Below are 144,179 nucleotides of genomic sequence, written 5' to 3' on the forward strand. Positions count from 1 at the left end.
AGATAGAGATCTCAAAGCACCTTACGTTCAGCAGTGTACGTATTTTTAGCAAAAATTTATCCACAATAATGCAATTCCAGAATTTCCTTTTGCATGCATTTTGGCATTTACATCTCGTCTTGTCATTAGGCTTTACATTAGCCCAGCATTAAAGCATAACATTTCCAGCTGTCTTCATGTTAAACAAGCATGCATTACAATACACGTTGTTGCTGGGCGCGTGCTGGGGGAACGTGGGGTTGCCTCCATGAACTGTCGACCAATCACAGCCCGTTCCGCTGCGCCTCACGCTTCCTTGGTGACAAGGTTAGCAACGCCACGACACTTTTTCAATTCGCAAGTGACTTTTCATGAAACAAAAACAGGTAAACACTAAAGAACTTTTTCAAAAACAAACTCAAAACAACTTTATATAGTTTTAACGGCTACTGGTGCACGTAGTATCGGCCGTTGACTTTTAAACGACTGTTGGTTTAACTTGACTTAACGTTAACTGTTTGTTTTTCTTGTTGAAAGTGAAATCCTTACATCAACAAATATGTTACTCAATGTAAAGACGTAAACCAAAGTGCTTCTAACAGTTAAATCCCTAAACATGGACATACCGGTGAGTACAAAGTGAAGCAAGTTTAATTCAGGGTTTTAATAAAGTATAGTATGTTCGTACATAGACAACGTATATATTAGGATTACATTTTTGAGCGCTATAATTTAACTGCAAACTAATCGAGTTCAATGAAATAATACTCGGACTGAACATCTTTCAGGGTTCTTTGGGCCGGAAGAAATTTCCCAATAAAACAGAGGACACTGTGGGTCTGTTACCACAAATTCAACAGGTAAATGTCTGCTTAAATGCACTGTATTTTTGTTTTTAAAGATAATGTCTATGTAACAGCCATGGTTATGGTTTACAGGTTCGGTCAAAACCTCGGTGGCATGAAACAAGACCAAGCTTTGTTCTTCAGAAACATGCTCAAGACGATTCTGTGCTCTCCAGTAAGTGAAATGTTGATTTAGGCTTTTATTGAGCGATAGTAAAGTTACAAGTAACTGCAGTATTACAACCTCGACTCTATTATCTTTGTAAAAGGTCATTCCATGTAAAATTCATATAGATAGACTGATGTGGCTACGTGCCTAAAATACTTTAAAATCTCCTAAGGAGACATGCAAAAATCAGGGGTGCGATGGCATCAGACCCGTCATCATCAAAGTCAACAGCATGTGAAGTCCAAAGATGGAGGGATTGCAGGAGTGTCTTTTAAGCACCATGGAAGTTTCCAACCCAAGAGAGACCGTGAGCACTTCCGCAGTGCTCTTGTCGGAATTATTATGTAGGTTTGGTTTGCAAAATCATTTTTGTTGCTAAATTGTACCTGTCACAGATCATCACTAAAGCAAGAATATCATTATAGGCAGCGCGAAAATGCCAACACACAAGAAAGCTTTCCATCTTCATCTGGTTCAGTTGCGGAAAAAGACATTTTGGTAAGGGATTGACGTATTTGATCCACATTTGCCTGTACTGGTCTGTATGTATGGTACTCATGCTAACAGAATGGGATGTCCTCTGATTGTTCTTATCATGAGCTAAGTCGACTAGCAAAGATATAATAATTTTAGTTCCTTTTTAGTACCATGTGTCTGGCAAATGTGATTATTATGACAAAAAAAAATGTGTTTTGTGTTTTACCTTACAGAGATATTACTACTACATCCGCAATGGGATAGGCACAGAGGACGTGGCACCCATGGAAGACTCCTGGCTACAGAATGTGCTTGCTTTAATCCCAAAGCAGCTGAGGAGTTTGAGAGGAACCATTGAGGCTCTTTCAGATGAGATGAGAGAGGACTACATGCTTAATATCAAAAAGGCTATTGGTACAATCTTCACTTTTACTGATTTGTGTTTTTGGAAAGACACAGCACTTGTGTTAAATACATAAAACATAGACTGTAAAAAGATCAACCTTGATTATAAAGGATGAAGCCAAAATATCTAAAAAATAGCAGCTTTGGCTGATAACGTGTGCGCAGTAGTGATCATGCTGTATCAAGGCCCCGCCCGTTTTCCCGTTTGACTCAATCACAAACACACAAATCAAGTTATCACACCCCTTTTTAATAGCATCTAATACCTGATTTAAACTAAACGTATTATAAAAACTAACAATTAAAAGTACACTAAAATAATAGAAAAAATTGTTGGGGAGAATTAATTTGGAGTGTAAGAGATTTTTGAGCTTGGCTCACGTCCGATTCGTTAACATGAAGGGCAGGGATTATGATATATACTGCAGCCAACCACCAGGAGACGGTCGAAATATTTTGGCTTCACTTTTCAAAAAGTGTGTGAAATGCCTGGCCTTTACAGTTGTGGCTAGGAGGGATATAGCTACTACCAAAATTTCATGAAATCTCACCGGATGAGCTCTGTTTTCCTAATCCTATCCCAAAACCTAACCCTAAACCCAACATTTTATTGGATTAAGGCCGTAGCTGTATCCTATCTAGCCAGAACCGCTGTTTTTATCCTACTCCCAAATCAGTAACGTGCCATGACTTCTCTTCTAAGAAGGCAGGATTTCAAAATATGTGTTCGCACTTCGCAGCATTCAAACCTATGTGCATCACACGTCATGTCAAAATATGTGCTTGCAGCAGACGTATTGAAAGGGTTTATGATAAAAGAGATGATTGTGTTCATGTTATACTCGGAAGACATTCGCTTAACACTTAATTTTCATTACACATGAGCTCAAGCGAGAATGCAAGTGCTTCTTTTATCATGAACCCTTTTGACATATTTTGACAAGATGAGCCACACACATTACGGGCTACATTAAGGTTGTGCCGATAGATGATACTCTCATGTTTTGAAGATCGTTAGACATATGGCCGATAACGGGCTTTCATGACGATAATTGAATATAGTTTTTATTATTATAGTTTAACATTAGCATGTGCATTGTGTGCTTTTCCTCGCATAAGAAAGTTTGTGGGCTTCATGACTGCTTTGCTTGTAACGTGCGCAGATTCCTTCTCGTACGCACCTGGAATTAATGGGCATGTCAAAGAAGAGATCTCATGTCACGCCACTGTCCCAAACCTAACCTTAAACCCAACATCTCATGAGATTTGGTCGTAGCTATATCCCCTCTAGCCAGAATCGACATTTACAGTATGTGGTTTAAAGTATTAAGCTCTTGTGGCCAAAGATAAGTGAAAGAGTTCTGTTTTACCCATTGTCCTCAATGCCTACGAAATAATTACATTTTTCTTGATATTTATTCTTCTTTCTTGCTGTCTTCCTGCCCATAAAAATTCAAATGGTCAGGAACAAGCATTGTGTGTGTTGTTTTGTGATATTGGTGAAAGCCCTTACTCTCATTGCAGTGGATTTTGTGCTACGGGATCCCAGAGAGCATGAAGAGGGTAAAGCCAGAGATCTTCCACCGCATAGACAGGAGTGAGTCTTGCTAAACTCTTAGGGGCGGTTTCCCGGACAGGGATTGGTTCTGGTGGACCAATCACAGTGCTTGCGGTCTGCGTAGAACAGATGCGCTGTTAAAAATTTTGCGAGTTGCACGTCAGGCTACGCGGAGCTACGCAGAGGCTATGGATAACCTATGGCGTAGAGCTTACGCACGACTATAAATCGGACTAGTGCTAAGACTAGTCCTAAGACTAGTCCTAGACTATAATAAATGTAAGAACTGTCCAAACAGAAAACAATTTGCACTGACATATCTTATAATACATCACCGCCTTTTGTTTAGCTAAAAAATCCACACAAGTGGGTCATTCTACAGAAAAGGTGGAATTCGAGTGATGGAAATCTGCTTAAATGAACTTCTTTCAAAACACCCAAAACTTCTATAATAGCATTTATTAACTTGTCAAATCTATGAATCAGCAAAACGGGGAGCTTATGTTTAATTTTTAATACATTTTTAATAAAGAATCCATGACGTTGTATCTTCAATACCTGACAAAATGAGAATATAATAATAGATAATGAATATGATAAAACTTATAAACTTAAAACATTTTCCATCTTGTTTTGTTTGCTTTTATGTTGGTCAGTTAAAGGAATAGTGCTTAGGAAGTACTCATTAGAGAAGACGGTAAAACCAGTGATGGTAACACCAATGATGGTAACACCAATGACATAAATTTGGGGGACAAATATTTATTTGATATGATTCATATTAATAGTGTATTTTTACCATTTCAGTGTTGTAGTAAGTTCATACAGGGTTAAAGGTAAATGTAAATTAGATTTTTTTTATAAAAAACATGGTTTTAAATAATAAGTAGACAGTTCAACTTCCATGTATGATCAAAGGGAGAGGGGAATTTTCAGGACCAGACATTTAAAAAAAAGTTTAAAAAAGGGAAAAAAAGACAATTACATAAATAAACTCTCTCATCATGTTAAGGACAGTCTATATTTATTAAATATATATCATTATGGGATTATTGGGTCAAATTAAATGATTAAGGGGTCTGCAAAAGCAAGGGACAAGCATTTCCACCTTTTTTGTAGAATGACCCAAGTAATGTTTTTAGTTAGGCATGTTTGTTAAAACTAGTTATTTTCTAATTAAACTAAGACCTAGTCCTGGCTTAAGCTAATTCCTAAAACCACCGCTTATTGGTTAAAGCCAGAAAACTATCACAGAGTTAAGATGGGTCATCATTTCACAAGACTTTTTTTTAAGATATCAAAAAATCTGTGGTGTCCCCAGGGTACGTATGTTAAGTTCTAGCTTAAAATACCATATAGCTAACTTATTTTAGCATGGTAAAATTGCCACTTTGTAGGAGTGAGCAAAATGTGCCATTTTTGGGTGTGTCCTTTAAAATGCAAATGAGCTGATCTCTGCACTAAATGGCAGTGCTGTGGTTGCATAGTGCAGATTAAGGGGCGGTATTATCCCCTACTGACATCACAAGGGGAGCCAAATTTCAATTACCTACTTTTCACATGCTTGCAGAGAATGGTTTACCAAAACTAAGTTACTGGGTTGTTCTTTTTCACATTTTATAGGTTGATAGAAGAACTAGGAACAAATTATAGCACTTAAACATGGAAAAAGTCAGATTTTTATGATATGTGCCCTTTAAACAATACCACTAATCATACTAAATAATGGTGTACCGTATATTTGTTAAATCTTACAATCATTTACATGTTGAGGTTTATGAAAGCATTTGTCTTTCTTTTTTGTCTTTTGCAGAATGGAAGTTATTCCAAAGCCATGGAAAAGTTCTTTTCTTCAGGCCCAGAAAAGCATAAGAAACCAGCTTCACTCAATCAATCCCACAATGCTCTCAGTACTGAATCTGTGGCAGGTGTCTTACAAGTAAGTGTCAGAAAACCATTTAAAAAAAATTTAAAAATCACAATTAACATACAATTACCTTTACAGTTCCATGACTTAGGTCCCATATTTTTTCATCCTTTTCACAATGTCAATTCTGCAGGAAGTTGCGTCTCATTGAAGTAGAGGTCTTCCACAATGAACATGAGCCTATGGAGCTGTCTGCCTTTCAGCAGTTAGTCAACAAACACATTGAATGTGCCAGAGGCATCCTCTTCACAAAGTAAATACATAGATATTTTCACATGCTCCCACTGCATTTTAAACTCAAGATCAATAAACTGCATCCTACAAAACAATGCTACTATTGATTTTTCTTTTTAATGAAACAGATGGTTACCAGATGTGCAGCAAATTTTTAAGCTTGGTATCAAGCGCAAACTCGTCCCTAGCAATACTAATGTCACTCAGCTCCAGTCCTTTTACAACTGTGTGGCCACACTCATGACATCCCAGCTCCAAAGTCTAATACTTGAATCCATTCAGGACTACACAAACCTCATCACCCAGGACCCTGTAAGATCTGTACCATTGCATTTGGTTCTCTTTCTTGGCTAACATGCTATAGATCTTCATGGCCTGAAAGTTAACCTGCCTTTCTACTTTACGTTATTAGCTTTCCATGACATGTGAGCATCTTGGGTTTGTCATAAGGCTGGTACTGGACCAAAAAAAGATCAAATTTGAACCTGATTTCAAAGTTTTTGAAGTTGCCCTGCTTAATGTTTATGACGTGATGCTGACATCTATAAGTCTGATTCCTCGGGTGGACACAGAAAGGGTAAGCATATTGTATGTTTTTATTTTTTGTGTTTTTCTTTGTGATTTGTGTTTGTATTTTTTAGGTGTTTGTATTAATAGGGTTGACAGAATATGACCCTAATGGATACTTTTGGATATCTTCTAAATCAATAAATGTATACAAAAAATGTAAATGTTTATCTAATTTTAGCCTGGCTCAGAAACACAGAGTTCCTTGAAACCTGTGGTACTGCCAGAGATCCTGGAGGCCCAGCAGCAGAAGGTCAGGCAGGTAATCCGTGCAGAAAGTGCCAGACCTATGGAGCATGTCCGTCTCTATGATAAATATGCCCTGCTAGTGTCCCAGCAAGCTGAAGAGGATGTGACCCAGTTCCTCCAGGAGCATCACTCATTCCAGGAACTGATGACGGAGGTGACCCGCTATCAACAGTTAGCGGATGAGATCCAGTACAGCACCGTCAAGGTTCATGGTTATTTGCATCTATTGTTCTTGTTCACACAATTTTTCCATAAAGTACTAACATTAATGTGACACGTTTACTTTTCTGTGTTTTAGGTGGTGCGTTTGGGTATGTTTGAAGTCCACTCCCATGAACTGGTACGTTCCCTTGTTAAGCGAGCGGAGGGTCTCATGCAAAGACTGGTCACTCAGATGTTGAAGGATCATCAAGAGTTCAATAAGAAGTAAATCACTGAAAAAGTCCTGAAACACTTTGTTTGTAATCTGTTGTTTCATGGTTTGGTAATTTGTGTTAATGAATTGTAGGTTGTGTGAGGAATATGATAAAATATCAAAGAAAGCACTGAGCCATCCATCAAACACGCAGGAACTCATGGATCTTATGGTAAAACTGACCACCTCTCTTCTTGAACCTTTATTTGTGTAGTTGCTATAGACAAAGATATTTAATATTATTAAGATATATCACTGTTATTGATATGAATAAGAGAGATTGCAGCGTTGAGTATAGCTCGCCTTCCAGTAAAAAGAGCCAATCGTCAACCCTTTAAGATTGACATCCTCTGGGGGAGAGACTTGGCGCATACGCAGTATCTGACAAGTCTTGCTTTAGTGAAACTGGAGGCATTGCAAATATGGTGTCACAGTGACGCAACTTCCTTAAAAATACTGCTATGGACATTTTTTGTGATCTTAATGTCATGTAGTATTTGTCATTTTTTGTAGGCATATGTGAAGAAGGCAGAAACAGAAGAGATGCCTCAGCTGGAACTAAAGCTGCATGAGTCAAATAGCAGGTTGTGTTTTTTGGTGGATTATGTCACATTCTCCCTCACAGATATTCAATTGAACAGCAAGACATTCCAGAGTCACACACGAATGCCAGCGATTTTTGATCAGCATCGCCAGATCATTAAGGAAAAGACCGGACAGTTCCAAGATGGCCTCAAGGTACAAGACACCACTCAATGGGCAATCAAACCAAGCTGATTCTCTAACACAAGGAACTTGCAAAATAACTGGTCAGACCGAACATTGAAACATACATTGTCATCATGGCAACAAATGTATTTGCCTGTGGTTCACATACACAACACACTTTCATACAATGCCACTCCATTATGAAGTGCAAATAAGAAAAGCAATTAGGGCAAACAATAAGGAAACTCTAACCATAAGCACATGCTGCAACCTAGCAACAACAAAAATAACAATAAGCCAGTAACACAAACACAAATATCCACCAATTAAACAAACATTATTTAGATATAGAAGTCATCAAAATGTTTTCTTTTTAATACAGCTGTGCTAATGCATGTGATGATGTGTGTTTTTTGTGATAGCTGAGGTGTGAGAGGGCTTTGGAGGACCTAGAGAGTTATGCCAAGCAAGTGGAGGAGTTTGTAACCTTTGGTGACCTCTCTGAGCTCAACAAGTACCTGAAAAAAGCCCAGGTCCTCAATTCCAAACTGGAAGTTGTTACGGAAAAGGTACTGCTGCAGTTGTCTATAAGATATTCACCAGTATAGAACAATCAATAACAACCATTATTTTTATGCTCTGTTAATAACAATGAATATTAAAGCAGAACTGCTCCATCAGTCTTAAAGGGACACTCATTTTTCAGCTCCCCTAGAGTTAAACATTTGATTTTTACCTTTTTGGAATCCATTCAGTTGATCTCTGGGTCTGGCGGTACCACTTTTAGCATAGCTTAGCATAATTCATTGAATCTGATTAGACCATTAGACCAGATATTATGCCATATTATGGCTAGGAACTATACTCTCATCCTGGCGTAATAATCAAGGACATTGCTACTGTAACATGGCTGCAGGAGGCGCAATGATATTACACACTGCCCGAAAACAGTCCCCTGCCATTGAAAGTTACTAAGGGGACTATTTTCGGGCAGTGCGTAATATCACTACGCCTGCTGCAGCCATGTTACAGCAGCAATGTCCTTAATTATTACGCCAGAATGAGAGTATAGTTCCTAGTCATATCTGCCTAGAAAAACTTAATTTTCTGTCTGTCTTAGTACACGATGTAACTATAGAGTCAAGTTTTAAATAGGAAAAATATCCAAACTCTTTGGTTATTTTTTGCCACGATGCTAATGGTCTAATCAGATTCAATGGATTGTGCTAAGCTATGCTAATAGTGATAGGGCCAGACCTGGAATTCAGCTGAATGGATTCCAAAACGGTACAAATCAAATGTTTAACTCTAGGGAAGCTGGAAAATATATTTATATTATATATTTTAAAAAAATTGTCCCTTTAAAGAGGTTTTTGTAGGTTAAACAATGGCAAACTAAGTGCAAATGTCCTAAACAGAGCTGCCAACCATCTTTTTTTATTCATCAGATCGGGGGCTTCAACCAGGAGGAGGAGGCCTTTGGTTGGCCTGTCTCTCAGTACCCACAACTCAAAACAATTCAGGACCGCCTTCTCCCATACATGCGGCTGTATGAGACGGCGGCTGAGTTTAAAAAGCAGCACCATCAGTGGGTGCATGGCCCGCTCACAGCTGTCAACCCAGACAAAGTGGAATCTGATGTGGCAAATTACAGCCGCTCCCTGTACAAGCTTGAGAAAAACCTCCAGGAGTCGCCCAGCGCTCTCCAAATCGCAACCTCTGTGAAGGCAGAAGTAGAGGCGTTTAAGGAACACATTCCTCTAATACAGGTGCTTTACAGATATATGATGAATAAGATAAAGGGATGGGGTGTATAAAGATTTTCAGAAATCTGCAAACTGCGTACCGTTCTAGGTCATCTGTGTGTGCAGATTCTGTACAGGCCCACTCATAAATTACTGTGATTTGTTTCGCCAGGTGCTGTGTAATCCGGGTCTCCGAGATCGGCATTGGGAGGCCATGTCAACAGTAGTCGGCTTCCCCCTCAAGTCGTCAGAAGAGGAAGCCTGTGTGGCACACTTTCTTCCCTTGCATCTAGAAAATCATCTCCCCACCTTCGAAACCATCAGTGAAGCGGCCAGTAAGGAACATGGACTGGAGAAGGCCATGGAACGCATGGCCGGTGAATGGGCCGGGATGGAGTTTAACCTCCTGCCCTATCGTGAAACCGGGACTTCGATTCTGTCATCATTGGATGAGATACAGATGCTTCTGGATGACCACATTGTCAAGACCCAGACCATGAGAGGCTCGCCCTTCATCAAGCCGTTTGAGACTGAGATACGGTGAGCAATAAAATCTGTATTTTTTGAGTGTATTATCCATCATGTAGTACAAGTAGTAGGTTGGCCAAAAAATTGCATTGCACAGTTTCATATACTACAAATAGGATGTTATGTTTTACACGAACATTCAAAGGAAGCAGTTGTTAGCCATCTGTTCATTATACTATAGATCCAATTAACATGAATATCTGCATCTCAGGGAGTGGGAGAATAAGCTGCTTTTGCTGCAGGAAATTCTCGATGAGTGGTTGAAGGTTCAGGGCACCTGGCTGTACCTTGAACCCATCTTCAGTTCCCCAGACATCATGTCCCAGATGCCAACCGAAAGAGATCGCTTTACATTGGTGGACAAAACTTGGAGGGACACTATGAAACAAGCCAGCTTGGTGAGCCCCACATCTGCTGTTTTTTTCACACAATATTAGGTTTGTTCATGTCTAGAATACAGAGTAACTCTTTTGAGAAGTGTTGCGTTCATTTTTCATTTTCTCGTGACACGTCTTTAGAGATGTTTGTGTGAAAGTAGTCTATTCATGACAAATGAGACCGAGCTGTCAGACACGTACCCAAATACAGTTGCTTTAACAAAGATGCTTCAATATGTAATTGCGGTCTTCAGCCTCTATGCTATGAGAGACATCAATATCTGTTGTCCTCCTCTAAACACAAAAGCGTCACCCGGTTCTGCCATCAAATAGGAATTATAGATTTTGTCTGGGGGGACTCAAACCAGACAGTGTGCAGAAATGAGGTCGTCAAACAGTTTTTCACTTGGAGAAAATGTGGGTCCACACCTTCGGCAAAACCTCTTAAAGAGGTTTCAAAGAGAGTTGAAGCGAACTGATTCTTGGCACAGAATTCCCTATACGAGACTAGATGACCATGCATGACAACTAGGAGGTGTGTTTATGTCTTATTTTTTTTATATAAATAAACATTCAAAAGAATTCTGATTAAAATGAATTTTATTGTACAACAGTCTGTTGCCAGATCAAGTTGTAATCAGTTGATTCTGCTGACTGCAACATCAGATTTGCCACTAGGTGTCTCTCTTCATCTGCGGTACACACAGAGCAGCCAGCCGCCTCCGGATCTTGTTTACTCTTTTCTAGTGCATTTCTTACTTTCCTCATTTGACAGTAAAGGAGATAAACATTTTGTAATTGAATTCAAAGTTTGTTTTTTCAGGATGTTTTCTTCTTGAATAATTCCCTCCGTGATTTCCGTCTTACATTATAAGCCATAAACAGCTCTTCTGTGAAAAGCAAATATATATTTATATATTTTATTTCAGCTGGAAGGCAGATGCTCTTGCCTGTTGCGTTTTTAAAGTAAAACTGGTTTGATAAGAAGAAACACAAGATATGCTCATAACAGTGCAATGTGTGGGATACATTTGTGTAGATGAAAATCTAAGTTTTATGCTTAACAAAATAGTAAGGAAGGTTGTTCACATACTGTATGTGGCTGTTTTGAGACATAAAGTATTTATTTTTTAAGCATTCATGAAGGAAAAACTTGAGAATCTTTGAATCAGTATCCGTATCTGTTGAAAAACCCACCTGCATTTTTCTGCAGCCTGTGAAAGAAAGCCGATGATTTCAGAACCTCTCCATTCAGACACATTCAGACATCACTCACGCTCTTGAATGCAATTGAAGTTGACGGCAAGAGAGAATAATTATATAGTAATTGGCATGACATCCCTTCCATCTCTTTCGTGACAGTCATCCAGTGCTATCTTTCACATTTTAAAGGTTATTTTGAGATGGCTTTGGTTATTAACAACCCCTCATTAGTTTATCCCAATCTCTTTCAGGAAACTCGGGTCTTTTTGTCATTTAAAAGTGATCGTTAAACTTCAATCTCCTCGTGAGCGCACTAAGTCTCCTCACTGTGGGTAATAGAAAATCAATAGCAATCCGAAAAGGGGAAAAAGCAATTATTATCTCTTTACAGGTGAGCAACATCTGTAAGGGGTAGTAAGGGAGGGGACAGGTCCAATTGTTTCCTCTTTCTCTAATGAAGGACATGGCCTTCAGACAACCTTTGAAGGACTGTTTGAAAATCAGAAAGCGAAAGGCGAGATGAATTTTCCTGGTGGGAGACACATTTATAAATTAAGTGTAGGTGGTGAAATATGACGATCGCACTACTGGCCTGCCCTAGCCCTCTTTTCATCAATGGATTTGTCTGAGTGAAGAGAAATAAAAGGAGTATTATGTGTTATATATCATTACTCCTAATTTCAAGTTAAGACAGGCCTTAGACAGAGTTTGAGAGGCTTCTTTTTAAATGTGTCTAACATTAATAGCAATGGTAACACTCTCAAGTATTCAAAGACACAGTATGTAGGATTTTACCACTTGAGGTCGCATTTTCAAAACAATAATAAAGGCAAAGCTTAAAGGTGCTCTGAGCGAATTCACGCGTTTTAGGCCATAATTTTTTTTTTCATACAGTTTTGAAACTGTATGAAACATTTTTCATACAATTCATACATCTCCTCACTATCTGCTAGCTGCCTGTCCCTTGAACAGACTGTAAAAAAATGCGGTCTCTGTAGACAGCGCAGGCTCCACAAACTGCAACAAAAACAAAGTGGTCAAACCTACCACCACGAAACTTAACAAAGTGTTCCAGCCAATAAACGTCAAGAAGGATTTGGGGGTGGGGGTTGGGCGTGTTCATGACTCTTTCAGAAAGCACGGAAGGGAGGGGGAGGAGTTAGCTAAGCTCTTTTTGTTTGACAACACTTCGAACGTCAACAAAGAAGTGACGCCACACAGATTTGCATAGAGTGCCTTAAATGCCAGTATAAATGAGAGTGGAACAATGGGAGATGTTGTTTTCACCATCCAAATAGTAAAGGTTGGCGTAGGCCAGTAAGTAGATTAAAATGGTAGAAATGTGTCAACTGGTAGAGATTTTGGACTATTGTCTCTATCGAGGTTATGTGCTCATGTCACATTGCTATGCGTGTAGTCCAAGGGGCAATCTTCCGATCTCTCTGATGAAGCCAACACGGAAGTGACTTAAACTGCAGTTCATCAACGGGCCGCTATAGGTTTGCTCCAAAAGGAGTCAATCTTTATAGACCCCCATGGTAAAATGCCCAACTTTACAGCAAAAAAAGTGATTTTGATCTGTATATCTCATTTTCCCCTTCATGACAACTGAGAGGGGGGTGAATTTTTTTGTAACTCTTCGTTTTAAATTATATTAAGCCTTAAAGTACTGCATAATTAATGGCATGGCTACTTGAGTGATGGGTGAACTGCCACTCCTGTCACTACCGCCAAGCTAGGCGTGCGTGGTTTTAGCAACCAGCCACCCCAGCTTCACCCATGTCCTGCCTCTTTACCCATTTTTGGTTATCTGCGAGGGATGCGTGCCAAGATGGCAACGACAGGCTTCGCCAATTATTGGCTTTTTTGGATATTTTGTTACAGAAATCTTACATATTGTGGCTTTAAACTTTGGTGCATATCACATCTCGCACTGTCTGTGCAATTAACATGATTAATGCCTCAGATGTATACAGCTTGTTGAGGTGAGGTGTGCTATTATTGTACAGAGCTGAGTGAAGAAAAATCTGATAGACTTACATTCAAGGAGAGATCTGAGCCATACTTGGGGTTTAGAAAATAATTATGACTTGGGAATGGGTTCTTTGGTTTTGGTCCACTAACTTGGTTTCTAGGACATCCTAGCATACATCTAGCCGTGTCCTAGCAACCACTCAGAACACCTTAGCAACTGCATATGTCCTGAAACTTACCCACAACGTCATAGCATCATGGTAGCCTTTGCACGGGCAGACACCATACATGTATACATATGTGTAACATACATTTTTCATTATGACTACATGGCAAAATGCAAATGAAAACATGTATTATTATAAGCACTTGTTGGATTTTTCTGAATCACATTGTGTTGTGTTTCTCTCTCAGGACAAGCATGTCCTGGCAGTGGTGGCCATTGAAAAGATGCTAGACAACATGAAACACAGTAATGAGTTGCTGGAGCTCATTCTGAAAGGTCTAAATGAATACTTGGAGAAGAAAAGACTGTATTTCCCCCGCTTCTTCTTCCTGTCCAACGATGAGCTGCTAGAGATCCTCTCAGAGACTAAAGATCCAACCAGGTACTGTAGAATTTTGGAAAGAATTCAGACTGTGGGATGAGCTTGCAGGAATGCAGGTGCTACAGTTTAAGGAAGTGTTAGGATTCTACTGTATATTGTTTAGGTAGTCCTGCTGCTGGTGTTGTTAGCGTGTTGTGAGTTAATCACACAATTTCACCACTTCCTGAAAAAGAAACAAGCTTAGTAGAGACATTTCTGAAAACTATATGATTTATAGGCTTTGGGCTTTTTTGTTAGTTGATAAGGTGAGCTGATTTTGAAGGCTTTTATCTTTAATATTCTTGGTGTGTGATATTGATTCATAATGGACTTTATGAATGCCTGACGGATAGAACTACGATAGATCAGTCTGTTGTTTATCAATTATTCAAAAAACCTTACTGTGCTTTACAGTAGGTTTGGGTCAATTTTTGATGTGTGGAGCTTTTTCTGGCTTTTCAAAGAATAACAGAAAACCTTCAAAATGGTATTTTTTGTATATATGAAGAGTTCAGGTGCAAATGTGACCACATGTGTTCTTGTAAATAAGCATTTTTTTAATCAAACTTTTATGTTTAGGTTCAGTCATTTTACTTTAATAGAAATTTAAAGGTTAATAGACAGTAATTGAAATGTCTCATTTTCACAAATGCCACTTTAGTAATACCATTGGTATTTAAATAATTTTGACTTTGTCTTTCACTACGAAACCCTACATGCAGAATTTTTGTACATGCAAAATATTTTGCTTCTAAATAATAGCAATCCAGCCATTCTTTACAGTCCTTTCTGAATAAAGGTAAAAATTCTGTCAGTATCCAAATACGGGAAACCGAGAGCATTCGGTTAATGACATTATCTCATTATATTATTATATATAAAGTACTGTGCAAAAGTTTTAGTCCCCCATCCTCAGCTTTGTTGTTTTAGCAAAGTTTTAAAGTCCATCCGTATTTATTTTTCACTCTTTTTATTAAGATACAAACAGAAAATACAGGAAATATGTACACAAAATTAAAAACAAAACAATTTTCAGAACTAAATGTCTTCTTCAGGCATCAATCAAAAGTCATTCCATGAGAATTAGAGATTTAATTTAATTTAGGTTTAAGAGATCCTGCAGCTTCCTGCTATTGATCAAGTGGTAGGGGAGTTTACTCTAAATACTTGACAGACTTCAGCTTACACTTTTATACTGTTTTTAATACTACATACACATTTCCTGTATTTTCTGGGTGTATTCTTTTTTTTTTATAATATTTTTTTTTGGGCCATTTTGCCTTTATTGATAGACAGTAGATTTTAGAGACGACAGAAAAGTAGAGGGTGGAGAGAGGGGTATGGGATCGGCAAAGGACCTCGAGCCGGGACTCGAACCCGGGCCGCCGGAAGCGCGCCCGCACCACACGTCGGAGCGCTGCCCACTACACCATCGGCTCCGACTTTCTGGGTGTATTCTAAAAAAGAACCTAAGAAATAATTATATATGATCACTATTCAATTGCAAAAACCATACATGTAATGGTAGCATGGTGCCTTAAGACTTTTGCATAGTACTGTATATTATTGATGCATGTCACAATTTTAAAAACATAAAGATATTCTAATCATTTAACTACACTGGTGTCAAAAAACCCCAAATAACTGTATTTTAGATTTCACTTTCTTTTTAAAGATATTAATAGTTGTCATTATTACTCTTCAAACTATTTCATGGTCCCTAAGGGTTCAGCACTCATTAGAATTTTCTTGATGTAGAGTTTATTTTTTAAAATAGCTTAAGTTGTCACATAGCCTAGTTTGGCATGTCTTAATGGGCACATCGAAACTTACTGTATCTGTCCACTTCCGCCTGTATGAGGTCTGACAAATAACAATGAAGGACAAACGAAAAGCAATTTCGCTTTACCATGGCCTTGGAAAACTCATTTTGAACCTCTTAAAACCCACTATTTACTGAGGAAATTTAATTATAGAGCTTTTTCTTCTCCATATGACACTCTGCCCTACTTTCTCTGATGTGGCTCCCTTGTGCAAGCCCTTGATGTATAAGCAAATCTTGTCTTATTTCACCCCAGGTATTTGTTTAATAACGAATATGACCACAGAAGCTGGGCTCTTGGTCTTGCACAACTTGTAGTGTTTGCCTTAGCTTGCCTTGTTTGCTCTCTGTTACTAATGCTGATAAGTGTATCCTTGTGCTTAAATCTCTCTTTCTCTCTCCCTTTCCCTGCACTGTATTTCATTGTCATCTTTGTGGAGCACATATTGCATATGAGAACTTCATAAGACTTACTCACTTTACAGATTTTTTTTATTTTATTTGCAGAGGTGCAGTTACCAATTCAAACTGCATTTTCTTTAAAGTTACATACTACACACTGAGTAGTACAAGTGTACAAGTGATATGATATATACTTCAGTCATTTAGTAATTGTTTTTGCATGCAACCTCCCACTAAGCAATAGCCATTATTTTAACGTCTAGGTTAACTATATACTGTATACCAATATACAAGTCCCGCTATGAGTAACCAAAAAATAATAATAATCATTTACATGTTGTTCTTGCCAAAATAACTTGTGAGATGTATGATATTCCATCATGTAAGCAAAGTAATACATTTTTTTATTTATATTTGTGCTAGAGTTCTATTACAGTGTATTTCACTTACAGGCCAAATATTGCCTTGCTTCAGCCTAGACATCTGGGCTATTAGATGTCTTTTAAATGCAAAATGGTTTTCTGGGCTTAAAAATGGCCATACTACTGGCTTTGTATTTCAGAGTGCAGCCTCACCTAAAAAAGTGTTTCGAGGGCATTGCTAATGTCGTGTTCACTGACGTTCTGGACATCACTCATATGAAGAGTAGTGAAGGGGAGGTGGTGGAGCTTTTGGAAACCATCTCCACCTCTAAAGCTCGTGGGCAGGTGGAGCAGTGGCTCCTGGAGCTAGAGAGTGGCATGCTTCGCTCTATACACAAGGTACAATCAAGTACAACTACTCTTTAAATGCCAATACACATTTTAGTCTGGCCTGTAATAGGTACATTTAATTACATTTGAAATGCTTTTGACATTGTTTTACATTATAGTGCAGTAAGACGTGATTAAATACAATTGAAACACTTAAAATAACACTTGGTTTTATACTTTAGTAACAGCAATACAGTATGTCCTACCCAACCTGATCTCACAAAGTTCCGTGGGATAGTCACAGAATTTTGCTAATTTTTCCGTGGCATTCTCACGGATTGGTTACCCAACTGCTTTTTCCTATTTTAAACCATTTTCGCTTCGGTTTAGGGTTAGATTTGGTGTTTGCGTTAGTATGTCACTTTAACTATTGGTTTATACTATTTTTTTCTGATTTATTCTTTTATATTTTCTAAACTTTAAACAATTGTCGCCTGGCGTTGGGGTTAGAGTTGGGTTTGGGTAGGGATGTCATTTCTTGTAAATCTAACCCTTAACCGAAGCGAAAACAGTAAGAAAATAGGACAAAACAGTTGAGTTACCAACTCGTGAGAATGCCACGTAAAAAGACAGTCCATAGCAGGGCAAATGCAGAGATCCGTGAGAAATCCACAGAAAAATGAGCAAAAAATTCCGTCGAAAATTCATGAGATCAGGCTGGTCCTACCATGATTGTTTTATAATTGAAAGAATAATAAAAAAAAACGAATCTCTCACCTCCTGCCTGTCAGGTGATAGGAGATGCATATGAAGCGTATCCCAAAGACCTGAGGATTAACTGGGTTAGGGCCTGGCCGGGTCAGACTGTGCTCTGCGTCTCACAGGTTTTCTGGACACAGGATATTCATGAAGCCATTGCAAAGGGACCAAAGGCATGTTCCACAAGCAACACATTTTATTAATCTACTGTAGTTTTGTATGCTTTTATATTTTACTCAGTGGTCATTTATGACTGAATATTTCCTTTTTTACATCAGGCTCTGCAGGCGTATCTGGAACAAAACAATTCTCAGATAGATGACATTGTGACTCTGGTGCGCGGCAAACTGTCCAAACAAAACCGGGTAACACTGGGAGCACTGGTGGTGCTTGATGTTCACGCCCGGGATGTGCTGGCCTCTCTGGTTCAGAAGGGTGTGGATGATGAAACCAACTTTGAGTGGCTCAGCCAACTGCGCTACTACTGGATCGTAAGTCATTTCGAGTGGCTGTTATGGAAATGTTTCTCTGTGGAGTCGATTCAGATTGAAGGAGAAACTTGTAAGGCGCACTCCAATGGTGAAAAAGGCCACTTTAGGAAAAATCACTGTGTATTGGCTAAAACTGCCTGTATCAGAGTTTACCATGATGTTTGTGTGTGTCTGTGACTTGATGTTTCAGTGTTGTATATACTGTGTCTGGCTTTTTTGTTGGGATAAACAGATATTCTGCTATGATGCCCTTTGTCTCTCAGCTTTGACTTGATCTGTGCAGGAAAACCAACTTCAGACAAAGATGATCAATGCAGGCTTGGCTTATGGCTATGAATATCTTGGAAACACACCACGCTTGGTCATCACCCCTCTCACTGATCGCTGCTATAGGTCAGAATGCATTACAGTACATTTTGTATAATGCTCTAAACCGTAGCATTTTCTCCTAAGCTGTATCTTTTTTCATGTTTTCTTTATTAGAACTTTATTTGGTGCCCTACATTTACACTTGGGCGGAGCCCCAGAAGGCCCTGCAGGTACCGGAAAGACTGAAACCACCAAAGACTTGGCTAAAGCCATAGCTAAACAGTGTGTGGTCTTTAACTGCTCAGATGGCTTGGACTATATTGCGCTGGGCAAGTTCTTTAAGGTAGATCTACTAAGTCTACAATTATAATGTTTATCATGAAGTTATTTTACAAGTGTAAGTTATTGACACATGTCAGAATAATTCTCAGAGCTTATAAAGCTATATAAATGTAATTATTATTATTATATGTTACTATATTGGTCAATGATGGTCACTAATCAGATGAAGAAATTTGGGACATTGACAATGTTATCTCTTGTCTGCAAAATGATTGCTGCTTCCATTTAAGTTGCATGAATCATAAGGTTTTGGACAAGATTGAAGAGTACTTGCCAGCAAGAGTGCATGTTATCTTTATAGCAAAAGCACATACCAAATGCTAAGAAATTGAATTTTGAAATTCATTCTCATATTGTATGTTAAAAAATATTTAATTAGATAAACGCAGAATAAAAGCTTTTGACCTGACAAGTGGTCTCTGACTTTTGACTAGATCCCACTGTAGCATTTTAATGCAGACATGCCAGTTCTCCTTTTAGCTTGCTGTGCTTGCGAAGATTTCACCCCTTGGCTTTGCAGCATCAATGCTATCAGTGAACTACAGCTGTATCTTAATCAGAGAGTTAACAATTGCACAGGGCTTATGATTTTAATGACATCTTGCTCGCCTCTTGTCAGTTTCCTGATATCTGGCAGCGCAGGACTGCTCAAGACTACATTCGCTGTAAGTCACGTTACAACTGCTTGGTCTCTTCCAGGGCCTGTTGTCGTCTGGTGCCTGGGCCTGCTTTGATGAGTTTAATCGAATCGATCTGGAAGTGCTTTCTGTGGTGGCTCAGCAAATTTTAACCATTCAGAGAGGTGCGTGTTTGTGTGCAGATTTTGAGTTGTAATGTCAACTGCAATGTCAGGTTATTTGAATAATCAATCAATGGAGCTACAGAAAAACTCTGTTTTGAATCATCTGGTATGTTATTAAACTTAACAGAGGCCTAGATCAGAACCTGATGAGTAAGTCAAGCAGGATTCTTAAAGGATTAGTCAATTTTCTTAAAAAAATGTTGATGTCTTTCTTTGTTCAGTCAAGAAGAAATTATGTTTTTTGAGGAAAACATTCCAGGATTTTTAATGGACTTTAATGGACCCCGACACTTAACAGTTGTAATGCAGTTTAAAATTGCAGTTTCAAAGGGCTCTAAACGATCTCAATCGAGGCATAAGGGTCTTATCTAGGGAAACGATGGTCATTTTTGGCAAAAAAATATATTAAAAAAATGCACTTTCAAACCACAACTTCTCATCTTTCTCCGGTCCTGTGACGTGCCAGCCCGACCTCACGTAATACGTCATCACATCAAGAGGTCACAGATGACATATGCGAAACTACAACCCAGTGTTTACAAGTGTGGAGAAAGAGGAGCATTCCGACGTTGTTGTATGTCGAACATTAATTAATGTCTTTGTGTTAGTTTGTTGTTTAAATGGGCCGCAAATATGCGTTTCATATAGGTAACACGTTACCTTTTGACATTATTACGCAATTACGTGACAAAAAAAACGACAATTGTGTCGCTAGATAAGACCCTTATGCCTCGTTTGTGATTGTTTAGAGTCCTTTGAAACTGCAATTTTAAACTGCATTAAAACTGTTAGGTGTTGGGGTCCATTAAAGTCCATTAAAATGAGAAAAATCCTGGAATATTTTCCTCAAAAAACATAATTTCTTCTTGACTGAACAAAGAAAGACATCAACATTTTGGATGACATGGGGTGTGAGTAAATTATCTGGATTTTTTTAAGAAAATTGACTCATCCTTTAAATCACATAAATATATAGGGCCCTATCTTGCACCCAGCGCAATTGACTTTGTCAGTGACGCATGTATCATTCGTATTTTGCACCGGCGCACAGCGGGTTTTTCCCTCCACAGACGCACGTCGGCAAACTAGGGAATGGACTTGCGCTCCCTGGGCGGTTCAGCGCAAAAAAAGAGGCGTGTTCCGGCGCAAACCATCTCTGATGCTATTTTGCAGTTTCAAAAAACAATTGCGCCACTGACCAGAAAAAACTAGTCTAAAGTCAGTGGCGCGTTGCGCGTTGTTCATTATGCTAATTTAAGGGCGCATGCTTGACCATTATGTATAGAGTGCACAACGCGCATACACTTTGCATCTAATCTACACAGATGCAACAGTTATTTTTGCAAATCATAAATTGTTACACTAAAAAATATTAACACATGAGATAAGGGGAATCATAATTGTGTTAAAAAATTCTCATGCAAATAACGATTAAAATATTTTCATAAGTTTGTTGTGTGGCTGTATTGACTGTATGTTTATTTTATGTAAATAATAATTAAAATGTTTTCATAAGAAACCTTAATGTATATGAACTTGATTTGTAAGAGTACTTTGGGGTTGGACCTTGGTTGCGTTTCTTGGGTCCGATTTCAAAGCCCCCAAACCCTTTCAGCGGTGAGGGTGGACGCAGCGATGTCCTCTGCTGGCGTCTGTGTAGAGGCAGATCCACCTCCCGTTACACGGCGTGCCCGATTTATGCTGGCAAGCTTGGGATTCCCCCGTCTCCTGACATCATTGTAGCGCTTGGCGCAACGATGGGGATGACAGCTGATGAGCTGATTTCCTCTCACGCCTGTTTAACCTATGCTGATTTGGGCGGGTTTCTCCCATCCCCATACAAAACAACTTCTCTGTCTTTGACTGCTCTTACAAGAACGTCGGTCTCCTCGTCTGTAAACCGCTCCTGGCGTACGCCTGGTAAATCCGTCATAATAATAGCAACCCGCCATGGAACTTGCGCCCTTGCGTTTAAAGGGAATGTTGGATAGCGTTCTGATTGGTTTATTTGACGTTACGCCCAAACCACACCTATGAATAATGAACCTACTTCAGACCAACCCCTTATTGATTTGCGCCCGGTGCAAGAGTTATTTTTCACGTTGGGAAAATAGCAACAGCGCCCAAGATCCGCCCACAAACTCAATTGCGCGTTGCGATTCGCACTTGCGTTTCAGATCGTTAAAATAGGGCCCATAGAATTTAATGAGATTTCTTTAGTTTGGATTTGAATGCATGGTCTTTTTTTACATAGGTATTTCTGCCCATGCTGAGATGCTGCTGTTTGAGGGAACAGAGCTTAAACTGAACCCTACCTGTGCAGTATTCATCACCATGAACCCAGGATATGCTGGACGCTCTGAACTACCTGATAACTTAAAGGCATGGAAAATAGGACAGTTCATATTTAGATGAATTAATGTGTAATTGAATGTAATATATAACTTCAGCACGTAGGTTGTAAGGCCCTGAAGCTTAAATATCTTTTATAGATAAAAATAACTTGAAAAATGTTTTGCTGACATTTTACATTAGGTTTAACTTTTTAAAATAAGCTTAATTTTGTAATGTGTCTTGTATGTAATATGTTGTAATATCTTTAGTGTTCTCATAATATTCTTTTATTTCTTACATACATTCACTGTGTCTGTCTTTTTTCAGTAGATTGCCCATTGTGCAGGTTCTGTGATTGAGTGATGTTGTGTAATTATCTGCTGCAGGCTCTGTTCCGGACAGTAGCTATGATGGTGCCAGACTATGCTCTAATAGCTGAGATTGTGCTCTATTCTTGTGGATTTGTCCGAGCACGACCGCTCTCAGTGAAGATTGTAGCTACGTATAGATTGTGCTCAGAGCAGCTCTCCTCCCAGCATCACTATGATTACGGCATGAGAGCTGTCAAATCTGTTCTGACTGCCGCAGGGAACCTAAAGGTAGGCCTTGCATCTCTACTAAAATGGCCCTAATGTTGAGCTTTTGTCTCAGTATACCTTGATCAGCTTAAAGCTTTTTAATAAAAAAAAAATCATATTTCATAGTTTAAGGACTTAAATTACCCAAGAGCCCCCTGAACAACCTGATCTCACGAAAATCTGTGTTATAGTCACAGAAAATTTGATCACTTTATCCATGTTCATGTAAAGGAATTCTGCTTTTTTCCGTGCCGGGAGCACGGATGTTTTTTCCGTGTCACTCCCACGGATTTCTGGTGTCATTTTATGTATTGTTTTCTTATTGTTTTTTCCTATTTTCTTCCCATTGTCGCTTGGGGTTGGGGTTAGAATCACTTTCTGTTACATTTTTAGAAATCCTTACCCAAACCCCAACTCTAACCCCAACTCCAGGCGAGAATAGTTTTAAAAGCGGAAGAAAAACACGTAGAACCAATACATAACAATACACCCTAACATAAAAGTACATCCTAACCCAAACCCCAAATCTAACCCCAAGCGACAATGATTTGAAAATAGGAAAAAACAATGAGAAAACAATACTTAAAATGACAATACTTATAATACGTATTTCCATGAGATCATTAGCAGCTAAAAGATATTTATTTAAGTCTAACAGAGGTCACAAGCTTCACTGTTTACAATTGCTTTTATTTTTATGGCCAACATCTGTGAATTAAATATTTAATGATTTGATTATTTTGTGAGGACATTTGTGTTCAATTTCATTTAGTATATGTTTTGACATCTGCTGCTTTGTTTCTGAGTGCTCCATAAAGGTAAGCAATTCTGAGTGAGTAGTAACTCACCTGCCGCTGCTATGGGCATAGAGTTACCAACAATCAAAGGAGTGAAACATTTCCACTTCATCTTAGCTCCCTTAGCACACTCATTCTCCTCTCTCCCTCGCTGTACTTTCTCAGTTGTGGATCAAAGCCAAATGAATGTGACATTGACTATAAATAGTGTTCACACAGTACAGTAGCAGCCAAGTGAATTACAAATCTTTGTAAAACTTCACCTGAAACACTGGAATTGTCAACTAAACCTTGTGTGACCCTCATGAATTCGGTTATCATCTGCAAATTATAATGGACATAATGAAAAGAAACATGATGGTCATTATATAAATTCTTGTTGAGATTAGTTCTGGTAAATTCGATTTATGACCATAATTATTTTTTGAAAATAAATTGTTAACTGATTCACAGATATAGAAATTAGTGACACAGTTATAGGACCATCAGAGATGATAGGTCAAAAGAAAAAAAGTACTGCAGTGCTCAAACAATGTGCCTTCAGTAAGATATGAATACTCTGTCTTTCCATGTACCATGCTGTACTGATACAACTTGGCTATCTGAATAAGACCTAGTGCCCCCTGTCAAAACCACTGCAAAGGTTTAGCAAGGATAAATGCATTTATTAATGAAAGAATACACATTACATATTAAGATACAGAATACACATTAGGGTGGCCGACAGGGGTCACTGCACTGCAATGAAAGAAAACACATGCAAATAGAAAAAACACCAGCAAATCAAGAAAACATCTTCATTAGTTTGACGACACATGCACTGCAGAAACTCGCAACACACCCAAATTCTTGCAAATTCTTACAACACTTACAAAACAGAAACGCGTCCAAATCTCACAAGAAACAAAAACAGAAACGCGTTCCAAATCTCACAAACAGAAACGCGTTCCAAATCTCACAACACAAAAAAAAACCAGAAACGCGCTGCAAATCTTACAACACGAACAAAAACAGAAACGCGTTCCAAATCTCACAACAAAAACAGAAACGCGTTCCAAATCTCACAACACAAACAGAAATGCGTCCAAATCTCACAACACAAACAAAAACAGAAACGCGTTCCAAATCTCACAACACAAACAGAAATGCGTCCAAATCTCACAACATAAACAAAAACAGAAACGCGTTCCAAATCTTACAACACAAACAAAAACAGAAACGCGTCCAAATCTCACAACATAAACAAAAACAGAAACGCGTTCCAATTCTCACAACACAAACAAAAACAGAAACGCGTTCCAAATATCACAACTAGGGTGGCCATTCGTGCCAGTTCCGCCGGACACGTCCCGAACATGTTTTCGGGTTCATTCTCCGGAAGTCGCGTTGGTCGACCGCATACGTCATCAAGATTTACTATTTCGGGTTTAATTTTAAAAAAGCAACCGTTACATTTCAAGGTAAGAATGAAACTACAATGATTGTATGTCTTAAAATAAATAAATCTTAATTTTCTAATGTATTTTAACTGAAATGTGAGAACCTAGATGACGTATATGCGGTCAAACAACGCAACGTCCGGAGAACAAACCCGAAATGTTCGGGACGTGTCCGGCGGAATTGGCACGAATGGCCACCCTACTCACAACACAAACAAAAACATAAACGCGTTCCAAATCTCACAACACAAACAGAAATGCGTCCAAATCTCACAACATAAACAAAAACAGAAACGCGTTCCAAATCTTACAACACAAACAAAAACAGAAACGCGTCCAAATCTCACAACATAAACAAAAACAGAAACGCGTTCCAATTCTCACAACACAAACAAAAACAGAAACGCGTTCCAAATATCACAACTAGGGTGGCCATTCGTGCCAGTTCCGCCGGACACGTCCCGAACATGTTTTCGGGTTCATTCTCCGGAAGTCGCGTTGGTCGACCGCATACGTCATCAAGATTTACTATTTCGGGTTTAATTTTAAAAAAGCAACCGTTACATTTCAAGGTAAGAATGAAACTACAATGATTGTATGTCTTAAAATAAATAAATCTTAATTTTCTAATGTATTTTAACTGAAATGTGAGAACCTAGATGACGTATATGCGGTCAAACAACGCAACGTCCGGAGAACAAACCCGAAATGTTCGGGACGTGTCCGGCGGAATTGGCACGAATGGCCACCCTACTCACAACACAAACAAAAACATAAACGCGTTCCAAATCTCACAACACAAACAGAAACGTGTCCAAATCTCACAACATAAACAAAAACATAAACGCGTTCCAAATCTCACAACACAAACAAAAACAGAAACTATTGTAAGATTTGGAACGCGTTTCTGTTTTTGTTTGTGTTGTGAGTATCTGCAGCGCATTTGTTGTCAAACTGATGAAGATGTTTTCTTGATTTGCTGGTGTTTTTTCTAGTTGCAGTGCAGTGACCCCTGTCGGCCACCCTACATTATTGACAAAAGACATGTTGCATGTGGGTGGGGTCTCATTTACCGTTTACTATCTAAAAACATTGAAAATGAGGAACATCACAAGCAATTTCTCATATATGTGACAACAAAACCATAATGGTTATAATCATATTTTTTTTATTGAGATTCATACATAATCTGAAAGCTGAATAAATAAGCTTTCCATTGATGTATGGTTTGTTAGGACAACATTTGGCAGAGTAAAATTTAAATATTGAGGAAATTGGCTTTAAAGTTGTCCAGATGAAGTCATTAGCAACTGCATCCACTTACAAATATAAAGTTTTTATGTATTTAATGTAGGAAATTTACTAAATATTTACATCATATCCTAAAGATTTTTGGCATAAAAGAAAATTCAAATTTTTTGACCCATACAATGGCTTTTTGGCTTTTGCTACAAATATACATGTGCTTGTTAAGCTAAGTTTGGGTCACATACCATTTCTTGGTAGTGTGACTGTAATGGGATACTGAAATATCAAAGTCACAAAACTCAAATATCTCACAACAGAAATAGGCAGGGGAGCGACAGAAAAAGACACTGACCTTGACAGCTTAGTTTTTCCAAATTTAAATGGCGGCCGCCGGTGTCGTCTCTTCTGTTCTCAGAAATGAATACGTCTGTGTCATTTTTGCAGCAATCTTTGCACCATCACACCAGAGATTGCACTCTTTTGGCATCTTGAAATTACTTCTGGAGACAAAGGGATCCTCTAAACCCCCCGGGTCTCGCTTGCAAATGACTGTGATGGTAAAGAATGAACAAAGACAATGTGGCTGAATGCCATTCTCCCCCTGGAGATTTCCAAAAGTGACAGCACAAGCAAATCTGTTATTAAGTGTCAAACCCTTTTTCTCCCCCTGTGTTTAACATGTCACAGCTGAAGTTTCCGGAAGAGAATGAGGATATTCTGCTGCTCCGATCTATTATTGATGTTAACCTTCCAAAATTTCTCGCTCATGATTTGCCATTATTTGAGGTATGTGATCCACACATCATCGAAAATGCCTTTAGTGATACTTATAAATCAACAGAAAAGATTATGTAAATCTTAAATTATTATTCCTCAATCATTGCAGGGCATCACCTCTGATCTGTTTCCTGGGGTCAAACTTCCAAAACCCGACTACAGTGTGCTGCTTGAGGCCATCAGAGAAAACAGTGCTAAGATGAACCTGCAGGTCACAGACTTTTTTGCAGAGAAGATCCTGCAGATCTATGAAATGATGATCGTGCGTCACGGCTTCATGTTAGTGGGAGAGCCTTTTGGCGGGAAGACCTCTGCCTACCGCGTGCTTGCCGCAGCCCTGCATGACATCTGTGAAAAGGTGCTGTAATTGTACAACTATTCACAAAATCTATTTCTCGCTTAGATAGCCACAGTGGGAGTTCAACTATTTGCATACAACATTGTGCTGTTGAGTTACTTAAAAAACTTTTTATTGGCTGTAAGTACTTCATGGCTCGCAGATGATGTTATCTCCCAAGTCTCACACTCCCAGATTTCCCAACCAATTCCAGATGGATGTGAATCTCATATTGTTTAAAAGTACCGCAATATAAGCCATGCAAAATATTTTTTTTGATACTGGGACAAATATTTATGAGCTAGGCTTTATTGGATACATTTTAATTATTGAATGCTTGCATAATGCTTAAGGTTTGTAAGATATTATAATAGCAAGAAAATGTGATTTCAGAGACAAACTACATATTTGTTGATTGTACTGCTATAAATCACTGCATAACTTTATTGATTTGGCATATACTAATATAAAAAATGGATATTAAACAATGCTATAAAAACAGTGGGACTTTTATATGAGTCAACTAAAATGTTATCTTTAAAGATGAGTAATAAAAATGTTTTGAATACAGGGACTGATGGATGAGAATAAGGTTCAGATCACTGTTATCAACCCAAAGTCAATTACCATGGGCCAGCTGTATGGTCAGTTCGATCCTGTGTCCCATGAATGGTCAGATGGCATCTTGGCTGTCAGCTATAGGGGATTTGCTACATCCCAGGTACAGTTACTCATCCAATCATTTTATTTTTCCATGTACAGAAATTTTACAGCTACTGCTAGATACATTAATGATGGTTATTACAGTACTGTTCCTAAAATTCTTTGCCAACAAATTAAAGCTATTTCTAAACCGACTACTCACATAGTGCTTTCTGCCTCAGGCGTACAGCTGTAAGGTTTCGTTCACCATGGTAACACAAAGTCTGAATACTGCAATTTTTTTAAGCTGATATTGTTCGTAGAGCTGTCACACTGTAGTCATTCCCTCAATCCCACAGGATTACAGTTTGAAGCCTTGCTTCTTTGGCTTGCAATAAAAAATGTTTAGAAATGAGTGACAATTAAGTCAATGTCTCCTGTGCTGTAAAACAGTGAGGAATCCTTTAATAGTTGAAATTGAAGTATAAAACTTAATAAGTGGAGACAGGTGACAAGTGTCGGCTTCATACATCATTTCCTATTTGATTGCCACTTTTTGCTCAAGGCAATGAAAGAATGCTTCAGAATCATTTTTTTTTATTATTAAGATATAAACTCTGTATAAAGAGCTAAACTAAGCCAAAACAAATTGGTGCCTTTCAGGATGTGTTGAACAACCAGTCACAGCTTACACTTACACAGCTTTGTTAAGTGATGTTAAAGTGACTGTCCATTCCCCAGAGTGCTGACAGAAAGTGGCTGATCTTTGATGGACCAGTGGATGCAGTTTGGATTGAAAACATGAACACCGTACTAGATGACAACAAGAAGCTTTGTCTTATGAGTGGAGAAATCATCCAGATGTCCCCGCAGATGAGCCTCATCTTTGAACCCATGGACCTTGAGGTGGCTTCACCAGCCACGGTAAGATGAATAGTAATATGTTAACCCATGGATCAAGTTTTGCTGTGCGATCACATCAGATGCGGTAGAGGCATCAAAAACGCGCTATTCACGCGTATTTGAACAATTGAATATTTTACTCGCTTCATTCGCTGAAGTTCTAGTCATTCGAGACATTCATGTGGAAATTTGCATCATGCAAGTGGCTTCTGCGAGTAATCATGTCACTATTAGGGCTGTGCATCGATGCATCGCATTCCCCATTATAAATACCTGTCTGAAATCGATTCTGAATCACAAGGCTCCAATTCTGTGTTTCATGCACAGCTTGTGCGTGCAATACGACTCTGTGATCAGTAGGATGTCCTTATCAATCTAAAATCACTATGAGTTTATAATGTGCATTTAAAAAGCAACACTCGTCATACACAATCATTCAAAATATTCTTTATTATCATGAAAATACCTGAAACAATTCGAAGAGGAGCGAAATAAATATGCCTTTTGATATTTCCTGGAATAGCGTTTGTAATGATACTTCTTCTGTGGCACAAATGACGCTTCTGCAGGAGAGTGTAATTCATTAAAATTCATTAATTAAGAAAACGCCCATTTGCACGATTAATTTTCGCAGCCCTAGTCACTACTGAGCAAGCTCCTGATTTGTTAGAGCTGCACAATTTCCCCCCAAAGTTCAAATTTTTTGTTGCAAATTTTATGCGGCAACGTTCAATTCGCGCAATGCAGAAGCGCAAATGAGGCGAACTCCCGTCTACCGCGATGCACTAAACGCCTCTTTCTCGCCGCGAGACCTTACAGACGCGGGGAGACTTGTCTTTACATTGACTTAACATTAAATACTGGCTGTGATTTTTGCCCCATCCTTAAGTAACCGGCTTTCATTACATTGTGATTATAACACTACACTATACTATACGCTGAGCTCAAATGTGTTTCTTAAATAAAGAATAGCATCAGTTATTTTTCCTGCACAGCACTTCACAGTGACAAAATGGTTCTGATAGACTTTTTCTGACCTGAATTTCTTAATTACCCAATACCAATAGGCATTACTGATGATGTATGTGACATGTGGATACCGTTCTGATGCATATACTGTACCTCTGCCTTAAGGTACTTTTTAGACTGCAAATAAAGTTTTGAGGATGCATAATGTATTTATAGCACATTGAACTCTTACCTCCAAAGATGAAGACATTTTTTTATTTCTCTGACATAAAATATCTCTGATATAAATCATGTTTAAAATTTTAATGTTCCAGTAATATTCCTGCAAGTTATTCCAACACTGCACATATTTGTTTCTATTAAATAAAGTGCAACCTAAAAAAGATGATGAAATCTGATGAAAATATATCACCATATATCCCAACACAAGTTGATATACTCTTATCAGGGGAGACATCTTTCAGAAATTGGCATCGAATTCAAGACAGTATCTCTCTTTGATGTTTGGCGTTGTAAAAAAGTAGGCCATCAAATAGGATTGTCGCTGTCATTCGCTCATACGAGACCCTTTAACAGCAAACCTGTTAAAAGATCCCTTACCAATTCGCTGGCAGCGCCACAATAAAACACCCACACTAGTCATATTCTGCCCAAGGATGGCATAATGGCATGTTTCTGGTTTCAGAAACACCAACACAATTTCATCCCCTTCTTTATCTCAGTGTATTCTGCTGTGATGGCTTTGTATCAGACAGAGCTTCTGCCTCTCGCATCCGAGCCTAAGGATAGGCGCTTATAGCTACGGATGTCGGCTTTATCTGACCCAGCGTGGGCAGAGGACTCAAAAAGAATAGATGATGATGACGGAGATTAGACAAGCATGTTATGGAGAATGGAAGCGTGTGAAAGAAATATACAGTGTGCGCGCGAACGTCTGAGTGTTTTTTCTGTTGTTTGTAACTGCCACCGGATCAGATCAAAGCAGATGCTGGAGATGGTGCCAGAGAGAAACAGCGAGAGAAAGCAAATCTGTGTGGATCTCTTGCCTCACTTTGTCAGAGAAAAAAAAACGAGCTTGGCTGCAGCATCAACGTGAACTATCTCTTTTCAACTCCTATCTGTCTCTTGTCATCTCTCACTTGATTTCACATATAGGGAGGCTTGACTCGTAAGGAAGGCCTGCTGCAAACTAGACCAAAGTTCATTCAGAATTTGGTTATACAAGGTAGGGTGTTCTCAGAGGTCACGCTGGACCCAGATGTCTCCCGCGGCTTAACACCTGTGCACAGGTGTCTAGTTTCCAGTTCACTTTACACCTCTACAATCCTCATGTTCCTTCCATAGGAGGCATAGTTTCTCACAGCTGGTTCCATAATGTATGATGTGCCATTCATCAAACCATTAACTGCAAAAGACCTTTACGAGTAACCCAATTCAGCTGCTGTTGCAGGAGAAAAGATCTGAAAGTTTAATGTACTGCTCCAGATATGTAATACGCAACACATACAAGCTGTGTCCCAATTCAAAGGCTGCGATCTTCGAAGGACGTATCATAAGACTGATTGCGACACACAAGCATGACTGAAGGCTAGTAAGGCTGTCCCAAATCGAAGGCTGCTTAAAATGAAGCCTCAAAATGCATCTTTATTTCTCTGTGGTGCTAAGGATAGAACAAATGGATCCTTCACAGCTGAGGCTATCCCAAGATTCATTGCGCATCTGTGACGGCTGAATATAATGCTGCATATTTTAAAATAAACAATTAAAACCTTTATTTAAAAAGTGTGTATTCAGCAGAAAAAAGTTTCTTATCACTGTTTTAGTATTATAAGTTATGTTTTGCATTAATATTAGTTTGTATACGTTGCGTATATTTCTAAGGTTGATTAATTTGATATACTGTTGGTAAGTTTAATCTACATCAATGTGTCATATTTTTTAAAATAAATGTAAAATATTTTGGTTTCATATTTATTTTAATAAGTCCGAAACGTCTCACTGACAGGCGCGGTGGGCGCGTGCAGGCAGCAGGTGACACAACTTATGGGTCCTCCGGCTAGACCGTCTTATTTCAGTTCTCTTTGTGGACTTTGGAGGTTGCGACCTTCAATGCTCGCCTTCTGAGGTCGGTCCTTAGAGGGTCGCAGTCTTCGAATTGTGACACAGCCACAGGCTGCCATTTACTTACGGTATTTTCTGGACTATAAGTCGCTCCAGAGTATAAGTCGCATCAGTCAAAAATTGCGTCATGAAGACGAAAAAAACATATATAAGTCGCACTGGACTATAAGTCGCATTTATTTTAGAAAATTATAATTCTTTTTAGGGGCATTTTGTTAAGTTAATGTTTCAGTTAACAGTTTTTTTCAGGGGTAGGCTACAGGAGCAACATATAGCGCCCTCTCGTGGCTGTAGACGGTAATGTTTTCTTTTTGTTCATGTTAGTCAGTATGAATTAATTTTGACATACAAGTCGCACCATATATGTCCTGCCTCTTTTCCCATTTTCGGTTTTCCGCAAGTCATTCGCGGTGACGTGCGGCCAAGATGGTGACGGCAGGCAACGCCTACATTTACCTTCAAAAACGATCTTCACAAACCACTGGGTGACTTCACGGACACTACGTCCATATTTTTTACAGTCTATGGTTTTTCCCCTCACTTGTCATTTTTTTACATGTCATTTTCCTTGTTGATCAACCCTTACTTTGTGTCTGCTTTTTTGCATTGCATTCCTACTTTTTCCTGATATTTCTCCTTTGCATTTTCTCTATATTCTGTTGCCTGGCTGAATATTTCAACCTGGTAAAATGTTAGCTCGTAAAATTTTCAACACAATTACTCTAAATAACATAAGTACATTTATAGGCTGTATTTCTCATAGGACTTTATTTAATTGATTTAAGTTATTTCATTTATACATACATACATATTGACATTGTAAGCTATTTTAGGTTATTAAGGTTTTAAGTTATTAAGAATCTAGAAATACGTTGTTAATTTGGCAAAACAGTTGTTTAATAAAATAATAATAAAATTGATTAAATTTGTGAACTAAAATATTTTTAATCCTTAAAAGATCAGGGAAAAAACATAAGGGGCTTAAGCCCCAAAGCCCCCCCACTCGCAACGACTGAAGACTGATATCTTCAAAATGTCTGTCTAAACCTTTGTTTATACTCAACGCGAGACAAAAATGATGTCAACACAGAGTGGGCAGTCGTGCGCGTTGGGTGCGCAAGACCCCATTTTGTGTGGAGGTGTGCTCCGCATTCAAAAATGACCAAACTGGAGGCGATTCCGTCCGAGCAGGCAAGCCTGTGACGTATCTCTTTGATCAATCAATGCAAAACAATGCATGTACTATTTTTCTGACACTCAAAGTAAAGTATGGCAACTTTGCAGTATATAACACAAATTATTTTACATATGATTCAAAATTCTTGGCTTTTATGTGTATTGAATGAACCACTGGACGAGGAATAAAATACAAACCTTAAGATGTCTGTACTTTTTGTTTAGTAAAAACGTTAATGAATTGATAATGTTTAATAAAGACATATTTAAGAGAATGTGGTTTTATTCATGTTCTCATATTTATATATCAAGCTCTGATGTTACAAGCACCAGGGTTGTTCCAGCGGACAATCCTTCTATCCTCTTTTTTGTGTTTGTTTTTGACTCGATTGCTTGCGTCGCCCCCTGGCAGTTCAAAGAATAGTGTCACAGCGAGCTCATCAACTATAAACGCCTCGTCCGTTTGTTGAGATGCGCGATCACCGGAGGCTTGCGTTGCGGACCAATGCGCAAGTATAAACAAAGCTTAAACTCACATTAAAACAGCATTTGCCCAAACAGTAATTAAACCTGACGTGAACACTGTCAACTACTTCAGTCCTGTGTTCACCTGTTCTGTATATAGACAATTCTGCCCACATAACAAGCTGAAAAGGACTGGTTTCTGTGCAGGTATCTCGGTGTGGTATGATCTACATGGAGCCTCACATGTTGGGTTGGCGACCTCTGATGCTGTCCTGGCTCAACACTTTGCCGTCCACTCTGAGCTCCATGCACAAAGATTTCATCACTGGCCTCTTCGACCGAATGTTGCCAGCTTGTCTGCATCTCATCCGCAGAGGCACTAAGGTATAACTACTGTATAACTGAACTGCTGATAATGAGTGAGTGTTTTTCCATTTAATTTAAAGGCACCTTGAATATTAAGAGCAGATCTGTTCTTCTTATTTAAAGCACTGGATGAATTATTATGGCTAATATAAAGACCCTACTAATTTAGAATATAATTAAATACTGTATGTGTGAAATAAATTATGCTCAACATGTCTGGAATAGTTCAAGCTACAAATGAATTACACTCCTTTCTATGTAAACATCAATGATTGAATTCTGTATAAAACATATTTCAAGGCACTGGCCATTGTCCCAGGGAGCCAATTTCCTACATTCCATTTATTAATTCATCTCACATATAAAAAAGATTGACTGAAATATTAACCTCAAATCAATATCTTTTGTTCATATATTTATTTATAGCTGTGTAATAAGGTGGATAATGTATAGTCATTCATTCATTATCACTGATGGATGAATCTGATGGAATTAACTTTGTTACAATGACCGGCTCACTGTAAATGATCTCTTACATATTAATTGATTTGATCTTTTCTGTCTTCAGTATTACCTGTTTTCTCCCTGTCTTGTTGCATGCTGTTCTAAGAAATTTGTGTTAAAGGGGACATTTCAGAACTTTTTTTAAATGTGTCCCGAGTATATATGTAAAGTTCAAGCTCAAAATATCATACAGAAAATGTATAATAGCATGTTAAAATTGTCAATTTGTTGGTGTGAGCAAAAATGTGCAGTTTTGGGAGGGTCCTTTAATGCAAATGAGCTGATCTCTGCACTAAATGGCAGTGTTGTGGTTTTATAGTGCAGATTAAGGGGCGGTATTATTATAATAAGATCCCCTTCTGACATCACAAGAGGAGCCAAATTTCAATGAACAATTTTTTTCACATGCTTGCAGAGAACGGTTTATCAAAACTAAGTTACTGGGTTGTTCTTTTTCACATCTAGGTTGATAAAAGCACTGGAGACCCAATTATAGCACTTAAACATGGAAAAAGTCAGATTTTCATCATGTGTCCCCTTTAAGTTGGACAAAGACTTACAGAAACATTTTTATAAACAAACTTGAAATTTTAAGTGAAAAAAGACCACCTATTATTATTTTTTCTAAGAAAGTCTGAAAGGAATAGAGGTTGACAAAATGGTCTAAACTGAGTACAGAAATTACATACATAATTTTTCACAGGCTTCTGCAATTAGCTTCTTAGTGCTAACATTACTGGCATTCACATCATTTTAAATAAGTATAAAGCTAATAATGTGCTTTCGTCTTTGCAAACATTACCACTTGTCCATACATCATGTGCATTTTGGCAAATACAATTATACAATCAGACAAAGCAAATCTTGTGTTTCTCATCTATTTATTATCTTTTTACCTATGTGTATTCATATTAATTATTAACCTACAATTATGTATTCTTTCATGTTGCAAACCTTTATATTCAAGTATCAAAGCATGTTTTGTGCAGCCTTAAGAGCAGCTTTGTCCATTATAATAGCACACAAGTAATTTCCTGGTTTCAGGTCCAGTCTAATGTAGTTTGTTTTGTGTGAATGTTCAGGAGTTATCTCCCACGTCCAACACCAGCCTGGTGAAGTCTCTGATGAATTTGATGGACTGCATGATGGATGAGTTCAGAGACGAGAGCCAGATGAAGGGGATGAACGAGAGCAACGTCTGCTCCTGGCTAGAGGTAAACAGATAGAGAGCAACCACCCACAACACCATTGCAACATAAACCAGCTAGAGCACCCTAGCATATTGGCAGGAAGACACCTAAAAAGTTTAAGATTTATTGCAATTCTGTCTTATGTAAAGACATAAAAAAGAAACAACATACTGTATATACGTATATACTGTCAGAAAAGAGTGAGAAAATGGTCCCAAGCTGTTACCAGGGCAGTACCCTTTAAAACAGGGGTCTCCAACCTTTTTGATAAAGCAATCCGGAGGGCTCCTTTTTTTGTAATAGTCTTTGTAATAGATTTTTTTTATTCTTACTTGTTGATATGTTTTATCACTGTTTAAAATGTAAGCATACATATAAGAAGTCAAGCTAATATAAAAAATATGTAATAAATATTTATATTGAAATTGAGGCTATTAATAGAATGTGCTTTGGTGGGCAACTCACAAACTAATTCAAAAATCTCACAAATTCTATGAATGTACACACTTTGATGACGGCTGTCTGCTGCGACTGGATGTGCTCAAACAGTTTAACATGAAATAACCTCATATTTGTCCCAATTCATTAGTGATTAACATAGGCTGATAACGTATATTTTGCATCTTGAAAAAGACTCTGACTAACTAAGCTTGCGCTATTTAAAGTGCACAGCTGGTGTGCGTGCTGTGAGTTGTCCCACGCGCAACATTTCTGACATTTCTGTTTATTGCTGAGTTTGTGAAACAGTCTTGAAAGACAGTATTGAACACATGGGCTTTCAAATACAGTTTTTTATGCCAAGCAATTAAATCTTCTGCAGCTTAATTTTATTGTTTTCTTACAAATATCTCAGCTTTTCTGCCTTGAAAGGTCATCTCTTTAGCCAATGGCAACTTTTGCCATTTTGTGTTGTCTAAAGTATTGCTAAAGCCTGTCAATACTGTCTGCATTTCTTCTCTAAAGGTAATAATCTTTCCCCACCTGCTCCTTAGAGACAGAGATCATATCAGTGGATCAAAATGTGCCAACCTAGACGACGAGTCTCATTGATTAGCTGGTACAGGATCAATGCTTAGAAAAGCTTCCTCCCTCCAGATAGGAATGACTTTATTTGCCTTTTCTTCGCTGGTCATCAGAGTATTGCACATTCTTAGTGCACAAATCATTTTGTCTTAAATCAATGGCAGCCGTGTTTGTATTGATTGTCATTTTTGCTGGAGGATTGATCTAAAGGTACAATTGAGTTTGTAAAGAAATATTTATGAATATTTGATTCAATTTGGAAGTAGGAAGGTCAGAATCGAGCTGTGATTAAATGGATCAATATATGAAGTAATGATTAAGATAATTTATTTAAAAACCTAATATATGATACCCAAGATGGAGTTTATTGTATTAAGGTAATATTATAAGGATGTTACTGAGCTGTTTGTTAGTCAAACTCTAACTTTGACCTCTCCAACTGCATGAATTAATAAAAAAGCAAACAAAAGCAAATACTATAAAGAAAACCTAGCAAATTTAAATTTTAATGCGGTAGCGGACTGTTTCTATTACATTTTTAGGCCAAGCACCGCTTCCGATCCAAGTACAAGGTCAAATCAGAGAATCTGAATATCTAATCAATAACTAATGTTGATAACATTTCCTCTGTTCTCCTAGCATTGGGTAAACAGACATCTATTAGAGCACAAACTAAAGGCATGCCATATTTTGATTACTATCAATATTACTGTAGTTAATCTTAGATCAAGTAGCTTACAGTAAATTACCCCCCTAAAGTACATATTTTTACAAACATACATTATTATTCATAAAGCTAGGTTTATCAATAATTATTCATATTGGAAATAAAATAAAACATTACAAATAAAATACCAAATATTTCAATTTTACTGGTGGTAAATAATCTTCACTGTCCTGCTTTTTCTCTTTATCTTTTTTACAGGGCATCTTTGTTTTCAGCCTCATGTGGTCAGTCGGGGCCAGCTGTACTGAGGTCGGACGGGTAAAGTTTGACGGTCTGGTGAGAGAAATGCTGGGAGGTGGTCTCAGTGAAGAGACACGCACACGTCATGGAATCTTAGAGCAAGTGGAGCCACCCGCCAAGCAGCTAACTGTGCCTTTACCCACAGAGGGTACTCTCTATGAATACCGCTTCCTTAAAGAGGTCAGGACGTTCATTCAACACACCTGAATGATTGAGAGCCCAAAATGGACTCTTTTGAGAAGTTTTTAAACGTTCATGAATTTTAACCTAAGATTGTGATGTTTATTAAGAGGCCCAAGTGCTTGTCATGCATGCATCAACCACCAATTTATTTAAACTTTCTTGACTAGTGAGAAGTTATTTTAACATAATTTTTATAATTTAAAGAAACTCCTCACTTGTCAAGAAAGTTAAAATTTATTGTAATTTTAGATTGATTAAACTTAAAAAATTTAAGGGACACTTTTTGAAAATAGGCTCATTTTCCAGCATAATTAAAGAGTTTGGATATTTTTCCTATTTAAAACTTGACTCTTCTGTAGTTACATCGTGTACTAAGACTGACGTAAAATTAAAAGTTGCGATTTTCTAGGCCGATATGCCTAGGAACTATACTCTCATTCTGGCGTAATAATCAAGGACTTTGCTGCCGTAACATGGAAATAACTTTAATAACGTTAATAAACTTTAAATAACTTTGATTATTTGTTAGGTGCGATGCTAATGGACTAATCAGTGGCCGGTTGCATAAAACTTTAAGACTAGTCTTAAAAGTTTGTCATAATTATTTTTCTTCAAGACTGATCATAACTGTTTTAAGTATGCTACATAGAAAGGTAGATTGGTCTAATTTAAATCCAAATAATAAGACTGATTAGCCCTAACTAATTGCTAGTTAGTCAGAATCATTCTTAAGACGCAGTCTTAATGTCATGGCTATGTTTATGCAACTGGGCACAGATTCTATGGATTATGCTAAGTTATGCTAAAAGTGGTAGCGCCAGACCCGGAGATAAGCTGAATGGGTTCCAAAAGGGTAAGAATCAAATGTTTAACTCAAGGGGAGCTGGAAAATGAGCATATTTTCCAAAAAGTGGAGTGTCCCTTTAAGTGCAAGAAGGAATTTTTATAGTGGTTTTGAGCTGGCAAAATTGGAAAACCACTTTACTAAAAGCTTTGAAACAATGAAGCTTAATGTTTGTACTTTGGCACTAAAACAGAAGTTCAGTTTAAGAGATTTTGATTCTCTTGGTCAAACAGCATTCTGATGAACTTCCTTGAACTTTGGTAAATAGTGAGAGGCAAAACTTTTATTCATGTTCTTGCGTTAACGCTTTCCCATCTTTACACATGTAGGAATGCAAGCCAATAAACCCATATGGCCAGATTTACTAAACAGGGCAAAATACTGTGAAAGCGCTGATGGGAATGAGAACATCTCATTTCCATAATCACCAATGCAATCTACCAAGAGCAGCACAAAATGGTTTAAGACATTTGTTTTTGAGTGTTAAATACTCAGTAAATTGACGAGTGCAAATAATTCCTCATTTAAATACTCTCCTCCCAGAAATTTTGCATTTGAAAAGAAAACTCCTACAAATGCATATGCAATAAGGTGAGTCGCAAAAAGAACCGTCAATATATTTTCAGCATAAATTTTTCACTGCATGTTTTTCATAAATCCTGACTATTTCTTTAACGTGTAAAGATACTGGTGCAAGCTGTGTTAGTAAATCTGGCTCATATTCTTACTATTACATAACAACCAGGCAGGCCTCTATATTTAAAATGCATACAAAAGTGCACAATCAACCACTAATAATGTGGTACTTAAAAATGTGATTCTGATTATTTATGTTTTACCCTGATATACCAGTAAGCAAATTTACTCTCTGCTTAGAAATCACACCCTGCACATCCTGAATGAGGCAATCTGTCTTATTATTTGCTATAAATCACAAGCTATATTCCTGTGAAATAAAACTTCAGGCATAACCTGGACTAATTTGCCAATTTCATGCCTCATTAAATGCTGAAAATGTCATTTATTAGAAAAGAAATTGATTATCCATTGCTTACTTTTTCTGCTGTAGATAAAAGTGGTTCTTTGAAAATCAGCAAGCCTATAAAAGCCCAAAAGGCTTTAACAAAAAGCACCATTATAAGTGTGTGATGGCAAAACTTGGAAATAATGCTGCGTTTACACACAAACAGAATTTCAAATAGATTATAATGAAAGAAAAAAGCTTTAGTTCATGTATTTTTATAGAGCCAATAACCTTGACTCGCATGATACATTCACAGGGTCCAGGCAGATGGGAGTTGTGGACGGAGGTGCTGAAGACTGTGGCCCCCATCCCCAAAGATGTGCAGTTTAATGAAATAATTGTGCCTACGGAGAACACAGTACGCTACACTGCCCTCATGGAGCTGCTCATCACTCATCAAAAGCCCACTGTCTTTGTCGGCCCCACGGGGACCGGCAAGAGCGTATACATTCTAGTGAGTATTAGTCTATCTCAAAGTGTGTTTGACTTTCCAGTCTGGAATATGTCATATTTATAACACGCAAAGCGTTTGGTAACAGTTCCAGTGTAATTCCAGGGAGCCTGCTTCTATTCAAAACTGTTTATTGTTTAAAACTCATTCAACTGTGAAGGAGTTTTCAACGTTTTACCAGATGAAACATTTTTGTATTCAATATCTCTGGGACCACAGCATATGCAGGAAAGCATTAGATTTATACACAGGTGTAGTCCTGTGCTGAAGGTGCTGAAGGCTGAAGACTCTCTCTCTCTCTACCTACACACCATGTTGCTCAGCTGAGCATGAAACCATTTAGATGATCTAGAAGAGAGCATACAAACGTGCCCCACACACACCTGTGTGTTTGCGTGTGTGCTGAAGAATGGCATGTCAGCAGATAGTGATAAATGAGTCGAGGGTTGGAGACCAACTGTGGCCCACTCCGCACCCCGCCCTCTTTCCACTGAGAGTGGAACACACACAACACTCCTATTTGGGTTGGTGGTACGGTTAGAAGTCTCATTTGTTACCTGCTTCAAGGTGCTATTTTTTATATATGTTTTGTGTGCCAGACTATAGTGGATGAGCTTAAAAGGACAGTGTGTTCATTGGTGGTGTTTCCTGTATCGAAAGGATGTCAACTGCTAAGATCTATGCTTGTGTTATGTAAGAATGAAAGAAATTGGGTAATGATGTTGTCCAAAACATATGGCCATCAATATAATCTGACTCAAGTAATTTTAAGTTCACTAATTTTTATAAATTTTATTTGCTCTCCATTCAAATTAATGGTCATCTGTCTCTTTTATAGTTTTTCTTTTTCATACTGTGAAATGTCTGCAGGTGTCGATAACTCACCACAAAGCTCTTCAATGAGTTTTAAGGCCTAAAAGAAATTGTATATGTCAAGCAAAAGTGGAACAACTCACAGGCTCCTCAAATTAAAATGAATGAGATCTCTCAGAAATCTGCATATTTACATTAATCAGTTGATGCATGGCTGATCTATAATAAGTTTTTAATGTTGGTTGTGCTTCTTGGTTTTCAATCTTTTAGTCAGCTGTAAAATTGACTTGATTTTAAAATGACATTTTAACCATTACCACTGTGTTGAAAGTGCAAACATTTGACAGCCAAGGGGGGAATATTGCATATACTATAATACATAGCTCCAGCATTTTCCTAAACCTCAATAGAGATGCCTTAAAGGGATAAGTGTGTTAAGTGTTAGATGAATTATGTATAGATCAAGGGCTTTGTAATGTAAATATATTGACTTGTGTACCTACTTCGTCTTTACAATAGTAAAACGAGTTTTAAACATTTGTGTCTCTTCAATATTTCTAAACTGAATTTTACGGCAACATCTGTACTAAGTGAAACTAATGAAGTGTCTCCAAATTCCCCACAGGACTTTTTGCTGAATCGCCTAGAGAAGGATGTCTACAGTCCTCTTTTGATCAACTTTTCTGCCCAAACGACAGCAGCGCAGACCCAAAACATTATTATGTCTAAACTTGATAAAAGACGAAAAGGCGTGTTTGGGCCTCCTCTGGGAAAGAAAATGGTATGTAGGCAAACTGCTTTCAGCATCTTTTATCTTATTGTATGCTTTTGTTTATGTTGATTTCATTCAAATTTTAATTAGAAATTTCCTCTTAGCAGTTTTATATCCATTTACAACCAATATTTGTGCATACAGTTAAGACTATAAAGTAAAGCTGAAAGCTAAATTGCCAGTAAATTTAATGGGCAAAATGTGTTTCTGATTCACACGTCTACTTAATTAATCACCATTTAAAATGTTTGCAATGAAACTATAAACCCTGTAATGTTATCACTGACAGACTTTCCGCTAACGGGCATAACTTTCCATTAGTGTTAAAAATACAAGGCAGAACATTTAGGGGTGGTTTTCTGGACAGCGCTTAAGCCTAGTCTCAGACTAAGGGTGCTTTCACACATGCCTCATTATGTGCAGTTGAATCGTACCAAGAGTTTTATTGCTCACTTGTGCGGTTCGTTTGGGCAGGTGAGAATGCAGCAATCGAACTCTGGTGCACACCAAAAGCGGACCAAACAAGCGGACCGAGACCTTCTTGAAGAGGTGGTCTCGGTACGCTTTCAAACAAACTCTAAAGTGGTTAGTTTGTGGTGAGAACATGATCCGAGATCTAACCGACCTAACTGCAAAATTACTGCGCATTTTGGACTAAACCCGCTGCCGTGGTCAGCTGTGCTGTGCATTATGGGATGAGGAAGTGTTTGTTGACAGTTTCTATTAGCAATATTAGCACAATGACAGGACGCGGTCATACCTGGAGTTGCGAGGAGGTGCGGGCGGAGCCTCAGAAAATTGGTGTCTTCTCCGTTTGTAGTGCATTAAAATGTTGTTTTCAAGCCGCATCCGCGCTTCATTCTGGAAATGAACAGTTTGTCTAGAGTGCTGTAAACAAACTATGAATAACAACCGCAGAGACATAATAACAGTGCGCAGTCGTCTGTCCATGGTGTCTGCTGTATTTTCCTCCTGTTTGTTTACTTTCAGGGTTCCGTTGGAATTTCGCGCACATTGATTCTGACCATTCGAGAAGCAGTTTAGAAAATACGTTCAAATACATGTGGCCAATGAGTGATGTGGATCTTATTACATGACTGAATTTTGGTTTGTTTCAACTGGTGCGGACCACAGCGATCAGTGTGGTGTGAAAAGGAACCAAAACTGCTAAAAAGCTACAATGTTTGATTTTTTTTGCTTTTGGTCCGGATCAAATGAACCGAACTACAGATGTGAAAACACCCTAAAATACTTGCTAGAGCTGTCTTAACTGAAAATAGGTTCCACTGACATATCTAAAAATATATCAGTGCCATAGTTTTGTCTCAAGATGCACAATAGTAATGTTTCTTGTAGGTCATGTTTGTAAAACTGCTTAAATGTCCTAATAACTAAGGCCTAGTCCTGGCTTAATCTAAACCTTGTCCGGGACTTTTGGTCATTTGATCAGGTGGTGTTTGTTGATGACGTGAACATGCCTGCAAGAGAAACCTATGGAGCCCAGCCTCCAGTAGAGCTTTTGCGTCAATGGCTTGACCACTGGAACTGGTATGACATGAAGGACTGCTCAGTAATCAGCTTAGTGGACATCCAGATCATGTGTGCCATGGGTCCTCCTGGTTAGTACTCAGAATCTGTTCAGTTTTAGCAGATTAAGTAAAGTCTCGGCCTGCTTTCCATGTTTGATAGTCATTGTCACTTTCAGGTGGAGGTAGGAACCCCGTGACCCCTCGTTTTTTGCGTCACTTTAACACATTGACCATTAACGAATTTGATGACAAAACCATGTTCACCATCTTCTCAAGAATTCTGGACTGGCATTTAACCATAAGGTAATGACACTGACATACAAACGGGATTAATAAATTGTGCTGTTTTAATTTTTTGTTTTTGCTGGCTGTCAGATTTCCATTTCCCAAGTCGTTTGCCAGCATTACTTCCCAGATCATCAACGCCACCATGTCTGTGTACCAGGAAGCCACTAAGAACCTTCTGCCAACCCCAACCAAGTCCCATTACCTTTTTAACCTTCGCGATTTTTCCCGCGTCATCCAAGGGATCTGCCTGTCACGACCCGAGACTGCAGATGACCCCACAGCTATCAAACGCCTGTGGGTGCATGAGGTAACTGCAAACACACAGCCTTATGTACAGTAATAGTGAAAACTGAATTGTTTTAATGGCCATGGCATATCCATTTAAAAATCTCTTAATCCTGTCATGCAGGTTTTAAGGGTGTATTATGACCGTTTGGTTCACCCGACTGATTGTGCATGGATGGTAGACTTCCTGCAGAAAGTCTCCAAGTCTCACCTGAAAGAAGATTTTCATCAGCTCTTCAAACATTTGGACCGTAACGCCAATGGGCGCGTAACTGAAGATGACCTCCGGAGCCTCATGTTCTGTGATTTCCACGACCCCAAGGGTGAAGACAAAAACTATCGTGAGGTGGGCAACCCTGAGCAGCTCCGTCAGGTGGTGGAGGCTCATCTCGAAGAATACAACAACATCAGCAAAGCTCCCATGAATCTCGTTCTTTTCCGGTTCGCAATCGAACACGTCTGTCGAATCTCACGCATTCTCAAACAGCCCCGTGGCCACGCTCTCTTGGTGGGCGTTGGAGGGAGCGGGCGTCAGTCGCTGACCCGCTTGGCCACTCACATGGCCGAAGCCGAACTCTTTCAGGTGGAGATCTCCAAAAGTTACGGAGTAGCAGAATGGCGTGATGACCTCAAACTCATAATGCAAAAGTCCACATCTGGTGAAAGTCATGGAGTCTTCCTCTTCACTGACACTCAGATTAAAATGGAGTCATTTTTGGAGGATGTGAGCAACTTGTTAAATACCGGTGAGGTTCCTAATCTCTTTGCCTTAGATGAGAAGCAGGAGATTTGTGAGCGCATGCGCGTCTTGGACCGTCAGCGCGAGCGCAGTAAGCAGACAGACGGCAGTCCGCTGGCGCTGTTTAACATGTTTTTGGAGCGCTGTCGTAGTCAGTTGCATGTGGTTCTGGCCATGAGTCCCATTGGCGACACCTTTAGAAGCCGTCTGAGGCGTTTTCCTGCTCTTATTAACTGCTGCACAATTGATTGGTTTCAGGTTAGTGATCCACTACTAATAGTCCAATTTTTTCTAATTATGATCATAGGTTGTGTTTAATATTTGTTCTTTGAAGGCAACATAAATCAATAAAAAACCTATTTACATTCCTAAAACATTTTCCTGGATTATTGTGCTTTCTTCCAAAAAGAGCTGGCCAGAAGATGCATTGCAGGCTGTGGCATCGCGTTTTCTGGAAGATGTTGAAATGACGGACAGCGCTCGTGCAGGCTGCATCAGCATGTGCAAAAGCTTCCACACTTCCACCATCGACCTCTCTGCACATTTCCTCTCCGAGCTGCAGCGTTACAACTATGTCACACCAACCTCATACCTGGAGCTCATCTCAATGTTCAAGCACCTGCTACAGCGCAAAAGAGAGTAAGGCATCTCACTGCTGTTAAAACTGTTTGATGCATTATGTCTCACCTGACAATAAACTTGGTAAAATTAGAGTTAAATAAATATGTGTGATTGGTAACAATAAATATAAGGTTGACTTTACAACTTCATTCTGTGTTGTCACAGCGAAGTCATGAAGCTAAAGAGTCGCTATGAGGTTGGTCTCCAAAAACTGGAGTCGGCTGCAGCTCAGGTGTCCACAATGCAGGTGGAGCTGGAAGCTCTTCAGCCTCAGCTGCGAGTGGCCACCAAAGAGGTGGATGAGATGATGGTGGTCATCCAGCGGGAATCTGTGGAAGTGTCCAAGACTGAGAAGGTGGTCCGTGTGGATGAAGGAATAGCTAATGAGCAGGCAATGGCTGCCAAGGCCATTAAAGATGAATGTGACGCAGATCTGGCTGTAGCCTTGCCCATTCTGAAATCTGCATTGGATGCGCTGGATACACTCACTGCACAGGTCAGAGGATAGATTTATAATATCTAATCATAAAATCAGGGCTATCAGTTACACTAAAGCCAAACAGCAAACTTAGCAATGGCATACAGCACATACCCACCAAATGATGCAATGTAAGAATGCATCTACTGTACTTTAGACAGTGAAAGACTCTATTTTCAAAATTATTAATTAACAGCAATAAAAATGTTTTTGTGCTATACATAACATACATAATTAATTTGATAGCAACAAAGAACTGAACACAAGGGAGGGCTTTCTAATAGATTTCTGACTAGATCGAAAGTTCTTACCTTACATTCTTTTACTATTCAACTACAAATATAACCATTATTTGTTGTGTCTTACCCTTTGTAGGATATAACCGTGGTTAAAACTATGAAGGCTCCTCCAGCTGGTGTCAAGCTGGTGATGGAAGCCATCTGCATACTGAAAGGCATAAAACCAGACCGTATTCCAGACCCCTCGGGTACTGGCAAGAAGGTGGAAGACTATTGGGGTCCAGCAAAGAAGCTGCTAGGGGATATGAAGTTCCTCCAGAGCCTTCACGAGTACAACAAAGACAACATCCCACCCGCCTACATTAGCATCATTCGTAACAAATACATCACCAATCCAGACTTTGTGCCGGAAAAGATCCGTTTGGCCTCCACAGCCGCAGAAGGCCTCTGTAAATGGGTTTGTGCCATGGAATCGTATGATAAGTGAGTTACAAATTCATAAGTCAAGCCATTAACAAGCAACTCTGTATTTTTAGGTCTCTAACTACTGCAAATTAACAATGGATATGTGTAGGTGAAATGACACATACAGCGGCTAAAATAAGTATTGAACACATCACCATTTTTTTTTCTTGTAAATATGGGCCAAATTTATCAAACTGGGCAGATTAGCGAGAAATTAGTTCATGGTCGCAAATAAGCAGAACTGATGCTCTTCATGTGCGGGTGATCTACTAACACCTGATGTACTTGAGTTCAGCACCACGTACACTCCAGTTGAAATTTTGGGGTGTGTAATCCCAGTTAAAGAAGTCATAGTACAATGAAAAGAACCGAGGAACAAAAAATAAAGGTTTACAAGAGGTTAACACACAAAAGTGTGACGACTTTTAGTGACTCCAGCAAATAAAAAAATAACATGGCTTGGCAAACAATATTTTTGAATAATATGTTTCTCTGGCATTACAAACAAACTGTTACATGTTTAAAAAGACTCTGCCTTGTACCATGTGCTCTGTGATGCCTCTCCTATCAGCTATAATGGCAGCCAATTCAAGAGCAAAATGATTTAAGACGTGCTTTTTTGGCGTTTTTAAAGGTGCAGTGTGTAATTTTTAGAAGGATCTCTTGACAGAAATGCAAAATTATATACAAAACTATATTATCAGGGGTGTGTAAAGACCTTTCATAATGAACCGTTATGTTTTTATTACCTTAGAATGAGACGTTTTTATCTACATACACCGAGCGTCCCCTTACGTGGAAGTCGCAGTTTTGTGCCGCCATTTTCTACAGAAGCCCTTAACAGACAAACTTTTTTTACTAAGTTGTCTCAGACGATGAGATGTTTTTCCGGTGGTGACTACCGTAGCTTCTCTATGCGTTTCAAAAACGAGGGGTGAGCAGTGGACTGAGCCGTTGGTTGCAATTCACAACCTCACCACTAGATGCCGCTAAAATGTACACACTGCACCTTTAATATCACATGTGCAAACATAAGTATATCGCGTTGCGTGAATCATTTAAATAATCTCCTCCCATAAATTTTGCATCTAAAAGGGAAACTCCTAGAAATGCATATGCAATAAGGTCATTTGCAAAAATTCTGTAACTAGACCACACATTTTAGCACTAATTATCCACTGCTCGTCTTTAGTAAACCCGAAAGTCATTATTTAACCCCAAAATGATGGTTTGTGCTGTTGCAAGCTGTTAGTACATCTGGCCCTAAATTTCTAAAGGTGCTATTGACATGAAACTTTCACCAGCAGTCCACACATGCAAAGAATTCAAAATATAGATGTCCATAACTTGTTATGTGTAATTATGGAAAATGAAAAGGAGATGCAAGAAGGCATGGAAAGCCAAGACAGTCAGTATTAAAAAAGCAACCGTGCCCTTTTGTCAGTGCAAATAATAACAGCTGGTTCAGTTTCAGCTAATGGCTTATAAAAATAGTGTCATTACCAAAGTGTTATGCAGGAAACATCTCATGATGGGTAAACCCAAACACACAGCTAGGGAAACTCTCAAATGGTTTCAGAGAAAAATAAAGCTGCTAGAATAACCCAGCCAATCCCCTGACTTGAATGCAATTGAAAATCAATGGAAAGAACTAAAGATCAGGGTTCATAGAAGAGGCCCACAGAACCTTCAAGATTTAAAGACCTCACACCTGAGCAATGCATGCAACTAGTTTCTCCATACAGGAAGCTTTTCATACCAACAAAGGCGTTTGTAGAAACTATTAAATACATTTCAGTTCAAAACTTTATTAACACACAACTTAATTTATGCACATCTATGGAATGATTGAATGTGTGGATTGCATGGGTTGTTATCAGCATCTGGTAAAATTTTTATGTCAATAGCACCTTTGGAAATTTGTTTCAGGAACAAAAAGGAGCAAATGGTGATGTGTTCAATACTTATTTTACCATAAAATACATCATTGATGTGCAGTTGCTTATCCCTTTCGTTTCATTCATGCTGGTAATAAATAATGTTAAATAGAAAATACAGTATGCTGTTTTTTCACACTTGATCAAACTTTAAAAAAAAAAATTCATTCACAGGGTAGCAAAAGTAGTGACTCCCAAAAAAGAGAAGCTGGCACTGGCAGAGCAGGAGCTGAAGGTGGCCATGGCAGGCCTTCAGAAGAAACAGGCTGCTTTGAAGGAAGTCCAGGATAAACTGTTCAAACTGCAGGAGACCCTGGAAGCCAACAAGAACAAAAAAGTTGACCTAGAGAATCAGGTATGCAGAGAGCGCTAGTCAGAAACCACACGGTGCAAAATATGCTAAGCCAGATATTCACAATCAACAAACGGTAGCTGCTTTTCTTTAAGGTTTGAGTATTTAACACCACGTTCAAGTACTTTTTGTTTTCATTACTGTCTTCCAGCCCTTTTGATGCTCTCACCTCTTTGCTGAAAGTTTGTTTAAATAACTTCCCTTTCAAAGGAATTTAGTTTGTATTTCCACATGAAGAAAAGTTAAAGGAATGTTTTCTTTATCTTCTTTGTTTACTTTCCTTCAGATCATTTTTATGTTCGAACTTTGAAGTCGTAAGAGTGAAGCTTTTGTTTCCAAACCTACGCAAAAAACACACAAGGGCACACACACACTGTTCTCATTTGTCTGCAGAGACTGGTTGTCAGTTTTTGCGATGTTTGGGTAAACCCTGCTGCTGTTTTCTGCCCTATTTCACTTCCTTTCATGTTCCTTGTTGTTATTCCCCACTTTCCTTACATGTTTGTAATTCAGGTTGTCTGTTTTCCCTATCGAAGGGAAGAAATTGTTTATGCCGTGCTTTCTCAAGCATGTCCAGAATCAAGGCCCTCGGATGCACCGAGACAACCCGTTACGCTGTTACCTGAAGTCTCTTTTAAATGGTTTTCTGTTTTTTGGTTGAGTTAGATTGAATGGTAAAGATTCATTTCTTCCGTTTTCTCAAGGAGCCCACAGTTTAATGGCCTTTGATTCATCTGTGTCACAAAGAATTAGTGCAGTATCATCACAGGGAGTAAATAAGATAAGCTGGAGCCTTATGCTGTCAGCACAGTGCCTAACCGCTAAGTTTCCATCACTCTCTGCAGTACCTTTGCAGGCTTGTATTGTCATTTTGAACAAAGGCAGTGTTCCTCTGTTGCAGAACTGCGGTTATAAGATCTGTTTATCTCTGATGAAATAGGGGATGCTCTAGCAGATCAGACAGTCAATCAGATGCTTTATTTGGAGAGATGTTAGTCTAGTAAACATTCATCTATAATTACAAATTCTTCTGATGCGTATAATGTCAATAGCTGATTCTTTCTGAATATAGATTACAGCTTTAACTAACCTGCTGTGTAAAGTCTTTCAACTCAACAGTGTTTATGCATTTTTCATTGTTTTGTAAGTGTCAAATTGTATTGTATTGTGCAAAATAACAACATAATGAGAACTGACCTGTAGTCAATATTGTACACTTAAGTCAACATAATGACAAAGGTGTGTTTTGTGCACTTCTTAAAATTGTTAATTCTATGCTGCTGCTACCCAGTCTCACAAAATTATGTAACTATAGACGGTTTCAGCAGTAACAACATAAACAAGCGGCGTCCATGGTCCAAACGTAACTTCCAGTAAACTCCGCTAAGAATAAATAACAACAAAGTACTTTTGAAGTAGTTTATTTATATAACAAGCAAAATAAACAACACGTAGATTACCTAGGACAGTGGTTCTCAAACTTTTTCAGCGTGCGGCCCCCCTTGTGTGCGGTGCATTCCTTCGCGCCACCCCCCCCTAAGAAATTTATGACAATTTTGTTCTAAAACACAACATTTTATTTAGACAAAATATATTAAAGTATACAAAGTAGTGCTGTTGGTTAGTAGCCTTATTTTCTTTAGGTTTAATTACACAGAATTTATAAAAAATATATGCATTTTATAAAATGTCATAAAACTGGGGCCCCCCTGGCACCATCTCGCCCCCCCCCCCCCAGTTTGAGAACCACTGACCTAGGAAACCAATACATTTGTTATTTTCAAGGTATTTGTTCAAGAGTTCAGTTTAGCAACTAGTCAGACCATTAAAAAAACTTAAACCGGAAGTGAAGTTCGGACCAGACGCTAATCGCATCACTGCACGTGCGTCCGATGAAACGGTCTATAGTAACGTTATTGTTTTTTTTTTTTGTGATACTATCTCGAATTTCCGCGTTTTTTCATGATACTGTCACGAATTCCTGCATTTTTTTCGTGACCGTATCACAAATTTCTGTGTATGTGTCATTGTCACGTATTGGTTACTGAACTGCTTTATCTTATTTCCAAACCATTTTCATTTGGTTAAGGGTTAGATTTGATGTTTGCATTAGGATGTCACTTTAAGTATTGGTTTATACTAGTTTTTCTGATTTATTTTTTTATATTTTCTAAATTTGTCACCTGGTGTTAGGGTAAGAGTTGGGTTTGGGTAAGGATGTCTTATGTAAATCTAACCCTAAACCAAAGTGAAAATGGTAAGAAAATAGGACAAAACAGTTGAGTAACCAATACTTGATAATGACACATAAACAGAAATTCATAATATAGGTACGTAATTTCGTGTGACCGTGCTGGCTATTATCAATCAGTATAACTACCTTTTGTTCGTTCTTTAGCTGTCTCACTTTACACTATATGTGATCTTATGTTTCGTTTGTGTTTTCTGTAGGTGGAGTTGTGCAGTAAAAAGCTGGAGCGTGCAGAGCAGCTCATTGGGGGATTGGGGGGCGAGAAGACCCGCTGGAGTGAGACAGCCTTCAATTTAGGGCAACTCTACAACAACCTGACAGGAGATATTCTGATCTCTGCTGCTATAGTGGCTTACCTTGGTGCATTTACCTCCAGCTACAGACAGGTGTGGCATCTTTGCACAATACAGATCTCTTTCTATGTTTTTGCTCCCAAACACACATTGTAACCCAGAGGTTATAAAATGTTAGGATGTTCAGTAAAAACCCAAGCATTCCTCATTTCCTCATCACGGTTGTCGGTAACAAAACATGCATACAGTACATGTAGGTATGGGTAAAATATTGCTTAGAGTTGAACAGGCTTCAGGGTAAACAGGAAACATAAATCATCACAATAATGATTATAAAGAACACACCACTATTTACAACATTCATACTGTAGTACGAAATTGCTTTATAAAGGGCTTATGAGCATTGTGATCCAGTTATTTATAGTTATATTGCAGTAATTGATTTTACAATAAGATTTTGAAAATATTTTATGGCAAAACTTTATTACAACGTATTGTAAAATCTTGAGAATATTTTACAATTTACGGGAGGCTCTATTAAACATTGAAAGACTTTTGGGACAAATTGTGTCTGAAAGAAGTTTGTTTGTTTGTTCTGACACATTGAACCTCGATTGAGTTTCAGTCCAAGCACTGTGACTGAAGTATACTTATTTTCACTACAGATGGTAATGTATTATAGTGTCTATCTATAGATATAATTTGTATACATTTTCATGCCCATTTCTTAGTTTTAACAACAAAACAGAGTCCATATAAATGAATGAACTCAGTGAAAATACATTGAAACACACTAGGAGATGCTGTGGTGGGTTTGAAATAGCACTCAGGGAACAGGGAGTAGTTTAACTTTAATATTTCCCCCTCTGTGAAAGCAATATCTTTTCTCTCAGCAGAGGGTCTGTTTATATAAGCTTCCGTGCAGGTACACGCCACGCACGTCTTATTACCTTTGAGAGTACTAAGTCTTTATTAAATTTAAACAAAAATAAAGCTGTCAGAATGATAGTAGTACTGTCCAAAATTTCATTATTAAGTTGAAACACACTGATAATGTAAAATGTATGGATCTGTGTGTTTACAGGAATGTATTTATAGCTTTCTGTATGTATCAGTAAACTCTGGCATCAGTGGATGCTGGTTCTGAATCAAGGTGCCTTACAGCTTTCTACATCATATTCTCTGTGTTGAGCTTTACTGTACATGTTTGTGTGACCTTTAGCGAGCGACAGAGGAATGGATTGACTTGTGCAAGACCAGAGGAATTCCCTGCTCTAAAAACATGTCCCTGATGAACTCATTGGGTGAACCGGTAAAAATCCGCAGCTGGACTATTGCTGGCCTACCTTCAGACAGCTTCTCCATTGACAACGCAATTATTATCTCGTAAGAGGCTTTTTTGTAAGATGCATTATCTCTTAAGGGGCATAAGTATGAGTGAAAACTTGTATCTTGTTATAAGAACCTTGTAGTATTGCTTCCCTATGACACATCGCTTTTGCTAAATGCTAAATGTAATGTATTTAAATGTAAATGTACCTCTTTGTTACATTGAAATAATATACAAATTACAATTTTTTGTTTTCTTAGAAGTACAGTACAGGATTTTGTATTTACATTCTAGATGTGTTGTAAAAATAGATGAGACCTTTAGCACTCTTTAAAGGTGCTATAAAATAAACAAATAATACGAGCTCTGTACATGACATATCGTGAGCCTCTAACGCGATTGTTTCCTCCTTCTTATACCGCTGGAAACAGGCCAATCTCATCATAACACCTACTGTGACTTTACAGCTAATAAACCGCTCGACGTGCACACTAATTCGTAGGCGGGATGACGTCAGTTTTTTTAACGCTGCTAACAATATCTACATAGCCTACTGTCTACAAACATTAATAATATTAACATTACTATACATAGTTTAAAAGGTCTATGCGGGTTTAGCATCAGTGTATGGTCTCTGTTTTGAGATACAGATGCTCTAGCATCATACACGTAGTACGGGACATCTTACCTTTCTGTTGATATAACGATCGCGAGTTGAATCCAGTCTGTTTCAGATGTGTGAATTACCCATGAAAACCATCTAATACAATACATCCAATGACCATTTTTTGTCCACAAATGCGTATAATCGTAAATAATGAAATATAGATATATAGTCTGTTGTTTACATCAGATTTCACATGAACACCTTGTATTAGAATATTATGTACAATCGGAGGACTATTTACGTCGTAACACTGTATATGAGATTACACTTTAGGTTCTAGTAAACACGTAAACCTGCCTTCAAACATTGTTTTTTTAAAGTAGGCGGGAGTATAATACATAATGTCCAAACAGCGCTCTCATTTGACACGCTTGTTCCTCCAATGACTTCATGGAAAATATTGATAGACAGAACGTGTAGCCAATTAGATAACGAATCCAACGATCTTTGTGTTACGTTTTATTTCCTGGTGTGGAAACTGCATTTTATATGCTAACATAATAATAAGAACGAACATGTATGCATATAAAGAAAGACGTTTTTTTTTGGAGTTGACTGGCACTTTGAAAAGGCACTAGTCTTACAAAAACCCTTGCAAGAACCTCATTTTTGGGCCTATTGACCTCAAACATGAAACAATTTTTTTAATTTTATACTCTAATTGGTTTAGTAAAAACAACCATTTTAGTGAAACTAGGTCTTTTCATGGTTTGGGCTAGAGTGGGGTTAACATTAAATTACACATTTAATTAAGTACAATGTTATTACAATGTTAAAACCAAGTTATCACTGCTGAATTAGCGTTATATTCTAGTTAATGCCATATGCTAACGTTTAGGCTGAAGTTCTACTATTGAGGTTACAGTTATGTTCCATACTGAAAAAAACACAAACTTACCACTCAGAAATGTCCATTAACAATATCCTAACCATTTATTATTCCCTAAATTCCATATCTTCGACCGATACAACATAGGGTTCAAACATAAGGTCAGTTTACACACAAACAGAGCTACATGTACTAAAGGAGCTGCTAGAAAAAACAGAGCAGAGCTCAACATTATTATTCATGACCCTTTCAAATAGGTAATAATAGACCATTTCATTCAAGGGCAAATCGTGAGGTTGTAAATGGACATGTAAAACCACCTCTGGATAATTTCTCCCCTAATAAAGCCACATACATACTATGTAGATATCAAAGAGAACAATTTAACATATTATTTCAATGCGTTCTTTGGCACCTTTAAAATCAGGTTTGAAGGAAAGGATTTTTTATGGTTTGCATACCTAATAATAATATTAAAAAGTATTTGGAAAATTATAACCTTTAAAAGAGTTCTTGAGTAAAGGAAAAACATAATAAAAGCAGAAATTGTGTTTTAGAAAATCTTAATTGATAATTCTTGAATATATAACCTGGAAAGCAGTTATAGACGGATGCACGTGCACTGACGCGATATACACGTCTGGATCTTGTGTGCTTTTTTTTTAATGGTCGACTAGTTGTTAAACTGATCTCTTGAACAAATGCCTCGTCGAAAATAACAAATGTTTTGGTTTCCTAGGTAATCTATGTGTTGTTTTTTTGCTTGTTATATAACTAAACTACATTTAAAAAACTTTGTTGTTATTTATTCTTAGCGACGTTTACGGGAAGTTACGTGTGGACCACGACAGCCGCTTGTTTATGTTGTCTATATGAAAACTTATGAGAGGTTATTCTGTGAGGAAAAGCACAGAAAATATTGCTTATCTACAAAGAATAGGTTACATGTTTTTGATGATGAATGTGATTTGTGGTGAGCAGCAGGCTCTTACAGAGGGTTTTGAGATCTCTGTCCTTTGTTTCTCTGCAGTAATGCAAGGAGGTGGCCCTTAATGATTGATCCTCAGGGTCAGGCAAACAAGTGGCTGAAGAACATGGAAAAATCCAACAGCCTGCATGTCATTAAGCTCAGTGATCCTGACTTTGTCCGCACGCTAGAAAACTGCATTCAGTTTGGCACTCCAGGTGAGAAATACTGAGACTGAACTATCCTGATATGCTGTTTATATTTGTAATGGATTACACATTGTAATTACGCTACTGCACTTACGGCTTCATTATACCTGCTTGGAGTTATTATTCCTAATGTTTTTAAGGAATATACAGATTTGGTGGCTAAGAAAACATTCACATTTCTTCAGATGGTTAGTTTGAGTCTAATAAATCTTAAACATAAACAAGAAATATGACTTTACCCCAGGTGCAATACCAGTGTTTCTCCCCTGGGGTCCCACTCCACCATGAAAACATGTACACATCATCACATATCCAAACATAGACACTCTTTTTATAAGGGAAGCACAGTTGCCTATTTCACATAATTTACACGACCTGAAATTACAATTTCTGTCAAACTTCACTTCACTGAATGTAAAGGAGTCTAGGTGGACACAACCTAGAATGAACCTGCTGATTTTGTTTCCTTCTGCCTCCCATTCTCATCTGCTGTTCATCAGAGTCTCCCTAAGATGAAAGGCAAACAGTCAGCTTGTGTAGGCAAACCGGTGTTATACTTTCTTGTGTGGTTTGTAGTGCTACTGTTCTTTTTTAGGAGTTTATTTATTTTTTTCAAGTTTATTTTGAAGTATCAAGTTTATTTTTTGTTCCCAATTCCACCACCTGAGCTGGACATATTTTGCATATCAGTTAACTGGGTAGATTGAAGGAATGACTCAGTCATTTTCAATCTGATCAACAAGGTTAGGACAAGGTTGTACAAATAAGATTACAGTAGATCATGGTTTTGTTTTTATTGATAGTGTGATTCAAGATATTCATTTATTCATGATGTATTTTAGTATTGCTGGAGAATGTTGGTGAAGAGCTGGACCCTGTACTTGAACCCCTGTTGCTGAAGCAGACATTTAAACAGGGGGGCAGTATCTGTATCCGGTTGGGTGACTCTACTATCGAATACTCTCCAGATTTCCGATTTTACATTACAACCAAGCTGCGTAACCCACATTATCTGCCTGAGATCTCAGTCAAGGTCAGTGTTGTTTACTTGTAGTCACAAACAATGCAAACACACTCATGCTCATAAAAACTACTTCTGTTTCAAAACAAGGTCACATAAACCTTTCTATCTACATTAAACCTTCATGGTGAGTAACATGGTTAATCAAACACCCAGAAACACATGCTTGCCCTGTCTGTTATAGCCCGGATGAAAGGAGCCAGATGGCTGATGTACACTGATTTAATACACAAACAAGGGCTTATCTATTGTTTCTGTGTTGTTTTGAAACACTCACAGAAATTACTTTGTTTATTTTTTTTAGTGCAAATGGGGATCAGGTGGTTTTATGGACTTTACAATGTTTGCATCTACAGTACACATTGTATATCAGTAAAACATTTGGTTGATTCTCACGAAATCCAGATTTAGAAGGTGTCCAGCATGAGATTTTTTAAAAAGACGAATTTTTTGGCACATATAAGATTAAGGTCTAAACTTACTATAACCATTATTTTTTTAGAGGATTAAAAAAAAATTCCTATAGAATTATTTAAATTTTTTAGATTATTATTACCAACGCAACATGATATTACATTAAATATATGCATTTACAAAATCATGTTTTTGTTGAAAATGTTAGTTCCTTAAGGGCTTAAACAGTGATTGAAAATTGTTGCAGAGGATAAGAAAATTGGTCTTGGACACATTTATATTTCTTATTATTGTATCTACATTTACCAATGATCACGAAATACAACATGTTTCTTTACTGTAAATGTTTATAGTATAACATGCACTGAAGCTTTTGATTTTTTTAATTATAAATATTTCCATGTCAAAGAACCCAAATCCAGTCATGGACACGTTGCAGTAATGAAATTTTTTCCCTAAAATGTGGAAAAAACAACAACATTGGTTTGAATGATGTCATTTGAAATCATGTGCAAAATAGTACATGAAGAGATGTTTGTAACTGTATGCTTCTTATTTTATTACTCTTACTTTGCATTTACTTTTTTCATCAAAATGTTTCATGACACCTCATAAGTCTAATTTTGCGAGAATCACCCATTCGCTACTGTACATGTATTTTGTAGTTTTCTTGTGAAGTATCTAACCAAGACACTTATTGTCATTCAAATTATTATCAGCTTGATTTAATTTTGTGTTTGTATTGCAGCATGAAACTGATTAACAATCAAACCAAAAGGAAGTTGAGATAAACTATTTACAGATAATGACACTACAAAAAAACATTGAAAGAATTCGCTGGAACATTACCAATCGACCCACATGTTCCCTTTGGCTGCCAAAAACATTGTAAACTCATAAACGTACACAGAGTAAACAAGTTTTACTGTTGAACTTTGCACAGAAATATCCAGTCTCGATATTTGATATAAAAGTCACAGCGTGACCATGGGCATGTCTCCTTTACGACTCCTAGACTTCCTAATGATCCTGCAACATCGTTTCCTCTCAGAATGAGCGTGTGGTGTTCACAACAGGGCAAAACAAATGATACTATTGTGAAAGCTAAAATTCCCATCTTTCATTGCAAAATATGTCCTACCAAAGGCCAAGGTGTCTCAGTGCTGTTTATCATGGAATTATTATGGGTGATCAGTCACAAAAACTTTTTGAAAAGAGATACAGACATGCAACAAACTGAGGAATATATTTTTTGCAAACTGCAATGATTGATTAGTAGTGCCACATCCTTAAATTAAAGCTTGCTGTGAGCTTGAAAGAGGTCATTCAAGCTGCCGACAGATAGGGGCTGGTGTCATAAAAATAAGAGTCTTCGTTTTTTTATGTGTTTAAATGTTTTACTTTTGTGATGGTCAGGTTACCCTATTGAACTTCATGATAACCCCTGAAGGGATGCAAGACCAGCTGCTGGGCATTGTGGTGGCCAGAGAGAGACCTGATCTTGAGGAAGAGAAACAAGTCCTCATTGTACAGGGGGCTGGGAACAAGAGGTACAGCTTACCCTTACAAAAAAGTTTGGTGGTACCATGGTACAGTAATGGTAATGCCCTTGTACTTTGGTATATGTAATGGCCCACTGATATTTGGCCCATTGCAGAAACAATCTCTTGCTTTGGCAAGGCTTGGTCTTGGTCATAATATCATTTATTATGGTGTCACTGAAGTTGAGTCATTAGCTAAATAGAAATCTGAGCATTGAGTCCTTGTAGTATTTGTGCATGTTTAACCATGAACTGTCTCTCTTTTCTAACTAGGCAGCTAAAGGAGATAGAAGATCAAATTCTTGAAGTTCTCTCTGCCTCAGAGGGGAACATTTTAGAAGATGAAAGTGCTGTTCAGATCCTCTCATCTTCTAAGGTTCTGGCCAATGAGATATCTGAGAAACAGGCCATCGCTGAAGCCACCGAGGTGAAGATAGATGAGACACGACTTGGCTACACCCCCATCGCCGTCCACTCTTCCATTTTGTTCTTTTCCATTGCTGACCTGGCCAACATTGAACCCATGTATCAATACTCTTTAACCTGGTTCATCAACCTCTTCATCCTCTCTATCGATAATTCCCAAAAGAGTGAACTTCTCGAAGAGAGGTATTCTTTCAATCTATTTTACCTATTCAGTGTAAAGTACATCATTTATGGTTATTTTACCGTGAACACAAAACACTTTAAATAACTTACACATATTGACATTTTAAGAGACAATACTACAATTCACGTATCAGGTGATAGCAAGCAGTGATTTGGATTCAGTGTTATTATAACATCTAGCACAGTGGTGGTTCTCAATTCCAGTCCTGTTTTAGATGTCTCCTTATATGAAACACCTGATTTCACTCATTAGGCTCCTTAATTAACACACTAACAAGCTGATGAACTAAATCAGGTGTTTTTAATATAGAAACATCTAAAATGTGCTGGGAGGGTGGGCCCAAGGACTGGACTTGAGAACCACTGATAAAAGCTACCTAAACAAATCATCATAAAGACCTTGTTTCCCTGAATCACTGTTTACTGTAAGTGCTGTCTGACTTGGACAGTATATGACTTTCTGATGCTGAGAGCAGTGGGAATACTGTTACACTGGAGATCAGGGCTGCAATCTCTGCAGACTTCAGCTGCCAGTTTTCTAAAAGGCAGAGGCAGCAGAAAAATATCTCTAAAACTTTAAAGAAAGTTAGCTTTAAAAAAAAAATCAGTAGTAATAAATGTTAGTTGTATAGTCATTGTTAATATTAAAAATTTACTGAGTGATGCTCATTCAGACAAAAGCTTTAAAGAAACATCAGTTCATTTCCGTGGTCATTTGAAAACAACAGACGTAAAGTAGATGTTTTCATACTTTCTAAAGAAATTGAAGTGGTTTAAATTTAACTTCAATAGTAATACATTGTCAGAAAAAAGGTACAAAGCTGTCACTGGGACGGTTTAAAAAGGTCCTAATATGTACAATTTGCAGTAGGTACCAATATGTACATCTGTTGTATCAATATGTGCCTTTGAGGTACTAATATGCATTTTAAGGTACTTTTTGAAAGGGTACCACCCCATTGACAGATTTTGCACCTTGTATAGGGAGTGAAACAGCATGCAGTTGCTCAGTATGGTTCTGAATGGATATTACCTTGTAGCTATGTGGTTGTTAAAGTATTCCTGGGGTAATCAGGGTGTTTCCAGGTGGTTACTTACTGACCCTATTCAAAAAAGTCACTCCCAGTCCCATGTTTTTGATACCCACTTGGAGAATGATGCTATGGGGCAGTTTAGCCTGACGGTTAGAGGGTCAGTCTTTGTAACCCTTAGGTTGCTGGTTTGATTCTAAGGGCTGGCGGGTAGCGACCGATGCTGGGTTCACACTAAAAGATTTTTTACATCTTATGCTGGGTACTCACCAAAAGATTTTTTACATCTTATAAGATGTTATATACATCTTATAAGAAATGATTTTCACAGAAAATTTGAGGATAAAAAAGAAAAGGGTTTGGGTGAAGTTGTGGGGACGGCGGGAACATGGTGCATCTCTGATGTCCACATCAACTTCACTTTGTGCTGCACCATGACTGCTTCCATTATCTGTTTCTGATTGGATATTGTTTCTCAAGAATCTCAAGAGCGTGCGCACGTTTGTCCTCGGGGTTCCCCCACACATCAGGATTTCTGATCATAAATACTAAACGTGTAATATTTACGATTCGCAATTGGGGCGGCTCCGACGTTTTTCAGATCAGGTTCAGACGCTCTTAACACAGCTCACACCAGGGGAAAGTCTGATAAGATATCTGTAGAACCATCAAGATAATCTGGGCATAGCTAGGATTGTCGAAAGGGGGGAAATTGGTCCAAAATCAGCCCAATTATCTTTTGGGATGTTCCCAGCATTATAAGATGTTCAAAATGTGATAGACCACAAACATGAGGATAAAAAATCCTAGATTTACCCGTTTTGCACCTATAGTGTGGTCTTTTAGACAGCATGGCACACCACACAAAAACAGATTTTCAACCAGAGTCTCGACTGTGAACACGGGAAATTTCAAAAAAACTCGCGACACTTCAGAATAAGCATGGCGGACGATATGCAGAAAGAAATTTCAATGAGAGTGTTTGGAATGTTGATTTTGTGCTGTTGCCACAAATCAACAAGCTGATCCTCCATATCTGCTGTCCACATCATCTTCACTTTGTGCTGCGCCATGACTGCTTCGTTCTTCCATCATCTCGCTTTCTGATTGGACATTTTTTCGCTTCGCGTGATAATCTCAAAAGCATGCGCGCGTTTGTCCTCGGTGTTCCCCCACACATCAGGATTTTTGATTTGTTGAAGCGGCTCCGACGTTCTTCCGCTCAGGTTCGGACACGAACTCTTTCGCTGCCATTGATGAGTTATCTCGTCAATAAGAGAAAACACTTCCCTGCCAAGGAGGAGTATTTCTGGCTTTCCGCAATACCGCTATTATCTAGTAGTATTACTACTCTTCCGCAACTCATAAAACCCAGAAGTATTGCCCTAGGCAAGCAGCTGTATGTCCGTGTATGTTTTGAAGATCGCTCTGCATCTGATCTCTATCAAAATTCTTTCACAAAAATTGAATTATCTCAGCTTTTTGCTCAAAATTTGGTGTTTTTGATGAAACCTACACATATCTGAGAGGTGGTAAAAATAACGAATGAAGGTAGGATGAAAGTTTTTTTTTAAAGCAGATGGCCTTTCATTTGAGATATTGTATGTTTATATATTTAAAGAAGAACATTTTCTGGAAGACATTAAACTTTTGTGAAAATCATGAAAAATGCTGGCGCTGTCTGGCAATTAAAAAAAAAAACGCTGGTGGCAAAATAATTAACACACCTCACACCAAGGGAAAATCTGATAAGATAATCTGTAGAACCATCAAGTAAATCGGGACATAGCTAGGATTGTCGGAAGGGGGGAAATCGGCCCAAAATCAACCCGATTATCTTTTGGTGTGTATCAAGGATTAGGTGCCCTTGAACACAATTTGAAAGACCTCAAGTCTTTTACTGTTGTTAACAGAAATAAAAGCATGAAAGATTTGAAGATTTGTCAATGAAACAGCATTTGAATCTCAGGGTTCATAGGGTTCACATGGTCATGCGTTTGTTCAAATATGATATGAAGTGGCCTTATTTGAACTTATTGAAGGCACTCTTTCTGTGTTTTTAGATTGCAGATTCTGAAGGACCATTTCACATACTCGCTCTACGTCAATATATGTCGCTCCCTCTTCGAGAAGGATAAGCTCCTCTTCTCATTCTGTCTCAACGTCAACCTGCTCAAACACAACAAGCTGGTGAGTCACTCACCCAGCACACAGCTGTGATTTATTGGAATAATATCTTCAGTCAAGATATTAGTTCAGCAAATAAATACCAAAATAGCAGGAATCAAGAGTTTACTTTCACACAAGTCGTCTTGAGGTTAATGGCTCATTTGTACGGTCATCAACTTTTTCCTGCCTGTGTGTCTGCATGCATGAGTCTGACAGTGTTAAATCTTCTCTCTTTCAAATGATCTTTTGTTGATTTATGTTCATGGCACCGGCTCTCCGTGCCTGTGCTGTTACTGGAGTCGCAACTGTCTATCATCAGTTTATTGTGCTGTCAGTAATTCTGTCAGCTCCTGAATCAAGCAGCGTGCCAGTTAGTTTATTTTCACACCGACTGCAGCTTTATCTTGCACCGGCTTTATGACTCATTCGCTGTCCTTTACAGAACACTTAATCCAGCAAGTCATGCCTAAACTGTTTTCATAAAGTAAAAAAAAATAGCGATGTAAGTTATTCTAATGAACGAGGTTATGCACGGATGACTTTCTCATACATAAAACCTAATTCAGAATAGATCAATTTCCACTTCTTTTCCATTCATTCCAGGTAGATGAGACAGAATGGCGTTTTCTCCTGACAGGCGGAGTGGGTCTGGATAACCCTTATCCAAACCCCTGCACCTGGCTGCCCAAAACTTCTTGGGATGAAATCTGTCGTTTAGATGAGATGGAGCGCTTTAAAGGACTGCGGCAAGACCTGGCCCGTCTGCTGGAGGACTGGAAGAAAGTTTATGACAGCAAGGTGAGATTAAACGCACACAATTTTTTCCTCCTCCTGTGGTGTGAAATGAACAAATGGGGTATGAAAAGAAGACCAGATTTTTCATTTCATGGCGTGTGTTCTGCAGGAACCCCATCACAGTCCTTTTCCTTCAGTGTGGCAGGAAAAACTGGGACAGTTCCAAAGAATGCTTGTGATTCGATGTTTACGGCCAGACAAGGTATGATTCAAGTTTAACCACTTTACTCCCAAACCCAATAAGCTTTTTTAAGATATACTTTTAGTTTGACTGAGAAAGTATTGCACTGTTTCTCACTTTGCCCATTTCAGGTCGTGCCCATGGTACAGGAGTTTGTGTCAAGTAACCTTGGACAGCAGTTTATTGAGGTTCCTCCTTTTAATCTGGCCACGGCATTTGGGGATAGTCACTGCTGCGCTCCGCTCATTTTTATCCTGTCACCTGGATCAGACCCCATGGCAGCACTTCTGAAGTTTGGCGAGGAGCAGGTACAAACAAGAATTGGTACACATTTAATGCAAATATTATTGAACTTGTGATATTTGGATATTTGTGACCCTGTCTGTGAAATCCAGACTGACGTCTCATAATTCTCAGATAAGGAGCATCGAAGTTTGATTTCACATTTATTTCAATCATTGAGCTGGCCTTACTTAGTCATTATTAAAGGTTTCGTTCTTCCTGTAGTCCAAACCGGCTGTACGCTGTAGGCTTTGAAAGGGGAATTCTGTTAAAGAAAATATATCTCCTGGCATTGAACTTTGAGCTTTATAATTTTGCAGATATTATTTATGCTCTAACAGCAACATTACACACTAACTAAAGTTTGAACAATGGGAAAAGGAAAAATTGACCTTTAAAGATATCACGGTTATATTTTCACCGCTTGTTCTTGACATTATGTAGGATAATATTATGTACAAACCAGTAAATTTCAGTAAGGTTCTCAAAGGCTTAATGATAATGTGAATAAATTATTAACACACGCTGTTGTTATTTACACACTATTTGTCTTATTGTTCAGGGCTTCACAGGAAACAAGCTGACCTCCCTATCTCTGGGTCAAGGTCAGGGACCCATTGCAATGAGTATGATCAAGACTGGTGTGAAAGAAGGAACTTGGGTGGTCCTACAAAACTGCCACCTAGCCACCTCCTGGATGTCTACCCTCGAGCGTGTCTGTGAGGTATATAGTAAAATTTGATCATGATGAAATAACAGTTTGTTATTAATTCATGCAAATTATTATTTTACGATTATTCAATCAAGATTTGTTTCTTTATCGTGATGCATATACATCGTGATACAATATATACATGCATACTGCATATACTTACTCATATGCAGTATACACACACTGCTTGATAGAATAGTAAGATGTTGGCTAGGTCGTATTTTAGGATTTTAATTTGAAAAGCATACTGGGATCTTTAATGTCAAGAATGGGTTTGTTTTGATATGTAGTCAATGTTTACAAATTTAGAGTCCATTTAAGCGCATCAGTTCTTTTGCCGTTTATGCAGTACAATTTGGTTACAGTAATTACACTACCTGTTACATTTACACATAACATATCACTGAAAGCAGCATGTTGATCTTCCTCAGGAGCTGAACCCAGACACCACTCACCCAGACTTCCGTCTGTGGCTGACCAGTTACCCCTCTCCAAACTTCCCTGTGGCTGTACTTCAAAATGGAGTCAAGATGACCAACGAGGCCCCCAAGGGACTGCGCTCCAACATTATCCGCTCCTTCAACATGGACCCCATATCTGACCCTGAGTTTTTTGACAGCAGCTCAAAGCCGGTAGGTGTTTCACACAGGTTAACAGGGCTCTCACTATACTGCCTGTTAATTCTGTCTTATATTCATATGAATATCTGTCTGTGTTTTCAGGCTGCCTTCAAAAAGCTTCTGTTCAGCCTGTGCTTCTTCCATGCACTGACCCAAGAGAGAAGAAAATTCGGTCCTCTCGGGTGGAACATTCCCTACGAATTCAATGAGACAGACTTGCGCATCTCTGTCCAGCAGCTACAAATGTTTTTGGACCAGTATGAGGTGCGGTCACGTGTCTCTTTTACATCCACATTCAAACAAGAGACACAAGCATCTTCACGTCACCCTTTTGCTTTTTATGCTTTCCAGCATGCCCTTAAAAAATAGCGTTCTTGACATTTCCCCAACTTCAGAAGCGCTTCTCATACTTTCCTTTTTCCTTTCAAAACAAGCAGACTGTATAAGCTGATCAAGAGCCGCTCTGAATGCTCTGACATTTCTACAGTACTAAAGAGTGCCACCCACTGCATTAGCAAGGGAAATTTCAACAGGAAATGTCACAATCCCGCCACTCCTCTGTCCATCTTTTCATATGCCCCTTATAGATTGTTATATCGAACCCACCACGCTGACATACACCTCTGCTTAATAAAAAGAGCCTTTGTTGAGCAGCCATGCTTTCATGACAAAAGGTTGTTGCCTTTTTATCAATTACAACAGTGGGGTGAAAGAGGGGCTGTCTGAGCCGTCATGGTCAAAATGGACCACTTTTATGATACTTTTGGATTATTTTACGCTATAGTTTCGGTTTAATGTAATTGGATAAAATAGTTAAACTACCAGTATGGTTTCTTATTCTGTGCTTATTTTTTTGTCTAAACTTAATGAAATAACATCATGTAAGGGGACTGAAAATGAAATACTAAGCTTATAATTTGTAATACTTATAATAAGTAATCATATGGCGCATTTCCATTGCATAGTACCCCACTGTTTGTGTCAAGTGGGGTCAGCTTACTTTTGGGGGCTTTTCCACTGGGTGCAGTAAGTAGTCCCGTACTTTTTTTAGTACCACATCGGTTTGAGTTCCAAAAGACCCAAGCTGATACCAAATCGTGACGCGAAAACACTGTAGATCACTGATTGGTCAGGAGAATCGGCACTACCATCGTCATCGCTATAATGTAAAATATTAGCTTTACCTTCATGCTAGCTTGCACTGATTCGAGTAAACCTGTTGTCATCTGTGCTTTGCTGTAATGGTACATTCACACGGGGCGAAATTGTTAACACTTGACGGAAGGTTTGTCTGAATCGTGGCCAACAGCCAATTACGGTGGCCGCAACACATGCTCTGGTCTTCCATAAACGGAATTGGCCTGCTTTGCCTAGGTTATTTGCATAAGACGATCTGATCGGCTGGTGCGCGCGTTGCCGCTTGAAAAGTTGAAAAATGTTCAACATCTTCTGCGAGCAACAGCACTGACGCGGCGCTGATGGATCCACAATTCAGTTCGGCAACGCATGACGTCACCCATTAAAAGTGAATGGGAAGCGTTATCGCTAACGCCTCGTGTAATGCACTGTCCGGAAATTCCAAACTCCCTTTAGCAATGAAAGCAGGTTGTGAATCAGGAACAACAGTTTTTTTCTAGACTTGCAGTTTGTGGCGGCACATTCGGGACGCGCATGTCCTCATATATGCTTAAATGCAACTTAAATGAGGCTCAGCGGAGTGCGTCGACTGACACCACATGTGTACAGAAACTGTCATGTTTGACAGAGGTAGTGATAAACACGATGTGCAAACAACTATTTGTGGTGGTCAATTTTAATTTTGAAATAAATGAATGTATGGGAATGTACAACGACGCTCTCACTTGTATGATGTCACAGCAGTAGGCAGCGCAAATATAACGTCACGCCTGTAATCCCTCCCACTCCGAAGTGTTGCTAAACTCGATAGAAAAGCTTACCAAGCCAAAGTGAGGTGAGCTGACACGACCTGACCCAAACCAAACCGTGGGGTACTATGCAAAAGTATAAGATGTGAGGTACAGTTTATCATATTGTTTAGTGTTGCTTACTGTATATACATTAGACTTAATAACCAGTTTGTACAGCTGTGGTTAAAGATAATTTCACTTGTATTACGTGTCTTCACCAGGAGATTCCTTTCGATGCTCTTTGCTACATGACAGGAGAGTGTAACTACGGAGGTCGTGTTACAGATGACTGGGATCGCAGGACACTGCGCACAATCCTTTCCATCTTCTACACACCCGAGATCATTGATGACCCCAGTTACAAGTTTGACTCCAGTGGCCTGTATTATGTCCCACCTGAAGGAGATGTAAGATACACTGCACATTTATAAAATGTTTTTTTAGAAAGATTGTTCCTGTCACACAGTCGGTGGCCATCTTGGGTTGTGCACTTTACCTTACCTTTTAAAAATGTTTTACTTTAGATAGCATCACACCATGGTCACATTATCACAGTGGGCTCAGAGCAAATTACTAGCAAACACTACCTGCACTTTTGTTGAGCACATTATAGAGGCCTTTTTGTTTATTTCACATTTATGTTGCATTGAAGAACTGCTGGATAAGCGTAATCACGGTCGATATTAGGAAACAATAACACAGTTTGGTAAATCTGTACTTTATGCCTGGTTTAAAGAGAAGTCAATTAAGTATCAACCAGTAAAGAACACATACTGTAGTCAGACCTTGTTGAGTTCTGGAGGCGTAATGTTAGACAAAATTTTCAAAGCAAATATTTAAGTTAGTTTAATATTTCTTTAATAAAGAGATTCTTTACCCTGGTACAGCTAAAACTCAGAGCCAAGGCTTGGTTTTCTTTAAAGTCCCAGTAAACAAGAAGTTACGATCGACTTTACTTTCATATTGTGACACATTTCTTAGTCGAATAGAATATCACACGGGTAAAAACAATGGGTGTGGCTTGTGAATTCATTGGATATACAGTACTGTGCAAAAGTCTTAGGCCATCATCGCCAGCTTTGTTGTTTTAGCAAAGTTTAATGTCCAGCCATATTTATTTTTCACTCTTTTTTAAGATACAGACAGAAAATACAGGAAATATTTACACAAAATTAAAAACAAAACAATTTTCAGAACTAAATGTCTTCTTCAGGCATCAATCAGTATTAGTGAGATCTCTCTTGGCAAAAAACATATCTTGAGCTTTTTTGAGGAGACTGAAGTCCTAAAGTCATTCGATTAGAATTAGAAATTAGGATTTAATTTTATTTAAGAGATCCTGCAGCTGCCTGCTATTGATCAAGTGGAAGCAGGGATTACCCTAAATACTTGACACTTCAGCTTATACTTTTATTCTGTTTTTAATACTACATACACATTTCCTGTATTTTCTGGGTGTATTCTAATAAAGAGACTGAGAAATAATTATATATGATCACTATACAATTACAAAAACAACAAATCTAATGGTAGCATGGTGGCCTAATGTAGCATTCACAGACGTGGCAAGCGAGAGTGATTTACATGTTAAGTCAATGTAAAGACGTGAATAGGCATCATGTGGCGTGGATGGCGCGTTCTGTGCCAATTGTGCATTGCCGCGAAAAAAAAAAAGAATTTAGGAGGATATTCACGCCGCATTAACCAATCAGGAGCTTGCTCTAGTAGTGACTTGATTACAGGGAAGACCCTCCCATGACGCGAATTTCCGCATGAATGTCTCGAATGAAGTGAGTAAACTCAAAATGTTCAAGCGGCCACCACACGCAAATAGCGCGTTTTTGCCGCCTCTACCGTGGCTGGTGTGAACACACAGTAAGACTTTTGCACAGTACTGTATAAAAGCGACTGACAGTTGGAGGGGAAGGTGTTTATGGATGCTCCCGCCCAAGCCGTCAAGTTGACATCATTAGAGAACGATCTCCACTAAAGGGGGAGTACATTTTCAGATTTTAATTAAAGAGGGCAAATGAATAAAAAAAATAATGACACACGGATAAATAGTTTATAATGAACACTGCAATATTACATAAAAAAATAAGAATAGTCATTTTTGATTTAATGGGGACTTTAAAGCAGGACCATGTGCAGCTTAGCATTAGAAAGCTTAGCAGTCTTTTTTTGTACATACTCAGGTTTGTATACATCATGTTCTCTGTGAGCTCATTAGCCCTCCTGCATTATACAGCTCTCTATAAAGTGCTACAGATATGATTGATTTCGCTCCACAAAGAGAATACATCTTTGGAAACGCATTGAACCGCCCCTTGTGAATGTTCTGAAAAGGATTATGAGCTATAAGTGCAATAACTAAACACAGCGGGTTGCTGCCAGTGGTGATGTCTGATTTATTTGCTAGCACATGTATAATCTATGCCCAATTTTATTTGGCATTTTCTCTCGAAATCTTTTATTCATGAATGTCATTTGCATAGCCATTATTATAAATGTCAGCATTCTCAAGGGTAGCCGGTTTTAAGTGCGTGCCATTATTTAGCGTCAGCGTCCTGGATTTGGTGTTGCATTAAGAAGCTGATTGTTTCTTTTTTTTAGCATAACACCTACGTTGAGTACACTAAGACACTTCCTTTAAATCCCTCACCTGAAGTCTTCGGCATGAATGCCAATGCTGACATTACCAAAGACCAAGTGGAAACCCAGCTGCTGTTCGACAGTATTCTTCTCACTCAGGTGTGCAAGTACATTTTATTTATTTATGCAACCTTCTCCTTTAAGTGTTTAATCTATGAGTTCATATCATTTTGATTCACATTGTGAACCATATAAGTGAGCATTTGTTTCTTACATGCTTGTTTTCTCTCTCCAAGTCTCGTTCTTCAGGTAGTAGCGGCGCATCCGCCGATGACATGGTGTATGAGGTGGCTGCAGACGTTCTTAATAAACTTCCCCCAGACTTTGACATAGATGCTGCCATGCGCAGGTTCCCCACCTGCTACAGCCAAAGCATGAACACAGTGCTGGTGCAAGAGATGGGACGATTTAACAAACTCTTGCAGACCATCCGGGATTCCTGTGTCAACATCCAGAAAGCCATTAAGGTCAGAACTTAAACAAAACCTCCGTGGAGGTCTAAAACCTGCGGTTTTTGACTCGTATAAGGTCATATAATATAAAATAATTAAATCCTTAGTATACGCATTTTAGATGTATTTTAAGATTTAATTCTTAAAGGGCTAGTTCACCCAAAAATGAAAATTCTGTCATCATTTACTCACTCTCATGTTGTAACAAACCTGTATAAATTTCATTGTTCTGATGAACACAAAGGAAGATATTTTGAGAAATGTTTGTAACCAAACCGTGGTTTGTGGACCCCATTTGCTTCCATAGTATTCTTTGTTCCTACTATCAAAATATCTTCCTTTGTCAGAACATTGAAATTTATACATGTTTGTAACAACATGAGAGTGAGCAAATGATGACAGAATTTTCATTTTTGGGTGAACTAGCCCTTTAAGAATTAAATCTAAAAATAAATCTCAAATGCGTACGCTAAGGATTAAATTATTTGTTAGCTGTTATTCCCAAATGCACATAAAGCTTGGTTTATACCTTTTATGTTATGTTTCAGTTTTTATTTATACTTCTGCATCATTGTGCGTGTCGACGTGCAATAACAAATGAAGAAACACTAGTAGGCAATATCCACGGGGATGTTACAAAATCAAGGGAAATTGCAAAGAAGAAGAAGATTTACCATTTTATTATAGAAAACTGTATGGAAAATATATTAAATAATTTCATTAAATGTAAAGTTTTAGCACATATTTTGTGTACAGTTTTCTATAATGAAATCTGGTATGTTTTCATTTTAATCATTCATTCATTTAAAATTGGCAGGAAAACCTTTCATAGTCACCAGGCTATGCTGTAGGATACGGTGTAGGGTTTGCGTCTTTGCGTAGGCTATGCTGTACAATCGATGCAAAAGTATAAATGTGAGCTTTACATGTATAAGGACATTTAAAGGGTAAGTGAATATAAATAACTTAAAGTTCAGAAAATTCATTTATGCGCTGATTAAGTGGATACAATTGATGTTAACTAAAGAGTTCTCAGTAATAGTATATTATAGAAATAATAAAATAGAAATGAGTTCTTTCCACTAGTTTTATCAGTTTGAGGCTTTGCTGTTGCTTTATTATTTTCCATTAATAACATAATTGTAATATATTTACATACATATAATTTTTACATTTTATAAGCACATTTTAATTAAGTTTATTTAACTACGTTCGGGAGGAGCATGGTCTTGTAATCTAACCAATTAGCGTGAAGAGGTCTGTATGTATAGCCGCCCCTCACCTCCATCACTCACCACCTATATTGATTACATGTTAATGCGAACACGTGAAATAAAAAATTGCCTTCATTTCTGCCCTATGTTTTTATTTTATTTTATTATAATCATTCCATAAATCTTGTCTGAGCGCTCCATAAGAACAGCTCCATAATCTTCTACTGTTTGTATTTTGCCATCCAATATATTTCTCTTTTGTTAACTATTAAAATTATACTATTACTCAATCTAAAAACAAACGGTGCTAAATAGCACTAAAAGTGGTTCCTGGCTCGTAATCATAGAGGAACCATTTTAGTGCTATATAGCACCTATGAAGCACCTATAAAGAACCATACGGGGGTCATACAGCAACACTGTAGCACCACACACTGAAAAAAAGATTCATTCAATTTTCTCAATTTTTTAAGGTAAGTGGTTGCAATCAATTTATTTAAGCTACATTTAAACAAACAAATTAGAAAGGCCAAACAAAACAAAAAACTTTTGTTTAAATGTAGCTTAAATAAATTGATTGCAACGACTTAAAAAAGAGTAAATTGAATGAATCATTTTTTTCAGTGCATATGGTTCTACATAGCACAATATATGGCACTTAAAATGGTTCCTCTATGATTATGAGCCAAGAACCAGTTTTAGTGCTATTTAGCACCGTTTGTTTTTAGAGTGTACTAAATGTTTCTTATAAAAGTTTTTGAGCATTCACTCTCTGCTGAAAGACACCAGGAAAATTCATCCTGCCCCAGGGCAAATCCTAATGCTGTGAACCCCATCTAAACCTCCTTTGACAGCTCCAATCCCAGTTAGCCTTACCGTCCCACAGGGTGAGAGAGATCTGATCACAGCCAATGGCATTCATTGTGCTTATATGAACCTTATCCTTTAACCTAACCCTAAAATAATCCTCTTTTCTGACTGAGCTTGAGTTCTGCCCAGAGGCGTCTCTCTTAACATCCACTGCATGAATTTCCTTTCCTCATTATCATTAATGATTATTCATCTCTATACCACATCAAATAGATAAGGTTAAATTCAAGCTGAGTTTATATGAAGTTTATAAAAACAAGACTTATTGGAGAAGAAATAAATAAGTACAGAAATGTACCAAATAAAATAGCAATCTGTCGACATACTCCCTCAGAAGACAAATTCTGTATTCGTGATGTACAAGTGTTTTAAGTAGTTCTTTATCAGATCATTTGTGTTAATATGGATATTTAATATGAATAAGATGAATACATTTGTGTTTTCTGGAACAGGGCCTGGTGGTCATGTCTGCTGAACTCGAGGAGGTGGTGAGCAGCATTCTGAAGGGTCGCATCCCTGCCATGTGGATGAAGAAGTCATATCCCAGCCTCAAACCCCTGGGAAGCTACATAAATGACTTTCTTGAAAGACTCAAGTTTTTACATGTAAGTCATAAAGCTGATTTTAGCACTTCATGGTGTTCTCTAATCCATAATTCATTTATTTTGCCACACTCGGGCCTTTTAACACTTTTTTGTCATGGAAATAGCAAGTTTGCAATTTTCTTTTCGTGAGACTAATTCCCATGCATGCTGTGCACATGATTTAGTTAGAAAGTTTTCTTTCCTGGTTTGATCTCATTCTGTATATTATAATGTTGTGATAAGTAGTTTATAGTTTTATTATTCTCATAACATGCAAATAATAAAACCACAGCTATTTCAATGATCAGTTTTTAAATGGATTGTTTTTCAGTCAGATATTGAGAAACTGAGCAAGACTTAATGAATGTAATGTGCATTGTGAGCCACGGGAAAATCACATGAACTGCAGCTGACTCACTGTCTCATTCAATGAGCACAGATTACATCACTTCATCCGCCACAGACTGTGAAGCAAATAACAGAAATCATACTCTGAAATGTAACAGACCTTTAAAGTAATCCTGTCTGTCTCAATGGTTCATTGTGGCCTTCGAGTTAGAACAGTTATGAGCGTTTTTCACATCGGTATTGTCTGTTTTATTCACACAGGAATGGTACAAGGGAGGCACGCCTGCGGTTTTCTGGATGTCTGGATTCTTCTTCACTCAGGCCTTCCTCACGGGAAGCCAGCAGAATTACGCTCGCAAAAAAAACATTCCCATTGACCTGCTCAGCTTCGACTTTGAAGTCATGGAGGACAAGGAGTACAAAAGCTCCCCAGAGGACGGTGAGAAAGACAAAGAGGGAAAAAGAAAGCACTGACAAGCATGAAATGTGAAATTTATGAGAGGGAAATGGGTACAAATAGAAAGAGAGATACACGGTTTCATTAACCCCTTGCCGCGGTTGAGTGCCATCAATCAGAGTCAACATTACAGTGCATTGACATCAGACCCCCGCTGCTCTTTCATCAGTACATGATGAGCATCTCTCCAGAGGAAACCATCACACACTGTGTGTGCCACTGTTTATGTGTCTGCGCTGAGTTTTATCAGATGATTTCTGATGGTCTGCTCCATGTTATGTAGAGTTCAATCAGTTGCTCTCTTTCAAAACGTAGTGGGAATCATAGGCACTTTAATGTGAAGGCTATAACTAAAGGGTAGGTGCGGTGGCATAACTATGCTGCCCTTAACAAGGTTCTTTGTTTAAGTCAGTCTTTGAAGCATCATAATTTGTTCTTTTGCGGTGAAGAAAAATTTCAGCGTGTATCGTATTCATAATTTTTTATTCAATAATGAAGAGGTTTGATGTGTATTACATCTTTATACTTATGCTTTATTTGATTATTGTATTGTTAAAAGTTTTAATGTGTGTGCGTTTCTTTGGCTCAGGTGTTTACATCCATGGCCTGTTCTTGGATGGTGCACGCTGGGATAGAAAGACAAAACGCTTGGCAGAGTCTTTCCCCAAAATCTTGCATGACACCATGCCTGTGGTGAGAAACTTTAAATTCAAGGCTGGCTTTTCTATATGTAACTCAATGAACATTTTATGCAAAGATAACTTGCAAAGTTGTCTTATTTCACCTTTAGTCACATTAAAAGGGGGCATAACATGAAAATCTGACTTTTTCATGTTTAACTGCTATAATTGGGTCCCCAGTGCTTCCATCAACCTAGAAAATGTGAATAAGAACAACCCAGTAACTTAGTTTCTGCAAGCATGTGAAAAAATAGGTCATTGAAATTTGGATCCCCTTGTGTTGTCAGAAGGGGATAATACCGCCCCTTCATCTGCACTATCCAACCAGGGTACTGTTATTTAGTGCATGGGTCCCTACATGGCACATTTTTGCTCACACCTACAAAGTAGCAATTTTTAACATGCTATAATAAATGATCTGTGCGGTATTTTGAGCTAGAACTTCAAATATGTACTCTGGGGACACCAACGATTTATTTGACATCTTAAAAAAAGTCTTGTGAAATGTCTCCTTTAATCCTATTCCTTATTAAGTTTTATACCACCTGGCTGATGAATGCTTTATTCTGATTGGTTGAGAAATGTTCCACAGGTTTGCATTATTTTTCGATAAACGCACACCTGACCTGTCAAATGTCTTAAAATAAACCACCAGAAGAATGTCTGTAGCAACCGTGGTATAAGCGTAATCGTCAATTATTATTAGCGGCCCATCGTCAATTATTCTTTACATAATTGTTCATGTTAGTTCATTTTGCATTAGCCTATCTAATGTTAACAGTTACAACTTTTAATTTTGAAAATGTATTAATAAATGCATTAGAAGTATTGTTCATTGGTTCATGTTATAGCTAAAACATTAACCAATTTTAAACAATTTTACAACCTTATTGTAACTTTATTATTTTAATGATAGATATAACATGAATACCATATATGAGATATTTAAATACGTTGTTTACCTTTTCAGTTCTGTAAGAATATTTAACAAAGATTTCTATTAACCCCCTCATTCGGTCCATGTCACCATGCATGTTTCCATGATAAAAAAAGTGTATTTACTGATATTTAATATTTAGACACACCAGGGCAGCTTATTACTGAAATATGTTCTTGACCAGCCGAGAACTTAATTATGCATTTGTTACTTATGGTAAAATAACCCTTTGAAATGCAAATTTCATAAAACCATTATAATTTCTAATGAATGCATTTTAGCTAAAACACTGTGAATAAACACACGCAGACCTGAATCTTATTAAAACTAACAATGTCTATTATACACATACAATCATTTTTGTTTTTCAGAGTTTTGTTAAATTTCTCCGCTGGCTTTGCATGTGTTTGTGGTGACAATGTTATTAAACAAAATGTGTTTTAAGCATCAGCAGGGGGAAACTAGTAAAGCTATATATTTGTAGTTGCATTAGTAAATTATTATCATTGATTTAAATGAAAAAAAATGAAATAATGACATTGATTTACACTAATAAATGATATATTTTTTAATGAATAGTTGAATCAATATTAGACAAATTCTAACTGCACATCATACTGTTTCTGTCTGCAGATTTGGCTTAAACCCATGAAGAAGCAGGACATTCCAGAGAGGCAGTGCTACATCTCTCCTGTCTACAAAACTAGTGAGAGACGCGGGACCCTTTCTACTACAGGTCACTCCACCAACTATGTCATTTCTATGACTCTAAATTCAGATGTGCCTCCAGAGCACTGGATTCGTCGTGGGGTGGCTTTACTGTGCCAGCTTAACTCGTAGATATTATTTCATTTAGAAGTATCATAAAGTAGATTGAGTTCTGTGATCCTTGTGTTTATTATTACTCATCATTAAACAAGTGCCTAAATTGATCTTGCCATCCCTACATTCTCTAAAGTTTACATTTTTAGATTTTAATAACCCCAAACTCACAAAGTAGTATTTGTAAACTTTATTTTCCACTTCCGACAAAGAAATGCACAGCCAATGATAACCTTAAACATTCAAGCCAAATAAACAAAGGATTAAAAAATTGTCCAGCCTTAACTGACTTCTAAAATTTAGGTTATGGATATTTAATAAAGCAATAAAATAACAGCAGTCTTTTTTATTTGTGTGCTTATTTCTCATTTCCAGTCCGTGTTTATTTCAATTAGAGTCTCAGATTTGAAAACAAAACAGACGATTTCACATGAACAGGATTTAGACCTGATCTCTGAAGGCAGGGATTAGGTTAGTTCACTTGACCCCTAAACTCATTGGCTTTACATTCAAGCTGTAAAAAGTTAAGTACTTCAGAAGAAGAGAAAATTAATTAACACTATGTGTTCTCATCTCTCTATTTTTAATAGCAGAAATGATACAGACAAAAACTGTTTTCTTCTTCCACCTGTCTCATGCATGTTTTCATCCAATCAGGTACATTTGATTAATTCAATTAACAAGAACAAATAAAGGGATGTCACATGGTGACAGGATAAGCATGAATCACATAACATGCCCCCCTAACTCGTGACAGTAGAGGACTGAAGCAGCGAATACAGCCAATGGAATGTGTAGAGGTGACTGCGGGCATAGGCAGTGTTTGTGCTCAAATTCAGAACCACAGCCTGTGTATGACACGCTCACATAAACCTACGAGTGCACAAAGATCAACAATCGAAATATGATGCATTGAAATGTGTCTACAATAAGACCGTTTTGATTGTCAAAATGAATCCGTAATAGCTAACTTAAAGGAATACTCCAGACAAATATCAAAATTACCCCATGATTTACTCACCCTCAAGCAATCCAAGATACATATGTCCAACATCTTTCAAAACAACACATTTGGAGTTATTTTAGTAAATATCCTTCCAAGAGTTTTTAATGGTAGAAAACAAGGATCATGAAACAATTTCTAACTTGAAACCCCCGAAAACGGAGGTAATCCACAAGGCTCCAATGGGTTAATAAAGGTCTTCTGCGAGTAATCGATGCTATTTTGTAAGAAAAATATCTAGATTTCAAACTTTATAAATGTTTATAACTAGCTTCCAGTAAAGGTACCATCTTGGACTCACGCTTCACAAGAGTTTTAGCGTAGTGAGCATTCGTTGCACATTTACTCGTGAATCCAAGATGGCACCGTTCCCAGAAAACTAGTTATTATATATTTATAATGTTTAAAATATGGTATTTTTTTAACAAAATCGCACCGATTGCCTGCAAAAGACCTTTATTAACCCTTTGGAGTCGTGTGGGGCTTTAAAGTCAAAAGTTCTCTGATTCCTGTTTTCTACCATTATAAGCTTGAAAAACAAGGACATTTACTAAAATAACTCCCGATTGGGTTCGTCTGAAAGATAATGGACATATGCATCTCAGATTGCTTGAGGGCTGAGTACATATATTTGGCTGGAGTACTTCTTTACAATTAAGTAAAAAAAGGATGGTTCTCCCAAAATGTGTACTGTAAATCATGTAACTTAAATGTAATAAAAAACCTGAAAAAGGTGAAAATGTCTGCATGTTTAACCCAAGTAATAATCGTCGATAGCAAATTTCCTCTTGGGAACATGATTTCACCTTAACATCAGCTTCTAACAGTAACCTAGATGTACCAAAATTCACCTTTATATTTTTAATTGTCAACAGCCATGACAACATTTTCACTATGCAAATACTCCCCAGTTAAATAAAGCAAGTAGTCTGCTTCATAAATGCTAATTCATCAATGATCAAGTAGACTTTAAGAAAAACTAATTCATTTCTTGATGTACCTATATTATGTTAGCTAGGTGTTCTTCATTTCAAAATCACAATGCTTCATCATTGGAGTTAATACTGGACTTGTTCAGTTACTGTGTTTAGTTGACCTTCTGAATATGTTCGGTCTTGCAGCAGCACAGTGTCAGGTTTTCTCATAACACGGTTGCAAACTATTTTCTTCAAATACTAGTACTTGGCCAAAACAATTGTACAATCCTAACCAATAATAGTAATAAAAAAAAAATATTCTAAGACTGAAAACTCTCCCATCACTATGAACAGTATAGTGTAACAAAAAATAAAAAAACAAGTAGTCAATACCGGCAGCAACGTGTAAACCAGTAAGAAGGTAGGCTCTTTAAAAGAGAATAAAGTTGGTTGTTTGCTATGGTCTTGACAGTAGGTGTCAATAAATTACAAACAAAAAAGCTGGGCTCTGTTGCACCATTTTAGCAGAACGTTTTGTGCCTGGCACTGCAGTGATGGAAACACTAGACATACACAGCACAAGACACCAGTCATAAATGGACTGCGAGCTACAATACAGATGAATGATAGGGCCAAACATGTCACACGGATCAACACTCAAATGAATGGGTAACTAACAGATAGCTGCTTCTCTCTAGTATTATTCTCTCTCTATATATTAAAGGGATAACCCAAATCAGAAATCTGCTGTGGATGTGTCTGTTTAGATTCGACAAAGGAATAAGAACAAGAGAAAAGGGCACAGCAGCTATGGCTAGATGAGATCCTGAAAAATTCAAGCAATGGGATGCAGGAGTGATAAAATGTAAACATGTCTACGTCCATTGTAAGCCACTGATTCTGTCTTTTGAGACGGTACCATCACAAAGCCACTTTAAGGCAAAGCACATGTGAATGTAGCTGATGAATGACGCCTCCCCCCGATTCCTAGAAGCCAAAGTCAAACACGATCTGATCTTCGAAGATGGCGATCAGTAGCATGATGCCAAACCCGGTGAGCATGCCAAAGTTCTGCAGGACGAAGTGACCCATCTCACAGCGCTTGTGCTCCTCGCTGTCACCATGAAGCATCTCTGGCAACTGATTAGAGAAAGAAAGTACGCAATGAAGATCATTTAGGGTTTGGAGGATAACAGAGGTATTGAAACACTCATAAAGGCCCACGGGCTGAACAATTAGCACACAGCCTGAAACAAAACCCCGGTCCCAACAGAACAAAGATGCAATTGATATCATGATGCATCCGTCACATTTTAGTTCTGCTATCTGGAGAGTTAAATCGCTTACCATATCCACCAATGCCACATAGAGAAACATGCCAGCGGTAACCGCAAAGATCCAGCTGGTGACGTTGTGTGCGTATTGACCCACAGCTGTGCCGATCACCATGCCGGCGTATGCCATGAGGGCAGAGAGGACGTTATACACAATTGCTTGCTTTACTGACATTCCAGCCTTCAATAAAACCGCAAAGTCACCTGTCACAGAAATGGAAACGTCCACCATGAGTACAGCAATAAACAATAATGAAGCAATGTTGGTTAAATTCTTGCAATTCTGCTTTAGTGTATTGAGCATAAACCCAGCATAACCCAGGCCAAAACTGAAACAAGTTTAAACACGGCGTCCCAGAAATATTTTAATGAAATAATGAATCACTGTCTGGTCCTCTTTTGGTATGGAGGTAAAGGTTTAAAGCACACAGTGTGTATATTAGTATTGATTGATATAGGCGTCTTACAGAGCATTTAAAGCCAAAAGCCGTGGCACATGATTTCACCATACTTAAAGGAACAGTATGTAAGAAATTTATATCAATTAATCATTAAATGGCCCTGAAATGTCACTAGACATTAAGAAATAATTTTCATTTCAAATACTCATATCACTCACAACAGCGGTCCGGCCAAGATATTGTCATTTAAAAAGTGGAGTTGCAGCCCTCAACTGATGTTTATGTTGTCGTTTGGTATATTGGCCACCAGCTGTGTGATTGCAATACCAGTTTTAGCCACACGTTTTGTGATTGCAATACCAGTTTTGGCCACAATCCTACATACTGTTCCTTTAACAAGTGGATTATGCTTGCTAACATCTCTATACAGTGTCCTTCTAATTTTCTAATAAATTCACGTCCATTACAGTCCAGTCTGGCCTTAGCTCTGCATCACCAGGCATAATTTAAACTAATAATTAAATGAATAATAATTATTGTCATCGAAAGCAATTAACAGCACTGCAGGTGGTACATAACTCATCATGGCTGTCTTTCACAGACACAACATAGAGAGTCCGGACTCTGAAGGGTGAAGTATAGTTTCTTTTTTATGCATACATTTCATCATGATTTTCATCATCAGAGGAGTGGGCGCATACTGTATGCACACCGCCATGTGCATAGGAAAGTGTAGTATGATGTAGTTCACATACAGGAAAATGTATTATGTGCCAACTAGAGATATTGCAATTTGTCACAATGCACATGCGTCGAATGGAAGTGCACATTTATGATTCAAATGAACTATGCTTTGCAAGGATATGCGCACATGCAGTCAAACACTTGTGTATGTATAATAAACTGACTATACAGGGCTTTAGGGGGCACTGACATTATACTTAACTAGACTGTACCCTAGTCCGACAGTCCCCCACTGCACTCCGTACCCGAGTGGGTGATTCTTGCGGAATTAGAATTATGAGGTGTCATGAAACATTTTGATTAAAAAAGTAAATGAGGATCAAAATAAGAAGCATACAGTTACAAATGACATCATACAAACCAATTTTGTTGTTTTTTCCACATTTAAGGGGAACATTTGAATTACCGCTACGTGTCCATGACTGGATTTGGGTTCTTTGACATTGAAATATTTATAACTAAAAAATAAAAAGCTTCAGTGCATGTTATACTATAAACATTTACAGTAAAGATGTATTATTTGGAGATCATTGGCAAATGTAGAGACAATAATAAGGAATATAAATGTGTCCAAGACCAATTTTCTCATCCTCCGCAACAATTTTCAATCATTGTTTAAGCCCTTAAGGAACTAACATTTTCAAAAAAATAAATAGTTGGAAGAGAAATAATTGACTGTGACACTCAAGATGGCTACCAGGTTAGCAGTTCTTATTTTTCTCTCCAGATAAAAGTTTGTAGTGCCTAGACAACTTTTTAGTTCTCATTACCGAAACATGAGTTTGTAAATGCATATATTTAACGTAATATCATGTTACAGTAATGATCATCTTTGATAATGATAATCTAAAAAATGTAAATAATTCTATAGGAAATATTTTTTAAATCCTCTAAAAATAATGGTTATAGTAAGTTCAGACCTTAATCTTGTATGTGCAAAAATAATGGCTTCAAGGGCTTTTTAAAAATTCTGGACACCTTCTAAATCTTGATTTTGTGAGAATCACCCACTTACATCATTAAAAGATCTCATTGTTCTGAAGAAAACTGAAAGTTATGCATGATGTAGTTCATAGTAATTATACATTTATGGCTTACTCTGTGTGTTTGAAATAATGCGCACTGCACAGATCGATTATCGTATGACTAAGTAACACTGATACGATTGAAAAGCAAACTGCTTCTAATATCTTTTGCATGGTTATTTAAGCTCATAAACCCATCGGTCTGTGCAGCACGCATGACGTCAAACCTTTGCGGTGACATGTATTTGTGCTGCGCGTAACAATGTTTTTACAGTGACAGCTGAAGTTTCGCACTCCGGCCATGTTGACGTTTGTGCTACGTCCAGAAGCGCAAAGTGACCGTGCCAGAAACCACCTCTGCCAGCTTACCAGGGTATGCTTAAGCATACCGCACCCTGCTATGGTACACGATCACATTAGCCAAAACGAACCGTATTTTGGGGGCCAAGCAAAGGTAAAATGTACTCTGGTAGAGTGTGGTACGCATAGTGTGAGTACACCTTTATCCTCAAACAGTAATACATTTTAAGGAAAAAGAAAACAAATCGGCAAATGGAAAAGATACATTCTGACATCAAACAAATACTGTTTATGTTAATTCCTGTCTGGCATTGTAAGATCTAGCGGAAGTGTAAACAAAAAGGGGCTAGACTATATCAAAACCTCATAAAAGCTTTGATTTTCTTTAAAAGCGGTTGTTGTTTTAGTTCAATGTTTGTTTTTGATCCATTCAAACATTAAAAGCAGAGCTCAAAAAGACAGATGAAGCTCACTGCTTTGATGTTCCAGAGTTGATGTCAATTGATAACAGATAAAGGAGGCATCATTGCAGATGAAAAGTCAATGCTTGCACAATGACTGCATACCAGCAAGGAGCATAACACACTCAGCCCCAACTCAACACTGTTTGAAAATGGGGGGCAGTGACATAAACTGGGGGGCACAGTAAAATAAATGTGTGTGTTTGAGTGGATGCATATATTTTGTTTGGGAAAGTATGCTAGGTCAACCAAAAAATGTATTATATATATATATATATATATATATATATATTCTTAAATATCTAAATAAAATATTGTTCCTGTAGCTCTTTTGTTAGCAGCGCAAGGGCAAGGTCTTTTTAAGGAAGTCACTGTGGAAAAAACGTCTGGCAAATGCATAAATACAAAGATAAAATATATCACTTATCTTACAATAAGGCTGAAAAGTAACACAATGTCTGTCAAACTGTAAAACATAAACACATCGTGTTTATCTTCTTGTCTAGAATAAAAATCTATATTTGGGGTTCTGCACCCATTAGTTGCTGTCCCCTTAAAGGCGGGGCGCATGATTTTTGAAAAACACTTTTGAAAAGCGAGTCGGGCCGAGTACCAAAACACACTTGTAGCCACTCAGCAGTAAGGTGCGTGTCAACTAGCAGACATCGTTGCCTGGGTTGCGTATGTGTGGGGCGGATCTATCAAAAGAAGGTCCAGAATCGATTGATCTATTGGGGTAGGGGCGTGTTTGTTTAGGTGATTTCAAATATCAACATTGGCTTTCAGAGAACATGCACCCTGCCTTTAAGCTTAACCTGACTTCTCTCACTCAGACACTTGACAGAGCATTACATGTCAATATCATTTTTCCAAGTTACTTTCCAACTTAGAGGTCAACTGGACGAAAATAGATTTGCTACAGACATGCCAATAAAAGCCACTTACCCAGTTCATGGGGTAGTTCATGACAGAAGACAGCGACGGATGTACTGATGCCTCCTGTGATGTTTGCACTGAAAGCAGCACCTGTAGGTGAGAAAATCGCACCATAATATCATTAAATTAGAAACCCTTCTTAAAAAAACTAAGCTAAATGATTTGGTACAGGTTTTACAACACCCTGTCCATAAACTGACCTATAGCAAGTCCATCACTGAAGTTATGCATGCCGTCTCCCATGATTACCATCCATGCTATGCTGGCAATTCCCGCATCTTTCATTTCCTGGTCAGAGTGGCAGTGTCCGTGGTGGGAATGCCCATGCCCGTGTCCATGTCCATGTCCATGCTTTTTTGTCTTTGCCTTTGGTACACTGTCCTCTGGTGTTTTTATGGCCCCCTTGTTGGGGTGATCGGAATCAGAAATGCTCAGCGGGATCGTGATAGATGAATCTAGAGGCTGCAACTCCGTCATCTGTGTGTCATTGTGTCCTGTTTCACATGTTGTACCTTCTCCTGCAAAAACAGGGGAAATAAATGTTACTGGATTAGGTATGTTTGGAGTTTAACAGTGATTCTTAATGTTCCTATACAGGGCTTTTGTGGCCCAAACTGTGATCATGCTTGCCCGGCTGCCAAGCCTCTCTAAATACAGCGGTAATTCATGTTCGCCGTCTCCCTTTATCTTTAGGTTACCAAAACGTTTTCATTTTTGACAAGGTATTTATTCCAGAGTTCAGTTTATCCCCTTCCCAGATCAATAAACAAACAAACCGGAAGTTAACTTCAGGCCAGGCGAATAACCATGGCATCTCATGTGCATCCAATAAAACCGACTATAGTATCCATAATAAGGGCTATGAAGGATATAAGATGAGAAATATGTTTCAAAATATTAACATTTGCAAATCTTTAATTACTAAACAGCCAAAAATGCATTGAATAAAGATATGGAGAACTCACCCTCTGTTAAAGGTTTTAGATTGAGCCACTCGGCATCTGAACGCCTGTTGAGATGGTGGTCTGACAATTTACTGCCAATCTTTGTCTGCTCTCCTTTCTTCTTTCTCTGGCAGATGCTTCCCTGTGTAAACCGTCAAAACACAAAATGTTTAGATGCGCCAGATTCTGAGAATTAAACCCAAGCTTGTTTTGCAGTGCTGCCACTAAAAGCACCCCACCATCTGCAGCAATTATAGATTATATTTTAGTCGAGCACTCGTGCTTGTTTTGCGAGACTTCTCATGTTTTTTATGCACTTTCCCATGTTTACGGTGTTGCTGTCTCTTACCCTTTGGTCCGTGCAGTGCTTGAACATGCCAATGCAATGTTCAATAATAAAGAGGAGGTAGATTCCTGCAAGCGCTGTCAGTCCTTTCCAAACACCATCAAACTTGATCAGAAAATCATTCTCCTGTTCATGCTCTGTTTGGCCTCCATGACTGTGTTCGTGGCCTCCTTGAGACTGCAAGTTGAATGAAATTATACACAAATGGTAAATATAAGAAATGTGCATTTATAAGGTTGTCTACAATGCAGAAATTCATTTCAGTTGGTTATACCTAATAGTATGCCATGTTTTTTTTTATCTAAAATGCACTTACGTGAGGTAGTAGATGCAGTAAAGCATCACCGCTTAGGGTTCCCACAGCCAGTGCTACCAGGAAGGTCAAAAGAAACTTAAAGCAGGACTGGTTGAGGATGGGCACCAGAATCACGCCAAGCAGAGACAGCAGACTGATGATGGTGATGGACACGAAACCCCAAATCCAGATCCACACTGGTAAAACATACACAGCAGCACTGGGTTAAACTGGAACACTTAAAGGGGACATTCATTAAGACTTTAAGTGCTATAATTGGGTCCCCAGTGCTTCTATCAACCTAGAAAATGTGATAAAGATCAACCCAGTAACTTAGTTTTGGTAAACCCTTCTCTCCAAGCATGTGAAAAAATAGGTCATTGAAATTTAGCTCCCCTTGTGATGTCAGAAGGGGATAATACCGCTCCTTAATCTGCACTATCCAACCATGGCACTGCCATTTAGTGCATAGATCAGCTCATTTGCATTTTGAAGGACACACCCAAAACCAGCACATTTTTGCTCACACCTACAAAGTGGCAATTTTAACATGCTATAATAAATTATCTATATGATATTTTTTGCTAAAACTTCACATATGTACTCTGGGGACACCAAAGATTTATTTGACATCTTAAAAAAAAAGAGTCTTGTAAAATCTCCCCTTTAACACTAGACAAAAATACGATTTGTAAATACAGACAGGATGAGAGTAGTACCTGAAGAGGTTTCCTGGAGTGTTTCGGTCTCAACATGATGGTAATGATGGATGCAGAGGCGTCTGTCAATCTGATATAGCAGTGCTGGACATAAATAAGTGAACTGTACTGGAGAGATGACGGACTCTGACTTCAGTCCATACTGGTCCAGTAACTGTGTTAAATTCAAACACTGAATGACAGACAGAGAGAGATAACAGAGAGAAATTACGCTTTGTCCTTGACCCATTTCTCATGCCAAATAAACGTGACCGTGTGTGTGTGTGTGTGTGAAATCCAGGCTAAAGTCTCATAATCTTAATCAACTTTTGATCTTACTCTGTCAATATTAAAGATATCAAGGTGCACCTTTAAGGGCCCTGAAGATCCTTTTTATTAACAATCACATTGCAGGACAGACCCTGAGTTGTACCTCCTCATGTTGGTGATGTGCTTGCGATTTATTGGATGGAGCCACCATTGCTCCTGGCACCTCTCTCTTCGCTCTTGTTTGTTTATCGGGGCTGTGCTCCTGACCGCTGTGATCGTGCTCATCTCCGCCACTCGCCGCTCCGCTGTCCGAACCGTGCTGGAGATGAGGATGGGGGTGCTTGTGATGGTGGTGGTCATGATGATGGTGGTCATGCTTGTGGTCCTCACTGAGGTCATTGTTTTCTTGGGTATGTTCACTAGTTTTTTGGTCATGATCCAGTTGTGCGTCGGTGTCATGTCCGTGATCGTGTGTATGCGAGTGTGTGTGCTCATGGTCATGATCGTGGGGATTTTCTATGTCATGTCTGTGTTCATGATCATGATCTTCAGTTGTGTCTTTTTCATCATCATCATGATTGTGTTTGTCTGGTTGGCTGTCACCTATTCTCACAGCTCCAGCGTCAAGTTTACAAGGTGGTTCCTCGGTACTAGAGGTATGTTCCTTTTCCGGATGGGAGTGTTGGGTTTTGTGTGAGACGTTGGATTTCTGGTGAGTGTGCGAATGGCCTGCAGTATGCGAGTGCCGGCCTTCCTGAACTTCTAGAATATCCAAGTGGGCCACGTGATCGTGTCCAAGATCCTCGTGCTCCAGCCCCACAACTCTTATCTCTCCCAGCCCTAAACTTAGCAGCAGATTCTGGAAGCCTTTAAAGTCCAGAAGGTCCTTTTTGCCGTACCGACAGAACAACTGTTGAATATAGTAATGCTGCTCATTCTTCGCAGGTTCCCCATGGCTGCCGTGCATTAACCGGTGTGACAAACCATCACACGACGTCTCTGAAATCTGCAGATCGCTGTGGACGTGGTCGTGGTCATGGTTGCGCTCACCGTGGCTGTGTTCGTGGTGATGGTGAGTCCCTCCTTCATGACAGTGACTGCACTGATGAAACAGGAGGGTCAGCACGCAGAGAAAGCAGAACCTGGTATGTGTGTGAACTCTCATTATCTCCTCGCTTAGAAACCTCTGCAAAGAAAAAGTAATTAAGATTGACATGTAGGCATTTGGTTTTATCTCAATATATTTAAAGTATGATCCTTGGAAATTGTACCCATGACCTTGACAATGCTAATACCATGCTTTACCAGATGAGCTACAGGACTATAGCTCAGATATTTACAGATTAATTTCTTCTACAGATCTAATTTATAAAAATCTAAGTGGGTTTTACTAAAAGGGCTGACTGCCTGCTGGAAAAGCACTGAAGAATATTAATGACCCCCCTACAGCGGCTACTGAAGGGTAAAATGAAAGATAAAATGTGATCATCCTGCTGCCAAACTACAGATTTTAGCGTGAGAAAAGAAACTTCTTTATACGAGTATCTGAACACCACCCGTTTATTATCAAATGTATAACAATTAGTTGTACAGTACCCTGCATTGTCCTCATCAAATGCGGACAAACGTACAAACGCAGCATGAAAAAAGCAGCCACTGTGAATTTACAAGGATTTTATATTAAAATCATTATGTTTATGTCTATATGAACTAAACAAACACCAAATATAAAATGATGACACGCAGCAGTGAGGAATATATTGCAGTAATATAATCACAGTTATTAAACGTAACTTCCCTATTAAAATGGGTCACAAGCCAGCCAAACACCTCCAGCCAAAGCAAAGTACGTTGTTAACATGGTAAAATTATGTAAATGTTCACTCGTAGGCTACAACAGATGTTAAAATATATTCAAAGAGCATCAATATTAGCAAAAAATAAACATCTTTAATTTAATAAATGTACATTTCATTTAAAACTCAAAAAAGACCTTTGTTCATAATAATGTTTGTACATTACAAACAAATCTCTCTCTTTCATCCACATGCTTCTTTAATAAAAAAAGATCCCACGAGCAATACTTACAGCAGCCTGTGTTCCTTTAGCGTGTTAAAGTGTGTGAAATGCAATTGTAGCGTGAAGGAGGTCAGAACATGCTTTATGATTCCTGATTTCCACAACACTGTGTTTATAAACATGAGCGTGAAGTGACCTCTGAACCCTTTAGGAGATAGGGATGAGGCAGGAACTGCCTATTTTCAGATCGACTTCGCTGTGCTGCTTCAATACGCTCTTTGTTGCTTAAATGACATCTAAAAAATGGCTGATCGTTTAAAAAAAAAAAAATCTTAAAACCCAGCAGTCATGTGCTACAGGAATATATCATGAGACAATGCTAGGGGACTAGATGTTTCCTGTTAAAGACCTCTATAGTAAACATGTACAAAGTGAAAAGCATGCGAAATTCAACATTTAAGTGGCACATTTCAGTGTGGACTGTTTTGTCACAATGTAATGTGGGCTTTGCAAAGTGGCTGTTATTAAAGGGACATCTCAAACTGATCTGACCACAAACCAACACCAAAACAATTTTATATGTGAATAGGCCATTTATATTTTGATGCCTTAAAGGTACAGCAGCAAAAAAAAAGTTAAATATAGTCTTTTAATTCAGAACAAGGGTAGGTGAGGGTCATTTGATAAGTAGTCCAAAATGTAAAAAAAACAAAAACTTACATGGCAAACAATATAAATGGAACCTCAAGGGGAAAAGTTTTATCAACTAGGTTTGCTGATATATGATACTGTCAGACATATTGATGCTGATAGTGATAGCAATTCTGATGACAGTAGTTTTCCCATGAATGCCTTTAATTGTTATGCTATCATTATTATCATCACATAAAACATTCCCGCATAACCTACACTTGCGACACCAATCTTGCATGCTTTTTTTGTGTGAGAGAGCTTGTAATGCACGCGGCACAGACCTTCCTCAGCTTTGTAATGCGCACGGCTCAGACTTTTCCTCGAGGTTGTTATGCACGCATGGGTTTTAAACCAGTGAGCGAGTTGTTCCTGTTGCCTGACACGTAAGTAATTTATAGCATGCCGGAGCATCAATGACGCGCTTGAATTGACAGTGTTGCCAGCTGCCTTTAAAGTAATGCAGCTTCTTGTTTTTGTCCATTAATCCAGCGGCTTGTCATAGATAATTGAATACCTAAATATGGCCCAACACAAATATCAATATTTGACATTATTATCTTTAAAATATCCCAGTAATCTGGACAAATTCTCATGAAATATGGTATAAGATATAACAGGTCAGGTATCTGAAAACTCATGTATCTGTTGCTTTAACTTAACCTATATTGAAACAGTTTGGCGTATACTCTGTTTATCCAGATCCTTTACATACAAAGGATGAGTTCAGAAATCCTTAGGGGCTTTACTGCTCAGACAGATGCACATAGGAATAACATGAATACTGATGCCGCCTATAGTCTCAAATAGTTTTTTTACACGGGGTGAGCGTACACAGTCGAACACACAGCCTTTGATTTGTACGCAGACATTCGATGCATACTGATTGTGCCAAATTGCAATCCCTCTCCTGGGCTACGTGCTACATACTCCGGTACGCTCGTGCGCAACCTACGCGACGTGTGCAAAGTACTATTCTGAAGACAAAATTTGCATCACATGCACTGTACACTGACCTTTAGGCTTAAGACAAAGCTGTTAGCAAAACATTAAGTGGTTAAATGGTCATCAGTGGAAATCCATTATATATACACACCCTGTGTCTTTAATGATCTTGGATTAACTAAAGCACTCTAATGGAGGCACATAGACCACTCCATTTGCAAATATGTTGTTTGATTTTTGTTTCATTATAGTGTATTTAACAGCTCTGTATGTTGTTATATTAACATACATAAATGTTCCTAAGGGTGTTTTCAAAGTAGCATATACTCTGTCTGCAATCACTGATAATGTATAAAGTAAAAACTCATAAGTTCTCAGCATAACTACTACGAATTACTTCTTAGTACAAAAAGAAAGAAAGTAAAGAAGGCCTTCATTTTACCTGTAATATCTGTTGAATATCAGGCTATAGTTCTCTTAGAAAACAAACCATCACATCGTATTTTCATTCTATAGCCATACAGTACATAATATAATGATTGTTATGCATGAACTATGTGTACTTTATACCATTATACCTATCACTGTTTAACAAATTGTCAAAGAAGTAAGAAGGCTAAATCCTTGCCCTAGTGTTATTCCCAATATAATAAGAGAGCAATTCTTTATTGCCTTCTTGTTGAAATGGTATGAGAGAGCGAGTCTCTCATATGACTCTCACAAGACATTTGCCTCAGCCGAGTATCTCTTGTAAGTCACGCGTGAGTCCACCTCCGGTGAATTCTTTGCCTACAACCATGTGGTGATCGGGGCAATAATCTCACAGATTTATGCCTGGACCAATTCATCTGCTGCTTGGTTAAGCCTCAGGTAGACTAATAAAGGTTTATCACAAAAACGCTTCAACTAATAACAACAGATGATTCTGCAGAGTTGTGCTTAACGGGATAGTTCACCCAAACGTGAAAATTTAGTCATCGTTTACTCACCCTCCATGTGTTACAAACCACTATGAATTTCTTTGTTCTGCTGAACAGAATGTAAGATATTTGTAACCAACCAGGAAGCAGGAGCCCCACTGACTTCCATAGTAGGAGAAAAAGAATACTACGGAAGTCAATGGTGCGCAAAACTGTTTGGTTACAAATCTTCTATTGTGTAATGATAACAGATTTTTCTCTTTTTTGAGTAAACTATCCCTTTAAGTAAGGTGGACAGTTTTACACAAAATTATCTAAATAACAACTTATACAAAAGTTGATGGGCAATGTCTACTAACCTGCAAGTAAGGGCCAATCTGCATTAATAAGTCACTGCACATATGGCATTTAGTGTGAGTTTTGTGGTGCCCAACAATCCACGTTTTTCATCAGCAATGCTGTCCCTCTGTGTGGATATTATTCAGTATCCTGTTTTTGGGAGAAATACAATTTATATATGTGGGGTGATCAACCAAGACTTTTCATGATCAGACAGTTGTCCGAGGAGTAATGACACTTGAATTGAAAGAAGACAACAGAAAATATGTACAAATGAGCCTTTCTGGTATTTTATATTAGTTTTTGAAATAGGATTAGCGCAACAGCTTGTTGCATATACTCACAAATGATGGCAATGCTAATCCGTCGGCTAAGTGCGTAATAACATCAAGAGTCAAATTTCACAAACAAGACAAAAATATTAAAAACCATAATGGTTTCTCTTTAAATATGTGCTTTCTATGTATGTCAGGAGAGGCCTTGAGGCATGAGAGATGAACAGATGCTACACAACAGATGTGCGTAAAGACAGGAGATTCTGGGAAATAACAACAACATATTGCTGCTTAAGGGACGAGAGATTCAGTCCACTGGATGCTAAACATCACTTTTCTAAACATCTAAACCTTTCAAAATGGTTCGTCAAAAAATAGCATAGTCTAGCACTGGCTGTATAGGCCTTGCTGAAATGGGTGGCGTGTGGAAAGCTGAGAATCAAAGGACTGATAAACATGACCCCGCTGACTCCAAACACACACACCTTTAAAATAAAGAAACACTTCAGAAGGTCTTGAACAGCAAGTCATTTGGGTCATGTTTATGAACTGCACCCTTATGCGTTGAAGAAACATGATGAAAGCCCATGATTATAGAAGGGCAGGTGTATGGTTATCTAGTTCAGTGGTTTTCAAACTGGGGGCCGCGAGATGGTGCCAGGGGGGCCCAGTTTTATGTCATTTTATAAAATACATTAATTTATCATGAATTCTGTGTAATTAAACCTACAAAAAAATAAGCCAACTAACCAATAGCACTACTAGGTATAATTTTATGTTTTGTTTAATTAAAATATTACATTTAGAAAAAAAGGCCCTGTACACAAGGGGGGCCGCACGCTGAAAAAGTTTGGGAACCACTGATCTAGTTTACTCTGACCATTACACACCAGAAACAACCTTAAATGTTTTTAACACAAACACCTATAATCTGAGTATATAACTTGCATTTACTCATGTTTTAATCATAAACTAGCCATCATCTTAAAAACAACAAGCTAAACTGCTTTGATCACAGGAAGCAGGTGCATCATCTATGGCGTGACCTGTAATACCTACAAACAATCATTTTTAAACAACATAACTCAACTCAACCCTCTACGCACTTCTTGGCAATAGAATCGCCATTGGCTAGTAAATATTTTAGTTTGCTCGCTAGACTCGCACTAGAGTTTACGGTACATCAAATAAAGGTACACTGCACATCCATTGAGCTAAATTAAAATGGTACAGATCATGTGACAGAGAGAGAAACTTTCATGCGCTTAAGCAAAGTGTTCAGCGAGTGAAACTTCTTATACTAAAGCTAAACTTAGCCATTGACACACACAATACAGAGTCAAATTTAAGAATATATTAGATAATGGCTAATATTATAGTTGCCCAAAGTAAAGTTTTTGTCGCATATGCAAGTGGTTACCTTGCATTTAGAGTAGGGATGCATATCAATTAATCGCGATTAATCTATAGCAGAATAAAAGTTTTTGTTTACATCATATATGTGTGTGTACTGTGTATAATAACTTTGTATAGTTAAATGCACACACATGCATGTATATATTTAAGCAATGTTTACATATGTATATACATTTGTATATTTATGTATAATTTATATTATATATAAATATAAATACTTAGTATATAAATATATTTTTTTCTTAAAATTATACATGCATGTGTGCATATTTATATATACATAATTATTATACACAGTTCACACACATATATGATGTAAACAAAAACCTTTATTCTGCTATAGATTAATCGCGATTAATTGATATGCATCCCTAATTTAGAAGTTTGCCACCTTAAATGCACATCAAACATCCAAACCCAAACATTGCAAGCCAGATCAATGGCTACCAAAGCCGATTCAAGTACCCAAAACAAGCTGGTCAACTTTAAGTGTTGCTGTTCCATGTACCCTACTCTTTTTTTAAAATGCTGATCTTCACACAACTAGACAGGCCTTCAACAGTTTATCCCGAGTGAAAGCATACAGTACAGATCAGTCTAGGATATATGCAGCTTTGCCTGCAGGTGCAAGCGACAGCTTACCTCTTCTGTCCGAGCAGGTCAACAGTCAGCGAATGCTCTTCTACAGCATTATGGATCAAGGTCTGATGTTTTGAGCCCCTTTAAGTGTGGAGATTTAGTGGAGAGGGGAGGGTGTACTGGACAAGTGTGTTTGTAGGTGGGTATGTGGGAGTGGGTGGAGGGATTTGAGCTGATCAGCTCCTCAAACATCAATTAAATGCAGAGAAAACAGCTTAAGGATTTTCTACAGTATGAGCATATTCCAAGATAAACTTACAGAAGGTCTTTTTGGCTGCGTACACACTACAAAGTTTTAGGTGTGATTGTTTAAAATTGGGCGGGAACCCCTTTAATGATTGTTTTATTTGTGTACAGAACAAGAGTCACTTCGCCAATTCAGATGATTGACAATGTAACCATAGCAACATTGTGGCATCACACACTTGTTATAAACCATAGATATATACACTAGATGTCGCCTTGGGGTTCTAAGCATGCGTCAAAACCGCCGCCATCTTGGAACAGAGGTCTTGTCATAGGAAGTAGCTATGTAAAGCTGCTATCTCCGCCTGTACTTCGAATTCATGGATGATAGCGGACTTTTGTTCTGCATATGGATGTTAGGCCTACTAGCACTATGCATTATAGTTAGAAAAAGTAGATTTTCATAATATCCAAACTTAAATTTTTTTCTGGACTCAATGCTAAATACATATCTGACTGTTGAAACGAACCAAAAGAAAACCAAGAAAATCACGTTCATGACGATTTATGGTGATTTTATTTCCGTTACAACATTGTCTACAATGACGCTGATGCAGGGTTCCCCTGTTTCAAGATGGCGGCTCTATTTGACACATTCGGTCCAATGAACTGCAGTGACCAATGTAACATCTAGTGTACAATATGGTTAAAAACGACAATGTAGGCCTTAGTTAAGCAAGTTTTGTATTTGCTGCTGATAAGAACATAAACTTTAGACAGTGCTAACATCTGCAATATTACCAACACTCCGTATGCACTTATGCCATTCCTGTTACTGTAGTTTAATGTATTGATATAATCCAAACCAGACTGACATGGACAATGAATTAATATTGTGAACGACATCACTGGATTTACTAAGATGTGGTGTAAAGTAGGGATGGGCACGAGTACTCGATTGCTCGAGTACTCGAACGTGGCATCGATTATCGATCACGAAAACGATAATCATGTGGGTTTATTTATTTATTTATTGTGGATATGGCGGAATTTGAATGTCTGGTTAGCATTACAATCGCATGTGGTAGTAAAGACTGGGTCTGGAGATGCGTGTTTGAAGTCGTGTCGAGCTACGCAGACCGACATATGACATCAGTAACATTACCATGCGTGATTCAAAAACAAACAGATAATTATGCACGACCGCACCGTGGCAGCCGGCCGATCCCATGAAGCCGGCCACATCTCACATCACTGAGGCACAATGGTTTAAAAGGATGCCGTGATTTTCGGAAATACAGTCAGTCAGGTGCAAAATGTACAGCGCCGTCAAAAGTTCAATGGGTTATCATCTCATATTTAAACATCAAATGTCAAGAGATACCAGAGAGCCATACGAGCATTAACATTACATCTTGACTGAGGTAAAAGGATGACACGACACAGCTAAACGCTAAAATCATAGCAAAAGACTTAAAACTGCGTAATGTTATGAAGGTTGTGCTTTGACTGGACGTGTTTAAAAGCGCGCTGTTTATGATGCACATCCAAAGGGAGTTAAACTTTCTTTTTTTTTAGATAACTTAGTTGAAAACTTAGTTGAAGTCTTGCATTTTATGCATATAGATGCACGTTGTACATTTATGTTGTATAAAGGCTTAATATTATGCAGAGTGCATCATATAGAAAGCGCATCAGTTTGTGCTTATTAACCATTTAGTTTCACTTCATCACGCAGCTTTTCCTGTTAGAGTTTTCTGTTAAAAACATTTAATTAATTAAGAATCTAGTATGTGTTTATTGTTCTGTCATAGTTTCCTCAAAATTAAGTTTTATTTGATTGTTTTTAATAAAAATATTTAAATTTTCACCATGACGTGTACGCCCCTTTGATTGCGCCGCCCCCAGTTAATCGAGTACTCGTTCTTCAGACCTATGGATTAATCGAAATGAAAAAATGACATAAATGCACATCCCTAGTGTAAAGTAGCACCTGCCCAAGGTGCTTGTCTCATAAACTTATATACTAGGGCTGCATCTTAGTTGGGGGAGGGGTTAAATTCAACTTTTAACTTTGTATAGTTAGCAATAAAGTATCAAGCTTGTTTACATTATTTATATTAACACATCTCTCCGCCATCATGCCAACTCTGACGTTAAAGCTAGCTACCTGACAATACGCAACAGGGCTCCAGACTGCCAACAAAATTTGAGAGCTTGCCACTGAATTTTACATCCAGTCGGACATGTGCGACCAGTAAATTTGACCTTTTTTTGTGATGTGACACTGAATTTGAAACAGCACGTTGTACTTTCTGCATCTATCATCAAAGTATTTATTATACAGTGGAAATTAGTAGAAATGTGAATATTTGGTTAGCATATTGATTTACGGTGTGTGCCCCTACATTTCTGGTTGCACCCCTAAAATTTTCAGTTGGGGGCTACTGTGCTCCTAGTGAAAAAAGTTGGTCTGGAGCACTGCGCAACCACTGGCCTGTGACTTCTGGTTGTACAATGTGGCTGTCACTCCCATAAATAACTTAACTGCGTGTGTGCAGAACAGATTACGCACTAAAAGGTGATGTCACAAGCAAATTTAGCTGCAGTGCAGTGTTCATCATCTTTGAATGACCAAGTAGTGTGTGTGTACTACAGTTTCAGGTATATTTCAAGTGGTGTTTAACCAAATATTCACCAAAAAACATTTGTACTTCTATTCTCAGACTAACCAGAAAGCAAGTACATCCAAACACCATTTTCCCCAGACCTAACACTGCTTTCTGTAAGTTAAACTTAACTACAGCAACTTCATGTAACTTGCACAACAACATCTGTAAATTGATTTTAAAGGTCAGCAACAGCTTAAATATCAGCCAGAAAAGTTAGTGCTATAAAAGTGAATAGTGTGGGAGAAAATACTTTAATGGTTGTAATTTAAGTTTTATTTTCCGCCAAGACTTTAGTCGGTGAAGTCCATCAGACACAAGAGCTAGTATTCAGACCATCAGAGAAGACAAGGAGTGGTGATCATTAAAGGGAGGACAAGAATTTAATCAAAGGGATTTTAAAGCTTGCCAAGATTAAACAATGGTGTAGTAGACGGTATAGGGGAAAACAGAGAGGAAGAGTTGAGATGTGTTCATATAGATAAACAAATATGATCATTTACAGTACTGAAACATGAAATGTTTAATGATGTTTCTGCTATATTAACTCCTTTTGGAAAGCCATATTAATTATTACATATCACTTCGAGCGTTTATCACAAGTTTATAAAACAGAATTAATGTCAACTAAAAATCATTTTGACTCATCTCACACAAAAATGCAAGCAAAATAATTTCAGTTACAGTAGGGTATTTACAATAGATGTACAGTGGCAAATGATCTACAGGCCGGCATGGTAGTATGAGAATAGAAGTCGTGTTTAAAGTTCCCTGTATCATACATACAATGACAACTGTAAAGTATATTGACATAATTAACAATAATAACAACTACTCTATAAGATTATCAGATATGAGAAGCCCCTCTGCTTCATGGTTGTGTTTAACATGTTTATAATATTGAAAGCCCCATTATCAGAATGATGCCCCAGAATTTAGGAAGTTCAGCTGAGCCTTAGGGCCTTGTTTATCACAGCAAAAAGAGATATAAATTGAACAAACAACCATTTATATCAAGAACCCTAGCAAGTTTATGTGAAGAAAACTTAATGACCCAGAGCTTTTTTGGTCATTTTAATGAATTTAGTCTTGATGGGTGTCTGAAGATTACAAGGAACTGAAAAACTGAAATATTTTCTTAAAGTTAAAGTCAGTGATGTGTGTAAGGTCAGTTTGTGCGGTGTAGTTTATAGTTTAAACTGCTGAATTAAAAACATAAAATAACTCAAATGTCTACAAAAACATGAAATGTCTGTAACACTTTACAATAAGGTTGTAGAGCTGCAACTAACGACTATTTCTTCTGTCGACTAATCTAGCGATTATTTTTCCGATTAGTCGACTAGTCTAACGACTATTTTTTATTATTAATACAGTGTTCTTTTTTTGATTAGCTATTTAATCTGTTGGATAATCTGTTTTCTACTCTCTGTCTGATCTGACAGTTATTGTTTGTTTTATTGTATTTTAACACAACTGAATGCTATTTTCACATATTATCTGTTCTGTTGTCAGACATATAGGGGCAGTGTCCCAGACAGGGATTAGACTAGTCCTAGACTAAAATATATATAAGAGCTGTCCAAACTGAAAACATCTTGCACTGACATATCTTAAAATACACCAGTGCCCTTAGTTTGGCCTCAAAATGCACACAAGTAATGTTTTTAGTAAGGCATGTTTGTTTAAACTAATTATATTTCCTAATTAAACTAAGGTCTAGTCCTGGCTTAAGCTAATCTCTGTGGAAACCACCCAGGGCCGGAGTGGGACTCATTTTCAGCCCTGGAGTTTCATGACTTAGACCGGCCCACTTTAGTTCATGACTGACTATATTAAAATAATACAGTTAAATCCTCAGTAGCCTATACATAAGTGTGCAATAGTGAACTGTTTTCTGCATCCTTGCAATTCATTGTATTTTTTTAAATAAATAAATTTCCAAATCAATGCAAATACAGTAAACAATTATGATTTTTGCTCTAATCTTGCAGCCCAAAGATAAGGTATTTTTATATTATTCAATTAAACATATTCAAAAGCTACTAAAAGGGAACAAATGTGTTTGTGTTTTCCCCTATATTTCTATTTTTAAAAAATGGTGGGTTTTGAGATTACCTGTTGGGTTGAAAAAGTTTAGAAACTCCTGATATACAATACACAAGCAAGATTTATCAAGTATGCAGAGGAACAGAAGGAAAAATAAAAAATTCTTATCTTAATTTTTAGTACTTGGATCATGTACATTGCCAAATACCTTGTGTCATAAAAGAACAAATATTGAATGGACTTGTTTTACTTAAGAAAACATTATATTCATATGAAACGTTTTAAATAAACTGATGAGTTTTGCATCAAATAAGTTTTTGTTATCAGAAGACGATGAATAATATAACTATTCATAGATCATTCATTATTTGTCTCATTTTCATTTAATTGGCCGTTCGTATCAGGTCGCACATCTAGACGCGCGGCAAACGCCCTCAAATACAGTCTCCATACATCTGAATCTAAACTCGTGTTCACAAGCGAGCGCTTTGAAAAGCAACCCGTGCGTCTTGCGCTAACATTTTTAAAGCCGGCAAATTACGCGAGTGGGGCTGAATAAGTGCTGGCAGCAGCAACCTTCAACCCGGTGGCATGACAACTCACAATTCGGCGCAAATTAAAAAAATTCCATTACACAGAGTTACTACAGAAGGCATGCGCGGGCATAGGAGAGAGAGCTCGCGCACAAGCACATAACCTGTTTGTGTGGGAAAACACTGCTAATCTTTCATGATAAACTCGAATCAGTCGTCTTCTCTGCCAGTAACATCTGACGTTTACGTGAAAATGCAAGTACAAAACACAGCCAACTTTTAATTCTTTCATTCAGTGTCATGTATGAGAGGCGCTGTCTAGGGGCTTCACGCAGAGAAAGAGAGAGAGCGCGCGTGCACAAGAGAGGCACCACCGAGCACGCACAACAATAAATGAAGCCGTTTTAAATGAAAATAAAAATGTAACGTTAAATGTTGCGGCCATTGTTGATTTTGTGGCGCACACAAACAAATCAATGTATGGATAACACTGCCAGGAGCAGAAGCCGCCATTACGCGAAATGAATGTAAACAGCGACGCGTCGACGCATTTTACGCATGTCGACGTATTTTCATAGTCGACGTAATCGATGACGTCGACGCGTCGTTGCAGCACTATAAGGTTGTATTTGTTATTATTAGTAAATGCCTTAACTTATATGAAATAACAATTAGCAATATAGTTTTCCGGTATTTAGAATCTCTTTCTCCGCCATTGACGAGTTATCTTGTTAATTAAAAGAAAACGGTTCCCTGCCAAAGATTTGTTTTTACGGGAATCCATATTTTCTCTATTATGCTCTAGGAGGCGCTCTTACCCACCTTATAAAACACTGCAGGATATACAGATCCAAAAGCAGCAAATACTCTGTGTATGTTTTGATTATCGTCCTAAAATCTGATCTCTATTAAAAGTCCTTTACAAAAATGCAATTATCTTAGCTTTTTGTTTAAAATGTGGTATTTTTTAAAGAAACCTATCCATATTTGAGAAGTGATCAAAAGAGAACAAATAAAGATAGGATGATTTTTTTTTCTTTTAAAGCAGAGGGGCTGTTCTTTCATTTGATATATTGTATGTTTTATATTTGAAGAACATTATCTGGAAGGCATTAAACTTTTGTGAAAATCATAAAAAATGCTGCTACCGGCTGACAACTATTTTATAAATGGGAACAAGTTAATCTTTGTTAAAATTAGTTAATTCCAATCCAACTTTTCATGTTTGTTATTATGCATTAAAAAAATGTTAACATTTTCAAAATTATGATAATAATAAATGCTGAAATTAACACTAAGTAAGACGAATAAATGCATATTTTTTAATTACACTATTGTTCTTTGTTAGTTCATGTTAGCTAACACATAAACAAATACAACATCATTTCATTGTAAAGTGTTACCGATTTTTTTTTATTATACAATTATAATACTTCATTAACCCTAAAACATAAGACTGTAAATATAATCATTCTTATCCCCCTATTCAGTGAGACACAGTTACTTAAACCCTCAGTGCACAAACAGTTTGTGTAGCTGCTCAGTATGTTCAGGCACCTACTGTATAGTTAATCATGTGAACAATCTTATGGATTACCACCTAAACCTAAAGTCTCTTTAGATTCCAACTATGCACATCACATGATGAAATGCCAGCCTGTATTTGCAAAATCTTGTGTAATGATGACCTGTATGCAAACTGTGTTTGAAACTATTTACAGTAAATACAAAAAAAAAGGTTGTTTTTTGGATTTTCAATCCTGTCAGCAATTACTACCAGCATCTAAAATAAGACCACACCTTGTTGTCTGGTCCAGTCTCTGTGGTAAGTGTATCATTTACAGACATAGCAAGTAAATGCTAAATTGGTTAAGCCTGGAAGTTACTACTAACACAGTCACCACATGAATGGAGATTGGCTGACCAAAGAAAATAGTCAATGTGATGATAAACTTTTAGACCTTATGTTATGGATCTTAGACCCATTTATATTTGAAACAAGCGTAACTTGTGATATGTATTCCCCAAAAGGGACATGTATTCCCCAAAAGGGACTCTGGAAACCCTTTTACATCAGTTACAGCGGACAGATAAAGGTGAAAGGTTTCTGCAGATGTGCATTGAACTGTAAACAGCATCACACTGCAGCAACTTCCCGCCACACTACACATTAGTCCTTATGACGCACTTCCGGTATCAAAAGCAACTAATTTATGTAAAAAAGACATCAAACTATATATTGCACCTGTACACGTCTGATACAATGTCTAAAACATAAAAAATAAATGAATGAAACCTTTTCCCGGGAACTGTTTGTCTAGGTTTCAGTAATACAGATCTGCAACCGGATCCCGGATGCGCATCAAATATGTAGATACTAACACGTTATATGTCGGTGTGGATTTTATTTCACTACACATTATGTCATGGCATAAATTTAAGAAACACAAAGCCATTCTCACCGCACACTGTGTGTCTCTGTACTTTAACGTTAAACGTGCAATACCGAGACCAACCAAGCGTGTGCATAGACACGCAAGTAATAAAACAAGACAGATCTGTAGTCCAGTAAACCAGCACAACAGGAACATGTGGTTTCGCAATCAATGAAATATTGACCTCAAGACGAAACCTTGCACGAGTTATTATTAATGTCACTAAAACTGTTAACTATTTAAAATGACTAACGTTAACCGTAAACCCAGAGCAAGCATTTGAACACATAATCTCTCATCGTTTTAGGTAACGTTAACAGCACATGGGATCATCATACACAATAATTATACATTTCGATTTTACTGCCACTATTCGCGTTAAACACATGAAATTAACACCAAAGCGCAGTTTGCCTAGTAACGTTAGCTTCTTTGAAATCGGCGAAATGGTTGTAAATCTCAACAACAGCAGCTAACACTGCTAGCCGCAATAACCTGGAAAATCAATAATAACTCAAAAAAATTGTCATTTATTATCCTAAATCCCTGCTCTCATGTGCACATCTGAAGCTGCTCGTGTCCGTGTTGTGGGAGTGTGTGAAAACAAAGCCGGTTTTATATAGTTTACCTCACTCGAGTGCCGTGTGCATCTCCTCTCCGCTCGGTACTAAAACACTCACGCTGCGCACCGCACAAAATCCCGAACACAGACTGCGGAAACCGCCATTCGCCAAGCTACTTACGTATTTACACTTGGCGTAGCTTCACCCACCCTCACTTTACGCGGCGCTGCGCAAACCGATCGGAGTAAGACATTTAAGTACCGCGAGAGCTGGGGTTTCAAGACACTCTCACGGTACTTTGATGTCACACGCCAATCGATCTGCGCAGCGCCTCATGCGTCGTTTGAGTGATGCGCAACGCAGTTTACGCAACTTGGGACGAGATCTATGACGTGTGCTTCCGCTAACCGAGAGCATGTTGTCATAAGATGATTAAGCCACATGACATTACCTAAAAAGAAATGACTTATAACATGCTATTATATTAAATGGGAGTTTCTTGTAATGTCTAAATAGAAAGATGAATGTTTTGCTGTATCAATGATCATTCTATTGCGTATGTGTTTTTATTAAAACTATAAATACTGTTATTTTTTGCACTTACATTTTTAAGTATCAACTCTCTAAGTTACTGAAAAATCTCCCAGCTTGGTTTTAGCTGGTGTAGCACGTTGCTATAGTTGTGTTTTGGTCACTTTTTAAGCTGGTCTAGCTGTGTTTTGGGCACTTTTAAGCTGATCTATCTGGATTTAACTGGTCAGGCTGGACAACCAGCTGACCCACCAGCTTTGCCAGGCTGGGAGGACCAGCTTAAACCAGTTACTACCACCTTAAACCAGCTAAAACCAGCTACCAGCTTATGCTCGTCTTAGTTGGATTTTTTTACAACGCTTACTGGTAAATTGTCAGGACCGATTCATCATACTTAAAAATGTCAATAAGTGCATTTTTTTACAGCGTACAGACATAAGCCTCTTTTACACAATCATTTTGGTAATTACCATAAATTTACCAGAATTACTTTACCAGTAAATACAAAAATTTACTATTCACACACACAACAACGTTACGTCTTTTTAATAGTAGGTTCCAAAAGGCCTGAAACTCTGAGGGCGGAAGTTTCTTTTTAACCACCACGTGGCAAGTTTTGGTGTTGTGTTGTAATGGTGGGTAATTACTATATCCACAGTTCAAATTTTTATTGTTTCTACTTTTTTGGCAAACGCTGAAAGTTGTGCACAGTTGTTCTTTTTTTTTATAATTAACATTATGCCAGTAACATTTGACATTTGAAAACATAGTATTATACAATGAATAAGAACAAACATTCTGTTAAAATGGATTTAGAATAAAATAATAATAATTATAATAATAAATAAATAAATACATAAAAAAACATACATAGATATAAAATAATTATTAAATAAATATTTTTTTGCTCAAGTAGGGGGTAGGAAAGTTCATTTAAAGATTTTGTGCACAGTTGTTATTGACCAAACAACGTTGTATTAGATGACTTAAAACTGAACTGTAGGGAAATATTCACTAAGATGTGGGTAAATAAAACATTGGACAGTAATGTCTAAACATAAGGCTTCACAGAGAGTGTGCAATGTTGGGCAATTCGGCATTAAACTGTTTTAAACAGTTTTTGGTGAACAGATTTGGCGGTTTTTAACTTCAAGCAGCATGTGGAGAGAAACTTTTGTAAACAGCGCAAGAGCATCTGTGTGTCAGAATATTATGATTGGCCTGAAGCTGTCAGCACTTTTCTGACGTAATCCGTGCTCATATAACGGTAATCCTATTCTCTGTTCACACATAGCATCGTACCAGTAAATTACTGGAAATCTTACAACTCTTACTGGTAAATTGTCAGGACCGATTTATTAGAATTTTAAAAAATCGTCTTGCTCACACACATGATCTCTTAAATGTAATTTACCAGTAATTTACCAGTAAATACTGTAAATGTATGGTAATTTATCCAAATTACGTTGTGAAAGAGGGTTTTAACATTCAATCACAAAATATGGGAAGCTTTTTCTCATTAAAAAGCCAATTTATTCTGCTATCCTACTATATGCACAAGTACAGTATGCAGTTGGTCCAATTAGAACAGACGTGAAACTGATTTTCAGGATGTGAACCACCAGTTAGTAATAACAGCTCTAAACTGATGTGCCACTTAAAGCTCAAAATGTCTTTCTAAATGTGTTTTACACAGTGATTATTTGCACCATGTTTTGCACTTTACTGTCATTGTAAAAGCCCCCTAAGTACTGGTAGTTTGCAGTTTGTTGGGCTGAAGATGTTAATTCTCCTAAGACCTGGTGTGTCCACATACGACGTGGAGTGGACATCAAATTTTTTGTTGTTTGCACCATTATACTTAATTCTGTGTAACTGGAAATTTATTGGTTCTTCCTGACCCCAAATAGCTGGAGAAATCTTAACTACACTTATGGTAACTACAAAGCCGGATGTTACTGCTGAGAGTGGGCGGGGAGCAGCTCATCAATATGATCTTTGGCTTCTTCCATTTGTGCTTTTCAGTAGAAAGGTCACACAGTGACATACCGGATTTGTACTGATCATAACGCTCCACGTGATACGAATTCGCAGGTCAGAGTTTACCAGACTTAAACTTTGCTATGCAGCGATGCGAAATATGGTCACACAAGCTTATGTTTCCGGTCTGAAACATTCTCATGCGTTTGAATGGAAGTCAATGGAACAAAAAGTCTAATGTGACCTCAGCTTTAGTTTCTACAGCGCTTGATTACCATGACAACTGATGAATCCAGCATTTCAAAGCACATATGCCATAGCCGTAGGCTGCGTGTAGCTTTACGGAGCCTGATGCGCACCTCAACAAAAATTGAACAACGTGTCCGTTTTACATGGACCACAAGCGCTGTGATTGGTCTACTAGAACCCCTCCCATCAGGTAAAAAACTGCATTGCATTTCTTCATAGGCATTTCCGCTTGCAATAGTAAGAACAAAAATGGGCCAAGTTAAGGTGTGATTTAAACTGCAACAAAAGTCGCCGTGTATTAACAGTTATTACTGCTGGTTTTCTTAAATCATACACAACAAGCTGCTTCTTCTTCTTTGTTTGTGGGTTTACTGGCAAGCTGCTTCTTCTTTGGCTGTTGCCCTGCTATTGTGGGTTACATGCATAAATATTTCCTACTAGCGGTCTTCACATGTAATTGCTACCCAGTCTTACAAGGTTTCGTGATATAGTCACGTATTTTATGTTTAATGTCACTTTATACATTGGTTTATACTATTTTTTCTGATTTATTTTTTTATATGTCGCCTGGCGTTAGGGTTAGAGTTGGGTTTGGGTAGGGATGTCATTTTATGTAAATCTAACCCTAAACCGAAGCAACAATGGTAAGAAAATAGGACAAAACAGTTGAGTAACCAATACGTGGTAATCACACGAAAACAGGAATTCGTTATACGATGAAATTCGTGATAATACCCCAAAAAAAGAAAAAAAAAATACGTGACTATATAAAGAAATTTTGTGAGATGAGGATGCAGAGGTACATATGAAAACCAACATTAGCCTACGGCGTATCATTTGAGTCTGACAGACAATTGAGATGAAAATATGTCAGGGTCGTAACTGAACATACATAGAAAATTAAATAGCAAATGGACAATTTATTAATAAAAATTGTCTGCAAAAACATTCCATACTTGGTAGTATGCACTGGTCTTTATGGAAATGAGATTTTTGCACCAGTGTTTTTTAACATGCCTTACCTTGTCAGTAAATCACCCCCTGAAATTTCTACTCCCATCGAAATCTTTGAAACTGTGCTCTTATTTGCCCTATTTAGTAAATCTGGCCAGAAAACTGCAGTCTTTTAAGTTACAGTAGCAAGAAATGTTTGTCCTCCAAGACACAAAACCAGTCCACTCCAACTGCGGGACTGTGGATGCAAATCTTAACAGAAAGCAATACTGTAAAATTACTGAGGTATTAAAAACATTATTTTAAAAACATGTTTTCATAAATAATAGACTAATAACTCTAAACACAAAGGGTGCATGGGTAAAAACAGTAAATATGATAGAGCTACAATAGTGTTGTTTCCACAGAAAATATAAAATTCATAAAAATAATAATTTTTCATTAGGGCCTTGTGGAGTCTGGACTTGTGAATCCATGCAACAGAAATCAGCCCCAGAGGTGCAGTTTTCGCATTCCATAATAACATTAACAGGAAGTGCGATGTATGCTGAGCCTAAAGATATCCTGAGAATATTAGATTCTACAGTCTTGGATTGTTTTTCAGACTCATGGATAGTTTCAGTTTTAGTAGTTTCTATCGCTTTTAAAGACTGAAATCATTTAAAATATGTAGGCAATTAAAAAAGCATTCTTATTAAGGCATAAAGTTTTATTTTGTTTGTGTATTTATATGTTTATTCACGTACAGGGTGTAATGCTGCGGCTGCATCATCAGTTTATATCAGGATTCTGGTGTTGAACTCAGGTCTCATGGGGAATTTTAGTGTTATACCAAAGTCCCAAAATATGGATGCGCATTTACAGAACAGACAGAATTGTGCTTTTGTGATCAGCCAAGACCTTGACAGTAAACATCAGCATTCTGAGAACAAAAGGAATTTATATGTAATAATAATGAAAACAGACCACCTCTGCATGCTATGTAAAAGGAGAATAAGGAAAGCATAACCAATGCAGTTTGAAAGTCTGGAAACTGGTGTGTAGAATTGTACTGACAGAACTCTCTTTGATTTTCCATGTAGCACCGACATTGAATTAATGTGTGATAGCTCCAAAAAAACACATCGGAGATGCTGTAACTGTACAGTTTTTGTCCATTTTTGTGGTGGCTAATGCAGTGGATTATAAGTACTTTTATTATAAGAGATTAACCTCAAATACACCCACTGCAGCCTTGATTATATAATACATTGTATATCTGGTACAGTATATGATATTACCCGAACAGAGGCGTAAAATGTAATTTCTGCATTATTTATATACAGTATATTTTAAGTGTATTAAAAATATGACTTTTTCTGCAAAATCGAACCAGACAGCTCAACTTTTAAATCATTATTATACTGTAGGCTTACCATAATTGTGAATTGTGGTAAGAGACCTTTTTGAACACTCATTTGTTAAGTACTTGCTTAATATCTGATTTTTGTTTTGTAACTGCAGCTTTATTGAATTCTCCTGAAGATTATGTGTCAATGTTTGCTCACCATTTCTTTAAAAGCATTTTTTTTTGTGTTGCATAATACTCTTTATAGGCATCTTCAAATGTTAACATTTACATAATAGTCTTTTTAGACATCTTCAATTTGAAAGAAATGGTGAGCAAACAATGAAACATAATCTTCAAGAGAATTCATTCAAGCTGAATTCTCTTAAAGACAAACAAACATACAGGTGACATAATGTAAACCAGAGATTAGCATAACTTGCACTATTCTTCCTTTATTTTTTTGCTTTACTAGCAAACGGTTCATTTTCAAGTTGTTGTACTCTTTTCTTACAGCATTTAACACAGTGACCTGTGCTGCATGTGGATTTAAGTTGTTTCATATTGACCACACCTTATATTCTGACTGCATCATCTATCACAAAAACAACACAATTCAAAATGTTGAGACTACATGCAATAACACAAAACTTTAAAATGATTAAATGCTCCTAGGAAAACTGTCATCAATCATTTACCCACAAGTGTTTCAAAAGCTATATAACTCTTTTGCAATGGTTTAATATTATTTAGTTGGGTAAATTCCATAAAATTACGGTATATTATGACTCACTTTAAAGCTTAATACTGTAAAACACCTAAGAGATTCACATTAAACTCATCAACACCATAACACCTTATGACATACTTGTTTGTTTCTGTTATATGCGGAAGTGCAGCATTCAAAGAGGAACTGTTTATGTCACTAGGGGACAGGACAGCCAACAATTTTACTGTGGAATTTTTTAATCATTGTTTTTTTCCAGAACCATATATGCAGAATTATATATATAAAAAGTGAGTCATAATGTACATAGGAGTTCGTGCGTCAGACGTATTTTCTTGGAAATTAGCATTTTTATTCTGGCTCTTATGTGTAGAGTTAGTAATTTCACTTTAATTGGCAATAAAGAGGTTATTAGTCAGTAATTTAAATGACTTTCACAAATGCCACTTTAGTCGTTTCATTGATATTTAACAAATTTGACTGTCTTTCGCTGCAAAACACTCTAAGTACACGCAAGCTAATTTGAAAAAAAAACTTTAACACTTCTAATAAAAACTTAAACGGTGCATCTTTTTTGTCGTTTTATTTATTGGTTTCTCAATTTTTTTGCATTTTTTACCATTTTCGCTTGGGTTTAGTGTTAGAACAACTTTTTGTTATAGAAAAATGACATCCTAACCCAAACCCCAACTCTAACCCCAACTCCAAGCCACCATGGCTTAAATATGGACAAAAACATGGAGAAACCTGTATATTAAATAACCTCATTAAGCAAATCTAAAAACTAACCCTAAACCCAAGCAAAAATGGTTTTAAAAACAGAAAAAAATTGAGAAACCAATAAATAAAACGACAAAAAAAGATGCACCGTTTAAGTGAATGGGAAGGACTGGCGTATCATATGCACGCCAAAGTGGAATTTGGCGTATGTATTGCACGAGTTTTACACTTCGTGCTATTTATACGCATCTTCAGGAGACTGTATTGAAATAAACCTCACATTAGGGGGCGCTGTGATCCATGTTATCTCATATTATTCAGTTCATGTTCTGGGCACTTAGAGGACTTTGCTGAAAAATTGACGTGGCGTTAAACAGATACAAACTGTTTTTCTGAATGGCCGGAGGCACATATTTGAGGAACATATAACACGTGCTGAAAGCATTTGGTTAATAGCATTATCTAATTTTTGACGGAGGTGACGTTAAGCAGCTTGCATCTGAGCTCCTCATATCTAAAAATTGATATTCATGAAATTATTCCTTTGTTCTACAGAAGTCAAATGGCTTCAACGTAAGGGTGAGGCCAGAATTTCCATTTTTAGATGAACTAGACATTTAGGGGCGGTTTCCTGAACAGGGATTAGACTAGTCCTAGACTAAAATATATGAGCTGTCCAAACTGAAAACAACTGGCACTGACATATCTTAAAATACATCAGTGCCCTTTGTTTTGCCTCAAAATACCCACAGGTAATGTTTATAGCGAGGCATTTTGTAAAAACTATTTATATTTCCTAGTTAAACTGAGACCTGGTCCTGGCTTAAAATAATCCCTGTCCGGGAAACCACCACTTAGTTTGTCAGGGTGAATCCGTTTCAATTTTTTAATTTACATTTTATATTCAAGTTTCATAAACATACAGTTCATTATTATGCAAGCATAACTGTCCATCATGACATGCATCAATACCGCCTCTTTGTGAACTCTGTAATCATGACATCAAAGATTTGTCATGATGCTCTCCAGACAAAGACTCACATTGTGACAGTTGAGTGCTTTTCTTATTTCTCATTCATTTGATCAATCAAATGCAATCCACCTCTCTATAAACATGGTTATGAGTTTCTTATAAATTCAGCACCCTCACAGTCTCTCGTTTCTGGCACAGAAATCAGAGAAAAATGCTGCACAGGAACATCGAGATGGTTGCTGCTAAAAAGGCAGGTCTATTCTTAACCTTTGCGAATCTCCTGCCTATAAATGTGAACCATGGCAGTTAAGCTGTAGCTGTCTGTTGCGTTCTGACGGTCTTGTCAGCAGTTACATTCTGAAAATACATTCTGCTTTAGAGATCTGAGTCTCTGGTCTAAAACAGCCTTCGTCAATCCCATGCATCTCTCAAATACAGGGAGAAAGCAATATATATAAAAAAAAATCCTGGTTAGAAACATCATTTGATAGGTGGAATCGCGGTCGAAGCTGGTGACGCTGAGAAAAGTTTCTAGGGAAAACTTTTACTTCCTTTACTTCAGCTGAAATCTTACTGGACTGGTGCTGAAAATAAACGCCTGTTTTTTTTAGCAGTCATGTAAGAACGTCTTGCCAACTGGCATTAATCCAGGTCATCCCAGAGATTTAAGTGACATGCATTCTCACTAGCCCTGGACAGTCAACATCCGGATGACACTCTTCTCATACGAATCACCTGTCAGTGCCGGACCGTGGTTGACAGGTGAGAGTCATCTGAGAAATGTGAAATAGTGTCTTTGCTTCGAATCACTTTACTGTAAGACACCTGCAATACACCCATTTCCTCTAGAGATCACATCGAATTATTGATGAACGCTGCCACTCAGCTGCAGTCTGTGTCATCTGTGTCATTTCTCATTTCTCTTCTTATTTGCTTCACACACACACACACACACACACACACACACACACACACACACACACACACACACACACACACACACACACACACACACACACACACACACACACACACACACACACACACACACACACACACACACACACACACACACACAAACATGCTCAGCAATAAACCACAGACCTTAAATTTTTTTACTGAAAATACAACAGACTGCTTTTCTTTTCTGTGTAAGGGAGTGAAATCAGGTGTGAATTTTTTTTTTTTAATCTCTATTAAAAATACAGGGTTCCCACACCTTAGTTCACTTCAAATTCAAGGACCTTTCAAGGACTTTCCAGGGCCAGTACCCTCAAATTTAAGGACTAAATGTGGGGACACATTTCAAGTGAGAGCAGGGTTACATTGTGTTACCTTAAAAGATACATTGTTACAGTTCCCTTTCAAGGGAACTCGCGCTGTGTCATTGCGGTGACACTTTGGGGACGCCTCCAAGGGTAAGTGCATCTGAATGTGTATCAAATTCAACCAATGGTGAGACTTAACGACAAAGACAGGATGATGTGGGAGCCAGGAAGTATATCGCTATCTGAAATATTGACAAAGACGGCATTATAGGGACGCAGGAAATATGGCAAGGGAGACACAGCGCCTCGTTCCCTTCACAGAGAACAACACGGACATACGTATATACTGTACGTAACCCGAGATGTTTTCATTTGTTAAACACAACTATGCAAAAAGCATTTTTGGATGAATCACAAACTTTCAATGATTTCAAGGACCCTAAAAATAAGTTCACATTTTCCAAAAATGTCTTTTAAAGTAAGAAAGATGGTTCCTCAAAGAACCATTCAGTCAAAAATACAGAGATTCAGTCAAAAACAGAGATTACTAAAAATATGCTTATATATAATACGATAGGTGCCATTTTGGTACAGATATACCTCCAACGTACCAATGTGTACTTTTAAGGTACAAATATGCATCTTTTTTAAGGTACAAAAGTGTACATTTTGAAAAGGTTTACGCCCCAGTGACAACTTTTGTACCTTTTTTTCTGAGACTGTGCCTTTCAGCTAAAATGGTTCTTCTATGGCATTTTAAGCATCTTTATTTTCAAGAGTGTATAGACATACTTTTTATCAGTATGTGTGCTCCATAGGATCAAACCCACCACCTTTTATTCTGCTAACACAATGCATTACCAACTGAGCTTGAGCATGCTGTGTTTGTGCAGTAACTCTATTGCTTATGCTTTTTTAAAGATGGCCCACCTAATTTCAGTGATGTAACACAGTTTGTAAGTGACTCTCCATCTCTATTTTAATGATTTTGTAATCTATTAATTAGTGTCATAGCAGAATACAGTAATTCACAGCCAAAAACGTAATGAATTATTCAAATTTTGCACCTGCTATAGCCTAAGGCAGTGTCCAATCGAGCATTTAAAAGCGACGCTTCATATGAAGCCTGAAGCTTCACCGTATAAATGAAAGAAAACTACCAAGCCAGTTGCAACAGAATTATCTATGCAGTTCTCTGTAATTAAGCTTGTTTGTCTCGCCGCTCATCACATATGGGGTTATCCTCAGTTCAGAACCTCTCCTCTGGTTCTTCGGGGAACAGCGCGGCCCCAAGCACGCCGACGCGCTCCCTAGTTTGATGGATACAGATTCTATTACCCCAAATCATTACCATAATTTTCTCCAGCTATCCCTGCCATTAGTTATCAAAACCACATTTCAGACAATTGCAAGGCATTTCTCACGCCTGCCAGATCTGTTTTGCCACATGTAGTCATGATCCATCAATGTAATTTGAAAGAGCACAAGTGCGCTTTGCTATAAGCGACAGGCGGTTATTGAATTAGAAGAGCATGGCTCATCTTCACCTGTCAACACAGCTGCTAATGGCCTTAAAGCTGAGTGCAGCCATTGCCAAGTTCCCATCGAGTCTATCTAGAGTTCACTATGTCTATGACACTAAGAAATTACATGTAAGTTAGCAGAACTACTTATGTCTATCATACTTGTGATGAGATTTTAACACTGATAAAAAGTTCAAGTGTTGTTTTAAATGTAGCACATAAGGCTTTTGAATAGATGATTGATGGATCCATACATCCATCAAAAAGCAGACATCACAGAATACTCAAGCTTTGTTTGTAGGACCATGAAGAGCTTTTAGATTTCTTTGATCTTACAGGCAAATAATTTCTCCGATGTAGCCCTTCTCAGACACGATGCTATGGAGTGTGTTTGATTTTATGTTTCTGTATTCCCACAAGCTCAAACCGTTATTTGTCTTTTCCAAAGTGACTGTTTGGATGTTTTGTAAGGTAGCAGCATGCTGGGCAGATTGCGGCTGACAGGATAAGTGGTTGGTCAGCGGAGTAACACTCCTGCAACATCCAGAGGGATTTCTGGTGTAGGCGTGGGGCAGTGCTTGCTGATCCACCTGCTCCGCTTCTCCACCTGAAGGAGCTACAAGTGGGTCACAAAAATAAAGAGTTGAAATTTAATACTTCAGCCTGCAGATTTTGGAAACTGGTCAGAACCAAAGCACACATTAGGTCAGTGATGTGAACTAACTTCTAACACTGCAGTTTAATTCATTAAGATCTGTGGCTTAAAGCATAGAAAATAAACACAAATAAAAACTTAATAACACACAGTTATAAATGAAGAACAGTGCTGTGGGTATTTCAGTTATGAAGTCTACTTCTTCTGGTGGTACAGCACTGTAGGTCTCTCAGTTATGTTTGAACCCTAAGTTACCTTTTTAGGCAAACATGGAAGCATCACATGTATTCTTTGTGAAGAGAGCAGTCCCAGAATGCACTGCAATGTACCAGAATGCACAAACAACAACCTGACCAGTAATAATATCTAGTGAAATTAAAGTTTTAACACCTTGTACCACATCCACAAGCAACTAACAGGGCAGGAAAACATTTGCACAAAATATGTATTTGTCACATTCACTTAATTTAAGAGTTTGAGGCTCCAACAGAGATCTTCTGTGGTTTTCTTTTAAGAGTGAATAACCACAGGGCTCCTGTGTTTATTTGCAAGCTGTTTAATAGTACGAAGTTGAAGCTCCATATAATTACAATCCTCGTCCATGTCTCATAAAGAGCCCGCCATCGATATTTATTTATTGATAAATGGTCTCCTAAACCTCATTCGCACAGCACTTTGGTCCCAGAAATTCCCCAAAAATGCGCAGACAGGCTTCTGTGTGAATGCACGGCTCGTAAATGTTCTGGGATCGCTCCTGGAAAGAGCACCTAGTAACATTCCCATAACACTCCCGGAAAGCCCTCTATGTGAACAAGACTCAGAAACAATGCTGTAGGGGGCGTGCCGTAGTGAGGACGTGTGTGCTATCGCAACAATGAAGTTATGGTTCAGCTCTTTAAAATAAATTAGGGATAAACATGTAGATTAACATTCACGACGAGAAATGTCAGCAAACTGGACTAAAGCAGATATCAGCAGTGTTGGGGGTAACGCATTACAAGTAACTTGCATTACGTATTACTTTTCTGAAGTAACGAGTAAAGAAACGCATTACTTTATAAATGTACATATTAATATTTGAGTTGCTTTTTAAAAAAAGTAATGCGAGTTGCCAAGGTGCAATGTGGCACGACGCGAAGCGGGTGTGCATTATTTTCTTATAATTCAAAGGACCGGAGTCAATTATTCCTCTTATACCACAGTTACCACAAATATTGCTCTGGTGCCTATTTTAAAGACATTTGACAAGTTAGGTGTGCGGTTATCAGAAATTAATGGATACCCACCGAACATTTCTCAGCCAATCAGAATACTGCATTCAACAGACCCGTGGTATACAGTAAAAGAAAATAATGCACACCCGTGGTGTTGGGTGTGCCTTATTTTTTTATAATTCAACGGCCCCCCATCAATTATTCCTTACATATTAATGTAGAATTACACACTCTATGCGTCACTGCTAAGCGTGAACAGTGTAAGTCAGAAACGGAGATGGAGGGCAGAGCTTAACATTTTTGCAATGGAAATATGCAGTTTATGAATGCAGAACTTCTCTGTCATAAAAACACCTGCAAAGCCTGAAAGTGATCAAGCCTCAGCCAAGAAAGAAAAAGTAACGCAAAAGTAACTAAAAGTAATATAAGCATTACTTTCCATGAGAAGTAACTAAGTAACTCAATTAGTTACTTTTTTGGGGAGTAACTTAATATCGTAATGCATTACTTTTAAAACTAACTTTCCCCAATTCTGGATATCAGGGAGCTGGACACTATCCACGATGAAGCGGAGATCATTCAGCAGCATAAATGAATAGCGCATCACATGCTCATATGAGCTTATAATTAAAAAAAATGCACGCACGTCATTGCAACAAGATATATCGTTCAGCTCTTTAAAACTATGGTTTTAAATGCACATAAACATTCAAGATGAGAAATGTCTGCATACTGGACTGAAGTAGATATCAGAGAGTTTGTCACTATCCACACTGAAGCGGAGATCATTCAGCATTATACTGATACAGCGCGTCACGTGCTCCTTTATCATCCTAAACAAAAATGAACGCGAGTGGTTTCTGGAGAGAGAAATTAAGGATTATAAGCAAACTTCAGGATGCATTATCCGTGTTTTTTCCGTAATGTCTGTGTGAAAAGGGCTATTTGGAGTCACAATGAATTTGCCCTATTCCCCAATGGCTTGCTGTATGCTAATTAATGATAAATTGAACCATGGCACAACCTCAGAGCGAGACAGAGAGTAAAAGAGACATAAGGTGCGGTGGGGTGAGTCTTCAAAAGTCTTCTTATTCTGGAAAGCCAGGAGAGATCACATGACCTTTGTGGAATTTGCAGTGAATTATAAATTGTTATTGAGGAAATGCCTGAGCCCCTCTCTCTATATTTCTCTTTGTTACTTTCTCATGTGCTTTTCTTTCATTAATGTCTTGTAATTAGAATTTGTTTACTGATCAGTCATGCATTGTATGACTTCATAGTGGCAAATAAGCCTGATTCTCCTTCGGAAGCTAATTTCTGAAGAGTTAGAGACCATTGTGATCTAAATAGATAGGGTGTGAGTTTGTTGTCGTGTATTTTAGAGTAGAAAAAAAACAAACAAAGCCCACTTCACGTCCTTCTCATCTCCTTTTCTGTCGCTGGTGTGGTTCATTTTTGTACCTGTGAGTATGCAACACATTGTACCTTTTTGTACCAGTTAAATTTTAGGGGTAAACAGTTAACTGTACCTTTAAAGGTACACATTCACAATAGATCATTAACCCCTTAAAATTCCAGGAGGGACACTGCATTATTTGACAGAAAACTTCATCAAATACAACAAATTAAAAACAAAAAGCTAAACGTGTCATATCTCTTTGGAAAGCTGAATTTCTTGTGATTCGAATAATGTAAACCATTTCAAGATACAATCAACACAGCAGGTACAATTTGTGTCCTTTTTAGGCATTTTTAGCTTTTTTCAGGAATGCTAATGTAACAATACAATATTGTATTATTTTTATACCTGTAAAGATACAATATGAAACCTTAGGGTACCACCCCAGTGACAGAAGAGGTACAGTTTTGTACCTTTATTTCTATTCAGAGAGCACACTTTTTGATTAAATGTATACTTCGTAATGCACTGTGAGTTGCTTTGTATAAAAGCGTCTGCCAAATGCATAAATGTAAATAAGTCACTTACAAGTTTATGTCCCATCTCACCATTTATGCTGAATGAGTGATGCCTGGTTCTTCCATCACAACATGAAACCAAAGCAGTCTCAAATTCTTTAATCTATTCTGTACCTCTCTTGAGGAATCAGCTTCACGTTCACTTAATTAACCCCTTTCAACTGTCCAATGTATATATAAAAAAACCTTTAACGTCTTTTTTGTTCATCTTTCCAAAGCGTCATCTGTAGTCCTACATGTAATTACAGCTTTGTAGACTACACTTATTGTTGTCTCCTTAGACAAAATGTTAAATACTCTCTCATTTGAATAAAAGTCTCTGCTAAATGCATAAATTCAAATGCTATGTAAATGCTTTCTCAGAAACACGACAGTGTCATAAACGTAAAAGATTTTTCATTGTGGAAGAAAGAGAACTTATTGCAACCTGAGGTCAATTTAAGTTCAAGCACAAAATAACTTCTGCATACATTTGATTATTGCACACAGGTAATTGCAAATTCTACATTATTAGCCACAAACATTATAATAAAACATATTGTATGTTTTCAGTTCTGTCTGGTCATAAACATGCACATACAGTAATGTTTCCCATCCTATGAAATATAAAATTTGCCTAGCAACTAAGTTCATTTTGAATTGGTTCTCATAAATTTGCGCTCTCTATCCAATTTAGCCACTATCAGGTTCGGTGTCGTCAGGTTAATGGCTTCATTAGGACACAAATTGTCACCCTCGGCTGTGCAGGCCCTTCTATTACCATATTTCATCATTTGCTAGATAAGCCATTGAAGATATTGCCAAAAGATCTTGTGAATTGATTATCGTGTATTCAGCATAGCTATTTATAAAACAAAGTTAGTTTGAGGTGATTAAGATTATGCATCCTGCCAATGAAATGAACAATGCCAAATACCATCAAGAGACACAAAGACTCAAAAAATGAAATCAGCTTTCAGACAGTAACATCTGATATGCGAAGGAGTGCTAGAATGATGGGACTAAAGCCATGGGCAGGACAATTTAAACTAACTTGCAAAAATTGCTCATGATTTCCAAGTCCAGCAGGTGTTGGCGCTTTAGATGACACTTTTATGTACCAAAGTGATATTCTCATGATCAGCATTTTTCATAGGAGGATATGCTGGGAGAATAAATTTTTGAAAAATCAAAACAGGTGTTACCATTGAATTAAGTGTAATTGTTGTCCTTGCTTTGTGCCATGTTTCAATTACACCAGCCTGATCATACGAGAAATTGTACATATTTTACGAGTTGGCTTATTCGTATCAATTCATACGAAGTTAATGCAAAGTCGTACGACTGTCATGAAACAACAACAACGAAACCATACCCCTAACCCCGCCCCTAATCCCAACATCACAGGGGTCATAATATTGTTTAATGCCTACTGTATTTAAACAAATCAGAAAAATGTGGTGAGAGAAATCAGATGCCATTTTTAAAACATCTTTTTGATGATACAAAACTTACTTTAGGGCTGTAAGAAATGCTTATGAATTGATATAAATAAATGATATAAATCCTTTAAAATGCTCATATGTTCAATTAATGTTACTGCGGTGCGTCATTATTATATACATAGATCAATGGAAAGCATGCTAACAATATGCTGCAGGCGCAGGGAATCCATGAGTGAAACTCTAATGACCAAAGCAAACTTTTATAGCTCCAGCTTTCAATGCATTTTCTCCACAATGAGTTCAGCTGCATTTCCTGAACGAGCTCTTTCATCATTAGAGCCTCAAACTATATGGAATATAATATTATTGACTTCATCACCATACATCTTCATAAGTGAATTTTATTGCCTTACCGTTCTCTTCTTTTAACGCTGGCTGGGGTGCCGAGACAGCATGCATTGTGGGTAATGACTGGCATCAATATTACTGTAATGTGATTGGGTGATATGTGGAAGTCATTAAAGGAGGCGGTCAAAGAGGGGTCTTCTTGTGTAACAGCAGATGCTGAGGAAACAAACTTTATTATTTATTTTATATATTCTCTCTCTCTCTCTCTCTCTCTCTCTCTCTCTCTCTCTCTCTCTCTCTCTCTCTCTCTCTCTCTCTCTCTCTCTCTCTCTCTCTCTCTCTCTCAATTCATACTGAATTTGTCTGCGTGTGCACATATAGGTCTACTTATTCCTACATTGCTCGGCACAAGTTATGTGAGAACCTCTGGCAAACTGTAAACAATCACCTACCGGTATTATGAATGAATTTGCATAAATGCTAATAGAACACATTAATTAATTAAACTGTGTACAAACAAAATCTAATGTATAAAAATGTTCCAATGTTGCCCCTTAATTCTTGACTATGAAACAAGGAAACTGAGTATATGTGCATGCTATAATAATATTATGTATGTATATTTGAAGAGTTCAGATGCAAAAGGCACTAATTGCCACCTCCGCCAAAAGACAATGATATTTACAGCTTGTTCTCATCACAAATTATAGTTCATCAAATACCTTAGCTTCAAATGTGCTTAATCCTGGCCTCGTGCCGTTAGTACCTGCTAAACGCCACATCGATTTTGTTTCAAACATCTGGTAAATGTCACGAAACCCATAAAAAGTGCACAAAAGATGAATTAGATAAATGACGATGTGCAAAACAATCGTGGATCAAATTCAAACTTGTGTCCACTGTGAGTAGCCTACTTGGACCTGAATACAACCTGTAAGTTGCTACTCAATCTCACGGAAAGTTGTGTTATAGACACAATTTAATTTTATTAATATATTTGTGCTATTGACACGATTTTTCACTGTTTTTCGTGCCACTGGAGAACGAATGCTTTTTTAGTGGCACACAGCACGAATTTCTATAAAATAAAATTTTATCGTGTCATTTCATTTTTTTGCTCAATGTTTTTCCTATTTTTAAATCATTGTCGCTTGGGATTAGGGTTAGATTCGGGGTTTAGGATGTAATTAGAATGTAATTTTATGCATCGGTTTCATATTTTTCGTCCGCTTTTAAAACTATTCTCGCCTGGAGTTGGGGTTAGAGTTGGGGTTTGGCTTAGGATGTCGCAGTAAGTGATTCTAACCCCAACCCCAAGCGACAATGTAAAAAAATAGGAAAAACTATGAGAAAACAAAATGACATGATAAAGAAAGTCGTGCCACAGACATGAAAAACTGTTTATAAAAATTTGTGCTGTATGCCACAAAAAAGACATTAGTGGCACGAAAAACAGCGGAAAATCGTGTCAATAGCATGAACACAAATAAAAAAATTTGTGACTATAACACGAATTTCCGTGAGATAGCAGCTCCCCTAATATGTTGTTCAGTTTCATTTTTTCACTTTGACTTTCATCATTTGCAATGTTTATAGTTGCATATTTAATGATTTTGCAATTGTTTACTATGTCTTGTGCAAAGAAGTGGATTTTTTTAGAAGCTTTTGCCACAAAAGCTCGAATGCATTTTGGTATGCAAAAAATAGGGTTTTGCAAAGACAGTCAAATTTGTTAAAATAGCAATTAAATGGTAAAAGTGACATTTGTGAAAATGATGATTTTAATTACTGATCTAATCTACATGACGCTATGTAAAGTTAAATGAATGTGAGCGATAATAGAACATGGATTTTTTTGTAGACAGTAGTAGGCTATATATTTATTGTAAGCAGCATCATAAAAGTGACGTAATTCGTCTACGAATGAGTTCGCATCAAGAGGTTTATTAACGTGAAAATGAATTTTAACAATAAATAAACACACTGGAAGTAGTAGTAAAAAGAATATTATGTGGTATTGGACTGTATTTACAATAGTAAAGCCCTGCTAATTTAAAGGCTAAATGTTACGTCCGCAGTAAGTCCTAGCATTTGTTACCATGATTTCTAAGTAAATTGTGATATACTATGTCTTGAAACCTAAAAATATCAACTGTGTATTAAAATACCTAGTCTAGTATGTACTACACAGTGATTTTTGCAAATTGTGCATATAGTATATAGGTGGACAAAATAACAAAAGCTTTTTAAAATGATAAAGAACAAAAAACCCATTTTCTTTTAATGCCGACTCATCCTGCATGCCTGAGAACAAAAAGTTCAGTTTTTACTTTAATCTCCCCTTTTGACTTGGATTGCTATAATTAATTAAATGGAGATTTTATCATGTACAAAAAGTGTGTTCCACACTAACCACACTAAGAGTCTCTAAAAGCCAACTGCACTTACACAGTTTAGAAGGGCAAGTCAATAACAGCAAGTTTCGTCAAACTTTTACGACCCCTCACCTCCAGATTCTTGTATCCATGGCAACGCACTCGTTGGAAAGCCAGAAATGAGATACAGATCATTAGGACCCAAGTTTTTGAACGTTCCCTCTCTGTAAAAATGCCGTAAACAACTTTCAAGGGCTCAGTGAATTTCGGTACGCTGCGGTCCACTGTCTCCTAATGAGCCACCTGTCAATACAACTACAATCTAATACACAATTACACTATCAGTTCTGACACAGACCAAGCGCATAAAAAGCCATAAAAACCGAGTGAGGAGGATTTGGGTTTGTTTGTCTCTAGGTGAGAAAGAAGTGCAAGAAGACATTTGGCAAACACTTCTGAGTGTCTTTCTATATTTCTCCTGGAGCTGTTTGAAAATCTAGAGGTACATCTCTGTCTCTTCCCCTCCAGAGCAGCCTGAGGGAGGAGAACAGGTGCGCTCGCGTTTACCATAATGCAAATGTGAACTTTACAACCACATAGTGGCTCCTCAGCTCTGCTATATAAAATCACCCTATTGGCGTCTCTCTGCCTCTAATGAGCTGCTTATCATCCTTGAGAAAAATAATGAGGTTTTTTAAACACCGCCACCTGTCTATCTCCATCAAATAAACAGGGCAGGACCTCATGCTGTGGGTTGGTGCAACAAACGGCCACCTCTGCATTTTTGAATTGTAAATCACTCATTGCAAACAAAGCAAATGAACAGGATTACAATAGGGAAGTAATTGCATGTAAATAGACCGTGTGCATTTAGATTTGATTGCATTTTTCTGAGAGAGGTGTGCAAGCAGCTGAATGACAATGTTTTGGTGAAATATTCAGCGTTTTATTGCTGAATGTAGATATAGAATAGATTATTATAGATTTTTACACGGTATAATTGACAGTATAATGGTGTTAATTCAATCAAAGGATAAATGTAAAAATTGTGACCTTCTAACTCATCCAAGGTGTACGCTGCACATGATGCAAGATGTTGAAATAAGCAGGTTTGGAAAATGGACAGTTGAATAAACATAAAATGTGGGGATTTATTTTTGCTAAAGGCAAAAACCAGCCTGTTTTCATTTCATCACATGGATAACATGTGCAAAAATCTCATTAACTTTGTTCGCCATCTCTGAAATTGTTGTTTTTGTCTTGAGAAACCATTTTGGACTATGATTACTGATTTTCTGGCTGGCAATCTTCAGTCAATTCAAATTAAAGACATTTACCCAGTTTCTGAGGAATAACTATGATATTGTGTATGCCAAATAAATCAGGCTGAAAAACCATCATTAAATCCTTGCCTTTTCTGGCTGATTGCATAATTGCTGAGATCATTTTGATTATGTAATTGAGCTCATGGAAGAACATGGAAAGATCACAGTAAGGGCAACAAACAACAAGAGTCCTCAAAGAATGTGTCACAAAAAGGAGAGCCGGGGAGCCAATGTGGATCCAAGTGTAGTTTTAAATTCTAAATAAAGAAACCAGAGCCAGTGAAATATTTCACACAAAAACATATAACAGTATCAATTCATGAAAAAGAAAAAACTAGGGCTTACGAGAGAAATTATGAGTGAATAGTCAGTGTATATATATATATATATATATATATATATATATATATATATATATCCTCACAGTCCAACTTTATAATCCTTGTGCCTTCCATATTCCAGTCCAGCAGAAATGTCCCTTCTTTGTTGGTTTGGTAACCACCATAAAACAACACAAGTAGTTACACTGTAAAAATGCTTGGTTATTTTCAACCCAGTGTTTGGTCAAAAACTCATTTTATACAGTATTTGACTCAAGAATGAGTTAAACAACCCAGCATTTAAGGTTAAAGCAACCCAGCATAGACTAAATTACAACCTATTATTGTTCTTTTTTAACCCAGCGCTAAGTTGAAAATAACCCAGACACACAATATAATTTGCTAAAAGCTATTCACTACAATTAGATAGTTTGGGCTTTTTACAATACCCAGCAAGCAATAGTCATTTCCCATCTAGATTAACTATAAACCCGACTGTAGTCGAGTTTGAATTTGGTTAAATTAAATTTTTGCTCAAGTGAGATATGATATTCTATCATGTAAGCAAAGTCAACAGTGATTAGGTTTTTGATTTAATTTATTGATTTTATCTCATTTATTTTTGGGCTAGCTAGACATAGCCATCTTAATTTTGCCTGGTTTAAGACTAGAGATCTGGGCTGTGTTTGGACATCTTGTAAATGTTAAATTGCTTAACCCCCCAGTCACATTAGCTACAGCTACAAGAGACAGAGTGAAAGGCTACCATTCGTTTTCAATGGAAGTGGACGTTTGCCAGCGACAAGCGACGAGCTCGCTGCTGCGCCGAGCAAGGTGGGACCAGATTAGACAAGAAGTTTATTTTATGCAAATGCTGAGCGATGCGACAAAGCGACTGCCAATCGGAGTGTAGGGGCAGTGTGACGTAGGTCTGTGGCTCGAGTCGAAGAAAAAATTCAATATGGCAGAAAATCCGTATTTCTGTATATACCTGATAAGTTTGGCATTTTATCTCATATATTTTGTTACTTTTTTTGAGAAATAAATACTTTTAAATAAAAAAAACATCATTCTTGTAACTTAGCAATACCTCTTAAGTGACTTTTGATACCGCTTTTAGATACTAGCCAAGGAATGCCCATTAAGCGAGTGCGTGTTGCTCAGTGTCGCTCACTTTTGTAGCTAATGTGACTGTACGGTAAAGGAGATGAGGAGAACATTTGTCTTATAGCTGAGCAGGAGCTACCTTTTTTAAAATTCAGCCCATGGAGGTTGACAACATTGCCAAACAAACTGTAGCCTTGAAATTTTTAACCAGGGCATTAACTTAAATGGTGATAGATTGTTCCACAGTCAGAGGTGTTTTTGAAGGTCTTGTCATAAATGTGTTGACAAATAGGACCCATCTATAACCTGCTTTGAGCTGACTGTACGTGGAAACCACTCACCTGTACACAAGCAGAATGTTGAGGAGAAAATTCATACAATATGGGGAAATTTTTAGGAACCATCTAGATGTTCTTCGTCTTTGTGATAAGAAGTTACAGCAAACGTTTAGCTAGTATGTTGCCAAGTATTTCAATCATTAATAATGACTAAAGTCAAAGCTAAAATACTCCAAAAAAAGCTCAGAGCTACAGTAAAAAGCATTTGATGCATTTTACTTTCCTAGTCATCTCTTTAGATCAAAACATACCCCTAACTGTCTTCAATGCTTGGCAAAGGAACAACCAAGTAGACTGAACTCTTCTCTATTTAAGCTCTAAAGATGTGAGAGTGCATGGGGAAGGGAAATGACAGATTTTGCTGATGTTTCAGTTCAAATATAGCAGCGATCACCTGACTGCATTAAAATCTCATTCTGTTAAGTCCCCTGCTCTGCTACATGTATTACAGAGACCATCATACTGAGAGTCATGCTGTTTGATACTTCATAAGACACTTCATGCAGTGCAGGTTAGTCGATTTATAATGATATCCAGGATTTAAATGCTATTTAGTTTTACATATCCATTTCTACCCTCTATCTGACCCTATGGTTTTTTCCTTGCTATAACTTTATAAAATGTAAATATATTTAAATGACCTGAATGGATATGAATAGCTTTGGTTTACATATACTGTAAGTATACTGCTGCATTCTTCAGTCTTTGCAAACTGAACCTTTAATTTTAGCATTTTAGCTTGGCTTCACAGACAGGGCTTAGCTAAAGCCAGGACTAGGCCTTAAGCCGGGTACACACCAAAAGATTTTTTAAATCTTATCAGATTTTGAAATTGTAAGTCTTAGCAAACAACGTGAGTCTTAGCTGAGACTTCCAAACGTAACTTCACAGTAAACAAACATGACGAACGGGCATATAGAAATGTCATTAATACAATGGACTGCTTTTTACATCTCACTTTGGACTGTGCATGCTGTGCCTTGTTATAGTTTATAGTTTTATCCTTCATCTGCTCGCTTTCTGATTTGATATTATTTCGTCAGGATTTGGATGGGGCTCACTCAATCGCTAACTAATAACCCCGCCCCTAACTCAATTGTGAGCATCCATTCAGGTTCGGTATAGGCTATTTGAAAGGTAGGCTACATCTGAAAACTTTACATTGCTGCCTTCTACGGCAACTTTCCAAGACAGGAAGGCATCAAGGCATGTTCGAATCCAATGGTTTACTTCCTGACTCTTGAGATCTTGTCCCACAATTCTATGCGTGTGCGCGCATGGGGAATGTGATTGGTCGAGCTTGGTCAAGTTCGAAAAAATAAAATGGCAACGACCAAGAAAGCGCCTGAAGCATAAATTTAGTGAAAATAAATGTATATTTACAATTTTTATACCTTTTAATTGCATGCATGTAGGCGCATGGGGAATGTGATTGGTCGAGCCTGGTCAAGTTTGAAAAAATAAAATGGCGTCCAAGAAAGCGTGTGAAGCATAAATTTAGTGTAAATAAATGTATATTTTCACTTTTACACCTTTTAAATGCATTTCTAGTGAGAAATTAGTATTGTAGTTTTCAAATATGTGATTATTTATCACAAAGGCGCTCTCTGTTTAGTCTTTACCTCATGAGGCAGCAAGGCAACAAGTCAGCTGCCTAAATTTTCCTATGCAGCCATAAAGAGTAAGCAGCTTTCCTGCGAGTGGGCGTGGTTTGAGTGACAAAAGTGGACACACCCTCAGCATTCAAAAGCAAAGAATCCCGAATATTTTCCTAGATTTTGAGAACTTATTTTATTTTCATTTATTTATTTATTTTATATAGCGATTTTTAATCACTCAAATGTGGCTGGGTGGTTTATAACAATTTTTTCTGTGGTGTGACAAACTGAAAACACATTTAATATTGGACTTTACACAGACTTTAAATTATCATAAATCACAGCATAAAAGCATGCATTACATTCCCAGGTCAAAATGTCATGGTAAGACTAAAATGAAATGACATTGGTAAGCATGAATTTTATCCTCTTCTTTCTAATGCTGGGTTTCAAACATGAATATGAGTGTGCTATTTGCAATTGGGTTGGAATTGGGTGAGCCGAGTTATTGAATACTGAGCAGTTGTTTATGTTTGATTTTCTGAGAATTTTGAGTGTTCAGCATAGAGCAACAAACTTTCATTTAAAAAAAAAAAGAAAATCAGTTTTTCTTTAAAACAACCTCTTTAAAAACAATTCTGTTTAAAGCTCATGTAAACTGCATTACATCTCTTGAATTTGAATTTGCCCCAGTTTGAGAAAAATCAACATAAAAATGACAACAAACTGCAAGTGGTAGCTAAAAAAGACACTTGAAAGACATTTTAATCGAAAGCAATTAATATGGTACATTTATTCAATCGATCAGCATATATGTACTCTAGGAATCAAACCCATGACCTTAATTGTGAACCACATGAATATAAAGCAAACATATTTCAATACATATGAAGCTTGTTCATTCGTTCACCTTACTACTCTATTCATAAACAACAACTCTGAAGAATCCAAAGCTCTTCTTTTATCTGTAAGAAAAGTGCAAACAGTGTTCATTTCTCTGTAGAATTCAAATACATGAATATCCTTTAAGCCTCATGAAGAAAAATACATTTATATGTTAAAATACTCTGTGACTAATACCATTGGCATTGAACAGAGATCTTTAATGTCTGGGAAGCATGCAGCTAAAGATTTTCAGCTCTCCATGCTGAGATATCTGTCTAGTCATGACCACTTATAATATTTTTGATTCAGTCAGCAAGTCTTTCTCTTATCTCCATCTTAATCAGATTTATTTCTTCATACATACTCATAATATCAAAACTCCCCGGTAACAGATTGAATGCACGTTGTATTGTCACCTGCAGAGGGCGATGTTGTTCCTTAAAACCTACACTCGCTTTACCATGGTCAGTGTTCTGACAATCGGTGTGCTATCCATTCAGAATGGGCTACTGTTTCCCCAGTACAACCAGCAGGTAACCCCAAACACTACCCCAACCCTAACCCTATAACTTTAAGCCAGACAACCCAAAAGTTGCACATTCTGAGATGTACACTCAGAAACAAATATAGGTCCTTTGGAGAATTTTAGTCAAAGAAAATGGTCATAATGGTCTTTAATCAAAACCTGTTCCATATAGAGAACATTTATTACACCAGAATGGTTAAGTAGATGCTAAAGGTTTGTTATTGAACCATACAGCCTGACAAAAAACCTTTTAGGGATCATTTATTTTTTGCACAGCCCCTCTGTATTGCACTGGTCATATGCTGCTTGACATTGATGACCAAATGATTGCGAACAAGCACAGTTGGATAGCATTTTGAGACTGTTTTTGGAAACAGTGAGATCATGTTTGCAATCAGAAGCATATTTTCTGCAAAACAAAGGTGACATGAGGTGACTCCAGAGTGAAAATTAATACCGAACAAGCTCAAGAGGCGCGTTTAACAGCGCTGTCACTTCAGTTGTTTTCACTACATTGACTTTTTGTGCTTCGAGTCTCTGGCCATGTTTTAATGCACCTCACTTATAAAATCTTCAGCAAACAAGCAAGATGACTTCTAGAGCAGGCGCACTGGGATAAGTGTCATGTCTGAAGATTACTCATTAAAGATTAGAAAGGCAATATGTGTATGCAGCCGAACCAAGCTGGGAACCTGTCACGACGGTTAGACATCTCCCCTAGTTTCCACTAAAACACAGAACAGCAGGTACATGAACCCAGCAGAGATCAGAGGAACCACATGCACTTCTGTGTTTGTGTGAGAAGATAGAAGGATGAGATAAAAAGGCAGTTTGTAAGATTTAGGTTATGATGAAATATGAAAGTCAGTTCTATTATGCATTATTCATTCTCTCTTTGGCCGTGTCATTTCAATAAATTTACATAAACCTAATGACATAAAAAATGTCTGTGTGTTAGATTTATATGCTAGCTAGCATACTTCTAAAAATGACAATATTAACAGCAGAATTTTACATTTAGACTAAAAGCACTGACAACTTACTGGCAAAAGTAAAAAGTACATAAAGTAAAAAATAAAGCATAAGCTATGATATCTTTATTTAAAGGCGGAATGTGGGACTTTAAAAAGCATCTCTTGACAGAAATGAAAAACAATATATATAAATAACTATATTATTAGTGGTGTATAAAGACCTTAAATAATGAACTGTATTGTTTTTATTACCTTAGAATGAGCCGTTTTTATATACACAGCGGGTCCCAATACATGTAAGCCCCCATTTCACGCCACCATGTTTCTACAGTAGCACTAAACTATAGATTGTGTTTTGTTACCATGTTGTCTCAGATGATGACATAATTGTCCTGTGGCGGCTACCGTAGCTTCACTATGCATTTCGAAAAGGTAGGGGTAAGCTGTGGACTGAGACGTTGATTGCAATTCAAACTTACCACTAGGTGCCACTAAAATTAAACATAGACTGTAAAAAAAGATTGACGTTATGTCCGTGACATCACCCATAGGTTTCTGAAGATCGTTTTTGAAGCTTAAAGTAGGCGGTGCCTGCCGTCACCATCTTGGCCACGCGTCACCACTCATCACTCATCGCAGATACCCGATAATTGGTATAGGCGGGGCGTGGGTGAACTCGTTACTCGGTGGATGTCAAATCCGGTAAACAAGTTACAGCTGGTTTAAAACGCCGCCGCAAGAATGCTTACTCGATCTAAAAAGTGTGCCCACATAAGTCCAATTCTGGCATCTTTACACTGGCTACCAGTTAAATATTCCATACAATTTAAAATATTACTAATCACTTACAAAGCCTTAAATGGCCTAGCACACTCATATATTAAAGAATTACTATCAGAATACAAACCATCACATACACTGCGATCACAAAATTCTGGCCACTTAATTATCCCTAGAATATCAAAAGTGTCTAAAGGTGGTAGATCCTTTTCCTACTTAGCCCCTAAGCTCTGGAATGATTTACAAAATAATGTTTGAGTATCAGACACAGTCGATCAATTTAAATCTAATCTTCAGACATTCTTCTTTAACAAAGCATTCACATAAAATGTCAAGTAAATGTACTTCCCTCAATAGTTAGTTGATCCAAAACAAAGCACTCACATACCTCATCTGTGTAATATACTTATGCCGCAATAGTTAGCCTGTCTGAAACCGAGCTGACTTAAACCACAATACTGTATGACACTTGCATTACATGTGAATGACTCCTACGCTAATAAGATTCTATATCTCTCTCCCTGTCTTGTCCTCGACCCAGTTCCTGCTGCTGTGAAGGTCATCACACCACTGATCTACTGACCGTCCTTTAATGTTATGCCCAGCCGATGTCTGACCAACGACCACCAGGGGAACTAGTTTAATCCGCTTACCCGTTCACATACCTCGATAGTATTTATATATATAAATATATATGGATCTCTCTAAGGGGTTTTTCTCCTCTTAGGAGTTTTCCCCCGGGCTAGCCAGGAGGGTTTTTCTCCTAGGGTTTTTTTCATCCCCTGGATAGTCCGCCACCATTGGCTTAACTTAATACTTTACTGTATACATTGCATTATTACTAGGCTCACTTTTCAATGCTTTTTCTACATCTATTAATGTAAAGCTGCTTTGAAACAATTAACAATTGTGAAAAGCGCTATATAAATAAAATTGAATTGAATTGAAGCTGATTTAACTGGTAACATAAAATGCATAAAAATAAAAATATTAATAAAAAACGGCACTGACCAGTACACTTGTGATTCTGAGTAATCTGTTAAAATATTTAACAGGTGATGTTATTTTTTCATCAATCTTTTCTTGTGGTTTTAAAGATAAGCAAAGGTAATAAAAAGATTTACAGAATCTTGGTTTTGGAAAATGTCTACATTGATTTGTAGTCTTAAAACCTTTGCTCCAATATTTATATGAGTGACATACATAAGGTTCAGACTTCAACCCTTTCCTCTCAATGTCCAAATCTATATCTTCCTATCAATTCTCTATACTATATATAATCCAGAAAAATAAATGTTGTGCCTGCTCAGACAATTACACCTAAAGGTCAGGAATCTAATGGACGTAGTCTTTAACAGAAATAGGTTAAAGTTTGTTTATTTACATATGAGCAAATAAAGCAGTTTGTATGAATAATTAAATAATAATATAGATTCAGATAAACAGGACTGATCAGGCCTTTAGTAACTCTGAGCCTATAGCACTATTAGCCACAGCTCAGCAGCCTATCTGCATGTCTCCGTCGTGACATTATGAGAAAAATCATCATCAGGAAGGAAAACAAAACAAAGCAACCGATATTGATTTATAGTAATGTGGCACTTTCAGAGTCCACAGTAGGTCCTCCTATCTGCCTGTGGATGCTAAGAAGGGCAAGTGAAGGTGGCAGAGAGGATTATGGGCCACAGTAGTGGGCCCATGGTGGCTCATAAAGAGGAGTTAATGGTTTAGTGTGGAGTAAGAGAACTCCTGAGCCACAAAAGCAGCGAAAAGCAATGACTTTTATAGCATGATGACCCTCACGCTCCCGTTGTCTTCGTTGGCAGGGGTTAGCAAGACTTTCTTTAAGATTTATGGCAAATAAATCGCTGTTAATGATGCCACAGAAGTCTTGCATGTGCTGTCGTGCGGTTAGTGCCATGATCTCCGTGTGAAGCTCGGGCCACACGTGTGGCTCTGAAGCGTCCCCCGGCAGGTGCAGTTTTCTGTGGCATGAAGAAAGATGACTGCAGAGAGGGCTCTTCTTGGCCGGAGAGAGGCTGCTCAATGTCACTTTGAGGTGGAATACAGGATGAAAAAAACATGTGAGTGTGTGTTTGGCTGATTACTGACTGGGGTGCGTATGATAACCAGAGCACAGCAAAACAAAAACTGACTGCACACATGTATTCACACTAAAAATAGTGACACTCACACAGCTGTATCTTATTCAGTGAACCCTGACGTGCATATAACTCTACCTCTGATGAATAATGGGATTCACATAGCAATAGTTAATGGCCCATGTATTAAAAAAAGAGGCCCAAATTATTAAATCAATAGGTCTTTGGATTTTTTAATTGAGAAAGCAAACAGCTAAATTTTGTATTTTGTAAATGTACTCTGGGGACACCAAAGATTTATTTTACATCTTAAAAAAGTATTGTGACATCAGACCTTTAATTCAATCTAATAACCCTTGCCTTTATTTTTTAATGTTTTTTCCTACATTGTCAGAAAAACATATCAAAAGAGTTCCCTAAAGCCGTCACTGGGCAGTGCCTTTATAAAGGTCCTAATATGTCCCGTTTAAAGATATGTATACATTTGGTAGGTATATGAACTCTTTAGGTGCAAATATATACTGCAAACATTTTCTTCCATTAAAAGCATATTTCTATCATAACTGTTTATCTTGTCCAAGCCCTTACAAAGTCAATAATCCATTTCAACCCAAAACACTATTAACTTTCCCAAGTAAGCAGATGACACCAGAATTATCATGAAAATGCCACTATGTTGTGTTTCCAAAATCCAGGGCATCTGTGATGAGTTGGCCCTGGTAAAATCCTTAGATTACTCTGAAAGCCGAAGGCGTGTCCCTTGTCACATCGCCTGTCATGCATGACCAGACATAGAGTATCAACACTGTCTAAAGGGTGAGAAAAGCAGAAGAGCCCTGCATTAAACCCTTCAAATTAACATAAGAAATATGAGGCAAACAGGAGCAAAAGTGCAGGTAATATCTGCAAGCAAATCTCCTGCAGGCTGTCGAAAAGATTTTAATTGGTGCATGTGTGGTTTTAAATGCAAGCAAATATCAGTGCAGATCTAAAAGCAAGCGGAAGGTCACTGACTGTTATTATTAAATCATCTTACGGTTGTAATTTTCACATGTGACTAGACATTCCTTTAAAAGCATCAAAGGGCTATGCAAAATGGTAACGCAGATCAGCCTCTGGTGATTTTACATAATGGGGTCTGAAACGTTTTATATTTGATCTGAAAGTCTGTGCATGTGAAAGTTCTCCATTTATTAAAAAGTGTGAGTTTAACCTTCAAAGCAATTAATGGGGTTTAAACACATTGTTGACTATCATCTTCCTTTGATAGGACGTTCATGAGATCAAAAGGTTTTCAAAAATTATTTCCCGCAGAAGATCACAGATAAACAAGACTTAAAGTTAACTTTTTATAGGTTGAAATCTTTATATTCATTAAAACAAATCTTGGTAACACTTTATTTTACGACCCGCAAAGTACCGCGTAATTAAACCGAATTTACAGCGTACCTATTTGTAACAACAGAGTACCTCTACAGTACGTACTTGTAGTTATAAGGGAATAATATTTTAAGTTTGGGGTAATAAGGGGGTAAGAATATATGGAAAATTATTCTCTAAGTATTTCATAACTACAGGGTACCTATTGTAATATTACGTGGTATGTATGACTTACGTCTATGGGTAATATGGTCTATGTGTAATAGGTTTTTTTTTTCATATTTGCTACTTACCTGATGAAGTGTTTTGTATAGCCTACAGTTGATGTCTACAAGCCACGTCGGCAAATAAAATATAACACACAATAAAGATAATAGCAACTTGTACCTCTTTGATCTGTATATGTATACAGGAGTTACCAGGTAACTCTTATATTTGCGGGCTGTAAATTGAAGTGGGGCTTATTCCCCGATTGTTCTGTGTATGTACCAGGTAACTCTTATATTTGCGGGCTGTAAATTGAAGTGGGGCTTATTCCCCGCTTGTTCTGTGTATGTACCAGGTAACTCTCATATTTGCGGGCTGTAAACTAAAGTGGTGCTTTGTTCACCTCTTGTTAATAAATGTTATAGGGTAAATACCATAAACATACAGAATATTGTTATTTTTATTTTAAAACAACTTATTTCAAAACATCTTTAAAACACTATAATTAAGCCAACACTTAATGTTTATTATCACATAACTTTTATTTAAAATAAAAAGTCATGACAATTTTTCATTGTTTTTGCGGCTTGGCTTCCTCTGTTGGTGTTCTTGTCCACTCGGATGATGAGTTGATGTCGTCTCACAAATGCTGTTCTGCATTACATATAAAAAACATAAATGAAAGCCTTCAGTAAATGTTTCTTCACTATGCCTTGACAGAAACAGAGTTTTCTAAGCCAGTTACGTTTATACATTTTAGGCTTACTTATGTGCTAGCTAACCTGCTACCGTTAGCTAGCAACTTTCTTGAAAAACATTGTTTGAAATGCGTGAGTCATGTATTAACAAAACCAGTCACCTTATCCAGCATGCGGAACCTGCTAACATCACTCGCAGCTGTACTCCACAGTGTAGAACGTTTTTAAAACCTCTTAAAGAAATTTCACCTCAGGATCGCGTTCCAGCAAACCTCCTGCAGACGACCGCGCGCTCTACACCTGCGCAGTAGTCTACGCATGTAGTCGTCTTTTGCTTTAGCGGGAGCTGATATCTGCTGTTGTTTCATTCTGGTTTGCCATTGCATAAATTATATTTGGCTAAAATACTTGTGTTTACAGTAAATAAATTGCAAAGCACCACTTCAAATATGTCCGCAAATGTAGGAGTTTCCTGGTAAATAGGGAATAAGTTGCTATTTTTATTGTACTTACCTTAAAAAAAAGATAACCACATTAAATCAGCTTGACTTTTGTTATTAAAAGCAAGTAATATAGGCTACTAAAATAAAAGTGATATGCTGTTATATTTATTTGCCGATGTGGCTCGTAGACATTGACTGTATACAACATTCAGTAGTCAATATGAAAAATTCACAATAAAAAATAAATAAAACATAATTTCCCCATAGACTTGACTAAGTCATACATACCACGTAATATTACAATAGGTACCCTGTTGTTATAAAATACTTAGAGTATAAATAATTTATAATTCTTCATATTCTTACCCCCTTATTACCCCAAACTTACAATATTATTCCCTTATACCTACAGGTTACCTACCCTGTTGTTACAAATAGGTACGCTGTAAATTCGGTTTAATTACGCGGTACTTTGCGGGTCGTAAAATAAAGTGTTACCATCATTTTAATCCATGCATTAAGCACACTATTAGCAATGCAAAAAGGGTAAAAGAATGTTGAGTTGACACATACAACGGGAACTTGTTGAAGTAATTCGAGTGAAAGTAGACATGGCAGGATGGAAGTTAGTGTGATAGCTCATCGGCATTCCTCTCCTGGTGTCAACTCTGTCACCTGTTGCCATAACAGCCATTTGCACTTTACATCAGCACATTGTTCAGGGCTTGTTGTTATATAAATAAACAGAATATGTCCTTCACTTTAATATGCTAAGGTTGTTATATTATTGATTTACTGTTTAATGCTATCAGAACAATTTATTCTCATTTACATTTATTTTAGATTTAGAGATCTCTCTCTAATTTAGGGATATTTTATATGATTTTGAGCTAGTAAATTACTGGTTATTTATTTTGCTTGTTATCAGAAATAAACAACTTTAGAGGGACTCTGTTGTTACTGATTCTATGTGAAAGCCTACTGGAAGTTAAAGGGTGGGGGGTAAGCGATATTGAAAAATACTTTGGAAACCTGTATCAGGATGATTACCAAAACACACTTGTAGCAGTAAGGTGCATGTCTACAAATGATGGGAAGGACAGAGCACTCAGTTCTATTAAACCTCTACGCCTACTAGTGATGCACCGGTCAGGGTTTTTTCCAACCCGCGTGTCCCGCTTTTATGAAATTATTTGGCCCGCCCCAGCCGCCCCGCACCACTGTATCTATTTTAACAACCCACCCCCACGACCATTAAATAGACATAGACATTGTAATGGAAGTGAAAACAGGCTTTATTTCAGCCTAAAAGTGTTTGGAAACAGCCATTAGATTATATCTCCATGTAAACTGGCAACAACATATGCTTATGAACCAGCATGGTCATATTAAAAACAAGATAGGATAATGATACACATTTTCAACATTTACAAAGCAGTGTTTGTATTCATCTGTAAAGAAGAACTATAAATACCTCTACATAAGATTTAGCAGCTTAACCTTCTTTTTCTTTATAATGATGTAAATTCCCAACCTCAATTTCTCTTCAATCTTTACTTTTATTTCTCCATTAGTTGTTCTGGCTGGCGGCGGGAGCTGATTGGGGCTTTGTGATGCGAGGTCAAAGGTTTAAGGACATCACGCAAGTTACATTGCTACGCAGGGCCGTGCACAACCAAAAAAAGGTCATTAAGGGGGGTGGTACTATTAATATGATTTTAATAAAATATGATTATTATGTAATAACGTTGGATTTTGACATCGGATCAACCTTGGAATCTGACGTCGGATCAATGTTGGATTTTGACGTTGGATTTTGATGTCGGATCAATGTTGGATTTTAAATTGGGATCAATGTTGGATTCCAACGTCGGATCAATGTTGGATTTTGATGTTGGATCCTGACGTCTAATCAACATTGGATCAACATTGGATCCTGACGTCGGATCACTGTTGGATTTTGACGTAGGATCAACGTTGGATTTTGACGTATAGGATCAACGTTGGATTTTGACGTAGGATCAACGTTGGATTCCGATGTCGGATCAATGTCTGATTTTGACGTCAGGCCAACGTTGGATTTTGACATCAGATCAACATTGAATCCTTGCTGGCGGTTGATGAGAAGGGCACCTAAGCCGATAAAGGCAGAAAAGCAGTGGCAGTGCCCTGTGCACAGCCCTGTTGCTAGGTAGCCCTACTGTAACCTTATCAAAAAAACCTAAGAAAATATATATTCCCAGATATTTAATATAAGTTATATGGAAATGTTTTTAATGATCCGCCCCAACCTGTCCTACAAATAAAGTCACATTTTCTGCCTACGGGTTATGAGATGACCCAGGCGTCACTAACGCCTCCAAGTTTCTACAGGTGTTGAACCTCGCCTTACTGAGCAAAACCATTCATGCGTTAAAACACCCAGTACTACCAAAACACATGCGACTTGGATAACCTTATAACAAACATTGCCGGAACAGCAAATTCATTGCCTGGGTTGCATACGTATGAGTGGGATGGGGCTAAAAAGGGTCCAGATCCTTTTAGGAGTGGGGCGTGTTTGTTTGTTTTAACTTTGGGCCACAAAAGCCATTTGTTTATGTTGTCACTGAACTAATTTTTCAGTAAATTGATTACATTTTTTGTTGGTATACAAAATAAAACACACTCTAAAAATGTCTGGGTTATGTTTGACCCATAATGGGTAAATATTGGACACAACACACCGCTGGGTTAAAACTGACCTAATGCTGGGTTGTTTTTACCCAGCATGTGTTCTGTCCAATATTTACCCATTATGGGTCAAAAATAACCCAGCCATTTTTAAAGTGCATGGTTAAAAACAACAAAATTGCAGAATTACATTTAGTAAAATTGACTTCTTAAAAGTTAGAGGACGAACTTATCTACTTTAAAGGAAAACTAAATAAAAACAAAACTCTGTCAAATCCTACTGCTTATGTCTGGATTGACTCATTTTTTATCTCTAGCTTGTAAAATGACTTTTTGCATGGGCAGTCACTGCACAGCTCTTCCCAAAGACAGACATTGCATGCATATTTAATATTGCTGATACGCATTCACTTTATTGGCTTGCCTTGAAAAGAGAAAGAAGTTTTTCAGCTTCCCATAAAAGGGACAGACTCCCTCTTAACAGCAGAGAGCTTCTTCATGTCAGTTCAATGAAAAATTACAACGTGCTAAAGATCACTTTGGTAGATGAATACATCGTAATGAATCTTCTACGTGTTGGACATTTAAAAACATAACAAATGTCACTAAAATTGATTTAAAAGGAATAGCAGACCTTCCAAGCACAGCCACAATTCATACATTTATCCCACAACCCCTATAAAAGTAATGTCACATCCTCTTCAATTTAGTTTTATCGATGTGACATTCGCGTTCTACGTTTGTTCTCTGCGCAAACTCTGTGTCTTTGCTCTGTAAGCGAAGGATTGTTTTTTGTGTGCATTTGTGCATCTGTGGCCTGAGGGCAGTGTAATTAACCCTCCATCGATTAGTCGGTGTGAACCCTGCAGCGAGGTGCTTCGTGATAACCGTGTGTTGCTTGGCTTCTATATGTGCTCTCAATTCATATTTAATCGATATTCCATTAAAGCTGTGTTGCTACAGAAGCACACAGTGATCTGAGGGAGGCTGTTAAAGTAAGCGATGCAGCCTTGTTTTTTGTTACAAAATTCAGCATGCTGTTTGTTGTTGGGAAGGACAGGGAGACGAGGACAGGTTATTCTGCAGAGTCCAGGTGACAGAGAGGATAGTATTGGTTGGTCAGCTTCCAAGGCCATCGATTAGGAGTTTTGCTGTCAGTGTTGTGGCCTTTGTCTGTCAGCGGTGACAAATTAGTTCCCTGTGGCAAATGCAGAGCCCTGGCGGCATCTGGAGACAAAGTTTGTAGGTATCACAGGGAGCTTTGCTTTGTTGCCTGATCATCATTCAGAGTATAGGGGGTAAACAACACAATATCATTAAGAAAAGAGTAAAATTTTATATACAACGTTTTATGTATATCCTCCTTAAGCTAACCAGCTTATTCACAGTTGCATTAAAGGGACACTCCACTTAATTTTGAAAATAGGCTCATTTTCCAGCTCCCCTAGAGTGAAACATTTGATTTTAACCGTTTTGGAATCCATTCAGCCGATCTTTGGGACTGGCGTTACCACTTTTAGCATAGCTTAGCATAATCCATTGAATCTGATTAGACCATTAGCATCACGCTCAAAAATGACCAAAGATTTTCATTTTTTTCCCTATTTAAAACTTGACTATTATGTAGTTCGTGTACTAAGACACACAGAAAATTAAAAGTTATGATTTTCTAGGTCGATATGGCTAGGAACTATACTCTCATTCTGTGTAATAATCAAGAACTTTGCTGCTGTACCATGGCTGCAGCAGGCGCAATGATCTTTCGCCTTGCCCAAAAAAAGTCCCCATTGGTTACTTTCAATAGCAGGGGACTATTTTCAGGCACTGCATAATATCATTGCACCTGCTGCAGCCATGGTACAGCAGCAAAGTCCTTGATTATTAATATTATTATTAATCAGATTTAATGGATTATACTAAGCTATGCTAAAAGTGGTACCGCCAGACCCGGAGATCGGCTGAATAAATTCCAAAACAGTAAAAATTAAATGTTTAACACTAGGGAAGCTGGAAAAAGAGCCTATTTAAAAAAAGTGGAGTATCCCTTTAAATGTCCCTTAAATGTGCTAATCTTTTACATTTATAAAAAATGCTTCTATGACAAAGCTGGATCCTTTTTGCAGGTTTTATTGTTGTTATCTATGGCCTTTGTATGGTAGCTCTCACGACAGAAGTTGTCCAGTAACTGCTGCGTCTGACAGCCTGTCACAGGACAGAGATGAGGAGCAGCAGTTTAGGAAATGATTAAATGCTCTTCGCTGTGCAGAATACAAAACAGACCTCTCTCTTTTCCCTGTGTGATGGCAGCTCCGGTCTCACACAGCAGAGAGAAATGAATGTAAATCAACCTTTTGTACAAACAACTTGGAAAGTGCATTAGCAAATGGCATAACAAGTTTATGATAAAAACCTTAACAGTTGCATATAATAAGACTTCGGACTTTCTAATGATCAAGTCAAAATTGAAGTCATTATTCACTGACAATCTTCCTTTGAAGTGGCCTGACTGGATCATTGAAGTCAGTCAGTCGAACTTGAGAACCAGATCAGTCACAACTGGATTGTGAAAGAATCATTCAACTCTTATGAGGGTGTCAATGGGTACCAAGACAGTCGTTTAGCTTAAATGTCAAAGATTTTACACCAAGATATCAAATGGACTCAACATATTTGAGCTTCAGTCCAAGTGGCCAGGATTTACATCATGTTTGAAACAATATGAGGTTGATTTAATACTGAACAATCACTGAAATAAGGTCAAATACAGTCAAAACTCAAGGACATCTTAACAGCTGACTCTTTGAAACTGTGTGAATAACGTACAGAACTCAATTTCCTCATTGGGAGGTCATTTAGTAAGCTGTTAAAGCTACAATAAGATGTATTAGACTTCCGGTAGGTCTTATCAACTTGTGAAATTGAATTTTACAATACGAATGAATTAGTAAAGACTCATTTATCAACCATTTACATAGTGGTTTTGCAATATTAATACCCTCTGAATAAGTTATTATCAGGAACTTGTAAAAATAGGAGCATTATTCTGGTAGCATTGTTAAATATTAAGGAAAAACATGACAAACTTCTGCGGAACAACACGAATGAAGGATGTTAACTCTTAAAGGTGTCTCCCGAATATGATCAAGTTAGTAGAAATGCAAGTGAGAGAAAGTACAGAAATAGGAAAGAACGTAATTGAACAATGGACATTATGTGAACATTTCCTTAGGCCATATGTCATACCAATGATACAGTATTACCTCCAACCGCCCCAAAAAGCTGCAGGCCAGCAAATGATGTAGCTGGAGCCGATGCTCGAGGCGAAGAGATCTAGCAGAAACATTCTCACATGAGAAAGCAGAGAGAAAGGAAAAGTAAGTTTGTGAAGAACAAGCTTGCTAGTCTCTTGCTCAGACACATAATCTGACCTTATCCACCGCAACTCTCTTAGTAATGCATGGGAGACTGTCATTTAGTTGGCCAGATCAGGACTGTCAGCCTGTCTAGAGATTCCAGTCCTTCTCTCCAAGGCAGGCAGAGGGTGGGGATTCGGATGTAATGTGATTGGGATGTCAGTGATGGCATCTCTGGCTTATCGCCCGGACGTTGGCTGCAGGTGACGCGGGCGACAGTAATGAAAGTCTTACTCTGGCAGAGATGAGGCCATCAGAGCTCAGAGTCAGACCTTTATCTAATACAGAAGAAAGAACGTGAACGAAAAACTCAATGCCCAAGCTACAGAACACAAGAATGTTTTCTGGGTCAGTGAAAATTATGTTTTATATTGAAACAACATTTTTTTTTACATACTGTACTTCACATCTTTATCAATAATTAAAATTAAATGTTTGTTTTGGCTGCATCAACAGATAAGTTTCAGAAGTAAAGTTAAACATTTAAAATAATGAATACCGTTTCCTTAATTAAAGTAAAATTGCGTAGCAGCGCAAAGGTCATGGGTAAGAGACAACATGTGTACCTTAAACTGTATATGTTGTATTGAATAAAAGCATATTCTGAATGCATAATTAAATTCTCTATTTTTCACATTTTAAAAAATCTTGTAAATATGAGAAATTATGTGATTTAAAGTTGTTTTAACTAAAAATGTGTCTTGTCAGGTTTACTTTATAAGTACTTGCTCAGTCATTATAATATAACCAATATATACTTCCCCTTCGTAGCGGAGCTTTTTTACAGATACAATTAATCTAGTGTTCCATGCCATTTTATTGTTTTAGGTAATTCATTTATGCTAATCTATTGCCTATAAAGCACAGGGTCACAGCCAATAGTAACTGTAAGTCATTCTTTAATGGCTGAGTTTTGCATTATGGATAATTGTTGTTTTCTCACCCTATTGCAGCAAGTAGCAACATTAGTCAGCTGCTTTTGTGAAATATATTTAAATTTTGTTCTGTGAATCCAAATATATAATAAATAAAATGATATTATTTTGCATTTATGAGTACACTACTTAATTAAACCCATGTCACGCTGCCAGTTTGTTTTCCTGCCTGTTTCCCCTAGTTCCCTTTCAATACGGTTCACTTCGCATTGCGTCAGTTTGCTGACGCTATGGGGGAAACTCCTGTTTACTCCGTGATTGAAGCCTATTGGTTAACGTCTGTAGAAAATACAGACCAATGACGTTTGAGCCCGCGCGGGGGCGTGGCACACGTCCCTATATAAGCCGGTGAAATACGTCAAGAGCTCATTACTTTTCTCCTTCAGCGCGAACCTTCTCGCTGCTCCGAAGAAGAAGCCCTTACTCGCCGTCGATCCAAGCACTGCAGCGGACTACAACACACCAGCGTGTTCCCCTGCCGCTTTCCGGTGAGCCTAAAAGAGAGTATCTAAAAGAGCAGAAGCGCGTTGAGATAATGTCGCTTCGGCATTGCGGCTCCTGCCGAGCCCCTTTGCCTGTGGAGGATTTCCACAAGGAGTGCGTCATCTGTCTGGGTCCTGCCCACGCCGAGGCCGTACTCGCCGAGGCGGGCTGCGCCCACTGCGAGCTCCTTCCTATCGCGGTGCTGCGCTCCCGCCTCGAGATCTTTAAACGGAAGGCTTCCCGTGCTCTCCCGCCTAAACAGCAGCGGAGCCGTGAAGCTGGAAGACGCCCTGAGACCGAGTCCACGCCGGCTCATCCCCCGCGTGCTCTGTCTCCCCGCCGTCACCCTGTCACCTTCGCCCATGAAGACCTGCGCCCCCTGCCGAGTGCTAGCGGCATGGTTTCCTTTGGGTCCGGTGACAACTTGGAAGTGATGTCATCCTCTGAGGAGTTAGAGGATTGGGCGGCTTCGGATGACGACGCCCACGCAGCCGCCGCTGATGAACCTACCGAGTCGCGTCCTCACGACTCTGAGCTCATCCGCATCTTGACGCAAGCTACGGCGGAGCTCAACATCAAGTGGTCGCCGCCGTCAGAGCCTCAACTCAGCCGGTTGGACGAGTGGTTTCTGCAGCCCGGGCGCCGTCAATCGTCCCGCCAACGGCCGGCGCCGTTTTTCCCTGAGGTTCACCAGGAGCTCACCAAATCTTGGCGTGCTCCCCACTCCACCCGAGCTCAGAGCGCCGTCTCCCACGTCCTCTCCATAGTGGACGGCGCCGACGAACACGGCTACTCCAAGATGCCGCCGCTCGAGGAAACTGTCGCCGCCCATCTCTGCCCGTCTTCAGCCGGCGGATGGAGGGCGAAGTTGAACCATCCATCAAAGCCCTGTCGCCTGACATCGACCCTGGCGTCAAAATCTTACGCCGCTGACGGCCACGCTGCATCCGCTCTCCATACGATGGCGGTGCTGCAGGTATACCAGGCAAAGCTCCTCCGTGACATGGACGAGACAGGTCCGGACCCGTCGACCTTTCAGAACCTGCGCAGCGCGACTGATCTGGCCCTTCGCGCCACTAAAGTCGCCACTCAGGCTGTAGGAAGAGCCATGGCCAGCCTGGTTGTTCTGGAGAGACATCTGTGGCTGAACTTGACGGAGATAAAGGACACGGATCGGGTTGCCCTTCTTGACTCGCCCGTGTCACCGTCGGGGCTCTTCGGCTCCGCTGTGGAGGGGTTCACCCAGCGCTTCACTGAGGCACAGAAATCGTCGCAGGCTATGCGGCATTTTCTACCTAAACGATCTGCCTCAGCGTCTGAGACCGGCCGCCCAAAACCGCCGCCAGCTCAACGCCCTAAGCCAGCACCAGCTCAGCCCCAGCAGAGAGCTGAACCGGAGGTCAAGCGCCAGCGTCCTGCACGACCGACTGGCCCGCCTCGACGCCGCGGTCCCCGTCCTCGGATTACGCTGGACCCGACGCCGGCGCCGCCTCCCTGAAGAGAGTCTGAGGAGGAAAAGAGGCTCTGGTCCCGCTTCGGCCGGCCCGCCCTCGAAAGTTCTGCGTGTTTCAGTCCCCTCGGGCGCTGGACACACCCTCGCTGTAACAGCGAAACACAAATTTTTACCTTTTCACAAAAAGAGCAAATTTCCTCCTCTGTACACACAAACACACACACACGGCTTAACGTCCATAAGCATATCGACGCTCGCCGTCAAATTTCACGTTTGGCAATCCACCCCCGGTATGCCGGGCTGGATTCTAAACGTAATCCAACACGGTTATTCACTCCAATTCGCCCGGAGACCACCCCGGTTTCGCGGCGTTCTCTACACCACTGTCCCAGACGATCGTATGCAGATCCTCAGGGAAGAGGTGCGTTCTTTATTACTAAAAGACGCGATAGAGACGGTCCCGGCGGATCAAAGCGAATCAGGCTTTTACAGTCGTTATTTTCTCGTTCCAAAGAAAGACGGCGGCCTCAGACCGATATTGGATCTACGCGTTTTGAATCGCGCTCTTGCCAAACGGCCGTACAAAATGCTTACAGCCAGACGAATCATGGCGTTAATTCGACCTGGCGATTGGTTCATATCAGTGGATCTGAAAGACGCTTACTTTCACATTCCGATAGCGCCACGTCACAGGCCGTTCCTAAGATTCGCGCTCGACGGGACAGCATACCAGTACAAAGTTCTGCCCTTCGGATTATCTCTGGCACCACGCACATTTACCAAATGTGCGGATGCGGCTCTCGCCCCTCTCAGACAGAGCGGCATCCGCATATTGAATTACCTCGACGATTGGCTTATTCTAGCACAGTCAGAGAGGGAAATTACTGCGCACAAGACCGTTGTACTCCAGCATTTGGAGAATTTGGGGTTCAAAATCAACCTCCAGAAGAGTTTGCTCACCCCCACGCAGCGAATCGCGTTCTTAGGCACGACGCTCGACTCATTAAAGATGCGGGCATGGCTTACACAGGAACGCGCGCTCACGGTCAGACGCGAGGCGGCATCGTTCAAAGCGGGTTCACATCTCCCTCTCAAACGATTCCAAAAAATGTTGGGTCTGATGGCAGCAGCATCCCCACTAATACCGTTGGGAATGCTGTTCATGAGGCCGCTTCAGTTTTGGTTGAAAGCGAAAGTTCCGCCCCGTGCTTGGTTGTCGGGCCGCTTATTAATCAAAATCACGTACAGCTGCGTGAAAGCGCTTTCGATATGGACATCCCCTCACCTTTTCCTCTCGGGCACGGAGCTCGGCTCCGTGAGCAGGAGGAAAGTGGTGACTACGGATGCGTCTGCGACGGGTTGGGGCGCTCACTGCGACGGCGAGCTCGCCTTCGGTGCGTGGAACAACCAGTTGTCTCAGCTACATATCAACCACCTCGAGATGTGGGCGGTTATCTTGGCGCTACGACACTTTCGACCGAAACTCCAACATCAACACGTTCTAGTGCGGTCGGACAGTATGACGGTGGTTTCGTTCATAAACCACCAAGGAGGGCTGAGATCTCGCTCCCTATCCAGGCTGGCGAAACGGCTTTTATTATGGGCTCACGCGAACGTACGTTCGTTAAAAGCGACTCACGTACCGGGTGTAGCCAATACGGGTGCAGACATTCTCTCGCGCAACGGTCCGCCGCCGGGAGAATGGAGACTGCATCCTCAGACGGTCGAGAGAATATGGACCGTCTTCGGCCGGGCGGAGATCGATCTGTTTGCATCAGACGAGAACGCGCATTGCCCGATCTTCTTCTCGAGACATCACGATGCCCTGTCGCAAGCATGGCCGGCGTGTCTTCTGTATGCTTTTCCTCCGGTGGCTCTGTTACCACAGGTCCTTCAGAGGATAAGAGAGACGAAATGCGCGATAATTCTGGTCGCCCCGTTTTGGCACAATCAACCATGGCTCCCCGACCTATGGCAGCTGAAAACATCAGCACCATGGCCAGTACCGCTGAGGAAAGACCTCCTATCTCAGGCGAGAGGGACGATATGGCATCCACAGCCGGAGCTATGGAATCTACACGTTTGGTCTCTGAACGGCAACCATCACGCCTTTCAGGACGAGTGTTAAATACTCTAACTGAAGCTAGGGCCCCATCTACCAGGCGCCTTTACGCTCAAAAGTGGTCTATTTTTTCTGATTGGTGCACGACGAAAGACTTAAACCCAAACACCTGTGAAGTGGAGCATATTCTCTCCTTTCTGCAGGAAATGCTGGACAGCGGTCGCGCGCCCTCGACGCTTAAAGTGTATGTGGCGGCGATAACGGCGAATCACGCCCTTATCGCCGGTCGCACCGTGGGAAAACATGATCTCATCATTAAATTCCTCAGAGGCGCTCGCAGACTAAACCCACCGCGACCTAACACGGTCCCGTCTTGGGATCTGTCCACGGTCCTGAAAGCGCTGCGCGGTCCCCCTTTCGAGCCCCTCGAACAGGCTGACCTGCGCGCTCTCTCGTTTAAAACCGCTCTCCTCCTGGCGTTGGCATCGGTTAAACGAGTGGGCGATTTACACGCGTTTTCAATTGACCCGTCGTGTCTGGAATTCGGTCCTAACGATAGCAAAGTGATCCTTAGACCGAGAGCGGGATACATTCCTAAAGTTTTGACCACGCCATTTAGAGTTCAGGTGGTTTCACTTCTCGCCCTTCCGACGGCGGACGGCGAACAAACCCCGAACACGCTCTGCCCCGTCAGAGCGTTAAGAATATACACGGACCGTTCTGCCTCATACCGCAAGTCAGATCAGCTGTTCGTAAGCTTCGCGCAACATTCCTTAGGTATGCCGCTCACTAAACAGAGGCTATCTAAATGGATCGTCGAAGCCATTGCTTTGGCTTACGCCTCCCTGAATGAACATTGTCCAGTTGGTTTAAAAGCTCACTCCACGAGGGGTATGGCTTCATCTTGGGCTTGGTCTACGGGGATTTCTATCGTTGACATTTGTAACGCGGCCGGCTGGTCCTCGCCGTCTACGTTTGTCAGATTTTATAGCCTGGATGTCCCTGCCTTACAAGCACAGGTCTTATCGGCTTAATGATTCACGCGACTGCGTTTCTGTATGCCTTCACGGTGCGTTGCTAGCTCACCGTCATGGCTACCTATTAATAATTCACGCACAGCTCGCGGCGCGCTCAGGGAACCCGCCGTCTCGTGCTCTATTGTATATGCATCATGGTGCGTTTAGAAACTTCACTGTATGCGTATTACTGTCTCATATATGGTGCTTACACTTGCGCTCGCTAGAGCTATGTATATGCTGGGTTAGGGCCACATGCAGTGTCTCTCCGGTAAGGGCACCTCAGTCCGTTGTGTATGCACGGCGGGATGGGATTACGTTCCCCCATAGCGTCAGCAAACTGACGCAATGCGAAGTGAACCGTATTGAAAGGGAACGCTTAGGTTACTCACGTAACCCCGGTTCCCTGAAATAACGGGAACGAAGCATTGCGTCGCTGGCCGTGCTACAAACGTCTACGCAGCGAGTGTTATTCGGCTGCGCGCTTCAGTCGAATAATAATGAGCTCTTGACGTATTTCACCGGCTTATATAGGGACGTGTGCCACGCCCCCGCGCGGGCTCAAACGTCATTGGTC

At 38.4% G+C, this 144,179-nt stretch overlaps 2 protein-coding genes and 2 long non-coding RNA genes across 8 annotated transcripts; 2 read left to right on the forward strand and 2 right to left on the reverse strand.

The window, feature by feature from the left end:
• The first annotated feature begins 595 nt into the window (after positions 1–595).
• dnah7 (dynein, axonemal, heavy chain 7) lies at positions 596–75,334 on the forward strand. Its single transcript, XM_065251585.2, has 65 exons — positions 596–607; positions 768–839; positions 918–999; positions 1,169–1,337; positions 1,419–1,491; positions 1,704–1,884; positions 3,400–3,472; positions 5,247–5,372; positions 5,494–5,613; positions 5,723–5,930; positions 6,025–6,186; positions 6,343–6,615; positions 6,709–6,836; positions 6,919–6,997; positions 7,339–7,563; positions 7,956–8,102; positions 8,982–9,302; positions 9,451–9,818; positions 10,018–10,204; positions 13,775–13,968; positions 16,734–16,932; positions 17,655–17,795; positions 17,901–18,113; positions 18,397–18,506; positions 18,597–18,765; positions 19,464–19,566; positions 21,821–21,948; positions 22,287–22,499; positions 26,650–26,748; positions 26,849–27,097; positions 27,648–27,797; positions 28,460–28,642; positions 33,560–33,736; positions 35,305–35,436; positions 37,361–37,582; positions 39,710–39,907; positions 41,343–41,498; positions 42,940–43,108; positions 43,195–43,321; positions 43,394–43,613; positions 43,716–44,588; positions 44,740–44,969; positions 45,117–45,447; positions 45,805–46,151; positions 48,245–48,425; positions 50,874–51,059; positions 52,189–52,352; positions 54,823–54,977; positions 55,811–56,001; positions 57,820–57,953; positions 58,218–58,553; positions 61,648–61,774; positions 62,357–62,551; positions 62,658–62,750; positions 62,861–63,037; positions 63,574–63,735; positions 64,155–64,355; positions 64,446–64,607; positions 66,493–66,678; positions 68,885–69,022; positions 69,160–69,390; positions 71,912–72,064; positions 72,653–72,830; positions 73,438–73,541; positions 75,099–75,334. The coding sequence occupies exons 1-65, from the start codon at positions 596–598 to the stop codon at positions 75,303–75,305; spliced, it is 12,000 nt and encodes a 3,999-aa protein (XP_065107657.1). The 3' UTR covers positions 75,306–75,334.
• Positions 75,335–75,851: 517 nt separating this feature from the next.
• On the reverse strand, positions 75,852–100,843 carry slc39a10 (solute carrier family 39 member 10). 5 transcript variants are annotated; one of them, XM_065251587.2, is made up of 11 exons: positions 100,705–100,794; positions 89,895–90,024; positions 85,125–86,147; positions 84,713–84,884; positions 84,015–84,190; positions 83,702–83,875; positions 83,374–83,494; positions 82,609–82,926; positions 82,418–82,498; positions 78,555–78,745; positions 75,852–78,347 (listed from the first exon to the last, which is right to left on the reverse strand). In XM_065251587.2, exons 2-11 carry the CDS (start codon positions 89,934–89,936, stop codon positions 78,195–78,197), a joined length of 2,451 nt encoding a protein of 816 aa, XP_065107659.1. In that variant the 5' UTR covers positions 89,937–90,024; positions 100,705–100,794; the 3' UTR covers positions 75,852–78,194. The 5 variants fall into 5 exon arrangements, with proteins under 5 accessions (XP_065107659.1, XP_065107660.1, XP_065107661.1 ...); XM_065251588.2 differs by lacking the exon at positions 100,705–100,794 and adding an exon at positions 92,208–93,912; XM_065251589.2 differs by lacking the exon at positions 89,895–90,024 and having other exon boundaries at positions 100,705–100,843.
• On the forward strand, positions 95,167–98,369 carry LOC141280851 (uncharacterized). The gene is made up of 2 exons (XR_012335160.1): positions 95,167–96,331; positions 98,264–98,369. It is a non-coding gene; the product is annotated as an uncharacterized lncRNA (long non-coding RNA).
• Positions 100,844–130,821: 29,978 nt separating the features above from the next.
• Positions 130,822–131,969, reverse strand: LOC135733033 (uncharacterized). The gene is made up of 2 exons (XR_010526866.2): positions 131,286–131,969; positions 130,822–131,080 (listed from the first exon to the last, which is right to left on the reverse strand). It is a non-coding gene; the product is annotated as an uncharacterized lncRNA (long non-coding RNA).
• Positions 131,970–144,179: the final 12,210 nt, after the last annotated feature.

Source organism: Paramisgurnus dabryanus, chromosome 15 (genome assembly GCF_030506205.2).
Source record: "Paramisgurnus dabryanus chromosome 15, PD_genome_1.1, whole genome shotgun sequence".
In the NCBI taxonomy this organism is placed as follows: Eukaryota; Metazoa; Chordata; class Actinopteri; order Cypriniformes; family Cobitidae; genus Paramisgurnus; species Paramisgurnus dabryanus.

Excerpts from the sequence above, each read along its gene's own strand:
- slc39a10 (XM_065251587.2), bottom strand. The coding sequence starts at position 89,936 with ATGTGCAGTGACTTATTAATGCAGATTGGCCCTTACTTGCAG. Across the intron at positions 83,876-84,014 it reads TACTGCATCTACTACCTCAC|TCTCAAGGAGGCCACGAACA; the intron begins GTAAGTGCATTT and ends TTCAACTTGCAG. Across the intron at positions 78,348-78,554 it reads ATGTGGCATTGGTGGATATG|TTGCCAGAGATGCTTCATGG; the intron begins GTAAGCGATTTA and ends TTCTCTAATCAG.
- dnah7 (XM_065251585.2), top strand. Across the intron at positions 57,954-58,217 it reads CAGGGGGCTGGGAACAAGAG|GCAGCTAAAGGAGATAGAAG; the intron begins GTACAGCTTACC and ends TTTTCTAACTAG. Across the intron at positions 73,542-75,098 it reads TGCATGACACCATGCCTGTG|ATTTGGCTTAAACCCATGAA; the intron begins GTGAGAAACTTT and ends TTCTGTCTGCAG.